At 50.0% G+C, this 111,995-nt stretch overlaps 1 protein-coding gene across 3 annotated transcripts; it reads left to right on the top strand.

The window, feature by feature from the left end:
• Window positions 1-4,296: 4,296 nt before the first annotated feature.
• OSBP2 (oxysterol binding protein 2) lies at window positions 4,297-104,760 on the top strand. 3 transcript variants are annotated; one of them, XM_031670246.2, is made up of 14 exons: window positions 4,297-4,960; window positions 18,361-18,569; window positions 79,740-79,993; window positions 89,921-90,113; window positions 90,600-90,717; window positions 91,387-91,438; window positions 91,651-91,797; window positions 92,648-92,893; window positions 95,278-95,398; window positions 95,648-95,751; window positions 95,823-95,918; window positions 96,002-96,186; window positions 104,155-104,381; window positions 104,580-104,760. In XM_031670246.2, exons 1-14 carry the CDS (start codon window positions 4,314-4,316, stop codon window positions 104,720-104,722), a joined length of 2,742 nt encoding a protein of 913 aa, XP_031526106.2. In that variant the 5' UTR covers window positions 4,297-4,313; the 3' UTR covers window positions 104,723-104,760. The 3 variants fall into 3 exon arrangements, with proteins under 3 accessions (XP_031526106.2, XP_031526105.2, XP_072809374.1); XM_031670245.2 differs by having other exon boundaries at window positions 104,577-104,760; XM_072953273.1 differs by lacking the exons at window positions 4,297-4,960; window positions 18,361-18,569 and adding an exon at window positions 25,611-25,746.
• The last annotated feature ends 7,235 nt before the right edge of the window (window positions 104,761-111,995 follow it).

Here is a 111,995-nt window from a genome sequence, read left to right as displayed (position 1 = left end):
TCAGCAGATGCTCGTGCGCTCAGGCGGGATCTGCTGGAGGGCATGTTCCTGTGTGTCGGGTCTGGGAGGGAGGCCCAGGCATTTAATTCCTGGGGACCCCCAGCACAAGCAAGAGGACTGATGCATCCCAGACCACCCTCTTGTGGAAGTGGGACGTGTTGCTCGGGGAGTACAGTGCCGAGCCTGGCCCAGCTGCCGACGTGGGAACTGCAGGACTCCGAGGGCTGAGGGGGCAGAGCCGGGAGCAGACCTTGGACTTGGACTCCCCTGCCTCCCCCAGTAACCTTTCCCTGGGCTTCAGCTCTCCCACATGCAGCTATGTGGGGAGGGGCTGCTGCTGGCTGATCTCTGCACTTCCTTCCATTCTCCGAGCCTGAGATGTGGCTCAGACCTCTGCAAGTGTAATGCTCCGTAAATATCTGCCGAGTGCATGGGAGCAACTCCTGCTCAGAGCAAAGCCAGAGACATCCAGGTCAGTCTGTGGCCACAAATACAAAAGTAGATGCGGGCCTGTGTCTCATTTTACCCAGGACAAGAGATGCACAAGCTAAGCGGGAGGCAGGGCAGCACGTAGCTAAGAGCACAAACCTGGAAGGAAGGCCCCAGTTCAAACCCCAGGTCGGCTGCTTTCTGGCTCTACTCTGCGTCCCTTAGCAAGCGCCTGCCTTGTGAAACCAGTCGGTGTAGGTTTCCTCTGCTGTTACGCAATTGGGTCTGTCCTCCCTCTGATCCCTTTGCTGAATGAGGATATCTGGCTGGAAGCTCTGTGTCGGGCAGAATCATAAATAGCAGAGTCAGGCGGGCTCTACTCTGTGGTGCCAACATCCACTCTGCAAGCCCTTGCTGACCTCAGATATTTAATTCAGTTTCTTTAGAGAAGAGACATACTGTTTTCTGCCTGGGAGAGATGTTACCTGCACTTTGCAAACTTATCTGCCCCATCCCTGCTCCTGATGCGAGTTTGTGTTATATGCTGAGTAGATACAAAAGGATACTGTAAAAGATGTGTACAGCATACAAATAATGCAAGACACTCATGGGCTCACTAACCAGTTTGAGGAATAACCCCCCCCCCATTTTAGTTCTTTCCACCCTCTGCCATAACCTGTAGACTTAAAACAATTTTTTAATTGAAGTATAGTCCGTTTGCAATGTTATGTTAATTTCTGGTGTACAGCATAGTGACTCAGTTATATATATACATACATATATTCATTTTCATATTCCTTTTCATTATAGGTTACTGCAAGATACTGACTATAGTTCCCTGTGCTATACATTATAAACTTGTTGTTTATCTATTTTATATATAGTAGTTAGCATCTGCAAATTTCAAACTCCCAATTTACTCCTTCCTACCCCTTTAACCCTGATAACCCTAAGTTTGTTCTCTATGTCTGTGAGTCTGTTTCTGTTTTGCAAATAAGTTCATTTATGTCTTTTTTTTAGATTACACATATAAGCAGTATCATATGGTATTTTTCTTTCTCTTTCTGACTTCACTTAGAATGATGATCTCCAGGTCCATCCATGTTGCTGCAAATGGCATTATTTTATTCTTTTTTATGGCTGAGTAGTATTCCATTGTATATGTATACCAGAACTTCTTTATCCAGTCATCGGCATCTGTCACTTTCTAAATGATTTATTTGGTTTATTTCTGTATCTTACTAAAAGGTAAGCCTCAGGAAAGCAAGAGTTTTTGTCAGATTTCTTTCACTGCTCTATCATCAGGGCCTAGAAGAAGACTTGGCATAAGATACGAACTCAATGAACACTTCTTGAATAAAGACTTCTTTCTAGTTCTCTTTGCTGTTTGGTACTTTTCAGATTTTTAATACTTTTATTTCAGTGGGATCTCTTTGGGTCTCAAGATGGGAGGCACCCATGGGTGCTTGCCAGATACCCTGAGGTAAAAGTCTCCATGTCAGTGGTTCTTAATGTGGGGGGATCATGGACCCCTCTAAGATTATGATGAAACCTACAGAACACACAGATCGGCACTGACGCTTAAAATTTACACATAGTTTATGAAGACCGTAAACTTCATCTTAAGGACCTGTGCTCTTAGATCATTTCTGGACAGATGCGTAGAAGCTATTAACTCACCAGCCCCAGAGAGGAAGAAGAGGGGAGTTCTCCTTTCGTTGTATACACCATATACTTCAGTTCTGAATAGTGCATGCGTTACAATTTCAACGTTTTAGAAACCAGTTAAACATTTTGAAGGAACCTATGTTCTAACCCCCTGGGGTAATCACACAACTCGTATGTCTTCAGGGGCCAGAGAGGTAGGTGCTCTTGGCTTTTGGACACTAGGCAGCAGTGGGATCTGTGGTGAAATGGAGCTTGCGTTCCCCACCCCAAATGCTTAAATTCAAAGGCATGAAAAACATGGTGTTGATCAAACTTCTCTGGCCTCTGTTTAATTCATTTCACCCAACATTTCACAGAACACCCTCTAGTTGAATAACTAGAGAACATTTATTGAGCACCTACTATGCCAAATGAGCTTTATTTATATGATTTATTACTCTCAACCTGTGAGGTAGGGATTTTATCCTTGTTTTACCGATGAGTAAGAGGAAGCTCAGTGAGGTGGCTAAAGGTCCCACAGCTAGGGAGTGGCTGGGCTGAGATTTCCTTAATGGATCTGACTCTCAAAGCCCACAATTTTCCCTCCACATCACTGTCCATCAAAGTGTGGTCCATGATCCACCCACATCAGAAACTGCTGGGGAGCTCATTAAAATGCGTGCTCCTGGATTCCATCTCAGACCTACTGACTCAGAATTCCAGGGAGATGGAGATGGAAAACTGCATTTCTAAGCTTCCCTGGGGTGGCTTGAAAGAATTTTTTGAATAGGTGAAACAGACACAGAGTTAAGACATTTGAAATGTTCAAATGGGAATAAATGAAAAGCAAGACTGCCACTGCATTCCCCAGGTGCCACTTGTCTACCCACTGTCACCAAGGCAATCACTTTTCCTTGATACTGAAATTTGAGGACCCTCTTTTGTATTTATGGGATATACCTTGATGGGTAGGCCTCTGCACTCCAGAGCTCACAAAATTCTCCAGGTAAGACCACCATTCAGGAGCAGGTGCCCCAGGAAGGGGTCCCAGAGGCACCAGCAAAGATATGGAACTTCTGCTTAGGGGAGTGTCTGCACCTCCTTGTTTCTAGGACCTTCCAGTCTGTCAGCACCTGCCATCACTTCACATAGGGGGCTTCTCCTGCACAGGTGGTTTTGTCACAAGCAGGATAAGGGATAGACAGTGGGTAAGGGGAAAGTAAGGATGAGCAGAGAGGAGCCTGCACCGAGGTCTAGAGCTGGAGGGGTCTGGGCAGACGCCCACTACCCAACCTTTCAACCTGTGTTTCCCTTTATTTGTAGTAACCATTGACCTTTCCCTTTAGGACAGATTGTTTAAAATCAGTGCTGTTTAACCTTTCTGGGATCGCAGACTCCTTTGGGAATCCTATGAAAACTAGGGACCTTCTCCCTAGAAAAATACACAGACCAGTGAAACTCTGCAGACTATCGCAGAAGCTTCAGCCAGCCAAGATTCCCAGGGACGTCCAGGAGCTCCAAGTTAAGAACTTCCACTTTTAGATGTGCTCCTTGTACTAAAACGTTCCACTTACAATATAAACGCTTTCTCTATTCCCTTAGATAGCCTGGACTATGTTGCCACTTGCAGCGAAGTGTCCTGGAAGAACCCGAGGCCGGCGGGCCCAGGAGGTGGAGGTGCGGTGGCTTCAGACCCCTGAGCCTGGTCGCAGCGGAGGGACCCATAGACAGGTAATGTCTCCCGTTGAGGCTGGTGGGCGTCCTCCTCAGCTTTTGGCTTCATCTGGCTGAGCGCCTGTGCTTCGGGGGGTGTGGGGTGGGCACAGGCGCAGGGCCGGCAGGCAGGGCTGCGCTGGGAGCCGGCGGGCTCCGCATTCATCATTGTTCCCCCAGCGCCTGGCACAGGTTGGAGCGCAGGCAGGGATCGTGGCCTGAAGTGCGCTGTGCCTTCCGCGTCGCCCACTCGCCAGGCTCTCGCCCGACAAGTGCTTCCAGGGCGCCTTCCAAGGGCCGGGCCGGCAGCCGGGAGCAGGCGACGCAGGAGAGGGTCGGGGGGGGAGTCCCAGCGCTGTCCGCTTCGCGCCGGCGGGGACGACAGCGGGCTGGCGCAGGCAGCGCCGGGCACACGGGCCGCAGAGGGACCCGCGCGCGCTCGTGACGGCGCCCCCGGCCCCGCCCCTGGCCGCCGCCTCCGCTCTCCCTCCCCCCGCCCGGCCGCGCTCGGGTCGGCAGGCTCTATGGGGAAAGCGGCCGCTCTGTGCCGAGGCAGCGGCCGCTCCCGCGGGCTCTCGTCGCTCTTCACGGTTGTCCCCTGCCTGTCCTGCCACACGGCGGCGCCGAGCATGAGCGCTTACACGCCCGGCTCCGGACCGGAGCCCAAGCCTCAGCCCCAGCCCAAGCGGGAGCTAGTGTCAGAACAGGTGTCGGAGCCAGTTTCTGAGCGGGTGCCAAGATCGGAGCCTGAGTCCAAGAAGATGTCGGAGCCCCGGCCAGGCTTCAGACAGGAGTTGGAAGTGCTGCCAGGCTTGGGGACCGGGTCAGGGACGGGGTCAGGACTCCGGCAAGAGTTAGGCTCAAGCGTGGGGGCTGGGCTCTTCACCAAGGCCCCATCCGAGCAGGTCCTGGCGCTGGGGCCAGTAGTGGGGAGCGTGGCCTTGACCAAAGTCGAGTCAGGGTTGTTGCCGGCACCAAAGCCCTCGCGACCGGGACAAATGAAGACTCATCTTGGGGCTCCGGTGACAGGGAGTGGCACGACCTCCTCTGTCCCGATGGTCTTACTACCACTGGACAGCTTCAAGGGCTGGCTTCTCAAGTGGACCAACTACCTGAAGGGCTACCAGCGCCGCTGGTTTGTGCTCAGCAATGGCCTCCTGTCTTACTACAGGTACGAAAGTGTCAGGGTTGGGTGGCTGAGTGTGGAGGGCCAGAATGCTGCAGTGATGGTGACAGAGGGCATCCAAAGTTGGAGGACACCAGCACTAGCCTAGGGACATTTGGGAACATGTACTCCAGCAGGAGAAATAGTGCCTCTGGCCAACCTTCAAGGGCTGAGCCCTGGCTTCTGGTAGGGGAGCCCCTGTGGACATGAGATCTGGCAGCTTGACTTTAGGGAGTGAGCAAAGAGGTGGAGTGAGGGAGAGATTTGGGGCCTTGAAGCCCCTCTGGTCTTCGTAGTTGTGGGACCTGGGACAGCTAGACAGAGTCAGTCCCCCAAAGTTCCTGATTCAGGAGCTTTCTGGTTCAGGAACTGAGGTCATTGTATTAGGGACTGAGGGAGACAGTACCCTTGTTTAGTCCTTGGGACCCACTTGTGGGAAGGGCTCCTGTCCCCTCCTTGGCTGATCAGACTGTTTCCCACCTTTCCTGGTGCCTGCTGGTTGCCAGGTGGTAGAGAGGGGCACAGCAGACTCACAGCTGTTTCAGACTCAGCTCTGCCCATCAGGAGCCCATCTTGGTATCTTATGAGAACCGGCAAGTGTCCCACCATGGACTTTCTCAGTCCAGAAACAGTGTGGGATTCAAAATTGAAGTCCAGTGGTGATAGTTAACACTGAGATTGATTGAAAGGGGGAAAGAGACCGAAGGCTTCCTCTCCTTTCCTACTGGCCATGGCCTCTGTATGTTTCCTGGGGATGGTTGGTTTAAACTTTGAGATCTCAGATCACTCACTCTATACCGTGGATTCTCAAACCTGAGAGAACAGAATTCCCTGATGGGCTCGTTGAGATGCCAAACGCTCTGCCCGCCTTGTTGAGTTTCTGCTGCAGTGGGTCTCGAAGGGGCCTGTGATTCAGCATTTCTAACAAGTTCCCAGGTAATGCTGCTCTGGACCACAGTCTGAGAAGCATGGCTCTGTTGTCATTGCAAACAGGAGGGCCCTGCCTTGCTGTTGGCTAAAACTCAGGTCACTTTGCCCAGGTCACTTGGCCAGGCAGTATCTGTTCAGGTCACCCACAGAGGATTTATGTGGTCCTTCATAGCCTTTTTGGAAACACAGCTTCTAGAGGATCGTTCAGTCTATGACTCCCTGAGAATTTGGGAGCTCCACTGAACTTAAGTGATGGTTCCCACTCCAAAGGGGGGATCACTGTCTTTAATTCCCAGCAGGAGAGAAAGCTGATCTGTGTTTCTTTTCTTTTAACAAATATTTTACTTAATTTGTTTGTGGGGTTTTTGTTTTTGTTTTGGAGATGAAGTAATTAGGTTTATTTCGTTGGTTAGTTATTATAATGGAGGTACTGGGGATTGAACCCAGGACCTCACACATGCTAAACACGTACTCTAACCACTGAGCTATGCCCTCCCTCCTTGACCTGTGTTTCTAATGTGTCCGTCCTATCTGGTGTCTTGGTACTCCTCAGCCCACTCAGCTGCACAACACAGCTCACAGAACATAGTGTTTTAGGGGAAAAAAATACTTTTCCAAATGTGTGTTTTTAATCCCACTTACCATACTCTTTCAGATATGTAGACATTTTACGAAGACACACGGTGTTAGGGATCATCAGTGGTTCACTATAAGTGTCACTCTGTCTTCTTAAAGGCAGGGGGCATGACAAATAAGGCATGTCGGCTATGCACCACACTCTCGGTTTTATGTTATGGTCCTTTATTTCATCCTCACAACCACACTATGAAATGGGTTCCAGGATTATTCTCTTGTACAAATGAAGAGTTCTGAGGTTGACAGGGGGACATGGCTTGTCCAATGTCACTGGCCCAGGGAGGCAGTGGAGAGAGATTCTGACTTGGGCCTCTCGTGCTCCACAGTCTCTGCCTGTCCCAGATGTGTGTCCTGATGCCCACTTGTCCTCGAGTTCAGCTTTTCAGAGTTATCTGTATTTTACCGGATACTATACCCTGTAAGGGTCCAGGTAATGTTTATGAGTATAGGATCCCACAGTGGCAGGAAGGCCTAGTTCTAGTGGAAGTAAAACCTGACCTCATGCATTTTTGTTTTATTTTAATTGGAAGAGCAAAATGTCCCATCTGTTTTTTTTCTTCTTCAGGTAGCTAGGTATAGATAATAGATACTTCGAGGTAATCTCAAGTGTGCAGAATGTCTAGGTAACTAAGAAAAATTCTTGCTTGCTGATAAGATTGTGGAGACAAATACTGGTTTGGGGGGGAGCAGGGTGTGGGGACAAGTTTTCTCGTGTGTGTGTTTGCACAGTCCAGCTCTGTAGTTGCATTCTTGGACATTTCTAGGTTCCAAGGTGGGCAGAATTGTTGCTTGACTCACTTGAGTGGGACAAAGGATCTGTGACATCTGTGCAGCCCTCTGCCTTCCTTCAGCTCCATGTGAGGCCAGCCATGGAGGGGCCCTCATTCCCATTTTACAGAAAGGGAAACTGAGGCTGAGTGAATGAGCTTCAGTGGCTTATCCCAAGGCACTCAGCTTGCAGACTGTGCCCAAACGTTTGCCCTGGGAGACAAGTCAGTCTCCATACAGAAGGCCCTTCGAGGTGGAGCTGCAGTGGTCCTGTCTCCCCTGCACGCCCGTCTGCCTTCTGGAAGATCCTGTGCTCCGCCTCTCCTCAGATCTCCTAGCACTTCAGACCTTCCACCCACCCTCCTGTCCCTGCTTCTAGTCTGAATCCTGCCTCCCAGACCAGGCCTGGCCATCCTGCCTGCCTGGCTCAAGGGCTGAGCGCCCTCCAGGCCCACGGCTCACAGTCCTGCCAGCAGCGCAGGGTGGGTTCCCTTGGGCTCCGTCTGCGCCCAGTGCCACCCATGTGCTGTCACGTCCCCCCAGCCCCGGACCCCTGCTCTCGGTAGTTCTCCAAGTGTGTGTGGCCGGAATAGAGGCAAATTCAAGTGCTTGCGAGCTGAAAACAGAGTGAGAGAACTTTTATTCCAGATCTCCCTTCCTTAGGGGCTGGGTGGAGTCAGCTTTACCTGCTGGTGCAGAAGGAATCAGAGCCACTTCTTTTGCTAACTTCTGTTTCAGAAAGAACACGCTGTTTTTGTTTTTGTTTTTTTAGACTAAATGAACCCTGATGTTTGGAGAAATGTGGAGAAAATGTGGGTACCTGTTTCTCGTGCTCCCTCCCCAAGCCTGCCCCACTCAGGGATAACCAACATCCCAAATCCATCACCATCCTCTTTCTTTTCTTTTTATCTAGTTTTACCTCATCTACATGCAATTTAAAAGGAAAAAAAACACATTTTTTCATTTCAACTATTTTTAGCTTTCTAAAAAAGGATATCGTACAGTATGTGATTTGGGGGGACTAACTTTGACTGCTTCATATCAGCCCAGGATATAGTCTGGAATATTGTGATAGAAGCGTCCAGCAGCTTTGATTATACCATTTATTGAGGGCCAGCAGCGTCACCAAACCACTGGGTGGAGGAGGAGGAGGGAAGCCTGCAGCCGTCCTGGCTGATCAGTAAGAGGCCCGCAGGTTCAGGCAAGGTGTCCTGGGGGCTTCCCAGGGGGCTGAGTAGTCAGGCTGCGTGGAGTCTTCCGGGATGGGGTTGGCAAACTGTCAATAAAGAAAGACAGGCTAGTGAAAAGGATGTGAGATTCCTTAAACGAAGATCAATATCTGCTTATCCTGGGGGAAAAGAAAACGGAGGAAATGGGACCACACTGGATGCTGACAGGAGGAGAGGAGGAGACTGGAGAGGAGGAGATGGTTAGAAACACGCTGAACTAAACCAAAATTGGCAGCTTGACGTGTGGTGAGTCACATACCAGGTGTCACCACACAGATGTGACTTTAAGAGGCTCCCTTCCTAACCATAAACAGGAAGCAGCAGTCAGTGAGTTTCAGGGTCATGCTGGTGCTGTAAGCTTTGACCTTTTCTATGGGAGTCTTTCCCACGTCTGTCTGTTTTTAAGAGTTCTTGGAGTCCTGATGGCTGCGCCTCACTCCTCTCGGCTTCTGATCACACACCCAGGTCGCAGCCCTGTGCATCCAATGCCGGGTTAACAGTCTCAACTCACTCTGTGTGATCTGCATTGCTGGGCCATTGCCTAAACCAAGAAGAGGGCAGGTGGCCTCGCTGAGCTTGCACAGGAACCTGCCAGATTGTGCTGTCCTTGGAAGCAGCAAGAGGTGCTGTCTTCCTAAAAGATAGCACATCGTGCCCCTGGGCTCACTGCCCACTGCCCTTCCCAGTTGGTCCCCCCACCCTCCTTCCTCCAGTCTTGACCTTCTTCTGCGCAACTCGCCTTAGTCCCCCTCTGCAACCCACATGCCTTTCCCTCTCCCATCCAGATCTCTGCCCCTGCCAGTCCCTCAGCGAGGAGAACCCTCCTCACTGCTGCAGACATCCTAGCAGGGCAGCCTCAGTTCCAGGTCATCTCAGCCTGGACCTGCCTGGATTCCCCTGCGATGAGCTGGGCTGGCAGAGCGGTCCGTTCTCTGACAGCTGGGTGGTGGTCCATCTGCTCCCCACCAGCGCATGGGGCTGTGTCTTTTCACTGTGTACTCAGTAGAGTCTCAAATTACAATGAATTTTTTTAAAATAGAAGACATGCTTTGTAATTTTAATCTTTTTTGCATGTCATAAAGACCCAGCGAGCAGCCTGGACTATTGCAGTCACCCAAGGGGAGTCACTGAATTGCCAGGAGAAGGAGTGACCATGGGGGCTACACATGGCCCAGCTTTTCAGCTCCTTTTCTGAGACTTATCCCAAGCCAAGGATGTATGACAGTAGTAAAAGCTCTTTTTTGTATTCATTTACGTTTAAAACTCTTTGTTACCAAGACTTCTAAACATATATCAGAGTAGACGATAGTATAATGAACCCCCATGCACCTGTTACCCAATTTCAATAATTTTTTTAACATTTTTATTGATTTATAATCATTTTACAATGTTGTGTCAAATTCCAGTGTTCAGCACAATTTTTCAGTCGTACATGGACATAATATACACTCATTGTCACATTTTTTTCTCTGTGAGCCTCCGTAACATTTTGTGTATATTTCCCTGTGCTATACAGTATAATCTTGTTTATCTATTCTACAATTTTGAAATCCCAGTCTATCCCTTCCCACCCTCCGCCCCCCTGGCAACCACAAGTCTGTATTCTCTGTCTGTGAGTCTATTTCTGTCCTGTATTTACGCTTTGTTTTTGTTTGTTTTTGTTTTTGTTTTTTAGATTCCACATATGAGCGATTTCATATGGTATTTTTCTTTCTCTTTCTGGCTTATTTCACTTAGAATGACATTCTCCAGGAGCATCCATGTTGCTGCAAATGGCATTATGTTGTCGGTTTTTATGGCTGAATAGTATTCCATTGTGTAAATATACCACATCTTCTTTATCCAGTCACCTGTTGATGGACATTTAGGCTGTTTCCCAGTTTCAATAATTATTAACTTCCTAGCCAATCTTGTTCCATCACAGCGCCCCCACCTCACACCATTTTGAAGTCTCATTTCCCCTATAAGTATCACATTTCACATTTCCCTGTAAATGTTTCAGTGGCTGCCTCTAAAGCATAAGGATTTAAAAAAACCATATCCTCATACCACTGTTACAACTAAAACAAATTAGCAGTAATTCCTTATCATCATCAAATATCCAGTCAGTGTTCAAAGTTTCAGTTGTCTCAAATGTCGTAAGTGGGTTTTTGACACATTTGTTTGTATCAAGGCCTAAATAAGGTCTACCCAGAGAACCTCCCACGTCTGGGTTTTGCGGACTGCATCCTCTTGGTTTAGGGTAACACGGTCCTCTGTCGTTCCTTAACTTGGTAGATGAATCTAGAAACTATAAATATGTTGCATTCTTGCATCAGGAGCTCATAACATCTGGTGGCTTCTCGTTCTGTGCTGTCAGCAGGTGGTAACGATCTGTCTTGGATTAACCTAATTCTGTCACTTCTTCATTTATTATCAGGAATAACTTCTGTAATGAGAAACTTACCCTCATCTACTGCTCTTTGCTTCCTCAGGGATACAGTTCACACAGGAGAGGCAGAGTAAATGTTTGATTCTTTCCATTTATTTGCAAACTTTCAAAATAATGAGTTGGTTCTTATCTTCCAGTGGTGAGCAGTCAGTGAGTTTTGCTTTCTTAAGTAGCACTTTAGGCTCGTGGATGCAGGCACGGCTGTATTGCCCTCAGTGATGCTTACATCATCCTGCCTTGTCTTTGCTTAGTGAGGGCTTCTTCAGTTGACCTTTGAGTCCTCTGGAAGGGACCCTGATGGTATTGACAGCTGGTATTGGCCAGCCGGAGTTGACATTGACTCCCGTGTCTGGCTTGAAAAGATGTTCAAGGCTCTTTTTGTACTTCTCTTGTCCCAGCCCTGGAGTCAGCCGTTTCTGACTCTACTCTGACTGGTAGGCTGGATGGTGCTCAGATGAGGCGCATGGAAACAGGAATTTGCCTTGACGCCAGCCTGCTTTGACTTGCAGGAATCTTTGAAAAGAGGGGAAACAGAGGTACAGAAAAAGAACCTCAGTGTTCTATTTACCTTAATGCTCATGTCTTTGTGAGATGGGCAGAGACTGTCCTGTCTGTATTTAAGGTCTTTGGCCCATCAAAGAAAAATTCAATGCATGAGACAAAAATTTTGACTGAGGCAGTACCCTCTATTTTTTTCCTGTTCTATTGTAGATTCTAATAATGACCAAATCTGAACAGAGCTTAATGGTGTATACGGTGCTTATGCGTATGTCATCCCAATTTATGACAAAGGTAGTTCTTATGTCCTGGTGACAAATAAGAAAGCCAGGGCTTGTCCCACTGCAGTGGCATCACTTAGTGGGTGGCTGAGCTGAGATCTGAACCCAGCTGGGATTCCGCCACACCACCGGGGCGGGAAGACAGTCAGAAGCTCCTGTCTTCCTGCCTAAACAAGCCACCCCTTCCAGCAGCCTCCCCCATGAAGGAGTGATTGGGGGGCCTTCGGCCCCACTGGGTTCCCCAGCTGTTGCCTTCCTTCAGGAGACCCCCCCCCACGCCTGGCTCTCCTGTCTTCAGAGTTGGGCCCTGCTTGTGACCACACAGCAGGAGGGCTGGCTCCAGAAGCTTCACAAGAAGCTAGTCTTGTTCCTTTGTGATCGGATACTTGCTAGCCGTGGAAACAGTTGGCAAGGTCAGCTGCCCACGTGCACTGAGTTTATCCATTATCTGTTTCTGCGCAACTTTGAGGCTTAAAATGACAACAATGATTTTATCATCGCTCACAGTTTCTGTCAGTTGGGAACTCAGAAAGGGCTTGGCTGGACAGTTCTGGCTCAGGCCCTCTCGTGGGGCTGTGATCAGCTGGTGGCTGGGGTTGGAATGGTGGATTCTGGAGCATCTAGGGCTGGCCGACATCTCTGTCTCCCCAGAGAGTCTCAAGGCATCTCCCTGGGCTCTGTCCACACGAGCTGGTGTGGGCTTCCTTACTGCATGGTGGCTTCAGAGCAGCCAGACTGCTTACCTGGGGACTGGCTTCCCTCAGAGTGATCACTAGAACCAGAGTTGAGCTAAAAATGGCTTCCTAGTCATTTTTACCCTTCGAATCAATAACATGGGACATATTTAGCTCAGGAATTAGGTCTACAGTTGCCTTGATTTCTTAGACTTTTTGGTTGCAAGTATCAAAGCCTCCCAGTGCAGCTTGAGCGGGGTGTGTGTGTGTGTGTGTGTGTGTGTGTGTGTAAAAGGCTTTCGTGTGGGACCACAGGATGGTTTACAAAGCCTGCCTGGCTTTTTGCACACTTTATGCATTTCTCATGTCTGCTTCTCCTCTTATTTTCTTCTCTAAGTTCCGGTCTGTTGTTTGTTTTGTTTTTACTCCTTGGACAATGTGGCAGAAGATGTCTGCTGCCCACAGCTCCTGAGGCCCAACCATCACTACAGCAGAAACTGTCAAACTCCCTGAACCCAGTTTCTATGAAGGAAAAGTGGATTGGCTCCATTTTGGTCAAGGGTCAACTTCAAGTTCAATCAACTGGAGTCTGGGAACGGGCCTGGGTCAGAAATGACTGCCCAGGCCACCTGGGATGATGCAGGCAGTTCCAAGGAAGCTTGCCAGATGTAGCAAATAAAAACACCAGTTAAATTTGAATTTCAGATAAATATCAAATAAATTTAAGGAGAAATAAATAAAATTTCAGTATAGGTATAGTCTATGCAATATTTGGGATATACTCATACTAAAAATTGTTGTTTATCTAAAATTCAAATTTAACTGGCCTCCTATATCTTTTCTTGTACTATATATTTTAGCTTAGGATTGTTTTTTTTATTCTGTATTTTATCTGGCAACCCTATTTTAAGAGGCGGACGAGGCAAATGCCACAAAATGTGTACTACAGTTGGTAGGCCTCCCTTGCCTCTTCAGAAACTGCCAGCAGTGTAGTCTTGAATATACTATCCCCAGAGGGTTTTATTTCTCATGACATTTGTCACATTTAACATGTGCCAGGCCCTGTTCTAAGCACTCTATATGGATTATTTCATTTCATCCTCCGAACAAGCCTGAGGGGTATAGGTTCTATTGTTGTTGTCTCTGTTTTACAGATGGAGAAATGGGTCTAAAAAGGTTAAAGACTCGAAGATCTCACCACTATTAAGTTGCACAGCCAGATTCAAGTCCAGAGCTGTTGTTCTCAGTTACTACACAGTCCTGATTCCCTTTCCCCCCCACAACGTTTTGAAAATAAATATGTTTGAATTAGAGGTCCATCTAATTCACCAGAAGTCTTTTCTAAGCATCCAGTTGTCTAGCTGCTAGATAGAAAGTGAGAAAAACATGTGAAAGTATTTACTAGGACTCCTCCTGGGTCACCATATTTCTCTCAGTACCAGATTGTCCAGTTCTTAAGTATATATTAAAATGTTTCCATTAGATCGTATGTAGAGCCACATCCCTCATAATCAGGGTCTAGCCATTGCTGAATTTGGTAACCTCTAGGCTGCAAAGATAGTGGAAAATCAAGCCTTGCTCCCCACCCCAGCTTCCTTTTTTGGTCATTAATTAGCAATGTAATTTCTTTTTATCATGATAAAAAAACCCACATAATGTGAAATTTACCATCTTAACAAATTTTAAATATACAGTTCAGTAGTGTTAAGTATATTCACATTGTTGTGAAACAGGTCTTCAGAACTTTTTCATCCTGCAACTATGAAACTCTTTACCCATCAAACAACTCCCCTTTCCCCCCTCCCCCTGCCCCTAGTAGCCGCCATTTTTCTTTCTGTTTCTATGACTTTGACTACTTTAGATACCTCATAAAAGTGGAGTCATACAGTATTTGTCTTTTTGTGACTGGTTTAGTTCACTGAGCCATGATGTCCTCAAGGTTCATCCATGTTGTAGCATGTGTCAGGATTTCCTTGCTTTTCAGGGCTGAGTAATAGTCCATTGTGAGTGTATACCACATTTTGCTTATCCATTCATCTGTCAGTGAACATTTGGGTTGCTTCCACTCCTTGACCACTGTGAATAGAACATGAGTATGCAAATATCTCTGAGACCCCGCTTTTGATTCTTTTGGATATATACACCCAGAACTGAATTGGCTGGATCACATGGCAGTTTTAGTTTTAATTTTTTGAGGAAACTCCATACTGTTTTCTATCATGGTCGCACCATTTTACAATCCTACCAACAATGCACAAAAGTTCCAGCTTCTTCATATCCTTGTCAACACTTGTTATTTTCTGTGGGGTTTTTTTTTTTTTGATAGTAGCCATCCTAATGGGTATGAAGTGATATCTCCTTATGATTTTGATCTGCATTTCTCTGATGGTTAGTGATGTTGAGCACATTTGCATATGTTTGGTGGCCATTTCTATACCATCTTTGGAGAAATGTCTATTCAAGTCGTTTGTCCATTTAAAAAATTTGTTTGATTTTGTTGTTGTTGTAGGAGTGGTTATTAATTCCTCATCAGATACATGATTTAGAAATATTTTTCTCCCATTCTGTAGGTTGCCTTTTTATTCTTTTGATTGTGTCCAACTAAAGAATGACATAGTCCCCACTTATATGTGGAATCTAAAAAAAAGAAAGATACAAATTTTATTTACAAACCAGAAATAGACTCACAGACATAGAAAACAAACTGTGGTTACCTGGGATTGTAGGGGTAGGGGAGGAATAGTTAGGAGTTTGGGATTAACAGATACGTATTACTGCATATAAAACAGATAAACAACAAGGACATACTGTATAGCACAGGCGACTATATTTAGTTTCTTGTAATGAGCTATAATGGAAAAGAATCTGAAAAATATGCAAATATGTGTATGTATACGTATAACTGAATCACTTGCTATATACCTGGAACTAACATCATAAATATAGTACAGTTCAGTAAAAACTAAGAAATTTTTATAAAATAAAAACATTAAAAAATAAATAAATAAAAAGGACATAGTCCCAATTGCCAAGTCCACTGTCATGAAGCTTTCCCCCTGATTTTTTTTCTAGGAATTGTATACTTTTAGGTCCTAACATTTAGGGCTTTCATTCATTTTGAGTTAATTTTTGTATATGCTGTCAGTTAAAGGGGATGGAGGCCCCCAACCTCTGTGACCCTGGCTTTCTTCATCCGTAAATACCCTACTTGGCTGTTTGAAATAAATGGTGCAGAAGCATTTGGTAAACTCTTTCATAACTGAAAGGGATGTTTTGAATGTGAGGGTTTTGCCAGCAGTGTACACTGAACAAGTGAAAACCTCCTGTTTAACTCCACACCCCTGTTTAACAGGTCCAGTGTGGGGAGCAGGGCTGGGTTTGCCAGAGGATGAGAAAGATATATTTTAGGCATCTTTCTGGGGCAGCCATACCATGGACTATCCAAGTTCAGGAAACTGGCCACGGGGAAGACCCCTCTCTGCTGACAGTGCCCTTCCCTTGTTCAGTCCAAATGTTGGAGGAGAGACAGATGGTCATATACTCTTGGATGCTGGGGGAGCCCCAGCCTCATCTGTCTTGTTCACCCATCTGACCCTGATGCCTAGCCTGCCATGTTGACCAAATGGAAGGATGAACATGCCATGCAGGGGTGACGGCTGTTTTAAACTCAGCCTCTGTCGTGGGAGTCTGCGACGGCCTTGCTTTGGGGCCTTTGGTTTTGCAGGCTGCTGTCACGGTTTGACAGGAGTTGAGCTGCTGTTTCTGCCTCCACTGACGCTTGGTGGGAGTCACTTTTATGTAAGATTATTTCATCTCCTATTAATGTCAATGCCTATAATATCTGTGGTCATGAAGAGAAGAAGTAGAATTCCTGAATAAATAACGTCTCACCATCAGATCTGTAAACTTGGAATCTGCACATTTAAATTTCTAATTGTCCTGGGTATGTTGAATTTCAACTTCAGTGTTTCCTCAATTGACCTCTAATTTCTGGTATTTCAGTCTTTCACTTGTCTTGGTAACTGATTTTCTTTTTTAGACTCTCCTTTGCTTACTGTAGGATTTTTGGGGGGTATATTTTAGTGCTGCTGAATTTTTAAGCTAACAGATCACTTGTAAAAGGAAGAATCTAGGTTGCTGGGGCATCTTGTAGATTGTGGCTGCAGCTACAGAGATTGTGTGATGATTTAAAAAAACAAATCAGTTCAAGTATCCTGAATTGTTCTCTGTAGACTCCTAACCCTGCTCGAAATAGATCCTGTGCTCCAGGGACCCATCATCTCAGTCCTTCTGGTCCTAAGACACTCAGCGCACAGCCTCATTCCTGTGCTGGCTTACAGGGACTCAAGGGCCCCCTTCATCACCAGAGTCCTTCAGCACTGCTGTTGGCCATCACTGTACAAAGGAAAGAATTTAAAATGTGATAGGTTTTAAATGGATTTTATTTTGTACTGTGGCAGTTTTCACTGACAGTCACTTAAGGCTGTCCTGTTTGGAAGGGACAAGTATGGATCCCCTGAACAGGAGGAATACCCTGCAACTTTCCCTTTGCCCACATTACCAATGAAAGTAGACGATGTCCCCACCACCCAGTGTCAGCAAGTCTCACCTTAAGGTCGGTCTGTGGACTCCCCTTACCGCACTTAATATAAAGTAAGTCCCAGGCATCTTTTTAACTTAATTTTAATAATTAAATTAAAAGTAATTTTAGTAATAATTAATATTTGTAAATATTTCTGTAAATATTTGTATGTATCTCTTTAGAGATGAAGGTTTCTTAAAAAAAAATCCAAAGGACATTAACATACCTAAAAATTTAACACTAATTCCAGTTCTCATCCTGGTGGATCATGTGACCCCTTACAAGATCAAGAAGGAATGTTATCTTTTAAGGAGTTGATGCTAGAAGAATGTTGCTCTTTATGGTTGACCAGGTATTCCTGCCAATGGGGGAGGTTTGGTTGGTGTGTAATGCAGAAACACAGTGCACAGTGAGGGGAGAGAGGAAGCCAAAAGGCAGAGATGAATTTTTTATGTTTAATGTTTTTTGTCTTGCCATAAAATATGAATTTTATTTCACACCTGATTTCACAGAATGGCCTGGCTTCCTTCTCCACCCCCCAGCCTCCACCACCCACTTATGCACCTTGTTCAAGGGTCAACTGGGCTTGGTAATTTCATATGCTAATAAGTAGGAGAATCATTCCAACTACTTTGGGGAAGGGGTGGAGACTCTCAGGAATTGGGCCTTCACCCTCTTTTTGACCTGTCATGGTTAGCCTTGAATCTGTCATGGCGCCTGTGGGTGTGTCATTCACCAGGCCAGGACACTCAAGGTGTGTAATGAAGTTCAAGGTCCACTGGAGGTCGAATCTCCAGCCATCTTGGGCCTCCAGGTCTATTGGGAGTTGACTTTTCTGCCACCTTGGTGCTAACTGCTGTGTCATTCCTTTCATGGCTGTGCCCTGCCCCCTTCCTTCCTGTCTCAGTGGCATCCTTGCTCTGTGGGTCTGGGTTCCCAGGTTACTCCTGGCAGGGGTACCTCCAAGTCCTCCCCCTGGGGTTCTGGCTCTCTAATCTCAGTTTTAGTGGCAGGTTCCCACCCTGTTCCAACTCTGTGTTTCTGAGGCTTTGTGGAAAGAGTCTGGGATGGAGTCAGAGGTCTGCGCTGTCTAGCAGGACCCCAGCAACCACCCATTCCAATTCCCGGTGTCTGCAGAGGCTCAGACCACAGCTGTTGTGCCCTACGTGGGGCACCGACACTGACCCTCCTCCCTCTGCCACTGAGTGCAGCCAAGCCTCTACCGGTCAGTCCCGATAGGTATTATCTCCCCGTGCTGACTCCAGGGCCTCTGCCAGCTCCAGGGGTCTGAGATTATTTTCAGTCCTTGAGATTTTTCTCAGTCCAGAACTGCTGAGTTTGGGAGCCTCACCCCATCGTTTCTCTTGCATCCTACAGAAATCAGGGTGAAATGGCCCACACCTGCCGTGGCACCATCAACTTGTCCACCGCGCACTTTGACACGGAGGACTCTTGCGGTATCGTGCTGACCAGCGGGGCCAAGACCTACCACCTCAAGGCCGGCTCGGAGGTGGAGCGGCAGCAGTGGATCACTGCCCTGGAGCTGGCCAAGGCCAAGGCTGTCCGCATGATGAGCAGCCACTCAGGTAGCAAGTGCTCGACATGGTGGGGGACCTGCAGGGTCGTGGGTCTGGAGAGAGTAGGGATTGAAAGCGTTTGGGGGAAGTGGTGACCAGTAGACCCAGGTGAGTCCAGACCAACCCCAGGAGGTCGGAGTGTGTGTTCACTCTTCCCACTCAGCCCCGTGCGACCTCAGCAGTAGGACGTTGGGTGGTCGGCGGGGGTGTAGGGGTGGCTGGCAGTTCTTGGGATGGAAATGTTTGTGGTGGGCTGGGCTGTGTGCACCCTTCTTCGCACAAATCTGATTCCTGGGCTTCAGCAGAACCTTCAGAGGCTGCAGTGGGTCAGCCGCAGCAGCAGCAGTTGGGGTGGAGACCGGGGTGGTACCCCTGACCCTCAGGCTAGACTTTTTCTGAGGTCCATTTTGCAGGTTAAAAACTGTTTAACCAGAGCTGCTGCCTTTGCCAAGATGGAAGGTCAGCTCAGAAGTCCTGAGCAAGACATTTTATTTTTTACTTTAATTTGTTTATTTTTTCATATGTAATGTCTTTATAAGATTCATGAACCAATGGTTTCAAAAACATACGCAGCAAAGCCTGCCCTTGACTCTTATACCCTCGCAGCCCACCTCGTTCTCCCACCCCTAGGCAACCAGAGCGTCTTGTGTCGTTGCATATATATTCAAGTAGGCACTTACTTTAAAATAAATGCTGTCTTCCACCTTGCTTTTTTTTTTCCATTTAGCAATAATGTATCTTGGATTTTTCTTCCCTATAAGTACGTAAAAAGCTTCCGCCGTGTTTCTACAGTAGTACAGTACTTCCTTGTATGGTTGTACCCTAGTTTACATAGCCTGTAGCCTGTTGATGGACATTTAGGTTGTTTCTTTAATTTGCTATGAGTGGCTGTGCTGTGGTGAGTGACCTGGCGTTTCATTTCATGTGTGTGCAAGTATTAAATGAAGTGTGTGTCCCAGGAAGTGGGGTTGCTAGGTCAGTGGGACCCTGCATTTGTAATTCAGAGACATTGTGCAGTTGCCTCCCACAGGGGTCACACCATTAGATGCCTGCAGCCGGTATGAGAGTGCCAACCTCGTCAGAGCTTTGCCCACCCAGAGTGACAGCAGATGTTTCTGATGGTTGAAAACTGTGTCCACACACAGGGAGGGGGCACTGGGAAGCTACAATCTTTTGAAAGTTATAAACAAAAGGTGTGTGTTTACACAGACTTGTGTGGTAGTTTTTAGGCAGGCAGGGCTCCAGGTGAGGGGAGTTACAGCCCCTGGTCTCCAGGATTATCTCCTAGGCTGGTTTGGGAGACAGTCCTGTGGAAGGAGCTCTCGCACAAAGGAGCTAGTGATGTCAGTCGCCTGCATTGGGGTCTCTCCCCTAGTGCTAGCTTCTCAGTGCACGTTGAAGGTCATTGAATATCAGTTGGACCTTCTCTTTTAGTCTCTCCCATTTGGAGCATGGGTCCCCCTGTGATGAATTCCTTGGGGTCAGCACTTGTGTGGCTTGGTGTGTCAGCAGTGATGATGAGCTTGGCCAGGGGTCCCCAGAGTACCACTCCACTTCCCAGTGAAGGAGGGTATTTGGGGGCATCTCAGGTCCTGGCTGCACCGAGATCCCCAGCAGGACCTGTGGTCTCAGTTTGGATGCCTGTGGAAAGCTACTGTGGCAAGTGATGTGGCCAGTGGTGTGGCTGGACTCAGGACAGTCCCATTGGTCAAGAGCAGGAGCATTGCTGGTCATGAAAGAACTAGCTGCTTCTTACTAGCTTCTCCTAAGTAAAATGAGTAAGCAAATAAATAAACTCATTTTTAGGAACGTCCTGAAAATAATGTAGCAGGTAGCACTTACTGGATTCATCATTCTGGATCAGTTTTCCTGGGACAAGCAGCAGGCAGGGTTTCTTTGAGGCTGGCGTGGAAGTACTTTTTAACTCAACTGGACAGCCCTAGGGATGGCTAGCGTGGGCTTTCTCTGGGAGAGGTTGGGACCCCGGAGAGAGCAGCCTCAGGCTGACCTGCCTTCATTTCACATCCCTTAGGCATGGGCAGAGGCTGGAGGTGCAGCACATGTCTTGTGTTCCCAAAGGGTCAGCCTTCTGGGTAAGGACATGGGACAGACATTCAGGTATAATTCAAGGTAGTACATTCTGTGTGCTGGTGAGAAATGGTCAGATTCCTCTCCTTTTGGTGTTTTGAAGCACAAATAAACTAATGTATGTGAAGGAGGAGGCTTCAAGCTGATACTGTGCTTTTATAGAAAGGTTGGGGCCACCTGATTATTTCTTTAAAAATAACACTTATGGTGGCTTCTCTGCAAGGCAACGCCCTCCTCCCACAGTTCTCAGGCGGATGTTGGAGAGTTGTGGTTTGTAGCTTTTCACTTGGAGTCAGCCTTGGGTACCCCTACCTAGGGGAAGACTGCCTGGTGTGGTTCTCCTTGAGTCTGGCTAATGGCAATCAGCTGGGTCAAGGACGCAGACCCCTGTAGGTCATCCTTTGGCCTGTCTGTCCCTTCCTAGACTGTGGACCACCTCTCATCTGGCAGGAAGCCTACTTCATACTCCACTTACCTCTTGAAATCATCTCTTACTCTCCAGCTTTTCTGCCACCCGGTGATCCAGGTGCCGTCCCCTTAGCTGGGTGTCTGCAAAAGCCTCCTTCCTGTCCTCCTCCCTGCAGCCAGTTCTCCAAACAGCAGGCAGAACGATATCTTTAAAAATGGGAATTTGATCATGTAACCAGACTGCTTACAACTCTTGGGTACTGTAAACCAGCTAGACTTAACAGACATATCAGAATACTCTGCCCAGCGACAGTGGAACACACATTCTTCTCAAGTGCTATGGAACATTCTCCAGGATAGGCTGTATTTTAAGCTAAAAAACAAGTTTCAGTAAATTTTAAAAGGCTGAGATCATTCAAAATGTCTTTCCTGACCGCAGCGGAATGAAGCTAGAAATCAATAACAGAAGAAACACTGGAAAATTCACATGTATGTAAAAATTAACACTCAAATGACCACTGATTCAAAGGTGAAATCACAACGGAAATTAGAAAATACTTTGAGATTAATGAAAATGAAAATACAACACCAGAATTTATGGGATGCAGCAAAAGCAGTGCTCAGAGGGAAGTTTATTGCTATAAAAAATATGTTTCAAAAGAAGGGAAACATCAAGTCAGTAATCAAGCCTTACACCTTAAGGAACTAGATAAAGAAGACCAAATTAAACCCAGTAAATGCAAACACAGCAGCGCTCACCAGCCTTTCTCATTCTCAGATTCACAAGCCCTTTTTCGTGTGTTATTAAAAGAATCCGTGTGAGGGAGTGTTATGGATCCCCAGTGGGTCAGTGACCCCTCGATGAGTCCTTTGTCTGCAGTCGCAAATGCCAGTCAGATTAAACCTGGTTCTGGATAGCCGAGCGGGAGCTTTATTCATTGATCAAGGCTTGGAGAAGCGAGAGCTCGTGCTCTGAAGATGCCTTCTCTCCCGGGGAGGGGAGTAAGGGAGGGATGCTTCTGCTCCCAGCGGTGGGTCTGGGTGACAGAAGGACGTGGAGTTTTCTGATGTTCTGATGAGTCCAACAACCCCAGGGCTGAATGATTTGCCAGCTAAGTAGCTTCTAAAGTCCTTTGTCAGTGGAAAGCTTTATCTGGTGTCTGCAGCTGCCACCTGGTGGCTGGATCGAGGCCCTCCTGGCGTCCTGTGGTAGGGCTGGCTAGTGTCTGTGCCTTTGCTCACTTACCTGCCTTTTTAAGGTGCCTGTGGGGTCATGAGAATCTGGTACTTCTGAGAGAACGCAGTGGAGAATGACCTTCCATCTAGGCAGTCCCCCACCCTCCCAACCCCATGAGAAGGGGAAGGGACCAAGATGCAGGGCTGTGCCCACCTCCAGCCTTCGACTCTCTGTGCCATTCGTTCATCCAGATCTTGACATCTTGGTGCCCCTGCTGGGATTGCCCTCCACCCATCTCAGCCCTCAGGTCCCCTGGGTCCCTTGGCCACAGAGCTTGTCCTTAAACTCCAGGCCTTGTCCCCTGATTGGCAGACCCTTACGTCGTTAGCTGCACCTTGACAAAGGACATCTGGCTCCATGAGCCCAACCTCACCAGGCCCTGTCCTCCCCACACTGCCCACAGCCACCTGTGGACCCTACAGTGATCTGAGAGTCAGAGGCTGGCCCTTTTCCACCACAGCAGCCCCCCTTCCAGGGCCCCTCTTGACCTCTCTGGCTCCTCCAGCAGCTGCCTTCTTTCTTATCTCTCCTTGCTCGTCCTGGCTCTGTGTCCATCCCTCAGTCCCTTCTGGGTTGTCCAGCTTCCATCACACCCACGTGTCCTCCACTAAACAGCAGGGCAGCCAGGAGCCAGACTGCCCTGTGCTTGAATCTGGCTGTGCCGCTTATTAGCTGAGTCACAGGGGCAAAGTCACTTGTCCACTCTGTTTCCTCACCCTAAAGTGTGTCCAGTGATAAAGGCTTCTTAGGGTTGTCAAGAGGGAATCAATTAAATCAGGTACAGACTGCTTAACACGGTGACTAGAGCATGGTGGCCACTCAGTTATTGGCAGTGAGGCAGCTGCTGTTTTGAAGACCCTTCAGTTCCACGCATTCTGCCCTCAGGCAGGGGTGGTTGGGCCCTTTGCTGAGTCACACAACCAAGTCCTGGGGCAGCCCCTCCTAGCCGGACAGACCAGCACCCCCTCAAACCCAGGGCTTCTGCTGGGCCTTTATCAATGCCTGCTCCCTGGTGAGGGCCTCCTTCCAGCTTCCTCTCCCATCCCTCAGTGGTTCTTAAAGTCCACATCACTCTGTGTATCCTCACCACTGCCTCCCACCACCCAGCAAAGGATCTTGCCTCCTCCCCTCCTCCTTGCTCTTCCGGAGCAAAAGAACTTCATAGCCTAGACCACCTCAGCTCTCTGCCATCAGACTTACTGGTCTCCCTGCATCGGCCCCTGTGGGACTCCAGTGAAGATGTTTCTCCTCTTTGAAGTAGTGCCCAACCCTGGGGACCACTGCCTCCCTCTTCCCTAGGGACCTGGTCCCACTGCTGTCCTCTTCTCTATCCTGGCTTCTTCCCCTGACCCACTGCCCACTGCCTTCTTCAGGGTCTTAGGTCACTTTCCAAACCTGGCAGTTGGCCAAGTGGTGAACCTGAGTGTCAGCCTTGACCTTGCCCTGCTTCGCCTCTCACATTCTGTCGTCACAACAGCCTGTGAGCACTGCCCGTGAGCAGTTTTGCATCTGCCTGCCGCCCTCCATCTGCGTGGCCTCCACCTTGGTTCAGCCACCTGACCTGGAGTCTAGACTCGAGAGTCTTCCAGTAGACTCTCCAGCAGCCCGCGTAGGTCTTCTAAAATACAGTGCGATTCCAGTGCTGGGTAGGATAAAGTAAGAGTGCTTCACTCTGTGCAGCTGGAAAACCTGGACAGGATGCGTGGAGCCGCTGTCTAAGCACCCTGAAAGTTAACTAACCATAGGCAGATTGGGGAAGGCCAGAGCTTGAAGGAACACAGAACAGATGGTGAGTTCAGTTTTTTTCCTTTCCAGTATTTTCCAGCCTGGACTTGGGAGACCTAGAAGTGAACAAACAGGAGAAGTCCTCTCTCTTACAGGCTGTATGTTAATTTGCAAATGAACTGCAGTTTTGACTTCTGCCTCTGCTTTGGCTCTCCTCTGCCCTCCAGACCTGCCCAGCTTCCCCTCTCCTCATTGGCACACCGTCTTGCTGCCCCGCCAGCTGCATGCTGACCCTCTTGCCTGCAAACTCTCTTCCTTACACCCACGCCCTTCCCACCTTCTGCTTCCCCTTAGGTCTGCTTGCCCTTCAAGGAGAGGCCATTCTGGAAACCCTCCCTGAGCTGCCCCCTGCCTGGGCTAGATGCTTGCTTTCTGCCACCTGGCTTAGCCTGCGGTAGTGTAACAGTTAGTGTGAACATGGGCTCCTGGAGCCTCCAATTCCCCGCTTCTCAGTCCGCTGGAATCTTCGATTATGTGCATCCCAGTGTCCTTCTAATTCAGAGATTTCTAAGTCAGTGGGAGCCAGCCTGCCTGGGTTCAAACCATGGCTCCCTGAGTATCTGTGTGACCTTGGACAAGGGGCTTGCTGTCTGTTGCCTCATTCTGTCCTCTAAAGAATGGGCTTCGTAATAGAACCACCCCTTGGAGGTGCTCTGAGGACTCAGACAATGCATGAAACGAACTGCACACATGGCTTGGCAAATGCTCGAGGAAAGTCAGCTGTAGTTATTGGTAAAAGTCACCTGGACAGCTTTAAAATAATACAAGTTCCCAGGTCCCCCTGCCCCAGAAAGTCTGAGTGAATGAAAGCAACACTTGAGGGCTGGGGGCGGTGGTGGGGGGCACCTGCATTAAAAAAAGATCTCCCTCGGTTCGGATCGCCAGACTTAGCAAATAAAAATACAGGTTACCCAGTTTAATTTGAACTTCAAATACACAACAGTGTTTTAGTATACTTGTGTTCCATGCAGCCATTTGGACATATACTAAACTTTGTTCATTGTAATTCAGATGTAAAGGGCATCTTGTATTTTATCTCCTTGTGTTTAATTTAACAGCTGCATCCTGGGGGCCTTGATGCTTAGCCCACGTGGGGGCTCTGCTCCTGACTCACTGGATAGGTGGGGTCTGAAGTTGAGCCTCTCATTCAGAAAATAGAGTATCCTTTCACTGGACACAGGGGGGAGCTAAAGGACGGTTAGTTTGCTGACTTTGCTCATAAATCCATGTCTTAGCAAGTGCCAGCAGGTCGGCAGGCTTACAACATCCCTCTCAGTGCTTGTGAACCATTTTTTTAGAAGGTCTTCAGGTCCACCTCCCAGTGGGGGCTCCAGGAGGCTCTAAGAAGTGAACCCAGAGCTGCCACCTCTCTGTCTCGGGCCTTACTTCCAGGGGGGCTAATCCAGCCCCTCAGGGCTCCCTCTGTCCTGGCCTACTCCCCCAGGCTGCCCTGCCCCCCACATTGATGTCATAGCCCTATTCTGATATCACAGCCAGGCACTTGGAATGATGCCAGGCAGCCCAGATTCTGCCCTCAGAGCAACTGAGGCTGGCGTTTGAGCAGGGGGGTAAGGGGGACTTGGGTGGCTGGTAGCCCGAGGCGCTGATCCTAAAGAACATCTGGGCAGCCTGCCGTCCTATGAGTTCAAAATGAAAATCCTCTAAAAGGTAGGACTTGGAAGGCTCTCCTGCTGTCCTTACTGGCTGTGGTCCCTGAGATGGAAGTAAACCCCTGGGAAGCATGGGGTAGGGTGTGTCCTGGCTCTGGAAACAGCTCCTGGAAAACCAGCTGCCTTTGTGCCGGGATACATATGACCTGGGGGAATGGTGATCTTGCCTTGGTCCACTCAGCGTTCCTCCCATTTGATGGAATGGCTTCCTGAAATGCGGGGTTACTGACTTGTTGGAGGGTACTGTTCCTTTGTCCTCAGAGAATGCCTGCAAGTCCTGAGACGTGGTGGCTTCTCCTGTGGCCACCTCCTCCATCCTCAGTCCCCAGCAGCTGTGTGGGGACAGGGGTGTGCTTGTCTCAGGACAAAGGAGAAACGTAGCCACATTCAAGCTGTTAAACCCCAGATCCCTTGGTCCCAGGGAGGTGAAGCCCCATCCACCCATCTGGGCAGAAGGTGTAATGAGGTCTCTTGTGAGCTCGTTAAGTTAGTGAAACATTGACTGGAATGGATTAAACAACACACACATACACTCGCACACACACATACAAACCCTGAGTAATTTCTCTCTAACTTGGGTGGGCGTGAAGGGCCCAGGGTAGGCAGGCCAGTTGCTTCTCCTTTGTGTCTTCAGCAGCACCTTGTGTGGAGTTGCTGCTCAGGACATGTGTCAGTTGAAGGAGGTGCAGGTAAAAGCCTTAGATAGCACAGTTGGACTCAAGGATGCTGCAGAACCCCCAGGGATGGGTTTTTTTTTTTAACCTTTTGTTGTTATGGAAAATTTAAGACATAAAAAGAAGCGGACAGAAGTCTCAGGAACCCGCACGTACCTGTCACCAGTTACCACCTTGGTCTTGTTTCTGCGTCTCCACCCTAATCCTGTGTCATTGTGAATTTTTGTCAATATTTCAGGATGTAGCTTTAAAAGACAAGGATTCCTTATTTGACATATTCAAGGTACTTTGATCACATCTGAAAAACTGACAATGCTTTTGACTGAGGTTTGTTTAAAGGAACCTGTACTCTCCCAGGTAACCTCGAGAATATGAGGGAGCGAGAAAAAGGAGTGTGGGGCCTGAGAAAGGGAGACACATGTGCGCTTCCAGCAGAGAAGGCTGAGCTTTATTCCGAGTCCAAAGAAACCAAAGGGGAAGTTATCACCCTCAGCTGGGAGGGAATTCTGGCTCTTCTCAGAGAAGCGAGACCTGGCACAGAGCACAGGAATTTGGACAGATGGAGACCTTCTCCTGGCTCGGCCTTGCTGGGGGCCTGCAGGGTAAAGTGTAGGGCATGGGTTGGAGTCAGTTCTCAAATATCCACATTAGCAAAGAGGCAAGAGCCACCAGAAAGGAACTTAGCGAAGTGATGGTATTATGTTGTGTAAGAGGCATTGGCAGTTTGGATTTAGATGTGATCCTGTGACCCATACAGATGGCAGCGGCTTACCCCCGAGGGACCTGGACTCGTAGAAATCAGTGCTAGCTGCAGCCGCCCAGGGTAACTGGGTCACCAGCAGAGTTCGAGTGTGTGTACAGAATTCGAGCAGATTGATGTTCGGCTCTTGGAGAAGCTGAGTTGGACTTTTGCAGCAAGGGCAGTGTTTGTTCTGACCTCGCCTCTTCCCACAGGACTCTCTGCCTGCCATCTAAGCCCAAGAGCCGGCCCAGAGGTGGCCCCCTTATTTCAGTAGAAAAATAGATACTCTGATGTGTTTGTGTTGGAGGCAGTCTTCTTAAGAGGATTAGTAGATCAGAGTCATTAGACCAAAAAGAGTAGACAAAAAGGTGACTTGTCTACATTTGATGCATTCTTACCATTAAGATGCTTTAAGCATCATTTTCCTGCCAGGACAGTTATCCTGATTACTGATTACTTCCTTTGTAACTAACAGGCATAATAGCCCTTACCTTTGTAATTATCAGATTCCAAAGGCTTACGCTTTGTTGCTTCTTCGCCCTGGAAGGCTTCCCAGACCTTGGCCTGGGTTGGCACTTGCCTGTGTTAGGTGACAGTGGTCTCTAGGGGCCACCACATTCTGGGTCTCTTCTCACACGGGAAGAATCAAGGCTGTACCCATGTGCCAGCCCTTAGTGCCCAGAGGCAGGAGGAACATTGTGTCCGTATGTTTGGTGTGCAGGGACTATTGGGTGAATGGAGGAAGGGATGGAGGGAGGGGGAGAGAATGAGTGAGAGGGAGAGAATGAGTGAGAGGATGAGTGTGAGAAGTGGGTGCCTGGTGCTTTGGCCACAGGCACCGTGACCCCTTTGGTCCATACGCTTTGGGTACAGAACCTCTAGGTCGTTCAGATAAATTTGGGGGGTCCTCACAGAGCCAAATTTGAAGAGCAAGTTCTTCCAAAGGGCATTACCAGGAGCATGAGTGGTCAGGAGGGATTTCATGTGACTTTGGGCAGCTAAGCTGGAGAGACCACAGCGAGAGCAGCTGTGTCCTTTGCAGTGGACCATCCAGCAGTGGTTACTCTGTTGATCCCTCCCGCTGCTGATGTTCACATGATCTCATGTAGGGGCTGGAGACGCAGCTGTGAATGACAGTGCAGGTATCTGAGTTGTGCAGGATCATTGTGTAGTGATCTCATCTCCTGAGCACAGAGGGCCCAGCACCCAGCAGCCAGGTCCTAACCCCCCGGGGGGTGGCTCCTGAGAGCAGGAAGGGTCCTCGTGGGACAGGTCCCTGGGCTTTCCCTTTCTCATCTCAGAAGTAGGGACAGTCCCAGTCCTGGCCCAGTTGACCTCAGGGGGTGGCTGCAAGGCCAGATGAATGTGTACATGAGCAGCTGCAGGGCTGACTGTTGGGGCTGTCCTCAGTGGCAGAGGTGTCCTCCATCGGGAGATGGCCACTGTGGAGGGCATTATTACTGAGTAAGTCCCCAGGAGTCAAGCTAGCCAGGGGGCTTTTGTTAGGAATGTGCCATTTTCCAGGACCATTCTGTCAGAATGCTGGAGGGGAAAAGAGTATTCCTAAACATCTTTGCCTTTTAAGAAAAAATCTTTACTGTTTTGTGAAGACTAAATGGAAAAAGGAAAGTGCAAACCATACTGGAAAATGAACCAAAGGGGGAAAAAATCACCCCAAATCTACTAACTTAGAATTGATCATTGTTACGTCTTTATTGAACAGCATTCGAAACATTTCTTTATGCATGTGTTTGCATTTAGATCTAGGTATACAATTTCACATCAGTGGGGAAATTCCCCATATTGGCTCTTTAAATTCAACATATTGTGGACATACTGTGCCAATAAACGTACATCTGTGGCATCACTTTTTATTATGGAAACTTTCTAATAAGTTACATACATGTATATATATACATATATACACATGTACACATATGGCCCATGCTCTTACAGCTCACCTTTCAACAATTATCAATTTATGGCCAATCTCATTTCATCTCACTCCATCTTCTGGTCCCTCCATTATTTTTTTTACTGTGGTAAATACACATAACATAAAATTCACCATTAGTGATATTTTGCCATTCACAATGTTGTGTAACAATCACTTCCAATTCCAGAATATTTTCATCACCCCCAAAGGAACCTAATGTCCATTAAGCACTCACTCCCTATTCCCCCTTCCCTCTGCTACTGGCAATCACTAATCTGCTCCCTGCCATTATTTTAAAGCAAAACCGATTTGCAAACATTTTACTGTGTTGTCTCTCAAAAACAAGAGCTGTTTTAAAAGGATCAATTCAAGACCAATATCACACCTTAAATAACAGTTCTTTAATATCATTACCTGTTCAAATAACTATAATACCATTTTTAATGATGCATAATACTCTATTGATTGGATACAGCAATAATTTAATTAAACATTTTTTTAGCCATTCAGGTTGCTTGCAGTGTTCCCCTCATATCCAGAAAAGCACTGGGACAGGTGTTTCTTTTTCTTTTCTCACTTTTTTTTTTCCTTTCTTCTTTTTCTTTTTCTCCTCCACTACTCCCCACCCCCACCCCCCGCAGTGTGTGATTATTTCCTAAGGGTAAAGTCTTAGAGAAAGGATTACTAAGTCAAGTGCATGCTTTCCATTTTGATGCTGCTGGCGAGTTATCCTCCATAAAGATTGTTCCAGTTAACACTCCCTCACCAGAAAATGCACAGCTTGATTAAGGGAAGGCACGCCCACAAATAGTCTCATGTGAGCCCTTGCCATAACTTACCTAGAAGTGCCGCTGGCTTTTCGGTTTGCACAGAGGTGCTCCCGTCGCAGGGGGGCTCAAGGTCTCCCAGATGCTATCACAGCTCAAGGCCATCAACTGATAAGCCGACACGGGAGAAAAATGCCTCCTCGCCCATGGTGACAGCCCACGCAGCCCTTGCGCCGAGGAGGGCACCGAGCTGTCGGGGAGAGTGATGATGGCAGCCTCGTGAGCAGGAAGACAGAAGGCCCCATTAGCGGAGCCGGGCTGGTTCCAACACACTCATCCGTCTGGTAGCTGGGGAAGCCGTGGGAGGAAATCGATGCTGTGTTTCGGAGGAGAGGAAACTGGCGAGTAAAATCACCTGCCGCTCTTCACTTAAACTTGACTTCCTGTGCTATTAAAATATTGCAGTGATAGCAAAAGAAATATGAAAGAAGCAGTGAAAACACTGCAGACATTGCCATCCCGGCTCCGCTCTCACTGCGCACGCGCACACCCACGCACGGCGGAGGTCTCAGCCACCTTCCAGGAGCTCTCCTCTCACCCAGCTTTACAGCATCAGTGTTCCGGCGAGTGCTCTGCAGGCTCGGTTGTCACTTTTTATGCTTGCGTCTGCCCTGTGGAGAGCCCAGCCCAAGTTTTCTTACCCTGCTATCCTCTGGCTGGGCACCAAGCAAATTCAGGTTATGGCCTGTTGTGAGCTTAACGCCCCAGGTACTGTGTCGTGCGGTAGCTCCCCTCTCTTCTCTGATATCTTCCTAGAAAAGTTGCGTTGGGTATGGGGTGTGATGGTATTGTGGCTGTTGATTCCACTGTCCCCTAGCCTTACCGTTTCCAAGAAGGGGACCAGTACCCCCCAGGAGGGCACATGATCATGTAAAGCAGAAGTGAAGTAGTATACCATATGTATAATCTAGAAAGAATTATTCATATATTGAGGGCACACGATCAAACTCTTTTTTTCGCATGGGTGTGATTATAACAATTTGGTGGTCTGACTCTCCGTGCCCGCCACTGGCGCATTCCACAGACATTTGACAGATGCTTCCAAAACGTGGTCCCAGGCTGCTCTGCCACCTTCCTGCCTCAGCCGCCTGGGCCTCCCTGCACTTCCTGGGGTGCACTTGTGGCTATGGGAGCTGGACAGATGTGATTCCAAGGAACAAGAACCCACATCCTGCCCTTCTCTGGGAGAGCCCAGAAAGAAAGGGAGCATGTTTTTAAAAATATGTACGCAGTTTCTTTCTAGAATGAAGTAGCAATAGAGTGGAGGGGACAGAGGAAGGGTTCAGTTGCGTGCTTGGGTGATGGGGCCTGAGGCAGGAAAACTGTGGCCCCTTTGGTGGTCGGGTGCTCTTTTCCGGGCCAGTGGGCCATCCTTGCTACCTGGCCCCGCCCCCTTGCGCGGCCCCACCCCTTGCTCCTCCCTCCCTCTCACCCCTACCCAACTCCTCTGTAGCACCGAAATCCAGCTTATCCCCTCCCTGCGGTCTCATCTCTTGCTTTTCAGTTTTCCTTGGCTCGTTATTTTTCCTTTTAGACATGTATTTCACGTGTGCCAGTCAGATTCTCATTTAATATGAAGCAAAACTCCTTAATCTATGTATGGTCTGTTTAAAACCAAATGAAGATGCCTGAATAGAACGATCATTCAGGCTGAGCACTCAATCCTTACCGGCCTCACAGCCCCCGGCGAGCAGAAAGGCATGCTTATTTAGTGTTATTTAAAAACTGCAACTCACCCGATACTGTTTTTCTGGATTCCACTGCCAGCACTTCTGCAATAAATATGCTACAGTGATCCGTCTCCTCTCAGAATATGACAAGGTGATTATCCAGCAGCAGGTGCTGGGGACAGAGTCAGTCACTAGTGCGTGGCGTGGCTGCTGAAACTCTCACCTGTGGGTTTTTATCAGCCTCGACTGTGTAACAGCCCCGTTGCTTGTGAGATGGGGATAAATGCCACAGCGTCGTGGCTCGGCCATTTTCCACCTTCTGCTGTAATGCACCCGGGCCACTAAAATACTGGCAAACCCTTTTAATTTGATCTCTTTGTTATTTATGAATCTAATTTCTGTGACATCACTGCATTTCAAGCAACCCAAAAATAAATGCCATGCACCAATTTTACTTTAATATTAAAAATGGGATTTTTAAATCTCATTAATACATGCATATAGGAAAAGAGTAGTGAAAGTAGTGCTAATAATGGAAAGCGGGGCCTCACCTCCTCCCCATCATTCATGTGTTTGGTTAGTGCTGTGGTTTCACACACGGTCATTTGTCCTTGGGCTCAGACCCCAACTTGAGTTGTGGGTGTGGAAAGGCTGGTTCTTGGGAGTGTCTCAGCCTGTATGCCCAGCGTCCACCTCTCCCCAGGAGCCTTACTTCCCAGAGACATGCTGACTCTGGGTTTCTTTGTGTAAGATGCCCCAAAAGTGTGTTGAAACATTCTGACCTTGGGCTGGAGGGAAATCCAAGTGAAGATTTTTGCAGCTTCACCCTTGCAAAGAAAGCACAAGGAGAGGCACCTAACCCAGCCTGGATAGTCAAGGAAGGCTCTCTGGAGGAAGTGATGCATTAGCTGAGACCCACAGGGCCGGGAGGAAGTAGCCAGGTGAGGGTGAGTCACATAGCCTGGAGAAAGCGAGGCCCAGAAGTGGAGGAGAGCATGGTGGTCTGGAGAGATGAGGACAGTTCACAGTGGCAGGAGCAGGGAGGGGTGTGGGGGGTGGGGATGTCCCAAGTTGAGGCTGGAGAAACCAGCAGGGGCCAGATCATGGATCATGAAAAGCCTTCCCCTCAGATCCTAAGGGCTACAGGGTGGAGAGTATGTCAGAGTGAGGCCAGACAGTGGCAGAGGGGCCAGTGGATCCAGGTGGCAGGCGATGCTGGCCAGCGGTGGTGGCAATGGGGAAGAGAGTACTGGGATTTGAGAAAGCTTCAGGGGCAGAGCCGGGCTCTGTGTCCTGTTTGTTCCTTATAGCGTCTGTGGTACCAGCACCCAGACAAACTGGGATCCCAGCTGTGTCACTTTGCAGCCACATGACCTGGGACAAGTGATCTAACCAGTGCCCCTCCCCCCTCAGCCCCAGTTCCTTTATTTGAAGAATTGGGCTGTTGTGAGGATATGTGAAGTGTCAGCACTGTACCTGGCCCTTATGGCACCAGTACAGGCTACAGTGGCAATGGTGGTAGTGGGGACAGTTTGATCAGCTGCAAAGTGTCCTGCGGATGACGAAAGGGGAGGGAAGGAGTGGTGCCCTCTCCTTTGATGCACTGTTTCCCCAGCATCTTGTCAATCCCTCTGCGACCATGGCTGAGGCACAGGTGCAGAATCCCACTCAGTTCGCAGGGGGCTTTTCCTGCAAGGATAACCCTTCAGTAGCAAGCCCCCAGCCCTCTGCAGCATGGAGAATGGATGGTGGACACTGTGCTCAGAGCTGGGCCCTGGGCTCTTAGCCACATTCCATCGCTTTCACTCGGGGCCCCCAGTCCAAAGGCTGAATGTGCTCCAGGGTGACTGACAAACCAGCCGAGGCCTTTGGTGTGATCGGCTTTGACAGACTCTAAGAGGAGCATAAAATGACTTTGCTATGGCGCAGACTTGCAGGGCTTCTGCAATTACACGTCCCCTTTCATGTAAAATTAGATTAGCACTGCAGCTCCAGTATAATGAGTCTCTAATGCCAGGGAATGTTGTAATTAATAAGTTGTAAATGTTGACTTTTGATTCAAGCCTTCTTAGGGGGGTGAATAATTAATTTTTAATAGCTTTGGGCAAATCTTCATGCAGTATCCTGAAAGGGCGAAAAAAATGGCTTGGCATCTGCCCATTAGCTGGATGCCTGACCTCTGCTGGCGTCTCAGAGTCTGTGCCGTAAAGGAAGCACGAAGATTGTGCTCCCAGTGATGGTTGTTGTCCCCTCTTGAAAGAGCTGCCCTATTTTTAAGCTTGAAAGGAAGCTCTTGGAGGGTTTACTGTACCATCTCTGAGATGCATCCCGGAGACTGCAGGGAGAGGTTCTGCAAGAAGCCCAACCTTGACCAGAGGGCAAAGGCCTGAGTCTGGCAAGCAGGTGGGGGACCACGTTCTCTGCAGACTCAAAGGCCAGAATTTGGGGGCAGTGAGATGGGCCTCCCTTAGAAATGACCTGGCCCGTGTTCTTTCCAGATTTCTTGTCTTCCAGTCTTTCCAGGAGCTAACACAGGCAAATGAAGTTTCCTCTCCATTGACCCCACCAACTCAGCTCAGATACTTACAGAGAGAAAAATCAACTTACGGGGCACACAAAAATCCTGGGAAAAACTCGAAAGAGCCCCGGGACAACCCAGAGCTCTCTGGGGGGATTCACCACATAGAACAGGTGTTTGCTTGGGCTCCCGAGTCCACTGGAGACCCTAAGGGGAGAGAAATGGTTTGATTGGAGGTGGCTTGGGTGCAGCCCTTCCAGAAGGCAGCCTCAAGGACCAGAAGGAGGAATGACCTCAGTTCTAGCCCCAAGAGCACAGGGCAGAGTGAAATTTTCTCTCCTTGAGATTCTTTCCCTGTAACAGCTTTGCCTCCTCCTCTGTTCCCGTTTTAGAACGCAGCTTAATTTTATTTTGTGCCATGTTATTTGGGGGTAGGAGAGATGCAAATCTCGGTGAGAACATGTGTTTCTTGTGCACCTCTCTGTACATGAGACACTGGCTTTCATCAGAAACAGAGGTAGCAGGGGTGACGGTCTCCCTGCTTCCAAGCAATCGGGCTATAGGAGGAGGGTGTGAGGCCCTGGGGTTGGCAGATGTGTGGTTCTGTCGCAGCGGCCCACTGGGTGTGGGATCCTTGGGCTGGAGCCAGAGGATGGCTGGATGACACCTCTTGAGGGCTTATTCTCAAGTTCACCCTCAGCCTGCAGGCATTCCCAGGTCAGGAGAGACTTTGGATCTGTAGCCCCACGTGACACTGCTGTTGACCACCTCCACCCCCTTTTAAGGGAGAGAGAGAAAGAAGGGATAGAAAAGATTTGACAACCTGAAACTGTCAGTTTTGTAGAGGTTTTGGCTGCCTCTACTCACACACACATGATCCCGTGATGGATATGGAGGGAGACAGGAAAGAACAAAGCCAGAGGCTCCTTGTTAGTCTTGAGAATTCAAGTTCTCAGCTTGGGGGCTGGATTTGGGGAGAGAGAGAGAGACAGAGAGAGAGTGAGTGTGTGTGTATGTGTGTGTGTGTGTATGAGTGTGTGTTTGCTGCACTGTCTACTGCCACTTGCTCTTATAACTTGTGTTCCTGTAGCTTTCAGGCGATATAAAATAGCAAGACTAAGCAAAATGCAAAAAACAAGCCTGAAGGGATGTAGCAAAGTGCATTTTACCAAAAGAGAGAGAGAGAGAAGTGAGGGAAGACTGGATAAGTTAAATTTTGTTTGTTTGAGATGCGATAACTTGCTGAGAATCCACTGGCAAATGTGGTTAAGGGTCGTTTCAAGACCAGTAAGCTTTTGGATCAGCAATTTAAAAATCAGTTAGCGGGTGTTTCTTCTGTTATCTCTCTGCTTGCCTCATTGATCACACAGCTGCCCTGAAACTAAAGGGAATAGGATCTGAGAACTGATTTTTAAATTCCATTGCTTGGAATGACTTTGACAGTCAAAGCCAACATGAACTGTGTCTCAAACACTGCCCTTCCCCAGGTTGCAAGAGCTTACATAGATCGGGGGATTCTAGATACTATCAGTCCTGGCTCTTTACGATATCTGTGCCACAGTCTTGTGAAATATGTTGTCAGTCTTAATTCTACTTTGTGGATGGAGAAAAATGTATAGAATGGGAGAGTGCCTTAGCGAGCGCAGAGCAGTGAGACCATGAGTATCACAGTCATCTCCCAGGGTCAGGTGCGGGCCAGTGGGGCTTTCAGGAGCCTCTGTGGTGAATGGTTTGATTTAGAACCCAACTAGCCGTCTCCTCTAGGTAGATATCACTAAAATACAGCAATAGGGTCAGAGGGCTGAAGATAAAAAAAAGAATCTGTAAGCATTTATCAAAACAGCAAAAAACTTACGTGTTTAAGAACCACATACAGAAGCTTCATTTATCATGGTTTGCATGATAAGAAATAGTTTATGAGTACAGGTATTTTTTTTTCCCTTTGCCACCTGCAGTATTGTTTACTGAGGAGATTGAGGTTATAAACCTTCCTGCAGTTGCTTCCCACAGACATCTACTTGCAAGCCCATGGGTAAAAAGTTTGCATTTATATTTTTTAATGAATCGTCTCTTTGGCATTTAATTAGTCATTGTGTCTATGAGTGAATCATTCATAATCTGGGTTTGCCTCTAGCACATAGCAGTTAAAGTCATATGAATAGAAACAGTATTTTCAAGCAGAATGGAAAATACTCTTGCCAGTTATCATTGGTTGACAGCATGTTTTATGGAGGTTGATTGGCAGCTGTTACAAGTTTTGGTTTGTCTTCCTGTCTGTTGTGGAGAAAATGAACACACAAGCGTCAAGGATCTTCAGGGCATTTGGAGAACCCAGAGTCTCTGACACTCCCCAGCCCGCCTGCCATCAGAGAGGGGCTCTGCGCTCGTGAGAGGAATGTTAGTAATTGCTGCCATGTGCACCTGCCATGTGCCTAGCAGGTTTACATGCTTTACGTGCAATCTTCCAAGGACCTTGCCCATGGCCACTGAGCTAGTGAGTGGCAGAGCCTGGCTTTTGGACCCAGGTCTGTCTGACTGCATACTATACTTCCTGTCTACCATGTTGTCTGAAAACTGAAAGCAGGAGTGATTAAGGTTCTATTTCAGCTAAAAGGATGATTTAAAAAATGATTTAGATTGCACACCAATGTTCATAGAAGCATTATTGACAATCGCCAAAAGGTGGAAGCAGTCCTAGCGTCCATCAACAGTCAGTGGATAAACAAAACATGATAAATCCACACAACATGGAGACAGCCTAAATGTCCATCAACGGATGACTGGATAAAGAAGATGTGGTATATTTATACAATGGAATACTACTCAGCCATAAAAACTGACAACATAATGCCATTTGCAGCAACATGGATGCTCCTGGAGAATGTCATTCTAAGTGAAGTAAGCCAGAAAGAGAAAGAAAAATACCATATGAGATCGCTCATATGTGGAATCTAAAAAAAAAAAAAACACACACAAACCAAGCATAAATACAAAATAGAAATAGACTCATAGACATAGAATACAAACTTGTGGTTGCCAAGAGAGCAGAGGGTGGGAAGGGATAGACTGGGATTTCAAAATTGTAGAATAGATAAACAAGATTATACTGTATAGCACGGGGAAATATATACAAGATCTTATGGTAGCTCACGGAGAAAAAAAGGTGATAATGAGTATATATATGTTAATGTATAACTGAAAAATTGTGCTCTACACTGGAACTTGATACAACATTGTAAAATGATTATAAATCAATAAAAAATGTTTAAAAAATATGGTAAATCCACACAATGGAATATTATGCAGTCTTCAAAAGGAAGGAAGTTCTGACACTGCAGCATGATATTCCTTCTCTCTCATTGTTTCAATAATTAAGCATTTTTTAATGATTTCATTCTTTCCTCTATCGTTCTTATTCTTACCTTCTTTCATTCTTTTAATAAAAGAGACTATAGTATGAATGTTTGATGTATTATAGTCTACTTTAAATTGTACTTTTACCACTTCCTAAATAATTGAAGAACCTCACAAGTTAAATTCCATTTATCCACTCTCCTGCATCATATTACTGTTGTTATGTATTTTACTCATGTGTGTTGTAAATTCCACGAAGCACTGTAATTGTTACTGTTGTTTTAAACAATATTTATTTATAAGTAACTACATTTAAAAAAATAGTTTTGATGTTCTTTATCCCTTTCTGTATTTCTTTGCTTCCACCTGGGGCCATTTTTCTTCAGTCTAAAGAACTCCTTTAGTATTTTTTGTGATGAACGTCTGCTGGTGGAGAATTCGTTGCTTTTTGATTTTTTATTTTGCCTGAAAACATCATAATGTCACTTAATTTTTGAAGGATCATGTCACTGGGCATAGAATTCTAGATTAGCTGTCCTTCATTCTTTACTTCCTTCCCTCCTTTTTTATGTTTTAAATATCCTATTGTCTTCTTTCTACTATATTTTATATTGAAAAGAAGATAATCGTCTTATTACTCCTTTGAAAATATCTCTTTTCTTTTCTCTAGCTGCTTTTAAGTTTTTTTCCTCTGTATTTGATTCTCAGGACTGACAATGATGTGGCTAGGTAAGGTTGGTTTATATTTTTTCCTTCTTGGGGCTTACTGAGCTTCTGGATTCTGTGGGCTAGTTTCTTTCATCAGATTGGAGAAAACTTATGGCCATTATTCCTTCCCAGACTGCTTCTTCTCTCTTCCCACTGTGGGACTCGAATTACACATATGCTGGACCTTTTGACTGTCTCCCACGCGTCTTGTACGCACTCTTCTGTCTTTTCCATCTGTATTCTCTCTGGATATTTGATTAACCAGGTTTTGAGTTGATTAATTGTATTTTCTGCTTTCACCATTCTGCTGTGGAACCTAGTCAAGGAAGTCTTAATTTCAGATACTGTATCTTTAAGTCCTAGCATATCTATTTGATAATTTTTTATAGATCTCCAATTCTGTTGAAATGCTTCACCTATATATCCATCTTGTCCTTTTTTTTTTCCTCTTTTGGACTTGTTATCATGTTATTTTGAAGTTAGCTTCTTGCCAGCCAAGCTGGTTAAGACACACCAGAAATGCTGAGTAGCTCTTTTCGTTTCAGCCATCTGTGTTTATCTTAAAGGATATCTTTATTTATTTATTTATTCATTCATTCATTCATTCATTCATTCGTTCATTTATTTATTTAGGGGGGTGAGAGGTAATTAGGTTCATTTATTTACTTATCTATTTACTTTTAAAGGAGGTACTGGGGCTCGAACCCAGGATCTTGTGCATGCTAAACACATATTCTACCACTGAGCTATATCCTCTCCCCAGCCACCTGTATTTTTGCAAGTTTATGTTTCTCTTCTGTAGTGTTTTCCTTGGTTTCCCTAACTGCCGACGTGGTTCGTGCAGGGAGAGCAGGAAGTATCTGAGAACTTCCCAGGAGTTGTGGGGACACAAGCCCCTAAATTGATGGAGGCGTGGCTGCTTGGTGACTGCCGAGGGGAATGCTGGTCTCCTAGGCTTGCAGCCACCTACCTGAGAGCCCCTTGGGCAGTCAGGACTGCAAGGATGGTATTCAGAGTTTGTTAGCTTTTCCTACTTAATATTCCTTGTATATCACAAGTTTTTTAACATTGTAAACAGATTTGCAAGGGAAATAACTAATATTAAGCTCAACTACCTAATGTTTTTTTAATTCTCTTCCACTCTGTTAACATAGGTACTTCAGATAAGATACATACACACACACACACTCTCACACACACACACACACACACACACATATTTGGGGGTTAAAATTTTTTATTGTGGTAAAATATACATAACAAAATTTGCATTCGCAACCATTTTTAAGTGTACAATTCTGGGGTATAGAGTACTTTCATCTTGTTGTACGACCATCACCACCATCCATCCTACAGCTCTTCCTGTCTTGCAAAACTGAAACGCTATACCACTTAAACAATAACTCTGTTCCCCACCCCTCCCCTCAATCCCTGATAATCACCAGCTACTTTCTGTCTCTATGAATTTGACTGCCCTAAGTACCTCGTATAAATGGAATCATACAATGTATGTTCTTTCTGACTGACTTGATTCACTTAACAAAATGTGCTCAAGGTTCATCCCTTTTGTAGCATGGGTCAGAATTTCCTTCCTTTTCAAGGCTGCGTAATAGTCCAGTGTGTGTATATACTACATTTACTTCTCCTTTCATTTGTTGGTATTTACATGGGTCGCTTCTTTTGGCTATTGTGAATAATGCTGCTATGAACATATAGAAATGTCTCTTTGAGACCCCACTTTACATTCTTTCAAGTGTGTACCCAGAAATGGAATTTCTAGACCATATGATAATTCTATTTTTAACTTTTTTCTTTTCCTTAAATTTTTTTTTCTTTGTTTAGTTTTAACTTCTTGAAGAACTGCCATACTGTTTTCCATAGCAGCTGCACCATATTACAAAGGACAGTCAAGGCCATGAGGCAAAGACTTGTGATCATGGCCAGAGGGCAGAGCTATCACTGGTGGGGGGCCTGGGAATTGGGGTAGAGAGGGGACATCTGCCTGGGACCCACAGGATTAGGCTTGGAAGTTGAACCTTACTTGGTCAGAAGCAGGACGATGGCATTTCAGGTTCATAGCAGGGGGAGTGGCAGTCTGTACCAGGTGTCTGAGGAAGAGTAACATGGCCAGAGAGGAGACAGGTCCCAGGGAGGAGGTTGCGTGGTGTACCAGGGAGAGGGGAGGAGGGCTAGGTCCAGGTTCCCAGTAGGGTCAGAAGGAAAGAATGGGCCAAGGGCTGATGGAACCTGGGGCAGGCTGGTCGTGAGGGAGGTGGAAGGGATCTACTATGGACGTGCTTGTGTTTTCAAGGCACAACAGAGGGAACAGAACACAGCTGGGCTGAGGAGGCAGAGGGTGGATTTGTTTGGGAGTTAACAGCAACGTCAGTAGTAGGGGTGACATTTCAGGTAGGTCAGGTGTGGCTTGCTAGTTGTCAGCAGCAGTGGCTGTCAGTCTGCCCACCAGAATGTGAGTAGGTGGTGAGAAGGTCAAAGAGGGAGGCCTGAGCCCTTAGGCAGAGGGAGAAAGAGGGCCTGGGGCAGAATTGTCTTCCTGCCTTTGTGGATGAGAATCAATGGAAGAAGGCTTTACCAGAACCTAGAAAATAACTGAGTAACTGTATGGCTTAGTTTGTTTCTGTTAGTTCCAAATCCTGAATCTTTGGGGGTCTTCAATATAAATGCAGATGTCATGTCAATAGAAATTCTGGGCTTTGTGCTAGTGTGGGGTGTGTGTGTGTGTGTGTGTGTGTGTGTGTGTGTGTATGTGTATGTGTAGAAATGGACTTCTCCAAATCCCTCACTGGCCTCCCTAAAGGTTAGGATGCAGACTTACAGCTTAATATTGCCATAAATTAAACAAAGAAACTAGATTGAAGGAATCATTTGTCACAAAATGCTCAAGAAACTCATTCCAAATGAGGAGGTACACAAAGAAACACTTGAGACTCTCCTTGTGTCAACATGTCCACTTGGCAAATGCTGGGTGTTTGGAAGGCAGCTGGGCACCCCACCCCTGTCGTCTGATGCTTGTGACCATTGCAGCAGGAAGCCCACACAACCTGGTGCTCCTGGCACTGGACTTGTTTCTTGTCTTTGGATTTTGATGGTATGCTACCTTAAAGCAAGACAAAACAAAACAAAAAACAAAAGTGTTGGAAATATTTTCAGAAAAAAAAGGTGTTAAGTTAAAAAGATTGTAGAGGAGGTAGGGATTTTGCTTAAAATTTAAGACATCACGAGTGGATTGTGATTTTTCTTCCATGATGTGAAGACTGAAGGCACCACCACCCCCACCCCACGCCCTGCCGGCCACATTTCCTGAATGGCAGATGCCTGATCCTGTTCCCACCGTGCCCTTCATGGACGCCTCAGCTCCACACTCTCTGTGTAACAACCACGATCCACGAGTGTTTGAGCAGAGTGCCTCCTGCCTGCTTGGACAGTGTTTAATAACCTCGGCTTGAGCTCATTCCATTTGATTTTCCATTCAGACTGGGTTCTCAGCCAAATGGTAAAAATGAAGGTATCTTTGGACTTGAATTAATGAGGCATAGAAGTTGTTGCTCTAGAACAAATTAGGCAAGAGTCGCCAGTTTAGCCCAGTAAAGGGAAGGGTCTCCTAATCATTGGACTGCAGAAAGGCCTGAGGGAGGCCATGACGTGGGCAGGGCCCAAAGTGACTGTCCAGTCTGTGGAGTCCTTTCTGCTTGCCCAGACAGGCCCAGTTATCTCAGACTATGAATCAGAGGGAGCCCCCTCACCCCCTCCAGGTCCCAGAGAAGCTGAGGCTCACTGAGGGCAGAGGTGAGGGTGACCACATGGTGCTCCTGTTTCCGGTCTGTGGCATAGGCTAAATCAGAACCACCCCCTCCCACCCCCACCCAATCTAAGTCTGGGACTTTCCTGGCTGGGGGTGAGGAGCAGTGGGAGGGATTTGAACAGAAATGAAAAACACGGAAGCAGTTCTGTGTGATGTCACCAGGCTCTAGCAGTCCCATCTGTTGGTTGATTGACGCTCTGGCACCAAGAATGTGGGGGAAGGAAGTGGATTCCAGGTGGGGATGGGACCCCAACAGCTCTCCCTCCCTGGGTTCTGAAACAGACTCTTAATTGGTTAACTCCTTGCAACCCCAGGGCATATGACTGTGGAGAAATGAGGGCTTGAGCCAAGGGCTCCTCCCTCTCTGGGCGTGAGTGAAGGGCAGCCTTCTTTGGCCTCGATTGGACTGAGATAGCGCCCTTAGTGCCAGGTTGGGTTCCGGGCAAAGCTCGAGTATTTTAAGGGGCTGAGCTGCGCTTTCCGCCGCCTGACCGGCCGCGTCCCATCAGGAGAACTTGCCTTTGTCTAGACTGCAGGGCTGAGAGCTAATCCCTGCTCAGGACGGGGCTGGAGGAGGTGCGTCCGGTCCTCCGGGGACTGGCAGGGGGCCTCGCGGGCGGCCCTTCGCTCTTGGAGCGGAGCCCTGGGGGGGCAGAGGTGGCCTCCTAAGGCTGGTGAGGAAGAGGCTGGAGGAATGAGTACGCGGCGCGCCGCGCCCCTGCCACGCTCAGGCTGACCGACTGGCGGGCGGAGCGGGGCGCACAGCTCCTCTCGGCTTGGCTGCGCTCGGAGAGCGCGGGCTGGCCGCTGTCCGCGGTGCTGAAGGGGCGGCCGCGGCGGAGAGGCGGGCCCCGGGCCGCTGGGCAGCATACACCCAACCCGGGGACCGCCCTCCTTCTCCCTTGCTCGGCGCGGCGGTGGCAGCCAGCACTGCACCGAGATGGACTGAGAGCGCGGCGACGGGAAGGCGGCGGCGGCAACTGGACGAACCCCCGCAGCCTCGGGGCCAGGCCCACTTCCACACCCGGGAGCCCCTCCCTGGGGTGAGTTGGGGCAGGCGGAGCAGAGATGGGGCAGGCGAGTCCTGGGGCATGGAGTTCTCTTGGGCTTTAAATTTTTCCTTCCCCATTGTACATTTTTTCCAGTCCTGATCTTGAGTAGCCTACAGGGCTGATGGCTCAGATGTCTGTCCCAGGTACTTACCTGGGATAGAGGGCAGGCCCCCCTTCCCTCACAAGACAGGGGACAAAGGGTTCAGCCAGAAGTCTAAGGACAGTCACAAGGCATGCCCTCCTCCCCACCCTGGGTGCAGCTCACTGCATGGCACTGGGAAGGGCTGTTTGTCCAGACTGTTGTCAGAGGGTGACACCTTTCCCACTCTGTGTAGGGGGCTGGCTCTGGGCAGCCACTGAAATTCAGCCCAGACAGAGGCCAGCCATCTTTTAGCAGAGAAGACAGGCTTGAGCTTTCATTGGGGCCACAAGCGAGAGGTAAAGCCCTTTCCCTGCCTTCCTCCAGTCTCCTTGGGCACCTGAGCTGCCACGACCAGGGTTTCAGGGACAAGGGTCACATAGTGCACCTGGCTGTTGTGAGTGAGCTGGATTCAGGCAGAGGAGCTCTGGAGTGGATACTGGGCAGGCACTCCCTGCTAGTGTGTGTGTGTGTGTGTGTGTGTGTGTGTGTGTGTGTGTGTGTGTGTGTGTGTGTTTTCCCAGCACGCAAAGGAGATTTAAACTCCGGTGGTGCCTGTCACAGGAAAAGCCCTTCTCCAGCCGGTCTGTGCCTCTGAGTAAGCAGTTTGGGGTCACGCTGGGTAACTACCCAGTCAGAGGAGCCTTGGGCTTCCTCGATCCCTAAAGCTGCCCCCATCCTGCCTCAGCTGAAGTGGGAGATGTGTTTAAACTTGATGGGTCACCTCTGCCTTCGATCCCACCACCATTCGGTTCCCATCTCCATCACCTGGCAAGGTCAGACAGAGACCTCTTGATTCCTAAAACCTGATGGGCGGGCTGTTGAGGGGAGCTTTACTGTCTTGACAAAGGACTTTTGGTATGTTGGGGAGGTGAGGGCCTGGAAGGAAGGGGGACCATGGAGAAGTCTAGCTGTGCTGGAGTGAGGCGCCTGTTTTAACCTGATGGATGTAAATGAAGCTTCTAAATCTCCACAGGCTTGTGCTGGAGGACTGAGGTCTGTGTTTTGTTCTGTCTGTCTAGCCTAAGCTGTGGGCACCAGCAATGACTCTGGTGGACCACTTCCTTGGATCATCGGATGCCTGATGGTGCCAGTGAAATGATAGAGAGATGGAAGAGATGTGTGAGATGATGTGCAGATTTTAGGGTCAGTGTGAGCTGCAGTAGCGCTGCAGTGCTGATGGAAATGCATGCCAAGGATGTGCTAGCATTGCTTGCGTAAAGTCGACCACTGGGTACCAGGTACCATTCGCTTCTGGCCAATGATCTGTAGAGGGGAAAGGTCACAAGGAGGAAAGTATGGTAACTGCACAGCTGGTATAGACTTAATTTACATTATTCTTGATCAGTTTTCCCACCCAAAAGCACTTTTGTTTTGGGAGGTAAGTTTTTTCCTACTGTGTAAACCCTTTGTATTTTTGGCCAGATGAATAAACCTCTTTAGAGTGTAATTGTCAGGAAGGATGGCTGACTCATAACTGTACTTTGACATTGTTGTTGACTTGTTTTGTAAAAATCTGAAGTTCAGAATGTATAATGGCAGGCCAGCTAAGCAGCAGGCCATTGCTTCTGTTTTTTGGAAAAGAGTGTATTTGAGCTTTGCATGGTTTGTTTTGAACGTATGTTCATAGCCCCAAAGTTTTCCATAACTAGATCAACTTGGGGTATATTTTTAGCATGCTCCACACCTGTAATGCAATCAGGCTACCTATTTTTATTCCTAGTCTGAGCAACTTAAAACCTCTTCAATAATTAAGCTGGGCTCAAGTTCTCTGTACCGGAGGAAGATAACATTTGAGAGTTGGCTGAGCAAGACACGGTCCTAGATCCGGCTCTCAGTCTCTGCTCAGAAGTCCTGCACTTGGTTGTATCATACAAGACTGCCTCTCTGTGCACAGTTGTAAAATGGGTATGAAACGTAGGAACAGAACCTTTCTGACTGGATTTCTCAAGGCCAAGGCAGAAAGTAAAGTGATAAATATTTAGCAATGTAATAAATTTTATTTTGGTGAAGGCAGTTGATCTTAGTTACTCGTAGAATGGCGTTAGGGATGGTGGCAACAGCTGCGTCAGGTAAAGGAGTGAAAAGAGGCCCAGCTTTTAGTTTGAGAGACCTGGGTCCAGATTCCCATTTTACCTCTCATTAACTAACTGTATGCTGTGACGTAGCCTCTCTGAGTTATCCTTAATGTATCTCCTGCCGTAGTCTGCCACCACCAGTTAGCAGACGAATCACCAAGTGTATTGAGTGTGTTGAGACAGAATCCCCACATATTGGAGTTTAGACTCCAACCATGAGGGCTATGAAAGGACTCAGTAGTTTGCCATGGGTAGCCTGGTCCTGCTGGAGGTGGTGTTCCCGAGGTGGGGGCTGTCCTTGGGTCTGCCCTCATCCAGGGACATTGGTTAGCCAGAGTGGAGCCTGGGCAAAGGGACCAGGGGACTGTTCCCTCCAGGAGGAAGGGAGCCTAAATGCCCGAGGCCACAAGGGGTCTCTGTTCAGAGAAAGCCCTTCCAGGAAAGGCTCTGTGGCTGCTGCTGTCCCCTGAGGTTCTCTCTCTGTAAAACAGGGTTTTCCTCCAATGTTGTGTCTCTTCTCCTGCGTCTGTCCCACGTGCTCTGCAGTGACAGCAGCTGACACTAGGTGGGGTCTTACTTCAGGCCAGGCTTCCCTATAGTGACTCCATCCTCCTGACAGCCCGGTGAGATAAGAACCATCAGCACCCCTGGGATACAGAGGAGGAGACCGGAGCTGGGAGAGGTTAGATGACAGGTGCTCAGGGTCTGACTGCGGCACATGCTTCTCCAGCACAAGGACAGGGCCTCCCAGATGAGCCGGTGGCACAGAAAGGGGGAGTCACCCTGATCTCCAGGCTCACAGTCCACCGTGGTGACAGCACCCACTGCTGGGCAGCAGCAGGAGGAAGGAGAAGCAGAGGTTAGGGTCTGCTGGACACAATCACAACGAGGAGGGGTCAGTGTCATGAGACCTTCCTTTCCAGGCCTGCCAGATGGGCTCCTCTTCACCCAGGGGTGGGGCTTGTGATCTGGCCAAGGGACAGCAGTGGCAGCTGGGAGCAGAGCTGGAATGTGAAGGAAATCAGCGACCTCTCCTGACAGCAGGAGACTGAGGCCCAGAGAGGGAATGACTCATCCTTGGGAGGGGGGTCTTTCTTCCATCCCCCAGGGGAAGAGCCCCCTCTAATGGACCACTCCAGCACTGCCTCTTTGGGGAGCCTGGGGTTTGCTGGTGGCTCTGTCAGAAAGTGCTTCCTGAGACCAGGGACCCCTGCAATCCCAGAGATGACCCCGAGCTCCCTTGGGTCCCGGCTGCCCCCCTGTGTTAGCAGCTCCATCTGGTCTCTGCTGGCCCACGGATGCGTCTGCAGACTCTATTGATTCCCATTTCCTGGGGTGATGAGGTAATTTAAAGGTTATTCAGTTAAATTTCTAGTTCCATTGGCCTGAGGCCTTTCTCCAAAACACCTGCTGCTAACAGCCTGGGCACCAGGCATTGATTTAAAAAAAAAAAAAAGCCATGCTTGTTGCCCGTCAACTTGAATTTTTACGAAGCACATGGCTGTCTTATAGATGCTTTGCACATATGCCCCGTCTCAGTGGTTACTTAATGAGTGTACCTGTGAGCTTGCTTTTTTAATTGAACAACATTTCATGAGCCTAAACAGATCGCAGCTCCTGTGGTCCTACTGCTCTTCCTGGGCCACCGTTTCCAGTCGCTGGCCCCCTGCCTCTTAAGTCTTGCATTCTGAACCTCAGCCCCCAGGAGCCTGGACTCCTTCCTCTCCTTACTGCCTCAGGCCATGCTCTGTCTGTCTTCTGCCCCACTTCCTGTGAATTCTGTCCCTGCCCTCTGGCCACGCTGCCACTGCCCTGATTCAGTTCCTTGTTAGCTGCTAACTTTTTGCACTGTCCTTGGACCTAGCTGCCTCCCTGCCCTGGGCGGGCCCCATTTAGACTTGCCTCAGTGTGCTCCAGGCAGGTTAGTCTTCCAGGAACACTGGTTCTGCTCTTGTCACTGCTCTCCTGACAGGTCTTCCTGGCCCCTCCCTGCCTCCAGCATGGGGGCAGATGTCTCAGGTTGGCCCAGCTCCCTGCACTGCAAAGCCCAGAGCCAAGGCCTCTCCCACGCAGTGCTCCCCCGACACCTGGACCCATCCCTCCCCTCTCCCACCTCCTCCAGGCCTCCTCCCAGCTGCCTTTCTGCTCCGACTGTTCCTCCACTGCCCGGACCCAGAGCACACTGGCTCAGACATCCATTCACAGGGCCAGCAGAGCCTTGCTGTGGGTCTAGTTCAGTGCTGAGCACCAGGAATGCCAAAGTGAGTGTTGTGGGGTGTATTGTGTTCCCCCCAAGATATGTTGAAATCCTAACCCCCAGGACCTGTGAATGTGACTTTTTTGGACATAGTCTTTGCAGATGTGATCAAGATGAAGTCAAGAGAGTGGTACCTCATCCAGTATGACTGGTGTCCTGTAAAAAGAGGGAGATTTGGACACAGACACACACACACACACACAGACACACACACACACACACACAGAGGAGAAGGTCATGTGGAGACCCAGACGCACAGGAAAAGGCTACGTGCAGATGTTCCACAAGCCACAGAAAGCTGGGGCTCCCAGAAGCTAGAAGAGATAAGGAAGGAACCTCCCCTCAGCCTTCAGAGGGGCAGGACCCTCCAACACCTAGGTTGTGGACTTCTAGCCTCCAGATTGCGAGAGAATATATTTCTGTTGTTTGAAGCCACCCACTAGAAAACTAATGCAGAGTACCACCCCTTCCTGTTCCTAAAGGCGCTGATCATTTGTAGATAAGATGCTTGTGAGTTCATGTGTTGAGTGCACAAGAGGTGTGCACAGATGTGGTGAGGACCCTGAGGGAGGGCCCTCCTCTGAGTAGCCTTCCAGCCCTCCCGGGGGTGACAACAGTCAATCAGGCTCCCTTAGGAGGCCCACAGCCCAGTGTCCAGAGATGACAGGAGCCAGCCGAGGGGGAGTAGGGCAGGGCATCCCAGGCCAGGTGAGCCAAGGCAGTACAGATAGGAGGGAAGAAAAGCGGGTGGAGCCCAGGAGTGGGAGTAGGGGGTTGCTGAGGCCCACAAGGCTTCACTCCTAGTGGACTGTGTTTTGCCAAGGAGTTTGAACTTAAAATTACTGCTGTGGGTTTCAGGGAACCAGGGAAAGGAGGTGAGCGTATGATACCTTTAGTGACTGTTTCCTGGCGGCATGGAAGATGGGGCAGAATGGGTAGAGGAAGCTGAGACCTTGGAAGTGAGCCGGGGGTGGCTCACCTCTGCCCTGGGTGGAGAAGAAGGTGTGGGTGTGCAGACTCGGTTGAATTTAACATCATCAGGACTTGGAGATTCCGAGTGTAGGGGCTCATGGAGAGGAGGACCCGCAGGAGCTGACCCTCCAGCCTGGTGCCGGAGGGCAGAAAGAATTGTCTGGAAAGGGAAAGGTTGTCAGGAAGGAGCAGAGGAGAGCTGCTGGCTCAGTTGGGGATAAGTTGAGTTAGGGGACATCGAGGTCTGGAGCTTGGAGGGGAGGACTATTTTGATGGTACAGATGGGGAGACATGAACCGGGAGGTAGAACATGGAGCCCTGGGTGTGGACACTGTCACTTGGGCCCCAGCATGAGTGGGACTGACCCCTCCCTGGGAGCCAGGACGGAGGAGGTTGGAGGACAGTGGGCATGTGGTAACAGAACCAGGAGACAGGGAGTTTCAAAGAGGGATGGTTGGTGTGAGTGGGGCCCAGGAAGGGCCCTCGGAGGGCATCAGACAGGGCTGCCACGCTCAGGGGTGACCCTTCTGAGCAGCCTCTGTCACGTCTCGCCTTCCCTGCATCTCCGTCCACACTCGCCTGCAGCATCCTCTGTCCTTTTCTGCTACCACTCCTGACACCTCTCCCAGAGCAGACCCGGTGAGGTGAACACAGGTGGATGCCCGGCCACCCACGTGGTGGCCTCTGCTGGGCCTCATCCCTGAGCCACAGCTGTCACTCTCAAGGTCACCGGGGTCTGTGGCAGCGTGGCAGCCACGGGTGGGTCGAGGTCCGCTGCCCGGCCGGATGACAGGCGCCTGTGCCCCCTGCCCCGCATCTGCTGCAGCTGTGTCCGTTCTTTGCAGGGCCCATCACCATGGGCGGCTCTGCTCCTCCGCCTCCTGGGGATTGTGCCACGGGTGCGGCAAATGATCCGGCCCCTCTCTGATTGCTGCCTGCCAGGTTGGTCTGTGTGCACTGATGTGGTGGCTTCTCTGATGTGACTTCTGGGCCCTCCTGCCCTCAAACTCACTCCTCATCCACCTCCTTTGTGCCTGACCTTCCACCACGAGACAGTCTTCCATAGGGTCCCCTACATTTCACCCCGAGCAGGAGTTGATTCTGGCACACTCTTTCCAATGGTAATTTGTTGAGAGATGACTTTAGGTTAGGAGACATACGCTTGTAAAATCTTTAAAACTGACACAGCATTGTAAACTGACTATACTTCAAAAATAAAAAAAGATGATAAAATCTCTAAATGATTCTAGAGTACATAACATAAAATTTAGTCATCGTTCATTACCTCCGTCTCACACCCCGCCAAAGAGAGACACACACCCATTTGTTAACAGTGGCACTTTTCCAGACTTTCCCCTGCATTTGTAAAGCCATGTCGGTCCACATGCACCCGCGCATCCGCATTTACACGTCTCTGAGATCATCCTGCGTGTATTGATAAACGGCTTGCTTTTTCCCCTACCAGGATATTTTGGAGATCTTTACATGATGATACAAATGGGCCTATCTCATTTTTTAAATGCCAGCCTGGAATTCCGTAGTGGGTCACAATTTATTCAGTCATTTTCCTCTTGATGGACAGTTCGTTCCTTTACCTTTTATTCCTATTGCGGGGAGTGCTGTAGTGAACCTGCTTGTGTATGCCTCTTCCTGCACGTGTGTCAGTGTTTCCAAAGCATAGGTTCCTAGGAGCGGAATTGCTGGGTTACCAGGGCATGCCCGTGATGCATATCAACAGACACATCCACATAGTCGCCCACAAAGAATGCGTAGATCTGTATCTCCGGAACTCGTGGGTTGTCGACAGAGGCTGCCCCATCATTCCTGTTACTCTTTGTGACTCTGGTGAGAGAATGAAGAGGCATTTTCTTGCTCTGTTTTTCATTTCTCTTATTACCCATGAGACTGAGCATCCTTTTTTCTGTTTGTTGACCAATCATGTCCATTTTGCGACTCATTATATTCCTATTGTTTAGATACGTGTTTTTTTTAGGCTGATATGTAGGAGCTCATTTGAAGTTCTGGTTATTTCTCCTTTGTTGGTTATATGTCTTGCAAGCATTTGCTCTTTGTTGCTTCTCTGTTTATGGTGGTCACGTTGCCGTGGAATTTTTAAATGTTTATGTTGTAAGATCTGTCCATCAGAAGCTTGCTTTTCAGTAGAGGGGAAAAATGAAGCTTGGAAGTTTAAAATGCTGCATCTTGACCCTTCTTCAGTCCGTGCTTGCTCTTTGACTTTGAACAAAAGCCCTTAACTTCACTGAACTTCCATTTGCCAGCTGTGTCAGAGCACTGTCTGTCCTGCCCAACCTCCCCCAGCTGCCACGAGGATCAGGAGAGAAGCTGTCTCTGATTTGTTGATGGTCACCGAGAGCCATCTTCCAGCACAGGCCTCTTCTGGGTCAGTGGTTTTCGGGCGCCAGGACCCAGCCCGACTTTCCCAGGTGTTTTTTGCCTGGCCGCCCTGTGCTGGTGACGTCACCCTCGTGACTCTGCAAAGGGAAGTGGATTAGTCCGCTCAGGCTGACAAACCAAATATCACAGGCTTGGACAACAGAAATGTATTTTCCCACCGTGCTGGAGGCCAGAAGTCCAAGGTCAAGGTGTCAGCAGAGTTGGTTTCATCTTGCAGCCTCTCTCCTTGGCTTGTTGGTGGCTGCTGCCTCCCTATCTCCTGCATGGTCATCGATGCCTTGATGTGTGTCCTAATTTCCTCCTCTTATAAGGATACCAGGCCTATTGGATTAGGGCCCAGTGTCTGACCCATGGTACCTTCACCCTCTCTTTAAAGGCCCTGTCTCCAAAACACATTCACATAATGAGGTCCTACAGGTTTCAACTTCAACATATGAATTTGGGGTCACAGTTTAGCATGTAACAGGACAACAGCCCCGTGTCTTGATGAGCATCGGGGAAGTGAGATTCAGAGAGGCTCTTGCACTTGTTTCAAGCCACACAGTGAATGGGTTGCATATTTGACCCCAAACCCATGCCTCCCCAGGCAGCCTGACTGATGTTAAGACTGTTTAGGCTTCATTGCCCTTGCTTCCTGCTCACGGGCCACCCGCCGGCCTCTGTCCCCGCCATCCTGTGGCCTCGTAACTCACACTTCCTGAGCAGGACACCTAGCCCCAGCCGACTCCTCTGCGTCTCCTTTGTCCCCTTAGGGGAGGGTTTCAAATAATTCAACTGATTGGATGTAGCTTGTTCAGTTTTCATTGTTGTGGGAAAGATTGCACAGTAAGATGAAGAGCAGTGGGAACAGAGGAGGTCTCCCAGCAACCCCACACACTCACCAGATTGCCCCCACCCCGCACGTACACTTGTGTTTCACAGCTTTTCTATCACATTAGACAGCACCCTGCATGCTCTGCCCTTGTTACCCCACAGTATCGCTAACAGATTCCCCGTCTTTATAAAGATCACTTTAATGGCTGCATAATATTCCACTGAGTTGAGGTCCTCTAATGGTTTGACCCATCCTCCAACTGTGGAGCATTTGAGGTTCCCATTTGCACTATTACAGATAAGGATGCAATGAATGTCTTTGGACCGAAAGCTCTTTGCTTCTCTTGGATTGTCTCCTGAGGGAAAATCCCCAGGAGTTGGATTACTGAGTTAAGGGCCAGGTACCATCATGGCGCCTTGATGGGCTAGCCTGTCTCTGTATGGAAGGGGCCTGTGGAGGTCTGAGAGCCTCACTGTACTCTCACTGGCACTAGGTGTTTGACCATTTTAGTATATTTAAAAGGGTACCTACCTCAAGGCGGCTTTAATTTGTACTCCTTTAATAACCAATGAAGGAGGAGGAACATTCCACAGTAGATTTGTATTTTCAATTCTTTTTGTTGTCACTTTTTTTTAAAGGCATAATTGGAGATTAGACAAATGACTATTAATTTATTGGGAATCACATTTTTTCTTTGGTTGGCTTGAGGGACTTGTTGGTGAAAGTAGTATTTAGACTTCAAGGCCAAGCAGAAGGCCTTTAGGTCAATAATGGACATAAGCAATTGAGTGGGGCCAGCTGAGCCAGCCACTCCTGACAGCAGAAGGGGCTGAGAAGAGGCCATGTCCCCAGAGCCACTTGGTAGGTCCTGACCACGATTCTCTGTGGGGTCCTCCAGGTGGCCTGGTCCTCAGGCAGGTCACTCCTTCCCAAGGCGTGTGCAGGGTGCAGTGCAGGCCCTGGCTCACTAGAGGGTAAAGTCCCGAGGCTCAGCTCCCAGAGCGGCAGCCCCCACCTCTTTGGAGGCCCCTTGTGGCGGAGGCCACGTGTGGGCAGAGTCAGGCTGAGGCACCGTCCCGCATGGAATCTGTCTCATTTTTGCCTTTTTTCAAACTGACTTGAATGGTGCACTCTCCCCCATTCCATTTTTCTGCTCTAAAACAATCAACGATAAATTGAACGTTTTTCCCCTCTCGGAAGTTTATTTTAATTGACTAGCAGCACATTATCATAAACTGCTCTCAAATTAATTCTTTGGCTTCGGTGCAGAATCATTTATTAATGACAATGGCATTCAGCATTTGTGCGTAGCTATTCTTAGAACACTGCCCCTCTAAAGGGCTTCGTTCTTAAGATATCCCCACAAGGAATGTGGATGCTAGATGGTACCCTTGGAGGACTTGATCCCCCAGACAACACAGAGAAGGTCAGTGCTTCTCTCCTGTGGGCCCGAGCCACTCATCAGTGATGAGCCTGAGGCTCAGAGGGGGAACCACTGGTCCTTCACGTCACGGAAGGTCTTGCCCCTGTGGGACTCCAAAGCCTGATCTCACCTCTGCATGGTCCAGTTAAGGTCCAGTCAAGGGCAGAGGTGCAAAGGGGAAGAGGCTGTGTGGTGTGTGATGCATGAGAAATGCCCTCTGTGAGGGGTCAGGGAGCAGGGTCAGCGGTGGGGGGCTTGGGAAGGCCAGAAGGTGGTGTGGGTGTGGAGGCTGAGCCATGACGGGCTCCGGATGAGTGGCAGGGTGCCCATAGAGTCACACTGGTTTCCAGGCACCCATTTCTCTGGGATGAGCAATAGATCCACCCACCCCTTGACACACATGCGTACATATATGTGGATTTTAGTTGAGTGGGAGTGTGTGCTGTATTATTGAATAAAGGAAGGAACATGCTGGAACCAGAGTCTGATGAATAGTGTTCTGGTAGCAAGTGGAAGCAGGAAGGCTGGCCTCTAGGGAGACTTGCAACAGCCGCCATCCAGGTGGGACATGACAAGGGAGTGGTCACTGTCGACATGAGACCAACCACTTTGAAGTGACCGGATCAACTGGTCTTGATGTGAAGTCAGATAGAACTTGTTGGGGAGGGTTGCCAGTATGGGATATTTGGGGTGAGTGGACCTCAGGAAGGTCGCAGAGTTCGTGCCCTCAGTTTCAGAAGGTTACATCTAGACTGTTAGGAGCCATCTGCTGGGAGGTGTCCTCAGTGGTGAATGCAGATGGGGGCAGATTCAGAGCTGGGATTCAGCCTCACCCACACGTGGACAGAGGGAAACTTGTACAGGGCTCAGGGCAGCCAGCAGAGTGGATGGAATTACTGGAGGTCATCGTATGTCTGGCCTTCTCACTGCTGGGTCATCTAAGACTTTTCAGCTAAAGTATTTCCTTCTTGAAGGACAAACTGGCACCCTTCTGGGTACCTGTTCTGGGGACCTCTGAAGCTAGGCTGTAGATTTTTAAGTATTTCACTTGAGCAGAATCTGATCATTGTTTGATGTGACTTACAGCATAAAAGAACTAGGTAGGAAGGAGAACTGTGTGTGTGTGTGTGGGTGTGTGTGTGTGTTTGCCTTAGTAGGACTGCTTGCTTTTCCTCTGGATTTTTTTCACTATTTTAGCTTCCCCCTCGGTGTGCTTTGTTCACTATCTTCTCCGTGACACGGCTGTCAGCCAGGTGAGGGCGGGCAGACAGAAGAGACAAGGCCAGTGGCCCCAGGGCTCCCAGTGAGGACAGCACGAGGCACGCAGCCCCTGCATCCCCGTGTCTCAGCTCTGAGAATGGAGGGCATGGCATGGCTCTGCATTCGAAAGATTCTTCCAGCTTCCAGAGTCTGTGACACTCAGTGTTCAGTGTCCTGGGTTGAATTATTCTTGCACCTGATCATCCTGTTAAAAGTCACCTGCGTATTTAGAGCCTTTCCCAAAGCATCCAGGACACCACGCCCACCTCACCTCACCTTTCCTCCGAGGCCCCTGGGAGCCAGGGGGCAGCATCCTGTTTATGGGGACCCCACAGAGCACTGCCCAGAGTGAAGCCTCCAAGGTCAGTCAGAACAAGCATGTCGATCTTGCACGAGTCACTGTACCTCAGAGCCTTAGCATCCCCACCTGTCGAAAGGGTGTTTAAGGAACATATTCCTGGGGATTAAATGAAGAAACGCAGAGAAGGCAGGCAGAGCCCGCAGCCCAACACTTGGCACTGGATCCACACCCTGCCACCCACAGCCATTTGCTTCGTTGTCATGCTGTTCATTTTGTAGCTAGAAAATCAAGGTCCAGAGTGGCTAATGCCTCATCCGCCCCCACCAGTGACTCTGACACAACTCCTAAGGGTTTATTCTCTAGATGGAAGAAGTGCAAGTTGCTTCAAAGGCCAGGATGGGAAGTACTGACCCAGCACCACCATTCCTGAGTCCATTACATGTCGTAACAGGAACTTTGTTGTATGTTTGAAAACCTTTCAATTGGTGAAGGTTGATTAATTCAGTTTCAATCAGTTAACATTTGAAAAATTCCATGGACTGAGCTCCCATGAGGTGATGGTGTCGGGGAGGAACAGCGGCTAGAATGCAGTTCCTGGGCTCAGTCCAGTGGGAGAGACAAGGCAGAGTGAGGTAGAGGCTGAGGCTTAACAAGTGGGGCTGGTCCTGGCTTGGACTGCCTTGCAGCGAGCGACTGTGTTGAAGCCAAAATGTCACAATAGGCTTGCTTGTGGGGATTTGGAGACTGCTGAGGGGAAGGGTGACAGTGTCTGAAAAAGGCGCTCTCAGGATGTCGTATTAAGCATAGACTGGGGCGTCCGGAGTGGATGGGGGAGTCCTGCTGGGTGGTTCTGGGAGAGTCCACAGGCAAGATGAGGGCCCGTTAGGCCCAGGTGGCAGCAGTGCGGTGGTGAGAACGGACAGGATCCTGGCTGTATTCTAAGGCCAGAGCTGCCGAGGTGTGCTGACCACCTGGAGAAGGGTCTAAGGGACAGAGTCAGAGTCAAGGACGACTCCAAGGTGTCTGTCTGGAGTAACTGGGAGGATATGCTGAGGCGGGGAGGACTGGGGGAGGGGTGGGGGACACAGGTCTAGGGCTGCCCTGAGGAGCTCAGATTTGGACAGCTGGATTTATGATGCCCATCAGACATCCCACGGAGAAGTTCTGCAGGCAGCTGGACAGGCGAGTTGTGTTCAGAGGTCTGGGTGGAGACAGACATTTGTCCCGAGATGCCCACAGCCCTGTGGTAGCAGCGCCAAGGGAGCTGGGCTCCCTGGGGCCCCACCTGTTGCCTTCCTCTGGGACAGTGGACAGGTGGCTGCAGGTGGCCAGATACAGGTGCACCAGCCGCCACAGCAGGCCTCAGAGGTGACCCTGATTTCCTGGAATCACCGTAAGGCCCCAGATGGGCCATCCCCATTTCTCACGTGCCCCTGGCTCTCAGTGGCATCTTTCCCTTTGAAATAAAGTGGCCAAGCCTGCCGCTGCAGGGGCGGCACCTTTGCACGGGTTTTCGCATTAGAATGTAACGTTTAAATGGGGAGTCTGCCTGGCCCCTGGGAGCCAGGTGCCCTGGGACGGTCGGTCGCATGGGCTAGCAGGCGGCGTGCGGACTGAGACCTCGCTCCCGGGGGAGGAGAAGGGGCGGCCGCAGCACCGCTCGCCCTGCGCCCGGCTCCCGCGGCGCCGACGGGGTTAACGGGCTCAACGGGCTCGTGCACTGGGCGGCGGGCGGGCGGCAGTGGTGCATTGTGGTAACGGCAGTGCCGGGACCCGCGAGCGCCCGCCGCCTCCGCCGGGCGGCCCACCGAGGTGTGCGCGCTTCCCTGCGAGCCCCCAGGGCCTGGCGCCATGTAACGCCTGGCTGCTCGGAGGCCGCCCCACCTCGGGGATGAAGGGACGCGGCTGCTGGGAGACGGCCTCCGTGCGCTCCTTCTGCAGCTCCGGCTGCCTGAATAAATTTAAGAAGGGTTAGTGCCGCCCTGCTTCCGCCCGGAGGCCGGCTCCCCGCGCACTCCGGGCTTGCTGCATGATCAGTCCACGCGAGCCTCTGATGTCACTTGCTCGCTAAGTGGGGAGCGCGGGAGCCTCGGGGAACCCCCGTCCCGGTACCTTGCCGGCGTGAGCTCCCAACTTGCTTTACCTGCGGGGTGTTTTGGAGAGGGGGCTATGGCTAGAGACGTGTCTGTCTGATTAACCTCTGCAAAGTGGAACCGAAATATCTCCAGAGTTTTCTGGAAAAAAGGGGAAGTGGCCGCCTTGTTTAATCCACCCACCCACCTCTCCTGCTCCAGAGTCCTTGGTGCCCGCATGCCCTGGGACCTTGGCAGAATTGCAGCTTTGCTTGCAAGGGCTTCTTCCTGGGGCCATCGTGATGCTGGCTTCCCCAGGTGCATGACCCAATCCTCTCCACTTTGCCCTTTAAGCCAGCTGTGCCAGGTCAGAGAGGTCACGTAAGGGGCCCCCTGGGTTTGAGCAGGCCCCAGCCTTGAAGATGCTGCCCCCAGGGACAGCAGGCCTGAATGACAGCCCCAGGCTGTGCAGGCAGAGTCGCCTGAGAGCCCTTTGTCAGCACTGAGAGAAGAGTCTTAGCTGTCTTAAGGTTAAAGCCTTGCAATTTCTGATGCTTGAAACCTTCACTATTGGAGATTTTTGTATAAGTGAAACTTGCTTTGTTTTCCTTCATGAATGTTTATGTTATAATTTGAAACTGGAGGGGAGGAAATAGGATTCTTTGACCCTGTAGACTTAAAAGACACAGGGGCAGTTAATTTCACTTAACACCAATTTTTCAGAAACAGCTTCTTTCAGAAATTAACATTCTCTGATCTGTAATAAACCTTGTAATTAACTTTGCCTGCTGACTAGTCACACTAACGGCTTCCTAAAGCCTTAGCCCAGCATAGACTCCAAGCCTCAGTCCAGGAGTCATGTTTAACCTTGCAAATTTGCCTGAAAATACCATCTGAAATCTTAGGGTGTTTGTAATGGTATACATTTTGAATTTATTTCACGGGGAACTGATACTTCAACTCCATCTTAGAAATCCTTTAAAGAGACTTGCAAGTGATCTTTGTCCATTAATGTCTTCTGATTTTAGAAGATTGGTCTTAATTTCCAGCTTTTATTATGGGTATTTCAGTGCAGCACAGCGTCTGGGCTTGTAGAGGTTCTTCATGTGGGCTGCTCCTCCCAGGGTCCCGCAGTGTAGCTGGGGCGTTGGGGCACCTGGGTTGTGGTCCTGACTCTGCCACTAGGCTGTGTGACCATGGGCAAGTGCCTGCCCCTCTGTGGGCCTCAGTTGCCCCTAGCTCTGTAAATGAGGGCAGAATTGGGTTGACAGGGACCTGGGCTCCGGAGGAGCAGCCCAGGGAGTCCATTGACAGGAAGCCGCTCCTGAGTGGGAAGTGGCAAGTTCAACCCGCACCACTTGCATGATCTTCAACCAGCTCCTTAGCTGTTTTGAGCCTCAATTTCTTCACCTAAAGCATGGCATTAAATCGCATTACCTGGCAAGGAGGCCGGGAAGTTGAAATACTTCTGCACCTGCGTATCAGTCGGTCTGTTTACCCGTTTGTCTGTGTCTCTCTCTCTCTGGGCTCCAGACAGAGCCGGTGCCTGAAAGGCAGAAATGCCCTTCCAGGGTCTCTCAAAACCTCTGAATTCAGTCCTTGGCAACTCACTCCTTGGCCTTTGTGTGTGTGCGCGCAGCACTGTGTGTACGTGTGTGCACACAGCTGTGTATAGGTCTTCTGCATCTTTTCTGGTTGGAACATAAAGCTCTGACATTGCACAAAATAAGGAAACCCCTCACCCTGGCAAGGTAGACTTAGCAGGGGTCAGGGCTGGGTGGCCTTGGGTGGCCCTGCTTATGACACTGCTGAGGTCACCACTTTCTCATCTGGGACCTCAAAGAACCTCAGGTGCCCACCAGCCAGCCTCCGTCTTTGCTTGGCCGCACTGTTTGCAGAGAGCTGAAATGAGCTTGGCTGAAACTGAGTGACGTGTCAGGGAAACAGTAAGGAATCAAGGATTCAAGTGCCGGGCACTGTAGACTGCGAATCTGCTGGAACCCCGGGGAGCCTGGCCTGAGTGGAGGCCACAGTGGATGGGGCTGGGGCTCAATTTCTGGGGCAGAACCTGGTGTGGTGATTTGAAAGAGGCTAAATGCCAGGGAGAAGTTTCAAATGTTTGCGTGCTTCTGAGTCAGAGTGAAGAGCAGGAAACGGTGAGGGAAAACAGAAGCATTTGTCTTTTCCATTTAGCAGAAAACCTAGCCAGCCTTTCACTCTGTGCTAAGAAATGGCCCAGGAGCTGCTCAGGACCCAGTGTCCGCAGCCAGGTGATAGGAGTCAGCCTGGAGGGGCTGCGTGTGCTGGAGCCCAGCCAGTATCCTTCTGACCTACCATATCTGTGTCCCCACTGGGAAGGGACAATGGGAAGGGACGGTGGGGCCCAGCCCTGGCTGGCCAAATTCAGAGCCCAGGGGCCCCATCTGCCTTGCAGAGGAGATCTGAGAATATTACACAGTCTGAGGCCCCTAGAGTCCTTGGGCTCTGAGGGAGGGAGCTGCTGAGGGTAGAGAGGTGGTCAGGTAGCTAGGGGTGGGCTGTGTGGGCAGCACATACGGTTGCCCAGGTGCCGAGGAGGACCAAATGTGTGCATGTGGGTATCACTGTGTTGGCGGGGGTCAGGAGTAGGGGCCAGGCTGACAGTTGGGGGGGTGCTAAAGGCAGGGAAGGGGAGGAGGTGGGGAGGGCTGTGCTGGATTGTGAGGCCTCCATAGAGTCAAAAAGGTCTCAATCAGGAGTGACCCCTGCCTTGAGGGCAGCAGAGAATTAACATTTATCAGGAGCAACGTCTGACTCCTGAAACACAGTGACCTCTGTCACCTCCAGGCAAAGAGAGAATAGGCTGCCCGGTTGCCAGGCCAAGACAGGTGACCCTGCCTGGGCCCTGGAGGAGGCCAAAGTGGGAACCAGAATGAGAGCGGCCCTGGGAAGCTGGGTAGGAGCGAAATGGGGAGAGGGAGGCAGCTGGAGACTGGCGGCCCGGGGTCAGGCTGGAGCCCAGAGCCCCTCCTCCCAGGACTGAGAGGTTCGCTCTGGGTCCCTTCCCCCCTGACTCAGCTGGGAGGGTCCCGCAGGCAGCACTGCCCTCTGAGGACCCAGTCAGTCCCCCTCTTCCTGTAAAGTGCCAGTCAGCCCAGACTGGCTGCAGCCTCTGATCCAATAGATGAGTAATATGAATACAGATGAAGTTCCGGACTGCCAAAGGTAAATTTCCTTTTATGTCCCGTTTCCCTCTGACGTGTGTGTTGACTAATGACGCCTGACGCGCGTCTTCGGAAATAGCTGCTCGGGTGGGAGGAGGCCACAGACTCAGGGAGCGGACCCCTACCTGGCAGCCCTCCGAGTCCTTGTGTCTGTAGGTGGGAGTTACCCAGCGTTAGAGGACAAATGTTTTTCCCCAAGAGGCTAGAACTGACAGCCAGTCAAGCCCCCTGGGCACAGCCCTCTGCCTGGGATATTTTTACAGCAGAAGCAGCACAGTCTGTCCGGGTGGGCAGCTCCCGCCATCATGATGTTTAGCTCGTTAACCATTAGGCAGCTACTCGTCTGCCTGTTGAAATCACCCCTCGAGCCCACCCCTCCCCCCAACACATGCACACGCTTTGTTCTTGGCCAGACTCTGAGGTTCATCTGGTCCTGTCCTCTGCACCCTGAATTTTGCAGTATTTTTAGGGGTTGTTTACTATTAAGGCAGCAATTCCAGATGTTCCAGATCATGGTGTTTCCATCACTTCATTACCCCTCATGTCACCGTTTTTAGGTGTCTGTTTTCAGTCAGTGTGTTTCCTTTATGGGAACATCCTTTTTACGTCATTGGGATACACAAACATCACCGTTTTCGTGTGGCTGGACGCAGGCTTGAGGTGGACCCGCCGAATGGCTGTGGGGTGCCTTTCCAGACATTCGGTTAGACATTACAGTTCTCTTCAGATTGTCACCAAACTACTGCCGAGTGTCTCCAGCATGTGCAGTTTTTCTCTGCTGTTTCTTTCCAGGACAGATTCCCAGGAGTGTGATTGCGGAGTCAACGGGTGTGACTGCTCCCCTGCGCACCCCGTCACCCTCGGCCAAAGTGTTCTGGTCCGCAGTGCTCTCGGGTCCGGGTGTGGACGTCTGCTTCTGGCCACCTCCCCTGCATTAGTATTTTTCTGAGAGAGCGTTTTTTGATCAAGCATAAAGTTGTGCCTTGTTAGTCTCTTAGCTTGCCACTGACTAACCAAAAAGGGTGAATTTACCCTGCACGTTTGTTTATTATTTGTGTTTACTCATCTGTCTCCTTCTCCTGCCCTTGTGTGGAAACCCAAAGGGAAGTATCGTAAATGTTGGTTTTGGTCAGCCGTGGCTGGACCCCCAGCCAGACAGGACCTCCTGGGACCCTAGCGCTGCTCTGCTTCCCTCAGTGGGTGGGATTGGGAGGAGTGGTCCTGGAACCGTCACGCCCTCGCAGGGTCTGCTGCCTGACCTGTGGGGCCCCTTGTTCAAAAATTTTGAGTGGCAGACAGCTTTAAACCAAGCACAGGACCCTTCTGATTTCAGGCCCTTGTGTGACGCAGAGGTTCCAGATCCAGGCATGGGGTGGGGGCGCTTCTGCGTAGGGCCGCTTGTGGCCACCAGCATCCCTGCTCCTACCCGTCATTGGCCCTATACCTCCCCCCAACCCGGGCTCCTTAGCCTTGAAGTTAGCTGTCCTTTTCTCTGCAGCCATTTCTGTGCCTACTTTCTGATGGAGAGCTGGCCATTCTGCTTTTTGGCCAAGCAGAGCAGGAAGCATCTTACTGCCCTGAATATTTAATTTTTTTGTGCCATTTTTCCCATGGGAGTTTTCACCTTTGCCTTGCTCACTTCTCTCTTGCCTTCCCCCTCCTGAGCCCTCTCCTTGCTGGCTGGGGGCTAGGAGGAACTGCTGCTTCCGTAGCGAGAAGCTGGTAATTGGGATAACTGCTGAGAATCAGTGCGGGCTGGTGGCCCTTGCTGTTAATTGGAAACGCCAGACTGTCTCCCTGATCACCATCTCGTGCTCCCTCCCAAACAGCAGGGGTTCCTTGGGTGGGTGTTAACTCTGCAGGGGGCTCTGAAACATGGCAGTGCTCCACACGGACTAGATGGGTCTCCATGAAAGGAAGGGAGGTAATCCCATGGGTTGTCGGGAAGTGGCGTCTGTGTGGACGAGGACCCAGGGACTGACTGCCCGGCCGGCAGCTGCAGGAGCATCACTCCGGGAGCTTCTCCCCATGGGCTGCACAGAGTTTGGAACTTTCTTAAATGGCCCTCAGCTTGATTTAGCTCTTACTGTCATGGGAAATGTGGCCTTAAACTCGTGGCTTTTCCCACACTTTTCAGAGTTTGAATGGGGAAGGTGTCGATGTAAGTAAGCTTTCTCACATTGAGCTGAGAAGGGTTCAGTTACCCACACAAAGGAAAGTCATGCAGCCGTAGAATCCCCGACTGTCACAGCCAGGCGGGATCTGGAGATGGTTTACCCAAGCCCTAGGGTGCAGACAGGGACACTGAGGCCTGGAAGTAGTCGGAAAGCCACGAAGGCAGTGGTGCACAGCCAGAGATAGGAATCAGAGAACGCAATCCCAAATCATTGCCATTTGGTGGTTAAAATAATTTTACATTTTTCCAGACTTCAAAGATAATTCATGCTCATTGTAGAAAATTTAGTAAAGAAAAAGTCTTTCTTTCTTTATTTTCAATGTTCTCTTTTTTCTTTTTTAAATTATTGAAGTATAGTCGATTTACAGTGTTGTGTTAGTTTCTGGTGTACAGCACAGTGACTGAGTTATACATATACACGTATATATTATTTTTCATATTCTTTTCATTATAGGTTATTACAAGGTATTGAATGTAGTTCTCTGTGCTCTACAGTAGGGTCTTGTTGTTTATCTGTTTTATAGATAGTAATGTGTGTTTGTTAATTCAGGTGAGTTAGTTGTGATGCTTTTGTATTGCAAAGATTTATTTCATCTAAGTTGTTGGCTTTGTGCATACACAGTTGTTAGTGGTATTTTCTTCAATGTCTGTAAGATCTGTAGTGATGCCCCCTCTTTCTTTGCTGATATTGGTCATTGGTCATATTATTTTTCTTCTTCAATCTGGCTAGAGGTGTATAGCCTTTATTCATATTTTCAAAAAATCAGATTTTGGTTTCATTGGTTTTACCTACTATTTTTCTCACTTGCTCTTTAAAAACATATATAATATAGATAACCTTCAAAAGGCTAATTCAGTCAGACTATACATTCTGTTCTGCTCCTTGGTTTTTTTACTCGACTATGTCTGAAGGTTTTTTCATGTCGCACAGAAGTCACATATCTGCATGTGTATCTTGCTGGTCAGTAGGAGACATTCCTAGAACTGGATTAGTAGGTTGTTATCCTCTTTTTTCCTTTTTAAATCAATTTTATTGATGTACAATTTACATACGATAAAATGAACTAGTTTTAAGTGTTCTGTGAGTTTTAACAAATGTATACACCTGTGTAGCCACCACTCCAAATAAGATCCAGAACATTTTTATTGTCCCCAATGGTTTCCTCATGTCCCTTTGCAGTCAGAGCCCCTCACACCCAGCCCCAGACCGCTACTGATATTTTGTAGTTTTATTCGTTCCAGGATTTCATGTAATGGAATCAAACAGTAGTATGTGTGACCTTTTTTCATTCAGCATAATGGGTTTTCGAGGTTCATTCTTATTGTATGGATACATAATTTGTTCCTTTTCATTGCTGACTGATTTTTCATAGTGTGAACATACTACAGTTATTCATTCACTTGTTAATGGACATTTGGACAGTTTCCAGTTTAGGGCTGCTACGAGCCATAAAGCTGCTATGAACATTTCAAATACACATATTTTTGTAGATGTAAGTTTTTGCTTCTTAGGTATACCTAGAAGTGAAATTGTGGATCATTTTGTAAGTGTATGTTTAGCTTTATAAGAAATTGCCAAGGGCGGTAGGGTATAGCTTAGTAATAGTGTGTGTGCCTAGCATATGCACAAGGTCCTGGGTTCAATCCCTGGTACCTCCATTAATTAAATATTAATTGATTAATTTAATTAACAAACAAACCTAATCCCCACCACCCAAAAAAAGGAACTGCCAAACTGAGGGGAAAAGTTCAACTTTTCATCATTAAGTGTGAGGACAGCCATAGGATTTTTATAGATGCCTTTTATAATGATGAGAAAGCTCCTTTTTCTTCCAAGTCTTTGGAGTTTTTAATCTTGAATCGGTGTTGAATTTTGTCAACTGCTTTTTCAGTATGTATTGAGTTGATTATATTTTTCTTATCCTGTTAATATGAATTGTATTAATTTCAAATGTTAAACCTTGCATTCCTGAGATAAGCCTCTCTTGTTCACGATGTTTCAGCCGTTTTAGCTGAATTTCATTGGCTAATATTTGGTCAAGGGATATGGCATCTACATTGATGAATAATCCTGGGCTATAGTTTTGTTTCTTGTAATGTCTTTGTTGCTTTTGGTATCAGTGTAATACTGGTTCCTCGTAAGATGAGGTGATACTGCCTCCAAAGAAGATTGTGAATTGTCTCCTTCCGTTTTTTTTTTTTTACAAAGTTTGTATAAGAATTATATTATCTCTTTCCTAAATAGTTGGTCGAGTGTAGCCATTTGGGCCTGAGTTTTCGTGGAGGGTAAGGTTTTTAATTTAAAATTCAGTTTCTTTAAAAAAGGCTTTTTTCCCCCTTGTGTCATTTTTGGTAACGTGTCCTTTCAAGGAATTTTCCATTTCATCAAAGGTATCAAACTTATTGGCATAATATTGTACATATTTTTTAAAAATCCTTTTACTGTCAATAGATCTGTAGTGATGTTCCTTCTTTCATTCCTGTTATTGGTAATTTGTATTTTCTTTCTTTATTAGTTATTCTAGGCAGACGCTTATCAATTTCACTGATCTTTCAAAGCTTTTAATTTTTGCATTGTTATTGTTTTCTATTTCATTGGTTTCTGCTCTTATTTTTATCATTTTATTCCCTCTACTTACTTTGAGTATAGTTTCCCCTTCTTTTTCTGTTCATTAAGATAGAAGCTCAGATCATTCATTTTAAACCTCTTCTCTTTTCTATAGTAAGCTATTTTCTTGGGGGGAGGAGATTCATTAGGGTTATTTATTTATTTATATTTATTTATTTATTTATTGAAAATGGAGGTACTGGGACTTGAACCCAGGACCTCATGCATGCTAGGCATGCACTCTTAACACTGAGCTCCCCAGTTGTAATAAGCTATTAAAGTTACGCATTTCCCTCCAAATGCTGCTTTAGCTACCTCCTGTAAATTTTGATATGTTGTGTTTTTTTTAATCATTCATTTCAAAAATATTTTCTAGTTTTCCTTGAAGTTTTTATTTGACTCATTAGTCATTTGGAAGCGTGTGGTTTAATTTTCATGTATTCAGGTATTTTCCAGGTACCTTTTTGCTACTGGCTTTCTAATTTAATTCTGTAGTAGGCAGAGAACGTGGATTTTATCATTTTAAATTTGAGAACTGATTCATGGCCCCGCGTTGCTCTGTCTTGGCGAGCTGCACGTCTCTCTTCTCAGTGGTTGCTCTAGGTTTTACATGATACATTTTTAACTTGTCACAGTTTTTCATTAAATCGTATGCCATTTTAACTGTAAGTAAGAACCTTACAACCATGTACTTCCACGGCCCCCACCCTTTCTACTGTGTCCGGGTTTACTTTTGAAGATGGTATGAACCATACAATATGCTTATTTTTTTTGGTAACTTGCTCTTTACAGTCAGTTATCTTTAAATGAAATTTAAAAGAGAGAAAACCAGCACCTTTTGTGTTTACTTACATATTCATCTTTTCTGTTACTGAACCAACCTTGGGTCCTCTCACCTGACACGCAGCAAAGCCAATCTACTGACACTGGGTTGTGGTGAAGGAAAGTTCAGCGTTTATTGCAGGTGCCAAGCAAGGAGAATAGGCAGCTCATGCACAAAGGACCCAAACTCTGATGGCTTTCAGGGAAGAGTTTTTAAAGGCAGTATTTGGGGTGAGAAGTGCAGAGTGCACAACTTTGTTCTGATTGGTCAGTGGTGAGGTAACAGGGTGATATTTCAGGAATCTTAATCAACCTTCTGGTTCCAGCTAGCCTGGGGTCTGCGTGCTTGTGGTCAGCCCGTACCTCCACCTGGGCGAGGGTCACCCTCCCACAGAACAACTCAAAGATCTGTGTCAGGTTGTTGTGTATGTCCCCTGAGGAGGAACAAGGACTGTTTTACGCTGAACTGTTGTTGTTGCTTCGCTCACTTAGCTGCTTTCCCTTTATTCCTGCATTCCCTCACTTCCCTGACTAGTAAATGCTCATGCCTGCTCTTTGGAATTCGGGGAAGGCCTTTTTCCTACAAACAAGACACAGAGGAGCTTTTGTACCCAGTTTCATTTCCAGCCCTCTTCACTCCTCTGCGTGCATCTGAGTTTCCATTTGGTACTGTTTTCTCTCAGTTTGAAGCACTTCCTTTAGCATGTCTTGCAGTACAGGTCAGCAAGCCACAGATTCTCCCAAGCTTTGTTTGTCTGATTGTGTTTTTATTTTGCCTTTATTTTCGAAGGACATTTTTCTGAGCTCTACATTCTAGGCTTTCTTCCCATCTCAGCACTGTAAAGCAGCTGCTCCCTCCTTGTCCTCTGCTTTATGTGCCTACCACCTGGCATACCCTGCTTCAGGGCCCCAGCATCCGAACCCCAGAGTCTAGCTGCCCACCAGGTGACTGTGGCAGGCCCCTCACCTTCCAGAACCCCAGCACCCCCAGCACTGAAGGGGGCATGAAGTGGGGGGGACTGCCTGGCAGAGCGGTTCGTGAGCTGCACGGTGACTTGTGCTGTCAGCAGGCAGCAACCTTCTGTTGTTGCCTGGGTCTCTGCCTCACGTTCTCCTGCTCCAAAACAGGGCCTTTTGTGGGACATAGCCATTCCACCGTCCCAAGGTCCTTTGGTCCTAAATGGTCTTGGATATGCCTTAGCACAGCCCCCTAAAGGCTTCAGGGCTCCCCACTCCCTGCTCCATCAGTCCTTCCCCCTTCCAGCACAGGTAGGCCCAGGACAGGGACACCAGAAAGTTCTCAGCCACAGTGACCTGTTTAAGCAGACCCCCACCCCCAGCCCCAGCCCCGGCCACCATGGAGCCAACCTGAAATGGGTCTCAGATGGAAACTTGGCCCCGAGATGTTGAGTCCCTGCAGGCTGTCGGGTTGTAATTCAAGCCCACCTGGCTGTGGGGTTCAGGTTGTGCTGGACTGTGTTCCTGCACAGAGGGACTGTGTGCCCTCGCAGACAGTGTACTATGTGTGGGTGCATCCAAGCCGGTGTGAGAGGTCCCTGGGCTCTACAGTGGGGGAGAAGGTCCTGGCAGCTCGAGAGCGCGTTTGGCTGCTGAGGGTGATGGGTCACCATGAGGACTGTCCATGGCGCTCAGTGTCCTCCTGGAGGAATGTTCAGATGCCTCCAAATACAGGGCCTGTGCCAGGCTCCCAGCTGCATGGACAGTGATCCAGAACTAGGAGAGGAATAAAAGGGCCTTCGGAGGAGCCAAAACAGCCTCCAAAAATAGCCCTACCCTCTGCCCCTTTCTCATAGCCTCACCCTGAGCGTGGTCACTTTAAGCACATTCTGCCAAGTTGACTCTTCTCGTGTCGCCCTTAAAGATGGGTGGCTTCTCCAGGTGACACTTCAGGTGGCCACCTATGCCTGCCCTGTCCTCAGCTCTGCAGACCTGGTTGCTCAGGGCTCAGGGACCCAGATCTGCAGGGAGGAGGTAGTCATGGTAACCTGGCTACAGGTGTGCCTGGTCCCAGGGCACATGCCTTTCAAGGGATGAGAGTTCCCATCTGCCCTCCTGGCCTAAGAAATGTCCCTTGCTTCTATGTTGTTGGTCACCAGCAGTCATGGAATTGGAACAAGGGAGGCTGTCCCCATTCTGCGCAGGATGCTGGAGCGGGTGGCAAGAGTTGCCCCTGGCATCAGACACACTAATGAGGTTGTCTTGAGGAGGATGGCTGGTGATCCTTACTTTGCTACTTTATGCTTTTCGACTTTTTTACCTTCAGTGTGGCTCTTTTTTATAACTAGGTAATGATGACTGAAGTTGGTGGCCTCACTGTGGGGCAGGCATCGTGTTAAGCACTTTACAGACATAGACCCATTTTACAGATGAGGAACTGAAGGTTAAGAAGTTAAGTAACTGCAAGGTTGCAGGGGTGATAAACAGCTAAGTGGGACTTGAAGTTCTGCTTGATTCCTAAAGGGGAGAGGCATCTCTTACTTGGACAGTTAATGAAAGGGGCGGCTCTGTCCCCTTCCTGTTTAAGACACGGCTTGGCCTGTCTGCCCGAAGAGGAGTATGAGAGTCCACCCATCAGGGACTGTGGGTCTCCTCCTCACCCTCCCTGCAGAGCTCAGCCCACAGCCAGGCCCCTACTTATGGCCCTGCAGCCATAAGAGACAGGAGGGCGCCCCAAGCTCTGCAGGGAGGAAAGAGGAACTTTGCAGGGACTGGGCAACCAAGGCCTGGTGGGGGGGTGGGTCACAAGGTGATCAGGTTGTGTTCCTGTGTTAGCTCAAGCCAGGGTCTGCACAGAGGAAAACCCTGAACCCCACCTCTTCTCCAAACCTCAAAGCACTGCAATCCCCCTCAGCACTCACCTGCACATGCCATGCAGCCCAGAAAACTCTTCTCACCACCATCCCTCATGTCCTTGGTTCATTCACTGGGTTTCTATTTGGCACCTCCTGCATGCGGCCTGGGAGGTGGGGGTCCGCCAGGTGCAGATGCAGCTCCAGCCCCTCCAGGGCCCCATGGCTCCTAGGTGGTGGGACCCCTCTCCCCACCCCAGGCCCCCTGCTCAGTCACTCTGTCATCAACGCCCGAGGCAGCTGCACGCAGAAAGTTCTTCAGTGTGATTACACAGGCGTCCAGTGGTTTCCAAGGGGAAGCAACTGTGGCTGTTCGGGCCAGGACTGTGTAACCCCGCAGTTTCCAGTGACTGGCTCAGCTGCACTGGGCTGTCAAGGACAGATCAGCGGGCTGTCGCGTGTGGGTTGCCAGACCTCTCTGGCCTGGAGACAGGCGTTTGTGCTGAGTGAAATGAAACCCCCTCACAGGTGGAGCTCCTTGTTGTCCATTAAAGGCTCCTTCTCTCCGGTGAGGGCTCGCTGGCCTCACGAGTCAGCCGAGGTTGGGGCCCGGGGCGGGGGGTGCCTGCCCGGAGAAGCGAGGCCAGGGGTCAGCGCTCCGAGCTGGGCCACAGGCAGTGGTGCCCCACGTGCCCGCGAGGGCAGAGAGGAGCCCTGTCGTGGTGTTCCCGCCACGTCCCCGGCAGCTGGTGCCGGGCGAGGCCATGGCTCATAACCCGGCGGGATCCAGGGCGGCGGCTCACAAGTAGTGAAGTCGTGCAGACCTGAGAGGCTTACCGAGCAGAAGTGAGAAGGCTGCACCCAAACCGAACTTGCATGTTGTGGGCAAAGCCTGGCTTTCAATGCAGAAATGGGAGTTGTTTAATTTCCTGAGCTGGCAAGATCACAAGAGAATTTTTTTTGCTTTTCTTAGGTACCCAGGAGGCAGCCTTGGGCCCCGGAGAGAGCGAGGCCTGGGGGTCACGTGAGGCCCTCAGCCTCGGTTCCCTAGTCCCTGGAGCTGGGGTGCAGGGGACATAGGGAGCCCTGAGGCAGTGTGCGGGGCTGGAGCCTGGATTAGGAGGTGTTAGAGCCGGTGATCTAACCCAGCAGTTCTCACCTGGCTGTAGCATAAAATCTCCTGGAGGAGCTTTTTAAAAATACTGATGCCCTCCCCACCACCAAGTCACCAGGTGGTCCCCAGGAGCCTGCAGACTGGTGGGGTAGGTGGCAGCGTGGAGGCCTCAGTGGAGGCTGGGAGGAGCAGGGCAGCCCCAGGAGGCCCACTCTTGTCTGGTTGGGGTGGGCTCGTGAAACCAGCCAGCCTGGGGGGCCGGTGCCTCGGTGGGGAGGCACCCACTGTGCTGAGACATGGGTGGGCTCCCAGTCTTGACACCAACAGGGAGGAAAGGAGCGTCAGTGCTCCAGCTGCCTGTTTCGTGCCCCCTTAAACAAGGGCTCAGGCGAGAGCAGCAGCGCCCGCCCCGGTCAGTTCCCACCAGGGCTGGGCCGCCATGTCTCCGCCCAAACAGTCCTCAAAGGCCTACCTCCAGCAGCGGAGGGGCAGCCTACCTCTGCTCCCTGGGACCCTGGGGCAAGACTCAAACCAGGACAGGCAGGTGAATGAGCCTGGAGGCCCAAGGGGTAGGACGCCAGCTCCCTGAGTGCTGTATCCGGGACGGGCACCCCCGTTGCTTCAGTAGGCCCCGTGGAAACCCCAGTTAGGGCGGAAGCTCTGGGTGGGCTGGAGGAGGCTGTGGGTGGTGGGTTGCCGTCAGCATTACAGCAGATGCTGTAATTGGAGCACGCGCCTCTATTTTTATGCTCCATCTCTGCACTGGTGTTTCTTTTCCTGGAGGTGGGCCCTGCTCCCTCAGCGTTCCGTCATCCAGGGGATGCTGCATGGCTCCAGGTCACAGCCTTCTGCTAAGCGGGGTGCCCAGGCCTGTGGGCGACCTAACCATCACTTGCACACACTTATTTTCACCGGTCCTTGTGGCTCGTGGCTTTGACCCTGTGCCCTGTGCCCTGCCCCCTCCAGTGAGAGGACGGAGGTGTGTTTCTCTGCTCTCTGAGATTTTTGCCCGGCCTTCCATTGCTTGCTGGCCTCTCTGGCTGACCCAGGGGTCCCCAGGGGTATTTTTCCCTGGGAACATCGGCAGTTCAGTCACCACAGATACTGACCTACAGATTGGTGTTTGCGGGTTTGTGGTTCCAGTCCCTGCGTCTCCGCTGGAACGGAAGCAAAGCCCGGCTTTTGTGTCAGCCCGGGGTGCCCGTGCGGGAGGCCCCACCATGGCCTTGTTGACAGCCGTCCAGGGTGGGATGCCACCCCTGCACCCCTCTGCAGCGGGAGCTGCTGGAGAGCCCGAATGGGGTCTCACCCGGTTCCCTCAACACCCTGTGCTGCTCGCCCGTGAGAGAGGAGGGGAGGTGGGCCAGAGGAGCCACCGAGGTCCTACGGCCCTGGTTCTGTGGCTTGTGTTTTCTATCTGCCTGCCAGGCCTCACAATTTATCATGTATTGTTCTCTGGTTTTCCATCCGATTCAATCCTGACACGCCTTCCAGGGTCCTCAAGGCAGAGCTTCTCAGAGCCTCTAGTCACCCACCTCCTTGGGGAAGGGATGCCATTCATCCTGTTTTCTTAAGTTGTTTTTTTTTTAATCACTGATTCTTTGTTTTGGCAGAGGCCCCTGTGGGACTAGTGTCTCACAGGACCTACTTTGGGGAAGGCAGACCTGCTCTCCTTCTGGGGTCCCTCCTGTTGCTGGGGTCCCTGGGTGGCGCCTGGTCACATCCCACTTCAGGCCGGGTAGGAGGACACCAGCCAGCACGGGCTTCATCTCAGGCTGGGTGCTGGGGCGCTTCCTCAGTCTCTCAGCCCCCAGGGCCATGGAGGTGGCAAGTGTCGCCAAACTCTCTGTAAAGACCACTTGGCCAGTCCTGGCTCCACCACTCAGGAGCCATGGGGTCTTGGGCACAATCCTTAACTCTCCACACCGCCCCTTCTTCTGGGCATGATTCTTGCAGCAAATGGTGTCATCTGTGGCGATGACAGGACATGAGGAAGTGCAGGATAAGCTGTCCCTGAGCCACAGGGCTGTTCCTTCTCAGACCCGCTGAAGTCACTTGACATCCATGGACCTGCCTCAGGCCTATTTCTGCCTGCTGTCAGCGTCTGGCTGATGGGATTCTGCGATGGAATTTGGGCAGCTTCACAAACCTCCTGAAATCTAAGTAACAATCACTAAACCCGCTGTAATTGGATTTTTGAGGCACTAACGTTGCAGATTGGAAATGGCTGTTTTCTGCCAAGAGTGTAGCGCCCTTGTCCCCCCTCCCCCTCGGTTCTCATGTGCACCCCCCAAACCCCCCCCCCCCGGAGCTGTGCTTGTCTCCCAGAGGCCTTGCAGCAAGGTATCTCTGCACAGCCAGACCACAGAAAAGTAGGAGGCTCCCCTGCTCTGTCCTGGGGATGAGAGCCTCCTCTGGGGGGCCTGGGGGCCTCAGGGAGGTGTGGCCACAGCAGGGGCAGGGGCGGCTGGAAAGCTGCAGGGCTGGGGATGTCCCCTCCCTGATCTGAGAGAAGGAGGGGAACAGTGCCCGTCCCCACTAACCATGCTGCTGGGTCAGGGAGCACCACTCGGTCAGGGCTAGTCCCGCCCCAGATGTAAGCACCATCAGCTGCCACTGGATGGCGGGGTCTCAGGCTGCAGGCACAGCAGGGTCTGTAGTGCAGGGATGTGGGCTCCCTGCCTCGGTAGGACAGGGAGCGGGGCTCCTTCACCACCGTCTCTGTGCCCCCTCCTCTGTGGAGTGGCAGGGGGGCCGGGACAGGGCCAGTGGGGCCAGCCTGAGGTGAGCAAGGACACAGGCACTCAGACAGCATGTGTCCTGTCCCCCTGCTTCCCCCCACTGATTCCAGTGTCTCTCCTTGGCATCTGCTGGCCTCCACCTGCCTTGCGCTGCCATCCCACAGACGGCTGTGGGTCCCTATGCATGGCTGCCTCCTCCCCCAGGCTCCTAGTGGGTGGGACAAGATTCCTCTCTTCATCCCCTGATCCCAGCGCCCTGCCCGATCTCTGGCCTAGTGCCTGGCTTGCTGCTGACCCTGCAGAGGTGAGTGAGCTATGAGTCTGTCCTCCAAGAAGCCACCAGCTTCTCTTGACATTTTTGGGTGTTTACTCCAATCAGCTGGAGGCTGGGGAGCCCAGGGCTCAGGGCAGTGCTCAGGAGAGGTGATGGGTACCAGGCCTCGGGGAGCAGCCATCTGCAGGAGAGGAGGGAGGAAATCCAGGGGTTGGCGCAGGTGGGCGTGGGAAAGCCCTGGGCCGAAGGGCCTTCCTGCGGCACTGGGTGAGCTGAAGAGTCAAGAGGGAGAAAGGGCATGGGGCACTTGGGGGTCTGGGCATGGGGTGGGGGGCCCCCCTAGAGGTGGATAATCACCTAGAGGTGGAGGAGCCATCTGAATGTCTCTCCGTGCCCAGGACCCTGCTGGTGCCCCTGTGCTTGTCCCCTCACCCACATAGGCCTGTCCCCTTCCACTGTAGTCGTGTCCCTCTGCCAGGCCCATCTCAGCACTCCCTCCAAACCTGGTCCAGCCCAGTACTGGGTGAAGGTGCAGGGGGAGGGGTGAGTGCTGGGCTCCCCCCACCCTCGGCCTTGACCTCTCAGGTCCTGAGTCTCCTCAGCCAGGGCTGTTCTCACTTCCAGCCACAGTGAGTGAGGGGAAGAGGTCCCCTGGTCACCCTGTTCCATGACCCCGAGGAGGTCGTGGGCAGGTGAGGGCAAAGCCAGGTTCTCCAGAGAAATAGAGTGGCAGCAGGGCCCCTGACTCCCACGTCCCCACCATGTCACCTCCCCCACCTTCCAGACCAGTCTGTGTAGCTTTTGGTTCCTTAGTTTCCAAAAGCTGCCCCCTGACAGGGCTTCCTCACCCAGAAACTTGATCCATTTCCTCAAAGATGGGGGGAAAAGCTCCACTTCTAAAAATAGCCCACCTGGCTCTGCTCTGCTGGCTGTTTCCATAGCAACCCACTCCTTCCCAGGAGTTGCAGGTGAAAGAGGGCCCTGGCCCTGGTATGGGTGCCCACTGGCTCCTCAGCCACAGCCAACTCTTGAAAGGTTCAAGGAGAGCCCCCGAGAGTGGGGTGCAGCAGGCACACAGGGGCTCCCTCTGGCTCCGAGCCCCTATGATTTGAAGTAAACCTGAGACTGGTTTTGTGCAGAAGTGAGCTGCGCTGATGAGGTGACAGGGATATTGGTGGGCGAGGGTCCAGCAAGCCCCAGCTCTGCCCTGGCTGCACACCAGGTGCTTAAATCGTTTTCCAAGGGAGGTTCCAGTGTCCCCAGTGCACAGAAGAGCATACAGCCAAGGCCACGTGGGGGCAAACCTGGACTGCCTGGCCCAGAACTGGGCTCCTCGCCTGCCCCAGGCCACCTCCCTGAGCATGTGTGCCAGGCTTGGAGGAGAGCGCAAAGGGCCTGTGAGGTCTCTCCGCCCAGGTAGTCGTCTCAGTGCTTAACCAGAGAGCATCCGGGGACCACCCCCCAGGGCAGTCAGTCGGACGTACTGACCCATGACAGGTGAGAACACAGCCGCTCACTGGGGTACTGGAATGATGGCCCCCGAAGACGTCCACGTCCTAATTCCCAGAACCTGTGACTGTGTTACCTCACAGGGCAGAGAGGTTTTTGCAGATGTGATCAAGTTAAGGATCTTGAGATGGGGAGAGAATCCTGGACTGTCCAGCTGGCCCAGTGGAATCTCAAGGGTTCTTACAAGAGGGAGGCAGGAGGGTCAGAGTCAGAGAGAGGCTGGAAGATGCTGGCTAGCTGTGTGGATGGAGGAAGGGGCCGTGAGCCAGGGTACGAGGGTAGCCTCTACTGGCCAGAAAAGGCAAAGAAACAGACTCCCCCCTGGAGCCTCTGGAAGGCTCGCAGCCCGGCCACCATCCTGATCTTAGGACGTCTGACCTCCACAACTGCAAGAAAATACGTTTGTGTTGGCTTAAGCCACAGGGTTGGTTTCCCACGGCCACCATAAAAAATTCCCATCAACCCACAGCTCCAAACCACAGAATTGTATTCTTTCTCCGCTCTGGAGGCTAGAAGTCCAAAATCAACTCGTCAGCAGAGCCTCGTTCTCTGAAGGCCTAGGGAGGATCTGTTCCAGGCCTTTCTCAGCTTCTGTGTTGCTGGCCAGCCTTGGCTTGGAGACACATGGCTCTGTTCTGTGTCATCGCTAGTGTTTCTGTGTCTTAGTTCCTCTTCCTAGAAGGATGTCAGTTGTGTTAGATTAAGGACCCGTCCTGTTCCAAGGTAGCCTCATGTATATATATATATTTAATTGAAGTATAGTTGATTTACAATGTGTTAGTTTCAGGTGTACAGCAAAGTGAATCAGTTATCCACATATATCTATTCTTTTTCATGTTATTTTCCATTATAGGTTATTACAAGACAGTGAATATAGTTCCCTGTGCTATACAACAAGTCCTTGTTTTTATCTGGTTTATGTATAGTAGTATGTATCTGTTAATCCCAAACTCCTATTTTATCCCAACCCCCTTCCCCTTTGGTAACCATAGTTTGTCTTCTATGTCTGTGAGTCTATTTCTGATTTGTAAATAAGTTTATTTGTATCTTTTTTTTAGATTCCACATGTAAGTGATATCATACAAGGTCTTTCTCTGACTTACTTAGTGTGATAATCTCTAGGTCCATCCATATTGCTGCTAATGGCATTATTTCATTCTTTTTTAGGGCTGACTGATATTCCATTATATATAATATAATGTTCCATATACACCACATATTCTTTATTCAGTCATCTGTCCATGGACATTTAGGTTGCTTCCATGTCTTGGCTATTATAAATATTGATGCTGTGAACATTGGGGTGCATGTATCTTTTTGAATTAGAGTTTTCTCCTGATATAAGCCCAAGAGTGAAGATGACTACTTCTTAACTAATTATACCTGTATCAGTCCTTCCAAATAAGGTCACATTCTGAGGTTCCAGGAAGAGCCTGGATTTGGGGAGACACTAGCCAACCCAGAATAGTCCCTAAGGGTTGGAAATGGACACACATGGGAAGCTCACCATGGACGGGAGGCTGCTGCTGACCTGGCTGGGGTAGATGGAGAAGTTGTGACTGCTGCTGTGTAAACACATTTTATGGGTTTATTCTCTTCTAATGAAAAGGAGAATTCATTCTTGCATTTAGCTGGGGAAAATCGCGGGTATTTTAGGAGTCAGTGCTTTTCTAGAAGTGGTCATGTCTGAGAACAGGCTCCCACCCAGCCACTTCATTGCTGGGCAGCGTGCAGCTGCCTCTTCCAGAGCTTGCTTCCCGAGCTGCCGAGACCCTGGGCTGGGTCTACGGGCAGTTCACGCATTGTCTCCTGGGCACACCATCTGGTGCAGGGCTAGCCAGAGGCCAGCACGCGTGAGGCAGAGCAGCTGATCACAAGGGGCCCTGCAGGGCTAGCAGGACAGCGGGTCCCAGAGAGAGTGGGGGAGACGCGCCTCGGGTTCAGGGGCTGAGATTTGACATGAAGGATGGAGGAATAATCCTCGCCAGGCAGAGGGCAGGTGCGGGTGTGCTTTGGGCTCCCCTAACTGGCCTCTCACTCACAGTGCCCAGTAAAGGGAGTCTCCTGTCCCCTCCTGCCTCACCCACCCGCACCCTGTGCTGGGTGGGGAGGGGAGAGCGAGGCACCCGAGCAGACTGGCAGGGCAGCAGCTCCTGTCTTCAGCAGCTGGTGCACGTGTGAGCAGAGGAGGCCGCATCCTGGGGGAGTGCACGAGGAATTCAGAGTTCAAGCCTCTGTTCTCCAACCACCTCATTTTTCCCTCCGACCCGGCGCAGCCTGGCAGCCCCACCCCAGGCAGCTGCTCTGTGCCGAGTCCTGGCCTTCCTGGGGGCTTTGAGGCAGGCGAGGGGCTCCCTTGAACGCCGGAGTGTGGCGTTGACCTGGTCCTAGATTTCAGCTGCTGCTATTCTTGTATTCATACCGCTGCAGAATTTCTGTAGGGTGCTGCGTCCACACAGAGTTCAGTGTCTGCCGTGTCGTGGAGATGCAGATTGTTACTTTGTTCCTCGCATGCTCATTGTGGCTGAGTTTCATTCCCAGCGGAAGTTAGGACGGAGAGGATGTGTCAGGGTCATAAAAGCCTGAGAAAACCCCCAAGGCTACGAGCTTGGGAACCTTTGCATGTAAAGTGTGTTCCTGCCTGGACCCCGTGCCCCACCAGCAGAGCTCCCATGGGGGAGGGGATGTCGGGGAGGCCACTCTTGATGGGTACCTGCCACCTTATCTGTTGGAAAGCACATGCCAAGTGAATGTCCTTCGTTCTTTTTTCTGATTTGAGGACCATCACATTGAGTGGTTTTACCTGCATCTCTCACGTTGAGCTTCATCTCTGTTTCCAGTGTGGGTTTGCGCCTTGCGAGAACCCCAAGACTGGGGACTCAGTGTGGCCGGAGTTCACCATTTAGGAGCCAGAGTCACCTTCTTTGTTCAGCTCTGCCTCTGGCCGGGCTGGAGGTGGGGTTCATACCCCAAGCTCAGTGTGTGAACAGCCCCACATGCTGTGGGAACATGGGAGGCTGGGCCACATGTCAGCTTCTGAGCGATACCCCTTCCCCCTCCCACATTCTTGGGAGCTGGCCCCAGAGTGTGGCCGTGGCTGGTTGTCCATGGCCTTGGAGCTGGGTGGGTGCTGACGTCAGCCTGCCTGTACTGGGTTCAGGACTCCTGCTCTTTCCAGCCCCTGGCTTCCTGGGGCTCTCCCAGCTACCGCCCTGTCAGACCTCTTGGCTTCTCTGTCCCTTCAGTCTGCTCATCCTGCCACCGGCCACCCACCTCCTCTTTTCTGTGGACCTCTGCTCAGATGCCCACACACTCCCTTTTGCCAAGGGATGGAGGCCCAGGCTTCTTAGCTGTGCCCTCTCCTGTCTCCAGCTAGCTCCCCTGTGCCCCACCCCTACTGCTCATGTCCTTCTCTAGACCCTCCCCCTGTGTGGGACCTGCCACCTCCGTGCAGGCCTCCTGGGATGCGCCCAAGATCATTCACCCATTCACTCAACTACTCACTACCCCTCTCACCTTGCAGGCCCTCCCTCATTCTGATCTCACTGTCCCTCTGGGAGGGACTCCATCCATCCCCACAGAACAGACTGTGCTGGTCAGCAACGCTGGCCTGTGTCCCCAACAAAACAGCCAGGGATTTAGGAGCAGAGCACATTCCTGTGTCCCTGGCAGCTGGACCTGAACTCAGACCCTAAAAGCTGCTTGCTAAGTTGCGGTTATCCACCCTCCTCCCGTCCCACAGGAAGACAGAGTTAGGCTGTGCACAGGGGGTCACAGTCAGGCTGACCTGTGGCCAGCATGCCCCAACGCGTCCCACCCAGTGCACAGCAATAGCCACGGTTGGTGGCCATTCTGATTGCTAGACATATGGAACCCTGAAAGTGGGAGGAGGGTATGTTATCACTAAGAGCCCAGGCTCTGAAGCTGAACAGGCCTGGAGGCTCCAGAATTCCCCCACCTACGGCCCTGGGCAATTTCAAGGCATCTTTCTGCCCCCACACCTACTTCAGTGGGTCAACGTGCGTTAACCAAGGCAGCGCCTGGCCCAGGGCTTGGCACCCGGAAAGGCAAGATTACTAAGGCCATCCAGAGAGGAAGAGCCTCTGGGAAGACCCACCCAGGTTCAGATCCAGCTCTGCCCTAAACCAGTGGCCCCACCTGCCAGGAGAACAGGAAGAACAGCTGCCATCTGCTGGCCACTGTGAGGCTACGCGCTGACACTGGTCAAGCCAATGGCCCGGGGCCCGGCCCAGCACGTGTGGCCTCCAGACCCTGGGTCATTTCGGGGCTGCACTTGGGCTGGTTGAGGTGGGGGCAGGCCCTGCCCCCAGCCCCACCTAGCTTGGACTCCACTCTGCCAGCTGGCTGGGCACTGCCTCCAGCTCCGGGCATGTGCAGAGCAGTGACTCAGTTGTGGCCACCCCCACACACCCTGTTTGCCATGGGAAGAAGCCCATTCTCTCACAATGTGTATCTTTCTCAGAAATTTTATATACTGGGTTACAGATTTTCTTTGCCAAAACAAAAGTTTCTTCCTGGTTATTTCTGAAACAAGGCATCTCAGAAAGCCCTAGGCAGTTGTAGGCTCTGACACTGATAGGCCTGGGTCAAAGCAGCAGAAGGGCCCAGGCCGGCTGCCCACCCCACCCCACTCATCGCAGTGCACCCCAGAGGCTCCCACAGCCCCCCTGCAACCCTTTTGGACACAGGCTGGGCTGGCAGCAGGCCAGGCTCCAAGGTACCCCAGACTCCCAGGAAAGGGTGCACCAAGGCACCTGGGGCCGCGTGGGAGGTGAGGTGGGGAGGTTAGTGAGTGCAGCCTGGCAGGAAGAGGGTGGCCCTGCATGCAGACAGACCAGCTGGGTGGCCCGGGGCATGACTTCACCTACCTGAGCCTCGTTACCTGTCTGTCCCCTGGGGATGGTACAGTTCCTACCCTGACAAGGCCATTGAGAGGCCACAGCCAGTGTCTCCACACCAAAGACCCCATAGGTGAGTGTGGCCTTGCTCCTCAGGGGAGACAAGCGAAGACCTGCAGGAGGGAGGCCCTGGGCAGCAGCAGGGAGGGGAGCTGTGACTGTGGCCTGGGGGATCTTCAGATAGGCTTTGAAGCCAGGATGGCATTGGACTGGGTAGGGGGTGAGGCCTCTGAGGAGGTGAGGTGGTGACGAAGCTCCAGGCAGTGGGGACACAGAAAGGCCTCAAGCGCGAGCACTCGTGTTTGCAGGGAACGGGGCAGTTTGGTGTGGCTAAGGGTGGGCGCAAAGCGGGGAGCAGGTCAGCTTGGCAGGGGAAGCGCGAGTCAGATCAGCCGGGCTGGGCCTGCCATGTAGGGACGGTGCCCAGGCTTCATTCGGGATCTGCGCCCTCTGGGTGCACCCTCTGCCTCTTTGCCCAGACAGCCCACCCCGGCCTGCACTGCAGCATAGGGGCACAGGTACCCCCTGCAGAGCACAGCCCAGGCCGTCGCTCCAGCTGGTCCCTCCTCCATCACCTCCACTGACTCAGGAGGGCCCACACCCCCCACCCTAGGAGGCTGGTGGCCACCTTGCCCTAGTAGGGTGCTGGAGCAGCACCACCCAGGCTGGTTATCTCCCTAGCAGCTCTGCCCACCCCTCCCTCCTGGGCCTGGCCGTCGGGTCTCCGGTGCCAGAACCTTTTGGTTGTTGATAACCCAGCCACCCCGTGTCTCTCCACAGATGACTCTGGGGACGACGACGACACTGCCTCCCCGACCGACAGGACCGAGCTGCACGACACCGTCCGGAACCTCTCCCTGAAGCTGGACGACCTCAGCACGTGCAATGAGCTGGTGGCCAAGCACGGCGCAGCGCTGCAGCGCTCCCTGAGCGAGCTGGACGGGCTCCGGACCCCCTACGAGAGCAGCGAGAAGCTGAAGGCGGTGAACGAGCGGGCCACCCTCTTCCGCATCACATCCAATGCTATGATCAACGTGAGTGTCGCCTACGTCCTGGCCCAGGGTCACCACGGCACCTCGGTCCCCGAGTGGGTGGCCGGGGTGCTGGACAGACCAGGGCTCCCTCTCACACTCGCCATCCTGTGTCACTTCAGCCACGTGGTGTCGATGGGCGAGGAGAGTTTTTAATCGTCAGGTGGAAACCAGGGTGGGGTGTGGGATCCAGCTGAGGCCTGCGGGCCTGGGTGAGGAAGGCTGAGGCCCCAGCTTGAGCGGATGGCTCTGTGCCCACAGCAGGGACACCACAGCCGTGCCATCCCACAGCAGCTGCCGCCGCTCCTTCCCCAAATACATTTGCCGCCGAGACGCAGCAGGGTCAGGACCTGTAACCGTGGGGACGGGCACGTGGGGGTGCTGGTGTCAGGGGCCGCTCAGTCAGAAGAGCTTTCGAGCTGCGCCTGCCGCGGCCGTGCCCACCTGATAGTAGCTGAATTCTGGGGTTTCAGCCCCAGGAGTCACCTCTTTCCACAGGGTTCTGGAATGGGGAGGGTCTCTCCGTGGCGGCAGAGAGCACAGTGCCCGATAACACTTGCAGGCCCTTCCTCTTTCTGCCCAGTGTTTCCCAGAGGCACCTGTGCTCCTCCAGGCCTCCCACAGCAGACAGAGGTCTGACTGCGATGGCCTCCTCCCCAGGGCAGCCCCCGGGAGGGGCACATTTGGGCTCTGGATGGCATGTTCGGACCCGGGGGCCAAAGTGGGGAGGTGTGGGGAGATGGAGGCCAATACAGAGGAGGCAGCCCAGGTCCAGAGAACATGGTACAGGCAGACTGTACTGGTGCCCAGGTGAGCTCCAGCTTGGGGACCCAGCCTCTGAAGCAAGGGGTTCAGACCAGAGCAGGGTCAGGAGTTGGGACCAGGCTCTACGCCCAACACCAGGAAACCTGGGGGCAGGGTGGGAAGGTGGAGGCTGGAGCCTGAGCGAGACCCTCAGATGAAATCCTGGGTGTGGGAGACTTGCCCCAATCCTTCTTCACTGGGACTGTGGGGGCAGCATGATTCTGGGGGGTGTTGAGGGGCGTGGACCACTCCCGCCACAGACAGGCTTGGGCCTGAAGCTGCTGGGGTGCAGGAGAGGGGCACCTGCTTCCCAGACTACAGGGAAACATGCACAGGTGGTCACACAGGTGGACCTTTGTCCCCAGCACTTGGGGAGTGCAGCTGGTGCCCGCCTGCTGAGGGGCTGCTGGACCACAGCTCTGCAGCCACCCCGTGATTTGGCTCCATTGTTGGTCTGCTCTCTTGTCTTCCTCTGTCCACCTGCTCAGCCCACTAGCCTCCTTACAGTCCCCAGACTCTGGGGGCCTTCATCACTGCACTTCTTCATGGGACAGGCACTGACGTCAGGCATTTCATGGCGTAATGATGCGTTTGTGTCCCCCTGCCCCCTGGCACTGCCTCCCTGTCTGCCCAGGCCGAAGCCACGTCTCTCTAAGCAGTTTGAGCTTTTCCCAGGTGATGAGCTTCTCAGCTGGCACCTCTCACAACAGTATTTTATCAGGCAACAGAGGCAGGTCATGATGAATTGTTTGATGGGCAGGCCCCTGGGGTTGATGAGGAAGCCTGTTTGCAGCTCTGGCACCAGGAGGGTTGGACCTGAGTGATGGTGCCTGCTCCCAGGGCCCAGCTCTGCCCACCTGCTCGCATGAACCTAACGTGAGAGCCTCGCCACGTCCACCTCTATGGGGAGCACAGAAATGAGGTGCTGGCCCCCAAGGCTGTGCTAGCAGCCTGGGCTAGTGCACAGGCCCACGTTTCTTACAGGGCCCCTTCCTGACAGCTACTCCTCACCTGCGAGGAGCCAACTCGGTTCTGGGAAGGCAGCTCACAGAGCTGTGAGACAGCAAGCACCCAGACCCCACCGTGTGCAGAAGGGCCACCTCTGCCATGAGGAGGAGGTGGACCAGGGAGCTGTAACTAAGCAACCCCTGCAGCTCCAGCCCCCAATCCCCAGGGAGCCCATCCCCCGCCCCAGGATCACTTACCCAGCCCGCCCCCCACCCCACAGCCTCTCTAGTACCATAGGATGCTTAGTGCCCATCGGAAAGAGGCTCCGAGAAGGGAGGGTCAGGAAGCCTTGTCTGCCCACTCTCTAACCACACCCCAGCCCCCCGCTGCCCCACTCCCTGCCCCAGCTCTGCTGACTGTCGCCCTGTCCACGGGTCCTCATGTCTCCTGGGCTTTTCTGCCATGGCATTAGGCCGTCCTCCCTGTTGGGCAGGGCACCGCAATCCTGGTAGCCTGACGCTTCTGTGCTTGGCCTGGTGCCTGGCATCCACAGAGCCTCATTGAACGAGAGAGAGAGAGAGAAGATTGCGAAGGAACACAGGAGCGACTGAATGAGTCGCTTAGTGTCTGGCAGAATTCCCCAGTGGGTGATTTTGTGAGTTTGATCACGGGCAGCCCAGCAGTTCCACACTTGGATCGCTGTCCGGGTAGCTGTGCATTTGCTGCCATTTAGAAGGAAACCCACAGCACAAGAACGACTGTGGTTCCTGCACTGAGCCTTGCAGCTCTGCACGCTGTGCACAGGGCCCCCCAGGAACTGCGCCCATCCCCAAGAACCAGGCGCTGGTGGTACAGCACTAGATCTGCCCTGAGGTTTAATGTGGAGAACGGCTGAGCTAATAACACACGTTACTAGTTCATGTTTGATTATTTGTTTCCATAAAGCGAAAAGGATGAACTCCTGTTTTATTCCCCTTTCCTGTGAGTTTATCTTTGTGGTGAAGCAGAATTTGAAGCCCTGGTTTGGAGGGTGGGCCTCTGGGATGCTAGCACTATGACCACAAACGCCTGCCCCAGTTTCTGCCACTTCTTTGTTCCTCACGATGGCCACGTGAGGTTGGGGTCATTACAGCTTGTCACCATCGTTTGTATTATTCAGGTGCCATTCTGAGGCCCAGAGCAGTCATCTTGCCCAAGGGTAGCAGGCCTGGCCCCTGCATAAGCACATGGGGTCACAGCCGTTGGCCCTTGGGCTGTCCCCACTGCTGGCCTTGAGATCTGTGCAGAAGGGCCAGGACTGCATCACCTGTTGCCAGACCCAGCACACCTGGGTAATCTCTCCTGGGTAACCTGGGCTCCCCTACGGGTTGGCCTTGGGCCCTGCATCCTGGCCCCATGGCAGGCAGAAGACCCCACGGTATTGCGACGATTGTTTCGAGGCGAACCTGCCCTGGTGAGTGGGCTGCACGTGCCCCACCCCGGCCGGTGGAAGCAGGTTCTGTCCGTCAGCCAGCAGGGAGCCTGGTGGGAAAGGGCTGCTTCTGTGACTTCCACGCAGGCCTGCTTCCCCACCTGCTGAGCCCCCAGGTCCTAATCCCACTGCTCACAGGGCCTCCTCCTCTCAGCCCTGCCTGGGGCCGAGGGAGCCGCAGTCCCAGTGTGAAGGTGCTGAGCCAGTCGTTGGGCTGGCAGCCTGGGGGCTTGCTCCCTGCCACTGCTCTTCAGGCCCCTCCTGACTCAGCCCCCACACTGGAGCTGCAGAAAGCTGGGGGGAGTGGCAACAAGGTCGCACCCACCAGGCTCAGCTCAAAGGGCGTGATGATACAGACCCTGCACTCTGGGTCCCTCAGTTTGCCAAAGAGGACAGCAGCACAGGAGGGACACACCTGGTGCTGGCGGGAGAGCTGGCTGGTGGGATGGGGTGCAGATCCTGACAGCAAGGGTGGGGAAGCTGTGCTGGACGTGGGCCCAGCACCGCTGGACTCAGGAAGTTGGCTCCAGCTCTGGTGGGAGGAGCCGCAGGAGCACAGTGCAGCAGGGGGAGGGTAGAGGCCTTGGGGACAGGCAGGTGAGGAGAGGTGGGGGCAGGTAGAGCCAGGTGGGGCTGGTATGTAGAGACAGTACCTCAGGGCACTTGGCTAAGGCCTCAGATTTGGGGCATAATAGAAACAAAGGCCGGGTCATCCTAGAAACAAGGGCCGTTACTGCTGGAAATGCTCGGAGGCTTCTCTGAGCCCCGCTTGGAGGTCATATTGGGCTCCTCGCACCCACCCCAGTGAAGCAGCAGCCAGAGGCCCCAGAGGTGCCTTCCCTCGTGCTCCTGGGCCCCACGGACAGGCTCCGGTCCAGCTGACCACTGTTCTGCTCCTGACAGCTTGCTCATTTGGGGCCTGGGGAGATGGGTAAAAATAGACTCCAGAACTGTCTAAAATCAGTTGGCAAACGGGTGGCCAGATGGTGCCAGTTCCTGTGCACAAGGGGTAAACTATTTTGAACGTGGAAAGGGCTATTTTCAAGTTTGAACTGAAGTGCGAAGCTGCCTCCCCACTGCCGTGAGTCACATCAAGGAGAAGCTGTGACCGTCCCCTCAGTGTCTGGGAAGGGTTGGCCCCTTGGTGCCAGCAGCCTGTGCTGAGGGCCTTGGGAGGAGGGGGCCTGGCCCTGGAGCTGCTCAACCTCGAGGGGCGGGCGAGCGGGTGGTGGGGCTGCCGCACGGCGGCTGGGCTGGAGGGCCCTGCACCCTCATCACAGATCCTGGGGGCCCAGCTCGGGGCCCTGGGGGCTGAAGTGCACGTGCTTCTTCCAGTCCGGCTGCCTCTGAGCCAGGCCTGAATCTCAGCCCCTTCCTGCTGTCAGGCCAGCCTTCTGCTCCTTGGAGGGAGGGGAAGGAGAGACCCCAGTGTGTCCCCGGTGTGAGCTGCTGGCAAGGCAGAGGGGCTCAGGGAACCAGGACTCTGCACGATTTTCTCCTATTCGCCACCTTTAGCACCACAGGCTAGTGTTAGGCGGGTCCACAGTGATGCTGGCCACGTGAGGCTCGGTGTAGGGGGTAGATGGTGGGGCAGCCTCAGCCACCCACCAACCTGGAGCCCTGAAGCCCAAGAACAGCTGCAGGCCAGTCACGTGACCCGTCAGCCACCCAGCAGGTCCCAGCTGGTTGGGGCCCCGGAACCTGCCATGTGCTAACGGCTAGAGACACAGCCAGTCACCTAGCTGGTCCTGTTGGCCCAGGGTGCCTGCCCAGCCCGGAACCACCAGGCATTAGGCATGTGGTACCCCCTCCCCTCCTCTGTGGCTCCCTGGCACCGTTCTCATGGCCCCGGCACAGACAGCAGTGATACTGCAGGAGGTTGATGATTTCCAAGCCGCCACTGAAGGCCTGGCCTGAGCCAGGTCCTGGCCCTGCAGACCCTTCCAGAGCTCGAGAGGCTTCCCGGGCCACACACACAGCAGGCATGAGACCCAGGCCACTGACGGTAGCCCAGCTTGCCCACCCATGTTTGGGGAGTGGCAAGGTCATTCGGGATTAGGATCAGGACCCGCAAAAGCGATTAGTCTGTCCTCCTTCCTCCTGGGCACAGCTGGACAAGGTTTCCAGCTCAGACATGCTCTGTGTCTGTCTGTGTGACACCTGTCAGGGTGACCAGCAGCCACACCCCTTGGCACTCACACAGCTTGGCCCCAGTGCGCTCCCCTGGGGGGCAGCCCTCACAGGCCAGGCTTCTGGGAAGAGCGAGTCCCCAGTGGGCGGCCCAGCCCAGTGAGGGGTGGCCAGGCCGCCTTTTTCCTCCTGGGCTTTTTAGTTCTCACTTTGCTTTGGCCATGTCAACAGGCTCCCCGCCTTCCCCACAGAGGCAAAGCTGCTCTGCCCTCAGGATCACGCACCTCTTCCATCTCAGGGACCCTCTCAACAGCCCTCGGGGTGGAAGAGGCCAGGCTGAGACTGGAACCCTGTTCCCGTCCAGAGGACGATCACACTCTGGGTCCCAGAATGGAGGACTCTGCAGGAGTCCTGGCATTCAGCTCCCAGTACATCTCACGAGGACACCAACGCCCAGGAGGTTATTTGCCTGCCTCAGGGTGGGCAGCAAGGCAGTGCCATGAAGGGCCTGGTGTGTGTGGTGTGGGTCGAGGGCTTTGGGGTGGCCTGAGGCTCTGCTCCTGCTCAGGGCCGGGCATGAGTTCTCTTGAGAGCTGAGGCCACGCCTCAGGGGAAATGTGACTGTGTCCAGCGCTCGGGTCAGCCAGGCCCTCCCTGGGCCCCTGGGAGCCGCCCCCAGCCACCCCCACATCGCTGGGCCCCAGGCCTAATCCAGCTTAGCAAGCACACAGTGCACAGCCCAGCTCAGCATTCCAGAGTGGCGGGGCCAGGCCAGCGCCTGCTCCCTCCATGGCTGGCAGGGATGGGGCCTGAAGGTTGGCAACATCAGAGGAAACCGGGGCAGCTGGAGATGGACACCAGGTAGGCACCTTAGGGCAGAGGGGGCAGGTGGGTTCGCCACAGCCCACAGGGTGACCAGGCAGCTCACTGACTACAGATGCCCCCCTCACCCCCGCACCAAGTGACAGTGTAAAAGGCCCTGGTCCAGCCACGTGAGCCCCTCAATCTTGGGAAGCAGGATACAGCAGCTTCCACTGTGCCCCACTCTTCAGGCCACTTGTACACTGTCTGATCTTCCTGTGCCCAGTCCAGCCACATGTGGCCCAAATGAGGTTCCTGCGGTCCTGGGGATTTGATTCCTGTCCCTCTGCTACCCTACTTTGGCCAGACCTGCAGTGGCAGCAAGGTGGAGGTTACTCAGGCTGGCGGCCGGCAGCCCAGGCCACATGGGCAGCATCCTCACCTGCAGGGATGGTGCTGGGAGGTAGGCAGGGCCGGGTCCTCCTGCTTGAACAGGGTTACTCCCCAACATCCTTGGTTAGTGAGCGTCTCTGAGAGCCTAGCTCCACCCCAGGAAAGCTGCGTGATCCCACACCGCCTCCAGGGGCACCCAGATGGCAGTAAGGATCCAGCTTAAAAAACCAGTGACAGCACTGGTTCCATGCCCTGGGAGACTTGAGGGTGGGGGTCTGTGGGGACCTGGATCCTGGCCCTGCACACACTGCCTTGTGGCCTTGAGCAAGTCCCTTGGCCTCCCTGAGCCACCATTCTCTCCTTAGTCATGCTGTTCAAACGGCTACCTCAGTGCTGGTGAGAATGCCCCAGACAGCCCTGACCCACAGCAGGAGTGCACTGTGAGGGAAGTGGGGAAGGCAGGGCCTCAGTGATGAGTCTGGAGAGGATCTGGGACAGGTCTGTAAGAAGCCATCAGCTGCCCCAGAAAATACAACAAAAGTCCCCTTTTCCGCAGAAAGAGAAAACGGTTGTTTCTATGGTATTTAGAGCTCACAGATATCAAGGGTAGGAGGAAGGGAGCCTAGTTCATCTTTGCACTACAATTGTGTTTCCTTCTTTGCTTTTGCTGCTAGGAAGCTCAGAGGCCACATGGTCTACAGGGCTCTCTGACATGAGTTTGTGGAATTCTTTACCATGACTTTTGGCTGCTATTTTATACTGTTTGTAGCTCATTTACAAGCCTTGTTTCAAATGCTGTGTGTTATATGAAAGCAAAGTCTGTGTTGTGTTGAAACTCATGGTCACAGAGATGCCTGCAGGAGCTGTGACTGGTCAGCAGGGAGTGATGAAGCAGTACTAAGGAAGCTGAGAGGCCTTGTGCAGCCGCTGAGCCAGTTGGGTGGGGCAGGCGCAGGCAGGGCACCCACAGACCATAAGGACTGGAACACTGTGAAGTGCCGGTCACGTGTCTCGCCTGTAATAAGGCTCCGTGTGTGACGCTGCGGGGGCCCCTGCAGCCTCTCCCCAAGGCAGGCGGGCGAGCAGGCAAGGGGACCGTGCCTTGTGTGGACTGGGATCCTGTCCTGCTTGCCCCTTGTTGACCTGGCAGCCCCTGCTCCCTGGGCCTTGGTATCTGGGGACAGGAGGACCTGGCCAGGGGCTTCCCTGAAGTGAAGTGCCCAGTGCTCTCCCAGGGAGAGGAGCCTGGGCCCCTGCTGTTAGGGCTCCTACCCTGGTTAGTGGACAGGTGGCAGGAGCCGAGACTAACCTGCCTGGGTGCTGGGGCTGCCTGAGCTTAGGGTCGGGGAAAGCAACGATGACATGGACAGAGGTCACTTGGGAGTAGCAGCTCGGAGTGGACCAAGCTCTGGTTAAGGACCCAGTATGACCTCAGAGGCTCTGTTCACTGTCTGTGGGATAGGGTAGGGGTCCCAGTCCCCTCATCTTATGGGACTCCTGTAAGGGTGTGGGGCGATTCTGAGGTACCCAGAGGGATACTCTGCCTTCCTACCCCTGCCACCTCTTAACCCACTGGTGCTGACCCAGCAGAGGTGCCTTCCAGTCTGGTCGCCGGGGTGGGTGGTCACTGTGTCTGCTGTTAGGGTCCCCACCCTGAGGTCTGCAGCGATGGAGGGGCAGGGATGCAGGGTGAAGCTGGAAACCACTGTGGGACCCAGGACAATGAAGGCTTGGCTCCAGGCCTCAAACTGTGGAGTGGGAGAGCCAGGCTTGGAGCTGGGTCTCCCAAGGCCCACCTCGGGGGTCCCCAAATTGCATGATAGCCAGTGACTGCAGCTCCGCACCAGTGGGCGAGCCCTGTAGACCCAAAATAGCCCCAGACCTGCAACGGCCCTGGATGCAGCCTTCCTCGCCTCCAGAGCCTGCTAAGTGCATAAGGAGATTTCTTCCCCCAACCCCCAACATGTGCCAGGACACCTGTCAGCATAAATCCCTGACCCTTCTGCAGAAGCGGGTTAGGGTGGCTTAGGTGTGGCCAGGGAGGGGACAGGGACCAGCACCCAGATGTCCCGGGGAGGGCAGGAGACCCTTGATTGTGTCTCCTCCCCAGAGCCTCGCGGGGCTGCTGGGAACTAAGCCTTGGTTTCTTCGTCTGTCAAATAGGGAAAATCCCTCTCCTCCCTCTGAGGATTTTGCTGGGTGAGCTGAGACAGGGTGCCTGTGAGACACGGTCTGTGGGGGCAGTACTGTGGCAGCTCATGGAGGGACGTGGGCTCAGAGCGGCTGGATGGCTCGTGGGAACCTTGGCCTGCCCATGCCTTTCCCACTACACTTTGCTGGTTTTCCTTGGGCCTCTGCTTCCATATCTTGAGGACGGCGAGGAGGGGGGAGCACCTGCCCCACCCACCCTGCACGGTGCTGGGGGGTGAGATGGGGGGACACAAGGAAGTCACCCAGGGAGGGCCTGTTAAGGAGCATCATGCCCGGGGCCAGCTGAGCAGTCAGCCCTCCGGAGCCCCGGCCTGGGGCCCTTTCCACTAAGCCAGACCGGCTCCCAGGGCCTGGCTTCTGTTGGGTGGGAGAGCCAGCCAAGCCCAGGCAGGTGCCCCACTCTGGCAGGATGTTGAGTTATCCAGCAAATGCTCTGGAGCAGCTGCTGAGCTTGGGGGATTCCGTGGGATGAAGAGAAACAGGCATAGTCACTAGAGAAACTAACTAGCCGGTGAGACTGCAGTGGAGGCAAGGGTCAGAAGGGGCCTGACCCAGCAGGGGCGGAGCCTTCCCTTGGGGGATGTGGGAGAGGCCTGAGGAGCAGCAGGAGGTAGCGGGTTGGTGAAGGCATGTGCTCAGGCAGCTGAAAATCTGGATGTCATAGTAGGCCACAAGTTTGAAGGGGGACCTTTAAAGCAGAGTTTATATGATACAGACTTTGAGTTAACTTGGTGGAAACTTCCAGTCCCAGTTCCTCTGCCAGACAAGAACTGTTTGTTACTTCTGAGCCAGGCAGTATAGCAGAAGGTGACTTTCCTTCCTTCTGTGCCAATGCCAGGGTCTGGCCTGAGCTGCCAGGGGTGTGTTGGTTCCGGTGGGGACAGGGGTCGTGACAAACCTCAGGTCCAGCCCTGGTGAGGGCACGGCAGCTGAGCGCTTGGGCCCCAGCTGTGAGGAACCCACAGCCGGCACCCCAGCTGCTGCTGGCAGTGACACTGGGGTTCAGTGCCCTCAAAGGGCGTCCTGAGTGTGGGGCACCCACCAGGGCAGATGCCAGACTGGCTCTGAGGAAGCCAAAGGGGGCAGCACAGGTGTATCTGACCCACCTGGCAGGGGGAGGGGGAGGGGAGACGGTGCTCCCGGCCCTGTGCTCACAGTCTCCCGCCCCCCAGGCCTGCAGGGACTTCCTGGAACTAGCAGAGACGCACAGCCGGAAATGGCAGCGTGCCCTGCAGTATGAGCAGGAGCAACGCATCCACCTGGAGGAGACCATCGAGCAGCTGGCCAAGCAGCACAACAGCCTCGAGCGCGCCTTCCGCAGCGCCCCCGGCCGGGCCGCCAACCCCAGCAAGAGCTTCAGCGAGGGTGAGCGGGCGCAGGTGGCCTCTGCCCGGGCGTCCCCGCACACAGCCCCCGGGACCCACCCCCTCCACATGCCCACGGCTGGGCTCACCTTGGCTGACACTGGCTGCCCGTGTGGCTTGTTCTCCCCACGGCCCCAGACAGGCAGTCTCCCAGTATCCAGGACACAAACCTCGGCGACCCCAACTGTCCCCTCTGTGGCAGGGCTGCCTGGGCTCGAGGTCACAGGTACCCCGGGAAAGGGGTCTGTCAGAAAGGGAAGCTGGGCCAGACTGACCAGCATGTTTAGAGATCAGGGAAGCTTCCAGAAGGAAGGAGGCTCTGAGCATGAGGGTTGAAAAAAAGTGTGTCCCAGGAAAGGGAGCTCGGGCCCCCCAGCTGAGTGACTGAGGTGGGGAGGGGACACAGGGCACTGACTCTGGGCTTCCCTCTCAGGCAGCCGTGATCTTTGAGGCCACAAACTGAGGCAGTGGTTCCTTGTGTCTCTAGGAAGCCTCCTAACCACCAAAGGCGAGGACAGTGAGGAAGATGAAGATACCGAGTACTTTGACGCCATGGAAGACTCCACGTCCTTCATCACTGTGATCACCGAGGCCAAGGAGGACAGGTGGGCTCTGAGAGGAGGTGGAACCCCTCCTGGGTCAGCCTCTCCCGCCCGTCCTCAGCCCCACCTGTTCGTCTTCTTTGCACTCAGGGTTTTTTCTTTAAGTCTTGCTTCAGATGGTGTTTTTGCTTAGATTGGTTCTGTTCTTACTTAAATCAAAAATGCCCAAATAGAGCACCCTGCCTGGGCCCTCAAGCTTCTGACCCACAGCCATAGCGCCCCCTGCTGCTCTGGCCCCCATCTCGCCACAGGTGTTCCTGGAAACAGAGATGCACCTGACCCGCTTCCTTCCCTTCCCAACCTCAGTCCAGTGCAGGAATCAAACCAGCACAGGGGACACAGTGGGGTCTGTCTGTGGCAGAGGGGGCCCGCGGAGCTCCATGGGGCTCTCTCCAAGATGCCCACCCCTTGGCTCCTCTGCGTCCAGGGTCAGCATTCCAGAGCAGGGGCCCCTGGTGAGGACTTTGCTGGACAGCAGCAGCAGCTGTTGTCAGTGGGTGGGAGCCCCTCCAAATCGCTGACCCGAGTCCCTCAGCCCCACCTGAGTCCTGAACCGGAGAAGCCCCTGTTGGAGATGTGGGCTGCCCTTCGGACCTCACCAAGGGCTGGATAGGTCCCTGGGAGGCCTCAGGATTTGTAAATAACTTGCCTTCCCTCTTGTGTTTGCCACAGAAAAGCTGAGGGTGGGACCACAGGCTCTGTGGACTGGACCTCATCAGACAATGTAAGGAGGGGGGACCCTGAGAGGGGCCGAGGGGGAGGTTGGCACTTGGGGAGTTCAGGCCCCTCACCCTGGATGCCTTCATCTGAACTCAGGAAGAGTCTGCCTCTCCCCCCAGCCACGTGCCAGCACCCAGGTCACAGCCAGGGCAAGGCCTAGGGGGCTGAGGAGATGCTCTGGCCTCTGCTGACAGGCACACTCTGCTTCTCTGGCAGGTGCTGGATGGCGCCTCGCTTGTCCCCAAGGGCCCCTCCAAAGTCAAGAGGCGTGTCCGCATCCCTGACAAGCCCAACTACAGCCTTAACCTCTGGAGCATCATGAAGAACTGCATCGGCCGGGAGCTCTCTAAGATCCCCATGCCGGTAGGGGGCGCAGCGGGGTGCCGGGACAGGGTGGGTGTCCTGTAGGGCTTTCCTTGTGCGTGGACAGCAGTAATGGCCCATGGGAAGTACAGGCAGCCCTGGGTGTCATCTTCTTAATGACACCTGAGGAGCACGGAATGCATTACAGAATCATGTTCATTGGCACTGCCGAAATCCCCCTGGAGCTGAGGGCTCAGGCTCAGAGGGAAGGAGCCAGGAGGGGTTCTGTGCTGATCAGACGTAGGGACCCGCAGAGCACCTCCCGCCTCACAGAGGGGGAGCAGCAGGACTGGGCTGTGTGGGGCCAGGTGGGCCCTCCTCCATGCTGGGCACTGCCCCAAGTGCCTACCCCAGCGAGGTCACCACCGGGCTGAGGGCAGGGCTGGCATCCTCGTGGTGCTGGACCACAGTGGCATCTCCATGGAGAGGGAGCTGGGGGTTCTAGGCCAGACTTGGTTTCACTGTGTGACCAGGATAGAAAAATTGCATAATAGCTCAATATGAGGAAGACCCACTTCATCTGTTCACTCGTTCACTGATTCCTATGACGCACTGCCAAAATAAGCCAGAAACCCTGGCCTTCCTGGCATTCACATCCCAGGAAGGGAGACTGACAGGAAATGTAATAAAAGTCTGCAAGACGCCAGCAGGTCAGACAGTGGTGAGGGCCCGGAGGCAGGTGAGGAGTGGGGCTGCGGTTTGAGGTCACCAGAGGAGCCTCACTGTGAAGGTGGTCTGAGCGGTGACATCTCTGAGGGCGCTGTGCGGACTGACCCCAGGTCTGTTGTGCTGGGAACAGCGGACGCCCAACCCAGACACCCTGACCTGACTCTCTCCTGCCTGCCCACAGGTCAACTTTAATGAGCCCCTGTCCATGCTCCAGCGGCTGACGGAGGACCTGGAGTACCACCACCTGCTGGACAAGGCGGTGCACTGCACCAGCTCAGTGGAGCAGATGTGCCTGGTGGCCGCCTTCTCCGTGTCCTCCTACTCCACCACCGTGCACCGCATCGCCAAGCCCTTCAACCCGATGCTGGGCGAGACCTTTGAGCTGGACCGTCTGGATGACATGGGCCTGCGCTCCCTGTGTGAGCAGGTAAGGCCCACACACAATCCGGCCTGGAGGTCGGAGCCAGACAAATGGGACACAGAAAGGGGCCATCAAGCCAAGGTCCCATCTGGCAGCTGGGCCTCCTGTGATGGGGGCAGGTACTGGCTGCACCATGGAGCTGGTCTCCTGGGGACAGTGAGGGCTGTGTGGAAGGAGAGCTGGGTAAGGAAAGTCAGGTCTGGCATGGGGGAAGGGGAGGACTCCTCAGGCCGTGGCGGAGGGGCATTTACAGAGCACCATTGGGCAGTCAGGTGGACTAGAGCACGGGGTCACCACTGAGCTGAAAAGTGGCAGGCAGGGAGCAGCCTGTGCTCCGTGAGGCCATGGACAGTGACGGTGGAGGCTGGGAGAGTGAGGAGCCCCGGGTCCTGCCCTGGGCCACGGGTCAGTGGGCCTCCATCCTCTCCATCCCTCCCTCCAGGCCTTCCCCACAGGGACATGTGTTCTCCCCATGAGGCAGAGCCAACACCAGGCTCCATAGGCTGGGAGCCTCAGCAGTGGCATTTCAGCCTGAGCCCTGGCATCTCTATCTGAAGCGGGGGATTCTGTGGGTGCTTCACTGGGTGCTGGGAGGCCCCAAGCGGGTGCTGTGGAAAGACGCCCAGGACAGATTCTGGGTCCGGCTGCTGCTGAGCGTCTGTTGTGCCCCAGGCCCTGCTCTGATTCCGGGGGTTGAGCTCAGAAGGCAGAGACATTCCTAAATCTGGTTTAAAAGGCATGCTCTGCCTGCTGTTTGTACCTGTAGGAGGTCCGACCAGGAAGGTGGGAGATCAGCACCTTTGTAAGGCAGAGCTAGGGATTCATTGATGATTTGGATGTGGGGAGGGAGGCTGGGGAAGGCAAGGATGATCCTAGGGTTCCTGGCCTGAAGTAAGTGCATTTCGTCATCGAACAGAGCTGAGCAAGTATCCACGGTGTTTCAGATGGTGTTGAGGGTGCAGATGGGTGGCTTTTCTCACAGGGCGGGGGGTGGGGAACAGGTACTGTGTATGTGGATGGTTCTGGCTGTTAGAAAGGGGGTGGTCTGGGAGCGGTTTGGCTGATGCAGTGTGAGGCAGAAAAGAGGTCAGAGAGGAGGGGGCGGCGTCAGGAGGCCTCTGGCTTTTCTCTGCATGGGGGTCACGAGAGGGAAGAGGAGGCAGTTTTATGGGGACTTCAGGGACTTGTTTTATGGGGACCTCCCCCAGCTGACACAGGGAGAGTGCGGAGGGGGCTCCTAAGGGTGGGGCAGGGAAGCTGGTGAGGCTTTTGCACCATCCACAGTGGCCTGGAGTCAAGATGGGGGAGTGGGTGGATTCTGGATGCTGTTTTGAAGGAAGAACAGCTAGGATTTGCTAAAGATTAAGTGAGGAGCATGAGAAAGAGAGGCCAGGGATGACTCTGGAGCATTTGGTGTGAGCAGCTGGACCCACCAGACCATCTGCCCGAGAAGGTGATGACGCAGAGCTCCAGGGCCAGGTCTTTGGGGTCACGTCCTGAGTTGGCTGCTGGGTGGGCTCTAGGGAGGCCCCGGCCACAGGTTATCAGGCAGGTGCAGGAATAGCTCACTCATCACACAGGAGCTGCTGGCAGGCTTGTGCTTCTGAGACGTAGGGAGGAAGTGGGGGTGTCACTTACAGGGCATGTCAGGAGCCCCGGGCTATCTGAGGAGCCCAGCAGAGGTGTCCAGTGAAGCTGGAGCCCACAGCTGCAGTTCCGGGGCGAGTCCGGGAGTTGCCTGAGGAAGTGGGGGGGCTGGGAGAGGCTGAGCCCTAACCCGGTGACCAAAGGAGCCACACGAGGAGGAGCAGACAAGGGAAGGTTGACAGCAGTACCTGGCCGGCGAGATCAGGGTCAGGGCACCCAGTGCTGGAAAGGAAGGGCTGGAGGCACTGGGCAGGCACAGCTGGCCTCACCACCACTGGGGCTGAGGTGGGACACTGGCTCTGCAACCTGTCCATCTCTGCCCCTCGGTTGAAATGGCTTCCCTGGTCTGGGCCTCCTCAGGGAAGTGGGCAGGTTAACGTTTCAGAAAGTGGGCATGAAGCCCCTGGCAGGGCCAACGGCCCTCGCTTTATTCACCCTCAGCACAGCTTGTCACAGCTCAGTCATCACCTCCATTTCACAGCCCAAGAGTCAGGTGTGCAGACACCCCAGCCCAGGTCTCAGGCCTGCGGTGCTTGCGGTGCCCGCCACCAGCCACCCAGGCTGCTCCCATGGCCTTGCACTGTCCTTTCCAGGGCAGAGGGTGAGGGCCCCTGCTGTAGATCCATGGCTCCCAGGGCCACAGGACCATTCACACTGGGCACAGGGCAGGCTGGCCCCAGCTGGCTGGGGGCAGGCCTGGGCCATGTCCAGCAGATGCTCATATCCTGTGGATCTGTTCCCAGGTGAGCCACCACCCGCCCTCTGCTGCCCACTATGTGTTCTCCAAGTATGGCTGGAGCCTCTGGCAGGAGATCACCATCTCCAGCAAGTTCCGGGGGAAATACCTCTCCATCATGCCGCTAGGTGAGTGGGGCAGAAAGACATTCTGGATGAGGAGGAGGGTTCTGCCAACCCAGAAGCCAGCTTGGGCCCTCCAGGGGTGACAACAGTCTCCCAGCAGGCCTCCTGGATGCCCTCTGGCCTGTTCCCTGTCCCCAGTCTGCACAAATACTGCTGCTGGTTCTCAGGACACTAGGACTACGGGCAGGCAGGCAGGCTGGCTGGGACCCAGCGTGGTAGGCCATGGCCTCTGACCCTACATCTGGCCTACAGGTGCCATCCACTTAGAATTCCAGGCCAGTGGGAATCACTACGTGTGGAGGAAAAGCACCTCGACTGTGCATAACATCATCGTGGGCAAGCTCTGGATCGACCAGGTCAGGGGGTGCCCTTGGGGAAGGGGCATGTGGCCTGGGGATCGGCCGCTGACCACCCCTTCACTCACCAGACAGGGGACATCGAGATTGTGAACCACAAGACCAAGGACCGGTGCCAGCTGAAGTTCCTGCCCTACAGCTACTTCTCCAAAGAGGTGGCCCGAAAGGTAAGCAAGGCCACCTCCTGGAGCCTCAGTCAGGGAGCCCAGAAGGGGGCGTGTGCCTATGCTGGCCCTGCCAATGTCCACAGGTGACAGGAGTCGTGAGTGACAGCCAGGGCAAGGCCCACTATGTGCTGTCAGGCTCGTGGGATGAACAGATGGAGTGCGCCAAGATCGTGCAAAGCAGCCCCAGTAGCCCCAGCTCGGATGGGAAGCAGAAGACGGTGTACCAGACACTACCAGCCAAGCTGCTGTGGAAGAAGTACCCACTGCCGTGAGTGGGACTGTGGGGTAGGGGGGACAAGGAGGCGAGGGCAGTGGACAGGGCAGGCAGGTAACCTCATCCAGCCAGACAGGGAGGGAGCAGCAGGCAGGGATCCACATGGGAGGGGAGGACAGTACTGTGTGCTGATATCCCAGCATGAGGGCGACAGCCAACTGTAAATAAGTGTGACACACAAGTCCTACACAGAGACTTGAGATAGGCTGATAGGACAAGCCCCCATAGTCCAAGAGTGCAGGAAACACAAAACTATAAAAGTGACACAGCTGATTCCAAAGAGAATGAAAATTCTACAAAGGGAAAACAGAAGAACTGAAGTTGAGAACTCCATGAGAAGGTTTAACAGAGAGAATCTACCGACTGAATATAGGTCAGAAGAAATCATCAAAATCTTCAGATAAAGAGACAAAACATGGAAAAGACAAGAAGCTAAACTGAGAGGCTAGCTCCCTGGTGACCCTGAGTGAGTCCTGGGGCAGCCCCAGGGCCTGAGAGGTGCAGCATCTGGACGTTGGGTGCACATCGAGTTTGAGAGCAGGGTCCAGCCTGCTTCCAGTCAGAGTCCAAAAGAAAGAGCATATCTGAAAACACTAGAGAATTTCCCACACCTAAATCTATACAGTGAAACTGTTGAAACTAAATCATAAAATATTAAGCAGTCAGATTTTAAAAAGACTGTACTTTCCAAGGAACAGCAGTAACGGGAGCCTGAAGACAGTCAAGTGGAATCTTCCAGGTACAGAAAGACTCACTTGCCAGCCTGGTATTATACACCCAGCAAGAACAGTCTTATACAGCAAAGCTGAAACAGACGTTTTCAGACAAATAAAACCTCATTTTGCCCCCAGCAGACCTGCACTAAAGGATACAGCTCCCAGATGGAAGAACCAAGGTGTGTGAATAAATGAAGAACAAAAATCATGTGGACAGTGAATTAACAAGAGCAATAGTGTCTTGTGAGGGTTAAAATCTAAACATTAAGTACAACCGCACAATCATGGAAGTCAGAAGAGCGATAACAGGAAGGAAACTTTTCCAAGGCCCTTGTGTTACCCGAGAGGTGGGTCAGGATGCGCACTGATTTTTGACTCTTTGAAGTACACAAGTTGTAATTCTGAGAGCAACCACTAAATTAATATGTTTGGTTGGAATCCCAGAACTAAAGGAAAGAAAAAAATGGAAAGGAGAGAGAAAAGTAGTTAAAGAAAAACGATGGAGATAAATTTCCCAGAATAAAGAGATGAAAGACCTTGGGTTGAAAAGGCCTGTTATATTCCAGAGACGAAAGAGAAAGAAAACTTCTGCCCAGACCACACTACAGTGAAAATGAAGGATACCAAGAAGAAAATTCAAATAGCCTTAAGAGAGAAAAGGTTTCAGTAGAGAATGAAGAATCAGGTTGATGTCACATTTTTTAACAGCCAACACTGGAGTAATATTTTTAAAGTAATGAAAAAAATGAAATCAGAGTAAAATTTTCTGTCCAGCCAAGCTGTCATTCAAATATGAGGCCATGATTTAAAAAAAAAAAATCTCAGGCAAACAGCCTCAAGTTTGCCACACAAAAACCCACAATGAAAAGGGTACTGGACATAGTACTTTAAAACGGGGGAAAAAATCCAGAAGGTGCTGTGGTAGGTACATAAAATGAAAAGTTGGGTGTATGTTTTTTTTAAACAATTAATAAGACCAAAGAAAAAGAGAAAATATTCCCACAATAATCCAGAATTAGAAGTGTAGGTAATGTTAACATGATGGGGTTTGGGGAGACAGAGAAGGCACCAGGGATGTGAAGGAAGAGACAGAAGATTTCTAAATTAGTAAGAAAATATTAAAAAGAAAAAGGACAAATAAAAACAGTAAATTAACACAGTAGAAATAGGTCTAAGCGTAATAAATATAAATAGATGAAACTCAGTAGTTAAAAAGCAAAATACTGAATGGATTTTTAAAAACCCAGATGCATGGACCTTCTAAGAAAGATCCAAAACAGAAAGATGGGCAGAGGCTGAACGCAAAAGACAGACATATCATGGAAATACTAACCCAAAAAGCTACAACGGCTCTATTAATATCAGGTAAAAATAGACTAAGACAAAGGCATTATTAAGGGTTAAAGAGATGCTATGTGATAAAAGGCTGAGTTCTTTGAGAAGGCATAATGTTGTTAGACATTATGCAGGTAGCCTCAAAAATACACAGCACGTATTGATAGGAAAGGGAGAAATGGATAAATCTATCACCACAGTGGGAGACTGAGAGATTTCAGTTCACCCCGTCTCTTGTTGAGTCAAACAGGAAAAAAACAACACAGGATATACATATACTTATGGTTGCAACAATCAGAGAACATGCTTTTTACTAAAGTACACATGGAATTTACACAAAAATTATGTACTAAACTCTAAAGAAAGGCTCAACAAGTGAAATCTATAAGATAAGTTAGAAGTTATGAACAAGATGTCAAAAAGTCCCCACATATTTGGAAATTTTTTTCAGTTGCTAAATAACTCATGGGTAAAATAATAAATTAGAATGGAAATTTTAAAATGCCTAGAACTGAATGAGAAGAAAAAAAGATATCAAAACTGGCTGGATGTACTAAAGGCAATGCTTCAAAGGAAATGTACTGCCTTAAATAGGTATAAAAACTTACAAGGCTTTTTCTTTTTTGAGTTTCCATTCTAAGAAATGAGAGAAAGTTCAACACAGAAACTGAAAGAATGAAGAAAATACACCTTAAAAATAAAAGCAGGGATTAGTAAAATAGAAAGAAGTAAAGTAAGAAGTTAAAAAAGCCAGAAGTTGATTCTTTGAGGGGAAAAAAAAAGAAAACTACTAGCAAGACTGATCAAGAGAAAATATAGACATAAATATTAATAAAAGTTTCATATGACATTTAAAGTATAAAGATATCATTAAAATTTTATAACTTAAAAGAAATGAGTCTTGAAGGAAAAAAAGCATGAATAGTCCTATAATAAAGAAACTGAAGCATTAGTTTAAAAATTCCCACAGGGAAAACAAAAGCCCAGATAATTTTATAGGTGAATTCTACCAAATTTTTAAGATATATTATCCCAATTTTATATAAAATCTTTCAGACCACAGAAAAAGAAGAAATACTTTCCTCTCTTATCCTGTGAAACCAGTATAAGATACCTGACACCAAACCAGGCTAACAGAGTAGTAGGAAAATAAAAGTTCCACATACGCTCTTTCACTCATGAATATGTGAGCAAAATTCCAAAACAAGACATCAGAAAATCCAACAGTATAAGAAAAACAACGTTCTTCAATCATGTTGAGTATATCCTGGGTATATAAAGATGATCTTATACTAGAAAATTCATAAATTAACTCATCACTTTAACAGATCTGAACAGATTCAGAAAATGCATTTTGGGTGCCTCAACGTAAGATTAATATGTAAAAGTCTGTTGCGTTTATACACACTAAAACAATGAGAAAACACAGTTTCAGAGAAGACACCAGTTATCATATCAGCAAATATAAAGGACCTTATAATAAATTTTCTCTGTAGAGGTCTTGCATATAACACTTTGCTGAGATATCAAGGAAGAGCTAAATGAATGGAGAAAGATACCATGTTCATGGGTAGAATGAGTATTATAAAAATGTCATGATCTAAAGAGTCAGTAAATCAAATAAAACCCCAATAGTGATTTTCATGGAACCTGATATTATGATTTTTTACATTTATATTGAAGAATAAAGGGCCAGGATATTTCTAAAGAAGAACAGAAAAAAAGAGGACTTACTTTGAAGCTACAGTGAAACAGAACAGTGAGCCCAAAAACAGCCCCTGGATATGCATGTATCTTTGGTATATAACAAAGGTAGCATATCAGATCACATGGATAAATGGCACCATCACTAAAAGGATCTGGGGGAAATGGTTATCCACACAGAAAAAGACTACGTGAATCTCTCTCTTACATTATCACAAAAATCAACTCCAAATAAAGGTCTTACAATAAGTACTAGATTTGACTAGCTCTTAGACAGTGAGTTAAACTCTAAGTAGAAAACACAGTATCTTTTAGAACTTAAGCAAATATCTCTTAAATAATGGAAAAAAACCTGATGCAGTTCAATTAAAATACTTTCGTTCATTAAAAGAAATTTTGCTTATTAAAAGACAATTTAGAGAAAGCAAAAAGACAATATATAAATTTAGAGAGGGTAATCATGATATTTACACCTGACAAAGGATTAGTATATTAAGAATAAAGATGTAAAATAAAAGATTATCTTTTACATAAAAAGATGTAAATCAAAAAAAAAGATGTAAATCATGTACTCCCTACACCATACACAAAAATAAACTCAAAATGGCTTAAAGACTTAAACATAAGACAAGACACTATAAACCTCTTAGAAGAAAACACAGGCAAAAACATTATCTGACATAAATCTCAGCAATGCTTTCCTAGGGCACTCTACCCAAGCAATAGAAATAAAAGCAAAAATAAACAAAAGGGACCTAATTAAGCTTATAAGCTTTTGCACAGCAAAGGAAACCATAAGCAAAAGAAAAAGACAACCTTCAGAATGGGAGAAAATACTTGCAAAAGATGAGACTGGCAAGGACATAATCTCCAGAATATATAGACAGCTTATACAACTTAATAAGAAAAAACAAACAACCCAATCCAAAAATGGGCAGAAGTAAGCAAGCATTTCTCCAGTGAAGACATACAAATGGCCAATAGGCACATGAAAAAATGCTCAATATTGCTAATTATCAGAGAAATGCAAATCAAAAGTATGAGGTATCACCTCACACCAGTCAGAATGGCCATCATTCAAAAGTTCACGAACAATAAATGCTGGAGAGGGTGTGGAGAAAATGGAACCCTCCTACACTGTGGGAATGTAGTTTAATGCAGCCATTATGAAAAACAGTATGAAGATTCCTTAAAAAACTAAAAATAGACTTACCATATGATCCAGCAATCCTACTCCTGGGCATATATCCAGGACCTTAATTTGAACCTTAATTCAAAAAGACACATGCACCCCAATGTTCATAGCAGCACTGTTTACAACAACCAAGACATAGAAACAACCTACATATCCATCAACATGACTGGATAAAGAAGCTGTGATATATTTATACAATGGAATACTACTCAGCCATAAAAATAATAAAATACTGCCATTTGCAGCAACATGGATGGACCTGGAGAGTGTCATTCTAGGTGAAGTAAGCCAGAAAGAGAAAAATATAATATGATATCACTTGTATGTGGAATTTAGAAAGGAAGAAAGGAAGAAATGAACTTATTTACAAAACAGAAACAGACTCACAGACATAGAAAACAAACTTAGGGTTACCAGGTTGGAAAGGCGAGGGAAGGGATAAACTGGGAGTTTTAGATTTGCAGATACTAACTAATATATATAAAATAGATAAACAACAAGTTTATACTATATAGCACACGGAACTATATTCAATATCTTGCAGTAACTTATGGTGAAAAAGAATATGAAAACGAATATATGTATGTTCCTATGTGACTGAAGTATTACGCTGTACACCAGAAATTGACACAACATTGTAAACTGACTATACTTCAATAAAAATATACTTAAGAAATACATAAGAAGTATTCTACCCCAACTAAAAATAATAATTAAAAAAGAATAAAGACTTCTAATGAATAAAGCAAAACAATCCAGTGGGAAATGTGCAAGAGTCATGAACAAGAATTTCACAGAAGAAGAAACGCATACGGCCAGTCATCAGATGGCAATGATCAGCATCATCAGTACTCGGGGAAATACAAATCAAAACCACAATGAGATCCAGTTTTACCTTCATTTGATTCGAAAAAATGAAGTCTGGTACTGTCAAGTTTGATGAAGACGTAGATCCACAGTATCTCTTATACATCACTGGAAAGCAGTGTGACCTCTGCTCCTAAAGAACAGCACATACTCTGTGGCGAGGTGTGGGCTCATGAGAAGTTCCTAAAAATGCACAACAGGAAACATGTGTCAGATTGCCCCAAAGCAAAAACTTGGAAACAACCCAAATTTATTGGATGAATAATTGCAGTATATTCACACAAGACAATATTTACTGTAGTTGAAAACAAATGAACCACAGCAAGATGAAATATAGGTCAATTTTAGCAATATAAAATTGTTTTAAAAAGCAACTCCTACAAAGTTACATAGATCATGATTTTCTTTTTATACAGTTAAAAACATAAAATATATGTATATTAATACACACGCACTTAAGACTACTTAAAGATGTGACAAAACTGTATTAAACAGAAAGCAAAGGACTGATGAACCTGAGTAGGGGATGGATGATGAGTTTTCCATATGGTTAGATGTAGGTTTTGTCAGGATTCTATCTTTTGTTCAGGTGCCAAGGTTGCATTAATATAAGCAGGCCATGCCAAGACCAATGTACCAAGTAGTATGACTAATCCAAAACTGTGCACCTGAGGTCCAAAAAAGCGACAATATGAAAAGAAAAAAAAAATAAGCTAGTAGATTTAAATCCAACATATCAGGAATTACATTAAGTGTTCCCATTATAAGCTTTCAAAGTTTTTTAAATCCAACTATATGTGGTTTACAAGAAACACATCTAAATAAGGAAATAAAGATTGGAATAAAAGGATGGAAGAAGAAATGTATACATAGAAAAATTAACCAAGCAAAAGCTGCCTGCAGCTGTAGTGATATCACAACACAGACTTTAAAACAAAAAGACCAAAGAGGGACACAATGATAAAGGTTCAGTTCACCAGGAAGATGTTTTCAGTTTGAATATACCCTGTATCTAATTACTCAAAATATATACAGCAAAGTTGATGGAAATATAAGGAAAAATGGACTAGTTTACAACCAAAGTGGGAGATTTTAGTATACCTCTTTTTGTGGGGGAGAAGTAATTAGGTTTACTTACTTATTTTTTTAGAGGAGGTACTGGGGATTGAACCTAGGACCTCATGCATGATGAGCATGCACTCTACCACTTGAGCTATATACCTTCCCCATTAATATACTTCTTTTAATAATGGAGAACAGAGAAAAAAAAAAGGACAAGTTTGAACAATAGAACCTTCAGGACACTCAACAACTGTAGAATACGCAGGCTCTTTGATTACATGTGGAACATTTTCAGAAACTGACCATGTACTGGGCCATAAAGCAAGTTTCAAAGAACTGAAATTACACCAAGTATACTGTGCCTTCAAGGCAATTATGCTGGAAATAAAGATGAGAAAAATCTTCATGTATTTTTAAACTTAAGAAATATACCTCTAACCAATCCATAGAACAAAGAAGGTATAATGAAAATTGGAAAATATAACTGCATGATAATGAAAATAATACACATCAAAAACAGTGGGATCCAGTAGTTGGAGTGAAATCTGTAGCCTTGAAATGCACGTATTAGAAAAGAAACACAGAGAAATATGGAGCTAAGCATATACCCCAAGAAGTTAGAAAAGGAGCAGCAAAAGAAAGTCCAACAAAGTAAAAGGAAGACTATACAAGCAAAATCAATAGTGCAGAAAAATCTAAAATAGGATCAGCAAAGCTTCATCTTCAGCCAATGAAGGAAACGGACAAACTTTCTCTGCTATGAGTGAGTAGAGAAGGCGCATTAAGACCAACATCACAGACGCGAAAAGGACGCTGCTGTCACACATTAAAGCAACAATAATGACATTATGAGACACTTCTGGCTGATAAATATGAAAAATTGGACGAAAGTGGCAAATTCCCAGAAGAGTATGACAAAACAGACAGGAGTAACAAAACAGATGCAGGTCGGTGGAGCGAGACTGTTAGGCGCGGGGAGGAAGGGGCGACGTGGGCGCCCCAGCCGGTCTTCAGGGGTGGAGGGACACACGGGATGGGGAGGGACGGAGGGCGGCTGGACCTCACGCAGCGGGGCCACCGCAGGGAGAACGCAGAGAACATGTACTACTTCTCGGAGCTGGCCCTGACCCTCAACGAGCACGAGGAGGGCGTGGCGCCCACTGACAGCCGCCTGCGGCCGGACCAGCGGCTGATGGAGAAGGGCCACTGGGACGAGGCCAACACGGAGAAGCAGCGGCTGGAGGAGAAGCAGCGCCTAAACCGGCGCCGGCGGTTGGAGGCCTGCGCGCGGGGCTGTGGCGCGGAGGAAGGTGAGGAGGGGATGGGGGGACCCCAGGAGCGAGGAGTGGGGCCAGTGAGAGTGGGGACAAGGGTCTCCTAGGGACTGGGAAGGGGTGCCCTGCCTGGGGGCAGGGAGGCGTGCCAGCGGGAGAGGGGACAGAGTGTGGATTTCTGGGGCGCTGGGAGGAGGCAGGCCCTCCGCCCACTAGCCCGCGTTCCTCCAGCAGAGAAGGAGGCCGAAGTGTACATGCCGCTGTGGTTCGAGAAGAGGCTGGACCCGCTGACCGGGGAGACGGCCTGCATGTACAAGGGCGGCTACTGGGAGGCTAAGGAGAAGCAGGACTGGCACATGTGCCCCAACATCTTCTGAGCGCCCCCTCCTGCAAATACAGGCGCCTGCACAGCCTAGTCCACCTTTTATTTAATGCACTCAATTTAGTACTCACCCGCCCTCCCACTCCACCTTTTTCTTCTCCTTTTTTTAAATAACACATTTTTGGGGCTCCTGCCTTGTAAGGAGGAAATGCTGACCTGGGTTCTCTCCAGCCCCCAGGTGCCCCGGGTCTCCCACACCCCTTCACTATAGACTCGGGCCCCATCGGAACCACTGCTCCAGTTACCACAATTCCAGTTTCCACAACTCAGGCAGGCTGGCCCCCGCCCTGGTCACCAGCCCCACCCAGGGAGGAACTCGTCCCTCCCAGGGAGCTGCTTTTGACTTTTTTAGAAAAAATGATCTCCATTTCTTTCCAGCCAAGATGTTTAGTAAATATTTTTAGTACAGCACTTAGTGGAAAACTTTCTAAGTGTGCTTTCTTGCCACAAAAGTGTCCTGGCAAGAGCCCCTTCTTTTTAAGACATCAGGAAGCCAGACAGACCCCTCTGAGTTGGGAGCATTTTGTAGCTCAAATAGCAAAGCCCTTTGTATCTGAGCTGCCCACCCTCCAGGAGCCCAGGACCCCCCAGAAAAGGGAACCAAGGGGCTGCCCTGGCCCAGGAGAGCACAAGTCAGTTGTCTCTGGAGCTACAGCCCCAGCCGCCATGTGGATTTGAGGGCAACAGCCCCTGCCTAGCCTTGGCCGTGCTGGGGCTGCTCCCCAGCCCCAAAAAGGCCAGGAAGGGCCAGGGGCCCAGCCTGCAGGTGCTCCTGCCCCAGAACCATGCCCCAAATCAGCAATAAGAACCAATCCTCAGCTCAGCCTGGGCTGGTGTCCTGGGCACCAGAGACTCAGCATCCCGCCTCTGGGGTGCCCCATCTCAGTACCCCCTGAACTCTTTATTTGCCTGATTTATATCTATGATATATAAATATATATAAAATAGCTATTTTGCTTAAATTTGTATGGTATATAGAAGTGCAAAAATGATGAAGACAGGGCACTCCTGTCTGAGTTTGGCCCCATCAGCTGTGCCCTGCCCTCTCCTTGGACCCCCTTCCAATGGCTTCTGCCACCTGTGGGGGGGGGGGGACTGGGCCACTGTCCCAGCCCCTCAGGACCCACACTCCAACCTTTCCCACTTTTGTTTGGTCCTGAAAAATCCATCACAGGGTTTTACTTTCTACTCCAGAACTGGCTTTGTTTTTATAAAAAAACAAAAGTGAAAACACCAATGTGTGAAATGCCTTAGGGTGCCCACTGGAGAGAGGGCAGGTGGGCGGGCGGCAGAGCTGTTCAATGTTCCTCTTCTCAGCACTGTTTGTGAGTGAGCACCTTCTGACCAGTAATAAAAAACCTTGGATTTGGAGTTTTCCACGGCCCTGTCCCTGAGCCTGTCTGTAACTGGGTGGAGCAGGGCTGACACAGGGGAGCAGATGACAGCCCACAGGTGGCATGGGGGAGGAGTGTGGGGCTTTATTCTGCTCAGTGCCAGAAGCCAGCAGTGGGAGGTTGGTCTGGATGGGGAGGGGTGGGGGTGGAAGATATGGTGGGACAGGGTATGGGCCAGGAAGGCTGCCAAAGGCTGAGTCAGGACCTAGCAGAGGGTCACAGTTTGGCCTGGGGCCAAGCCAAGGCCCTCACCACCCTCCACAGGGAACACTGGCCCTGGTGAGTTCTAGGGTTGCCCAACAACTGTAACCTGGGCCACTTCTATTGCCCCAGGTTGCCAAGCAACTTGGGTCAGTAGCTCCTAGGACCCAGCCAAGGGTGGCTGGTCTGGCCCAGTAGGTCCTCCTCCCAGTGCCAGCACTTCCAGGAGAGAGGATGAAGCGGGGCAGGCACCATAGGGGCATCAGAGCCAGGCTCTAACCATCGATCCTGACACCCCAGTGCTGTGGGATCCAAGGTTGGCTCCGCAAAACTCCTTCCTTTCCAGGTGCTTGCTTTCCCATCTGTGGGGAGGCAGGCAGACACCGGTGAGTCCTGGCAGAGGTGCTGGGGGGCAGCTCTCACTGGAGAGAAGGGCAGGGGGGCACCCCCAGGATGGCCCTGACCCATGAGGCAGTGGAGAGGGGATCTGCCAAGGGAGGGAATGGAATATAAGAACAGAACTTCCATATATCCAAATATGACAACAGCAAATAGAATCCAGCCATATACAAAAAGCTGATACCTCACACTGGTAAACCCATGCCCAAGTTCGGTTTACAGAGAAATGCCAGAATGGGTCAAAGTTGGGAAGCTTTTAGTTGTAAATCATTCATTTTACCAGCCAGTTCAAGAGGGGTTTCTTTTTCTGGCAATGGTAGACTAGGTGCCTGGATTATCATCCTTTGTGGAAAACTAGACATGCTGGATAAAAATTTTAAAATACTTTAAATGCATCCATGAGCTGGAATGAATATAAGGAATACTTAGGCCAAAAATTAAGTGGATGTGGAAACCAGGGGAGATACAAGTCCCGAAGTCTGCTTCTCATAGCCATTTACTGAGCCCACTGAGCCTAACTAAGTTTTCATAGCCTCAAATGGCCTGCCTGATGTAGGGCATCAGTACATGTCCTCCCTAAAGCTGGGCCCCCAAGGGCTATACCTTCAATACAATGGTGAATCAATAATCGAATACAAGGAAAATTGCTTGTCTTAAAGGTTAGTCCTAAGCAGAGCAGAAAAAAAGAAAACTAAGAATTTGTAATCAGAAGCAGACCCTCATTTGATTTCACAGCCCAAATACATATTATCAGGGTGGTCCAATAAAAGCTCTAGTAGAGAATATAGCTTGGTCCCAAATTGGCAACGTCTGTCCCCAGTCACATGAGAGAAACAAACAGATCCTCTCTGGAGGCTCTCCCCTTCACTCCAGGCCTTACAGAACCTCAGATGTGAAGCTGCCAGGAAAACCAGCAGCTCACAGTATAGTATCTCCAGAGATACAAGGAAACACAACAAATTGGCCCATAAACAATGGCCAACAGAAATTACATCAGAATCATGCATAACATAAAACCCCTTGATACAGAGAAATTGGCAGACACAGTGTAAAATAAGTACATTTAATATATATCTAGAAACAGAAGAGTGGCTTGCAAATGAGTAAAAAGCATTAAAAAAATACTAAAGAACTTGCAGAAATTGAAAAAAATCACTAAAAATAATGAATATCAGACTATACAACGAGGAGAGTATTAGAGGCATGGAAGTGAGATCTGTGTTAAGTATCCAGAAAGCAACACAGACACATAGAGGTGAAAAATATAAAAGAGAAGAGATGAGGATGAAGTAAGAAGATGCCAAATGTATCTAGTGAAAATGGAGCACAAGCAATCTTTGAAGAGTTAATGACTAAAAAATTAGCTTTTTGACAAGAAATACCAGTATACAGACTCAATCGCAACAAATCCTAGTAAAGGTAAATAAAAAGATATCTACAGCTAAATACAATATAGTGAAAATGCAAGACCTTTAAAAACCACAAAATCTTACAAGGAACCAAATTTGCAGAGGGGTACCTTGAGAGAGCATTGATTAGACTGGGAATTCACTGTCTTCTGACCTCCAGAGAAAGTTAGAAGACAATAAAATATCTCCAAAGTAGAGGAGAAACTGTTAGTATTCCCAATGAAAATATCGTTCAGGAATGAAAGGAAAATGAAGACTAACAAAAATTTATTGAAACAATACTAAGTGGTTTGTGGAGTTAGACTTTGATGAGTTAAGGATTATGTAAAATACATGGAGGAATGAGAATACTAAACTTCCAGAACAGAGGAAAAACACTGTATGCGGGGAGAAATTTTCAGTCAATCTAAAAGAAAGCAGGAAAGGAAAAAGGAATGCAGATAAGGTGGAATAAAAATTACAAAGTAGGAAGATGGAAATAAGTCAATAACCAATGCATCAATAATTACACAAAGTTTAAGTTAAATGCTTTGAGTAAGAATGAAAAATTTTTTTTAAAAATCCAGTTATATGCTATTTATAAGAAAACACCTAAAACATAACTATACAGACAAGACAGATTATGAGGCAAAAAATATTACTAATGTCAACTTCAAGAGATTTAAAAAAACACTTTATAATGATGAAAAGTAAAATTCATGAAGTTCTAAAACTCATATGCATCTAATAACATCTGAAAATAAAGTAAAATGGACACAACCCCAAGGAGAAATAGATAAATACACAATCGTAATGGAAGATTTTAACATATCTCTCCCAGTAATGAGAGCTCAAACACTATCAGCAAGGGTTCAAACAACACAAACTTGGTGTAATAGGAGGAGAGGGTATAGCTTAGTGGTAGAGTGCACACTTACCATGCATGAGGTCCTGGGTTCAACCCCCAGTACCTCCATTTAAGATAAATAAACCTAATTACCTACCCCCCCAAAAAAAGAATCAAAAGTAAACTTGTTGTAATAGGCACATACAGGGAATTATACATAACAGCAAAATACGTATTTTTGAAATGCACAGAAAATTTATGAATATTAGCCACACACTTAGGCCAGTCGTAAAGCCTCAGCAAATTTCAAAGGACTGGTATATATAGGCCACATTCTCAGATGACAACAAAGATAGTTAAAAATCAGTAACAAAAAGAAAATTAGAAAAAATAACCATGTTTGAACATTAAGAAATACACTTTTAAAAAAACTTATGGATCAAAAAAGAAAACAAAAACCAGAAAATACAATTAAAACTTAAAATATTATATATCTAAACTTACAGGATACAAATAAAGCTGTACTTAGAGGGAAATTTATAGCCTTGAAAGCTCATGTTCTAAAAGAAAAAGGCCAAAAAATAATGAGCTAAACATCCAATTTGAGTAGGGAAATGAATGTTAGGATAAACTCAAAGAAAGGAAAGTAAGGAAATAATGATTAGAAATTAGTGAATGAGAAAACAAACATAATAGAAAGGACCAAGGTAGTTGAGGTTGATTCTTAGAAAAAATAAAACTGACAAACTTTACTGATAAGGAAAACAGAAGGAAGGAGAAAATGGATGAACCCAAAAAACAATACTTGCAATGAAAAGAGGACATAGATACAGATGCTAAAGGTATTTTAGGGATATTATAACAACTGTGTGACAATACCTTTGAAAAACTGAGACAAACTCTAGAAAAATATGACTTAAAACTGACTCAAAAATTAGAAGAGCCTGAATAATAGTATAACCATTTTTTTAAAAAAATTCAGTTAAAAAACCTCCCCTCACATATATACACCAAACTCCAGATACAGCTGACCAAGGAATAACCAATCTTACAGAAACTGTCCTTGTTTTTTGAGGCTAGTATAATCTAGTTAACAAAACCTAACAAGGACAGTGTAAGAGAGGAAAATCACTAACTAGTGTCACTCACATGCTGGTACAATTCAAAACAAAACATTAACAAATCTAGCAATACAAAAAAATCATTCCAGAAGTGCACGGTTGGTTTACCCTAAGAAAAACTAACCAATGCAATTCACTACAGTAACAAATTAAAGGAGAACACTGAATGGTCATCTCAATGGATGCAGAAAATACTTGAGATGAAATTCAATATGCATCTGTGATATTTACAAGAAAAAAAATGCTTAAATATAGGAATAGAAAGAAATTTAATCTGATGAATGATACCTACAGAAAAAAGCTTTCTCTGTGAGACAGGGAACAAAAAAGGATACCCACTTTCACACTCTACTTTCAACACTGTATTGGCAATCCTAGCCAATGCAATAAGGCAAGAAAAATACATGAGGTATGAGAACTGACAAAATTATCACTGCTCACAAACAATATATCAAAGAAAATCCAAAAGGATCGGGATATAAATTAGAATAGTCAATATATAAAAATCAATTACATTTTTACAAACTAGCAACAAAATGTCAGAAAATTAACTTCTAAAAAATACCATTTACGATAGCATCAAATATCATAAGATACCTAGGATACATGTAACAAAGGACACACAAGACCTCTAAAGATAAAATTGCCATGAAAGACACTAAAGAAAGATCTAAATTAATGGAGAGTTATACCATTTTCATGATTTGGAAGACTTAAAAAGATACCAATTTTTCTCAAACTGATAACATACAATCAATTCGAATGAAACCCCATATAGGTTTTCCCATGGAACCTGATAAAATGATTCTAAAATTCATATGAAATGCAAAGGACCAAAAATATTCAAGATGCTCTTGAAGCAGAAAAAGTGGTAGGATCAGCTCTACTAGGTAGCAAAACTTACTATAAAACTATAATTAAGTTAGTGTGTAGAGAGACAACAGACAAATGTAACTGAATAAAAATCCAGAAACAGATTCATACATATATGAACATTTCATATACAAGAGGGGTAACATTGTAGATTAATGGAGAAAGGTAAGACTTTTCAATAAGAGGTGTAAGGACAATCAGGAAGAAGGGAAGGAGGAAGGAAGGAACTGGAGCTCTACTTCACACCGTACACAAAGGTCAGTTCCAGATGGATTAAAGATCTATATATGAAAGACAAAACTATACACACTTTAGAAGACAATATAAAAAGTATCTTTATGAAAGCCTCAGGATAGGGAAGGACTTCTTAAACAAGTTACAAGAAGGAAAATCGGCAAAAGGCTTGAGCAAACACTTTATTGAAAGATGCTTAACCCCATCAGAAATCAGAGAAATGCAGATTAAACCACAATGAGTTAACACTACACACCCATCAGACTGGCAAAAAACAAATCAAGTCTAGCAGTATCAAGTGTGGGTGAGGAAGTAGAGAAATGAAGCACTTAGTGCCAATGAGCATGTAAATTGATACAACTGCTTCTGAAAACAATCTGGTATTACTTAGGAAAGTTGAAGAGGGCATGACCTATGACACAGCAAGTCTACTCAGTCTACTCCAAGTACTATGCAAGCAACCAGAGACATAAACACAAATGTCCACAGATGTACTGTATTAACAAAAAGCTTTCAAACAACCCAAATGCCAATCAGAGCGACATGGATTTTCAAAATTGTGGTATGTTCCACTGTAGGTGTAATTCATTTCCATTACTCTCGAGTATGCAGCACTACTATACAGTAGGGAAGGTGAATAAATTACAGCTACACCCAACAACACGGATGAATTTCTGGAACATAATATTAACAGGCAAACTGCAGAACAGTAAATAAAATGTCATGTCCATTTAAGTTCAAAAATAGGCCAAGCAATTATTTAGAAATATAAACCAAGATGGTTAAAGTATAAAAAGAGCAAAGAAAACAT

The sequence above is a fragment of the Vicugna pacos genome, chromosome 32 (assembly GCF_048564905.1).
Source record: "Vicugna pacos chromosome 32, VicPac4, whole genome shotgun sequence".
Lineage (NCBI taxonomy): Eukaryota > Metazoa > Chordata > Mammalia > Artiodactyla > Camelidae > Vicugna > Vicugna pacos.
The sequence above is the reverse complement of the archived record's forward strand: the minus strand, read 5'-3'. Positions and strand labels throughout refer to the sequence as shown.

What these genes read in the sequence shown, in the direction of transcription:
- OSBP2 (XM_031670245.2), top strand. Translation starts at nt 4,314, where the DNA reads ATGGGGAAAGCGGCCGCTCTGTGCCGAGGCAGCGGCCGCTCCCGCGGG. An exon ending in ACTGGACCTCATCAGACAAT is followed by an intron (nt 91,439 to 91,650) that starts GTAAGGAGGGGG and finishes CTTCTCTGGCAG; the next exon opens with GTGCTGGATGGCGCCTCGCT. An exon ending in GCAAGCTCTGGATCGACCAG is followed by an intron (nt 95,752 to 95,822) that starts GTCAGGGGGTGC and finishes TTCACTCACCAG; the next exon opens with ACAGGGGACATCGAGATTGT.